Below are 144,179 nucleotides of genomic sequence, written 5' to 3'. Positions count from 1 at the left end.
GAGCATATGAAAAAGACTTCAGAGGTCTGAGAATAGTTCAAAATATAAAAATCAACAAATGCCATATAGTACCTAAGCAGAGTCAAGGACAAAATAATGATAATCTTTTCAATGAATGCACAATGGGCAAAACTCAACATTCAACATCCAAACACTAATAAAGCTCTGAGGAAACAGACGAAAAGGAATGCGTCATCTCAACATAATTAAGAATATGCAAACCAGGTGCCAGTGGCTCATGCCTGTAATCCTGGCTACTCTGAGATCTGAGGATAGCGGTTCAAAGCCAGTCTGGGGCAGAAAAGTCCCTGTGAGACTCTTGTCTCTAATAAATCACTCAAAAATCGAAGTGGAGCTGTGGCTCAAAGTGGTAGAGTGCTAGCCTTGAGCTGAAGAGCTCAGGGACAAGGCCCAGGCCTTGAGTTAAAGCCCCACAACTCACACACACACACACACACACAGGTACATAATGACAAATCATGTCACTTGCATGAGACTATAACTAAAAAAGTCAACTATCATATCAAGTTCAAAAGTCAAACATCATAAGCTCCCAATCATTCGAGGGGCCAGATCTAACACAACAATGCGGAAGACAGAACATGGTCACCAGATCCCTTTTAATCCCTTGAAATGGATCAAAGACATTCATGTGAGCCCTGAGCCACTCAAACCGTCAGAGAAAAGCACTTCAGAATACAGGCACATGCAGTGATCTTTCTGAATAGAACCTGAATAGCTCAGAAAATGGTAACAAGAATTGGCATGTGGGGATTGCCAACATAAAATGAAAAGGTTTCTGAAGAGTAAAAGAAACCACCACTGGAGATTACGTACAGAATGGGAGGAAAAAAAAATCTTTGTCAACTGTACATCTAGCAGGGTATTAATATCCAGAATAGCTACTGAACTCCAAAAAGTAAACACCAAGGATAAAAAATACAATAGTTCATGGACAAATCAGTGGAACAGACACTTCTCAAACAAAAAATATAAATGGTCAAAATTACTTAGAGATTTCTTCAGTAGCCAAGCAATCAGAGAAACATGAAACATGAGATTCCATGTAACCTTAGAATGATTAAAAACAAGAGATATACTGAGGAGGATACAGGATAAAAAAGGAAAGTTCATATACTGTAGAATACAGTCTAGTGCAGCCACTATGGAAATCTGCATAAAGGTTCCTGAAAAACGAAGACACACGACACCCTGTGGTAATTCTATGACTAGTTCCGCGACCTTGGCACGTGCTGAAAGAATCAAAGCCAGCAAAGAACAGTCACCTGGCCACCCTTGTTTATCATGGTACTAGTCACAATGCTTTTAAGATGAATGAATGGATAAAGAAAACAGGTTGTATCATAGTGAGGCTGTAAAGCAATGAGACGCTAATATACTATGGATAGGGTATCAATTGTTTTAAACTTCTGAAATCTCAATAATTCTACTCAATAAGATGCATTCCTATGCGTGCCAAAGTTTTGTATAATATTCATAGCTGTGTTATTTTAAATCATCTCAAATACACAAATGTATACCACAGAATGGATCTCTTGTATAGATCCACCCAATGGAATAATCTTCAGGATAGAGAAAAAAAGAAATGAAAAGAAGAACTCATGCAGCAACATAGAGGAACTTACAATCATGTTGAGTAAAATGAAGTGGAAAAAGGCATAGCAGAACACAAAGAAATACAAAATATTTCCACCTACATAGAATTAAAAAAGCTAATCATCTGTGATATGAAGTATGAGAACGGTAGGAACTTTCTGGAAAGGCAGACACATTTCTTCCCCCTTCACAGTTTGCAATGTGTCATTTTCTATAAATCTGGGTCATTTCATAGCTGTATTTTTGAAGTCTTTTGGTGTCCTTCTCAGATCACTGCATTTCTTCTGTTCCTCACAGTTGTTGAATATTACAGGAGCGCATTCAAGTACAATTCTGTGGGGGTTTAATATGAACAATCATGTTTTTTTTTTCTTTAAAAAAACTAAGGATAATTTTTTTCTATTTTATCCTGGGATACAGAATATTCACGATTGGTATGAAACTCTCAGAGAGCATCAATTTGTTCTTGTATCTTGTGTGATTCTGAAAATCATATCAGTCTGCAGGAAGGGAGATAAAAACTGAAAACTACAGATTTTCAGAATGAACCTTGTCAATGTCTGTGAAACATTTGTGTTCCATTCGATCGTTAACATTTTTATTAGAACATTGTTTGTGTAAATGAGAAAAAAGACAAAAGGAAAACAATAAGCAACTCTCATAAATGAACTGAGGATTTAAAGCCTCTTTTAAAAAGTATTGCATAGTTGAGATAAAGTAATTAAATTGGATTTTGAAACAGTTACAGCTGACTTCTGTCTGTGATATTAAAACTATTAAAAAGATCATGTTACCAAAGGCATAAGATGGCTGAGACATAGCATTTCCTATAGATGACTCTAAATCAGGTTTCTTACGGAGAATTTTGGCTTTCAACGTAGTTTTGGTTTTGTGTGAGTGAACATATTTGCGGGCGTATCGCCAAGCCTGTTCCATTTGGGAAAGAGGGACCCATTTTGTGTCCTACTTTTCTGGGCGACTGTTATTCAGACTGAGCGCAGGAGACCACCAGAAGTCGGCAGCCCTCTGCTACGCCTAGGTGCTTGGATGAGAGCCACTGCTCACTTTAAGCTGGATCAGAACTAATGTTCTAAAGTAATTCCAGTAGCAGGTTGCTTTAACATCTGTAAGCAATGATCCTCATAGTTACTAACAAACAAAACGCAGGGCCAGAAGCTGAACAGTACTGGCTGGGGGCCACTACAAGAGTGTTGCTATTATTCCATTGCCAGAACTTTATAGAATGAGAAAAATAACCTTCCTTCCTCCCTCCCTCCCTCCTCTTCTCCTCCCCTCCCCTCCCCCTCCCTCCCTCCCTTCCTTCCATTTTGCCTTTGTTTTTCTTTTATTTTGCTTTAAGACAGAGTCTCACTATGTAGAGAAGACTGTCCTTGAACCAGTCTCTCACCTCAGCTTCATAAATGCTGGGTTGCAGGCAAGAACCACTCCAGTGGTATAATATACGACACATTTCTATGTCTAAATTTAGTCCTTAAATTTTAATAGCTTTATATCTTAAGAAAAGCCTATCTATTCTCACATGGCCCTTGGATAACAGATTCAGGATATACCATGATGCTGACCTACAAAGATTAGGCATAAGCCAGTATGCTCTGACAAGTTTTGCTTTTTATATGTGTTAATTTTCAAATGTCTCAATTTCACCATCTATGAACAAGAAATAACATGTAACTCAAGATTATTGGGAGGCTAAGGGTGTGAATAAACCTTAGTAAACCTTAAATAAAATTTGCTAACTTTAATGTTTGAAGATGCTAAATTAGTGGAGATATAAGAAATCACAAAGCAATGTTTTTTTGGGGGGGGCCAGGCCTGGGGCTTGGATGCAGGGCCTGAGCACTGTCCTTGGGCTTTCTCAAGGATAGAGCTCTACCACTTGAGCCACAGCCCCGCTTCTGGCTTTTTCTATTTATGTGGAACCAAGGAATTGAATCTGGGTCTTTGTGCATGTTAGGCAAGCACTCTACCACTAGGCCAAACACCCGGCCCCTTAAGTAACTCCTGATTTATTTTATGTTTATTAATAAAGATCTAGATTTCTTATTCTTGCTCACTAATTATAAAGTCTCAATTACAGTGACATTCTTTCCTTTTCTGGTTGTGGGTTAAGCTTATACACTCTGATCTTTGGCCATGCTGCAGGCCAATTGTGTCTGGGCACGGGTGTCCATGCCAGTTGTGGGGCTGGAATTCAGTCAAGGCTTGAGTCCTGTCCACACCTTCTTACTGAAGGCTAGTTAGTGCTCTGCCGCTGGCACTACAACTCCACATCTGGCTTTTTGGGGGATTAACTGGAGAACTGGTTCTTGCAGGTCATCTCTTTTGGATAGAAGCACACCTTTGATGAGGTGACCTGCCCCTGAGAACTTCTTCATGGAAGTTAGATTTACATACTTATGGTTTTGGCCTAGGTTTAACTGGCAGACGTGCCTACTTTGAGAGCAAGTAGCTGATGAATTTATTCTCCCATTTACAGCTAAGTAATAGGTCAGCCAGCCAGATCCTATCCTTCCCAGTTTATTACTGCCAATAATCTTTATATTACAAATGCCATTTTTTGCCTTATATATTTCTGAAGGGCCCATAAAATTAAATAATGTACTTAAAATTAGTATGTAGTATGTACCAACTTCATTAATTAGAAGCTTGAGAATTGAAGAAATCACAATTATCCCCTAATTCGTTTATATGTTTAATAAATTCCTTATCTAAATTGCAGGTGTTTTCCTTTTGTGGTAGAGGCTGATACACTAATGAAATAATACACTCATTAAAAAGAACCAAGATAATTTTGATACTGTGGTACTGGAACAAGAAGAGACAAATCAACATATAAAACAGCTCAAAGAGTTTAGGAACAGGCCACAAGTCTTTAATACATAATTTATGAGAAGAGTAACACTGCAGAGCACCAGAGGAAAAAAAAAACTTGTCCTTTCAATCAGTGGTGCAGGTTGAGTAGTAATATCCACATGGAAAACATAAAGTCTAAACCTTAACTCACTCAGTACACAGAAATCAATTTTGGACAGTGTGTGGGGGAACTAAATGGCAGAGGTAAACAATGAGCCATAGCATTTGTACATGGCCCTAGGCTTGTAATTGCAGGATACTGAAAGTACTCACCACAGGAAAAAGGGATAAAGTGTACTACAATAAATGAACAGATCCTGATATAAAAGGTATCATTAAGGGACTGAAAAAGTAAGCAACAAAATAGAAGATCTTGCCTACATATGTATTTTATATATATAATATATGTTTTATGTGTGTATCTATACATCTTTATGTTTCCTTGTGCTCTTATATATGGCACATCTACAGTATGTATTTTGTATATACATTTTAAGTTTTTTTCAGAATTATATACTTTAGGATTATTTGTTTTGGTGGCCGGAGATTGAACCCAGGGCTCAACACATTCTTGGTAGGGTTGGAACATGTGGTAATTTTCTGTCTCCCCTTCCTACTGCTTTCAGGCTCTCTGAATCATTACCTTGTCTTGTTTGCAAGCCTTAAAGATCCTGTCTCTTTCCATAGACCTCAGGGTGGAAGCTGCTATCAAAAGGTGATCCGATGCCAGCCATACTCACAAGACAGTATGTTGGAAATGAACTTTACAACTTGGGGGGAAGGTGGGAGGAGAGAAAGTGGGCGACAAGAGGGAGGGACTAACAATGTTCGACAAGAAATGTACTCATTACCTTATAACTGTAACCCTTGTTCATAGCACCTTAACAATAAAATTACATAAATATAAAAACTCTATTTCTTACCTTTGCCATACATTCCTCTCCTTCTTTCTCCCATCTTTTCCCGGCAACTACTTAAGACTCCCAGAACCTGAAACTAAGGGAGCAGTATCTCTCTTTGTCCTTAAATGGATCATATCTGCTCAGTATAATTATAGGTCTTTTCCTGACCAGACTCTAAATTCTATAAGTATAAGCCAAAAGAAAATTTTACTATCTGTAGCAAAGCCAATACCTAATACTGGGCTCAACCAGAGATAGCTCTTTTTAAGGCTTTGCTAGATGAATGTGATGGAAAGGAGGTCATCCTAGCACATGACTGGCCACAAGAAAAGTGGCAAGAGTGAATGGTAATAAAAAAAACAAACAAACCTTAAAAAACCCTCATAATAATCTGAACCAAATCATTCAGATTCATTTTAAACTAGTGTGATAAAATGCAAAAAATAAATGTAAACCAAGAATTAATAAAAATAACATAATCCTTGCTATGTGGGGATCTGATGTTATTCCACATGAATTTTTGCATTGCCTTCTCTATCTCATTAAAGAATGCTGTTAGATAGGAAGCCTACAGAGTGGGAGAAGATCTTCACCAACCAAACAACGGACAAAGGCCTCATATCTAAAATATATCAACAACTCAAAAAAATGAATCACTCCAAAACTAAAAGTAACAACCATCCCATTAAAAAATGGGCCAAAGACTTAAAGAGAGACTTCTCTGAAGAAGAAACAAAAATGGCCTATAGACACATGAAGAAATGCTCAACATCTCTGGTCATAAAAGAAATGCAAATCAAAACAACTCTAAGATTCCACCTCACTCCAGGTAGAATGGCCAGGATCAGGAAAACGAATAATAACAGATGCTGGAGGGGATGTGGCCAGGAGGGATCACTACTACACTGTTGGTGGGAGTGCAAACTCGTTCAACCACTATGGAAAGCAGTGTGGCAGTGCCTCAAAAGGCTAAACATAGACCTCCCCTATGACCCAGCAATTCCACTACTTGGCATTTACCCAACCATCCAGAAACAAGGGCATACTAAATCCACTAGCACAACAATGTTCATTGCAGCATTATTCACCATAGCAAAGATATGGAACCAACCTAGATGTCCCTCAGTTGATGAGTGGATCAACAAGTTGTGGTATTTGTACACAATGGAATTCTATGCTGCTGTCAGAAAAAATGACATCGACCCATTTGTTAGGAAATGGAAAGACTTAGAACAAATCATATTAAGTGAAGTAAGCCAGACTCAAATGAACTTAGGCTCAATGGCTTCCCTCATTTGTCATAATCAGTAGAAACCTTGTGCTCTACTAGCAGAGATCTGCAATAGAGCAAAACCTTGATATATAAGGCCATATAGTATGAAGCTAATTGAAAGGACCTCCAGGATACTGAAACAAAAGCCATATAATGAATGATTGTTGTCCTTAATGTACTATGTTATCTTTCATCTTCTTTGCTGTCTCTTGGGTATCTCATATTGTTACAGTATCTCACTTTGTTATCTGATATATTGAATTTATTTGTATTTGGTTATTTGAAATTTGATAGGGAAGGGGGGAAAACCAAGACGGGGGGTGGGTGGTGGGTGGGGGGGAGGGTGATGGGTACCAAGACATGTGAAAGGGTATCAATGTATGTGAATTAATGCGCCTTCTATCTGGCAAATATCATGTAACCCTTTTATTAATTACAATAAAAAATTATAAAAAAATAAAGAATGCTGTTAGGATTTTGATGGGAATTTGTAAATTGCTGGGGAGTATTGCTTATGTTCATGATAATAATTCTTTCAGTCTGAGAATATGGACCAGTTTTTTTTTTCCATTTTCCATTTCCTAAGTTGTCTTCTATTTCCTTTTCCAAAAATTTAAAGTTTTCACTATAGAGGTCCTTCATACTTTTGGTTAAGTTAATTCCTACTCTTTTTTTTTTGAGGCAATTGGAATTGCTTTTCTGATTTCTGACTTGATCTTCTCAATCACAGAAAGATCACAGAATAGGAGAAGATTTTTTTACCAGCTGTCCATCCATCAGACAAGGCCTAATACCCAAAATACACTTAGAGCTCAATTGAACCCTCAAAAGATAAACCTTCAAAGTAACAACAACCCAATTAATAAATGGACTAATTATTTAAAGAGGCTTCTCAGAAGAAATAAATATGGCCCACAGACCATCTCTGTCCATAAAGGAAATGCAAATCAAAACAACACTGAGATTTCACCTCAGCCCAGTTAGAATGGCCATTATTAAGAAAACTAACAATTACAAATGCTGGCATGGAGGTCGACAAAAGGGAATGCTACTACACTGTTGGTGAGAACGTAAGCTTGTTCAACCACTCTGGGAAGTGGAATGGAGGGTCCTCCAAAATGTAAACATAGAGCTATCCTATGACCCAGCAATTCCAATCAGGGGCATTTATTCAATAGAGCACAAATAAAGATACACTAAAGCCATCACCACAACCGTGTTTACTGCAGAATTACTTACCATAGCCAAGATATGGAGTCAGCCCAGATGCCCGTCAATGGACAGATGGACCAAGAAAATGTGGCATATATATATATATATATATATATATATATATATACACAATGGTATTCTATTCATCCATCCGAAAGAATTCCTAAAGAAATGACAAGACTTTGGGAAAAAATATTTGAAGTGAAGTAAGCCAGAGGCAGAGAAACACAGGTTACATGGTGTCCCTCTTCTGTGGGAGCTAAAATGTGTCTATAAATCTAGAAGTAAACACTTTGGGTGGCACACAAGTGGTTACAAATGAATAAACTAAAGTATCACAGACTCTAGGGAAGGCACAAATGGTGTAACTCTTTGAAAGACGGTATCAAAGCCCAGCAAAGTAAGTCTCAGGAAATGGGTATTTCCAGGGGGAGAGGCAAGGGGAGTAGAATGAGTTGGTAGAGAATGCATGGGGAAAATAAGTAGAATACAAATAAGAATGCTTGAACCGAGAACAGTAAGAGAAGGGGTGAAGATGCTGAAGGGACGACACAGCTCAAGATGCATGTTATACATAAACCGCTTTGCCAAAGAGCCCCAAAATTCAACACTTAACCTAAAGATAAAGAAAAGCGAGGAAGAGGTGGGGCAGGGGTGGTAGATGAGTGCCAAACGGAGGACACTGACCAAGAAGCACTGTATTCATAAAATGCTCTGTTGAATGACAACTTGTCTCTACAACTAAACCAAATTAATATTTTCCTATCAATGATTCCAAGTATATGGAAAAATAATATAATTATCTCCCCAAAGGATACTTCCGTAGGGAACAATAAAAAAAATTAGAAAACAGAAGCAAGGGCTATTGAGGAATACTAAAGCATGGCAAGCTGTCCTGTGGGACGATTCCAATGCATATGAGGTTTTGCCACCACTCAGAATGCAATGCCGCCTAACACAACGGCACAAAAGGTATCCGGAAGCTGTTGTTTTTGTATAGAAGGTATGGAGACAGAGATGAAAATGATGACAGCCTATTTTAAAGAAGCTAATAAAAGACATATGCGTAAACTATTTTCATTAAGAAGCAATGTAGTCTTAAATGTAATATTATTTAAGTTCAGTTGGGGAAATTCTAGATTCCTAAATTTCTAAATTTAGATTGCTAAGTCCTCCTGGCAAAACGTATCCTCCCTGGGGGTTATTAAGTCAATTAACCTTGCAAAGGGAAGGTTAAAGGGAATCGAGCAGGCTATATTCTCACCGCATGAACGAGAGAAGCAGAAGCGAACTTGAGTGAACTGCTGGTACGGTTCAACCAAAAGGCTTGTACAAGTTGATGATCAGCTCTGTTCTTGCTAAAACTTGGCAAGGAAATACACTGTGGTTTCTTCAAATGACAGCATCATAATTCACTTAGCGCTCCCCCACCTTTGCACAAAAAGGCCAAAACCCCACAGGAAATGTGAGCACTGACATTTTCTACACAGGATCAAAAACGGACTATTTTGCCAGAAATTGAAAACAATATAGCAAAACAGTAAATACACAGTAATGCATTGAAAGAAACAGGCTGCCAGGCTGGTCAGTAACGCGATCCATCATTTCTATTTTAACTTTTGATGGATAGAAAAGTAAAAAAAAAATGTGTTTGGATTGGCAGAATTCCATGCAAATAAAATGAAAAGCAAATAAATGTTACAGAATCTCTTTGCATTAATTTACAGATTATGTCCCAAAGATTTATGCGACATACTGTGCCTTTAATAGCAAGTTTGATTATACATTTCTAGCTGATTTCCAGGCTGTTAAAAGCTAGCTTAAGGGCCATCTAGAAGGCATGATTTCTTTGCTTTCTACAAAATGCTAAAGCTTCTTTATCATTCTGTATTCAGTCATGAACTCAGCTGCACAAGGCAAACGTAAAATTTTATGGGCCAATCTATCATGTGAACTCGTGAACAAGAATACAAGCCTACTCATGCAGACACTAAGGGTGATTTCTGTTTTTATGAATGAAAAAGAACCTGTATAACCACTCTTTAAATAAAGTTTTAAATGAGGAAAGATGCAAAATGAAATGGGGGCATTTTGTTTTATATGTCAATACCTTGTAAGAGGGGCAAAGCAGAGGAATCTGCTCACATGATTCCCAGGACAGCAGTATCTCCTTTGCGTTAAGTACATAAAGGAGATTTATGGCCACTGACCTAATCTTAGATGCCAAAATGTACAGCAGGAACAGCTTTCTGGAAAACTTAATTTAAAATTATGGTGTTAACAAAAGCACTTTGAGACGCAGACCTCCTACCCAGCATGTAGACACACATGGCGTGCAGAGACGGGACCAAAGGAGCGAGCCGTGGCTATTTGCATAAAGCTATAGGATGCACTTCAGGAATAAATGAAACACACCGGGTTCACTCTTACTCTCGATAATCTTGAGGTTGATGAATTTCCAAATCAACGCCTGTTACTTGACAGTCTAGTTGGGGCAGTGATGTTGTACAATGTGATAGCACAGATGAAGGCTTGGTGGACAAAGAAAAGTAAGTGAACCTGTTAGCTTCTACTTTTCCAAATTAGCCCCTTGAAGAGGGCCCGTCCGGACTTTGCTCACGAGTTGGAGGGAGGAGCCTGCGATAGTGAAGCTCCTTCACCACCAGCCCTTCCCAGAGCTTCCAAGACACACCTTTTCTGAGCTTGAAGGAAAAAAAAATCAAACAAGCAACCCCCCTCAAAAATAAAAAACTGCCCCCCCCAAACCAACACACACAAGCAAAAAAACCCCATTTAAGTAAAACCTTTAATGACAGATGTCAAATCAACACTTTCCTAAAATAGCTGTAATATAGCTCCATAAAACAGAATTCCTGGGGAAAAATTATGTCCTGCACAATGAAATGTCAAGGAAATATGTTTCCTGTCTTGCCAGTGACTTGACAAGTAAACTAAGAATAATTAGAAAAACCAAATATACAGTAACAAATGCCTTTCAAAGGATTTCAAGTCTCACTCAAATACAGACTTGAAATACGGATCTACACATTGTCAGGTATATATAAATATATCGTTTCTCTCACTGTCACACTATTGTGCTACATGTACACCGGGTTAAAAAGGCTTTTGCCTCTTATTTAAAAATGTGAAATTAATGTGGGATAAAAGGACCAAGGGGTTCAGTAAGTTAAGGATTCAACAAATCTGGGTCGTTTGTTTGGGAGCTATGTACTGAGGAGGTGTGAGGGGTGAGACAGAAGCAAAAGTCTCTAACAATGACATCATGTTGGTTAAAGGGCTGGTCCATGAGAGAGCGATTCTACTCGGAATTCTCCAGGGAACTCTGTGGATTATGCCTCACACGTGCTCATCTGAAGGGGATATCTGGGAGGTTTACTGGTCTGTAAAAGCCGTCATAGCCAAGGCACCATGGCTCACACCTGTAATTCTAGCTACTTAGGAGGCCAAGATATGAGCATTGCAGTTCAAAGCCAGCCCGGGCACTACAAAGCCGTGACACTCTTATCTCCAATGAACCTCTAGAAAATGGAAAGTGGGGCTGTGGCTCAAGGGGTAGGGTGGTAGCCTTGAGCTGAAGGCCCAGAGTTCAATCCCTATAACCCACAAAAACAAAACAAAACAAATCAAAACACCCTGACCTGTCTCCCAGTAGTTGAGGGTTGTTGCAGATGGGAAGTCCCACGGTTTCCCTTCTAGACCTCCCCCACAGAAGAGCTGAGGACTTCTCTGGCTTCACAGAAAGGCCCGAGGCCGAAGAAAGGATTGACGCACAGCCTGAGCCCATGGTACAAGGCTGTTCTTGTACCAAAAGTGGGGGCTGGGGCTGGAAGCCAGCAGGTGGAGAGCCTGCAGGAGGGAGTGTCCTAGATGCCAACTCACCTGCAACCTCCTTGACTGCCTCCGGAGCAGCCCGGGGGCAGGCTGGAGGCCTCTGAAGAAAGCTCATGTTTCCAATGTTAATGTATTTGAAAATATTATCTTATTCCTAAATTTAAAAAATCTGATTCATAGAAGTAATTCACAGGTCCAGATACTTAATGATTCTTTTCCATAGTCTCTCGTGAGTATCACCGCTGAAGTAAGTAGTTCTAGCTGGGAAAAAGTTGGTCATGTAGGAAGGAGCAGGCCATCAATCAAAGGTCACAGGCTAGCCTGGTGTGGCATACATCCCTGTAATACCAGCACTCATGAAATTAAAAATTCATGACGGACTATGAGGCTCAAAGCAAGCTTGGAGCACATAGTGAGACCTTGTCTCAAAACAACCATGCAACAAAAAAGTCACAGGAACAGCATCAATAAATGAGTCTAACTGTGCAAATGAATAGTCTAGCTCAAAGTAGGTAAAAGTAATATAAATGAAGGGTTCTTCGTGGTGCTGTGGCTCAAGGAGTAGGGCAGTAGCCTTGAGCTCAAGAGTTTAGGGGACAGGCCCAGAGTTCAAGTCCTACGACTGACAAAAAAAAGTGCTCTTGCAAGAAAATAAATTTAAAGGGTGACATTGCCCAAAAAGAAATGAACTCATTACTTGACTTATGTAACTGGAACCTCTCTCTATATCACTTTGCTATTAACAAGAAAAGGTAAAAACAGACATTAAATTTCACTCAGTTTAGTATAAATCTGCTCTAGGCTGGGAATGTGGCTCAGTGGGAGAGTGCTTGTCTAGCATGCATGAAGCCCTGCCTTTGATTTCTCAGTACTACACAGAAAAAGCCAGAAGTGGCGCTGTGACTCAAGTGGTAGAGTGTTAGCCTTGAGAAAAAGAACCTCAGGGACAGTGCCCAGGCCTTGAGTTCAAGCCCCATGACCGGGGAAATAAAATTGCTCTAGCATTCTGGTAAAAGGAATCTAACAGGCACCAACCAGTCAGAATATCCATTTTTTTAAAAGTCTTCTAAGATTATATTTAAAAATGGATCAGGAAGTTATCTGAAACTAACTCTAGATCTAAACTAGATGAAGACTGGCTACAGAGAACAACTTTTACCACTTCTACCAGGCCCTTCATTTCCCTGGGAGTTGCTGTTAGTGTGGTGGTGGTGGTGATGGTTACGGGCCTTGAACTCAGAATGCTTTCTAGGTTTTTCTATTTTTAAATGAGCTCTGAACTGAGGTTTTAAATAAAAACATGACCTTATTTCATGGTTTTTCATAACATGAATGTTAAATGCCAAATGTTTCCTCTAAAACTAGTTAATAAATTAGTGACTTTGGAAAAGTCAAGATCATTAATTGATGCCCCTTGGGTTTGTAAATGGAAGAGCAGGAATTCATTGGTTACCTGAGTTTCTTCCTTCACACATAATCTGGTGGGAATGCAACCCAGGCCGGTATTTCTATCACCTGCTTTAATGGTTACCCGTTGAAGGTTAAGCTTTTTCATCTATACTTTCATTTACTTTTCCTTACTCTTGCTACTATCATGCAGAAGGATGGAAATCCCAGATTCCTAGCATTGCCATTAGCAGTCAATAAAAGAGAAATGACCTCTCCTTTTATCAAGCTTATCTTCTGGTCTAGTAGAAACAGATATATAAAACTGTGCTTGAGGCGGGCCCAAAGAAATCAAATTCTAAAACCAGGAAATGTGATAGTTAAAATAGTATCTAACAGCATTTGTTTCACATGTGGAAACTATGGTTCTTGTAGGGGAATAAACAGGACAGGCAGGAAGTTTTGCATACAGAAGGCCACTCAACTAATACTAGTGGGACTAAGTTGATTAACCCACTTTTTCTTTCTGGATCAGCATACACTACTCTTCATGCTAAATAATAGTTGTGCTTAAGGCAGGGTAAATGGCTTGTAATTAAATCTGAAGTAATCAATTAAGATAAGCTTGAAATATCAAGTCTGTTTTATTGTAAGATGGCTTTCTTTTGCAGAAGTTTATGATTGTCACTGATGATAAAGAGGCCAGACAGAGAAGAAAACGGATTGGCAGAACATACACTAAGTTCAAAGAGGAAATATAAATCGCCAATCCTAGAACTATTTAAAAATGTTCTCTCTCTTTAGAAAAATATTTGTTCCAAGTTGAAAGCCCCATTATATGCAGTGGAATTGACCCTTAGCTTATAATTAGCTCTGGGCCAAAAGTCTAATGCAGAAATTCAAAATATACATATCTACTTGACCTGACTAAGGGAAGAAAGTCTCCAGTTAAGTGAAAGCTTTTATGTTTGAAAGTTCTCAGGAAAGACTCAATTACTGTCCAGTACTATTTTAGTAAATAAATCCAGGGAGAATTAAAAGTTACAAAAACACTAGATTCTAAAAGAAGTTCATAGTCCCTCATTCAATATTCACTTATTCAGGCAAATAAATGATCAAACAATCAATGTGAAATGCATCATTAAAAATAACTAGTATATGATGCAATGCATTATACAGAATTTCTCAATACATGATCCATGATCTACATTAGAAACAAAATCAAAAGTAGAGTGTATAACTCTACTCTGAAATGAAATCAGTTACAACGAACATAGAAAATTCCTTATTTATATGGAAATAGTTTTAAAATAGAAGAATTAGGTTCTAAAGTTACTTTACTCCTTTGTTTTTAGTAAATCAGTTGAGAAAAGTCATTGTTTTAAGAAAATGAGTTCTGTATGCTTAACTAGGAAAAATGTAGAAATATGCTAAAATATAGAATAAAACTACTGAAAGATATGATAAAAACATGGAAGAAAAATCAGTGAAAAACACTATCATCTCCCTTCTATTACAGATGAGGAAACGAAGATAAGAGGGGTTAGAAAATATGCCCAAGTAATCTAAAATGAATGTGGAAGGCCTGACTATTCATTTTCTATTTCTTTAAAAAATATTCTGTTAAAATTTTATGGTAAAGGTGACATACAGAGATTTCACAGTCACCTAAGTCAGGTACATTTCTTTTTGAAATGTCCCTCCCTCCCTCCTTCCCTCCCTCCCTCTTCTCCCCATTTTTAAATTCTTGGTATACATCCCGAAACTGATTTGGAAATTAAGCTTTATCCAGAAACCAGAATGAATGCCGGTCCTGGGGCCTGAATTCCTGGCCTAGTTTGCTCAAGGCTAGTTTCAGACTTTTTGGTAGCTAACTGGAGATAAGGTAGTGAACTGGAAATGCTATCCTCGGATCTCAGCCTCCCGAGTGGCTAGAATTACGGGTGGGAACCACTGTGGCCCAGCCTATGTGTTGTTTCCTTTGTCACTATCACCTTGGGGTTTTGCTAGTTTAGTGATATGAGTGTGTTCATTACTTTCCCAGATGTCGTCATGCATTAACATATTTACCCTTTTGAGTTCCATTCGTTTCCAGGCTTGAGTTAGTGACTGCCTTGTTTCCTCTTGGAACGGAGCCTTCCTTTAAGCATCTTCCACGAGGGCAAGCTTGGAGGCCGTGACTGCATTATTCTTCTCCCAGGAGGTCCTTGTTTCTCCACTTTGTGTTCTTGGAGGATAGTTTTCTTTCAGAGACTGCAATACATTGTTCATGCTTTCCTGGCTTTTAGAGTTGTGCTAAGCGGCCTGGGGTTATTCTTATGTATTTCCCTTTGTATGACAGCTGTATTAGCAGCTCTCAGTACATTTTCTTTTCTTTCTAATCTTGACCCTTTAATTATGACATAACATGTTGACGTTCCTCTCTAGCCTAGTCCATGTGGCGCTCAGGTTTTTCACACAAGAATGTCTAAATCTTCCCCAGGACTCGGATATCACCTACCCTACTATCATTTCACTGAGCAAGTTTTCTGCCTTTGGCTTGTTTATATTTCAGTTCTTTTTTTCTACTCTGTGGATTCTTAGGTCTTGTCTCTTGATTGTGTTCCAAAGTTCTTAGCATTTGTGAGCAGTTTTTTCCCCCTTTACTGTGGTCTGAGTGAATATTCCCTTGATTTTATCTTCCATCTTAGCTATTCTTTGTTCTCCTTGATAATGACCAGATATTTTGATGCTATTAAAAAGAACACTTAGAAATCTTATCACCTGCTCAATAGGCTGTAAAAGGAGGAGCTTGGTTAAGTAATAAACTGGGCGTTTAACAATGATTACAGGTATAAGTACTAAAAATTAATTTTAGGAATGGGGCGAGGAAAGTAAAAGACAGACAAGTAATAAAAAGATACAGAAAATGATAGTATGTGAAAACACGATGTAATTATTACAGAGAAATACAGAATGCTTTGAGAAAGAGAAACAAAATGAAACAAAAAACCCCACACAAGTAAAACCATGCAAACAAATACCTAGATGCAAACCTACAGGTTAAAGGTCAGTTCCTGGACTGATATTCTTAATGCAATCTGTATCAACAGACACAGTTAATACAAGGTACGTGAGGCTACTTCTGAATAAAACATATTTTTATAGTAAACAATTTTTGTATGTGTAGGAGTATACTCTAAAATAACAAAAATTCAACATAGTAAATATCTAAGCCAGTAACATAATCATCTATTAAAAATTATATACATGTAATTGTGTATACATATATAGATTGTGTGTGTGTGTGTGTGTGTGTGTGTGTGTGTGTGTGTGTGTGAGTATGCATGCTTTACCACAAGCATGTCCTGGGTAAAATGCCAGTTGGGTGACAGGAATTTTTCAGCCCCATTGTCTGATGGGATCACTGTATATTACTGTACTATACCTAACTATATGCTGCATTACTGATCAAACTTGACAAACATCACATCGATAACTAATTTGAACATGTTTTGTTATGTGTCATGCAAAAGCTTTAATCACTTATTTCCCTAGTGACTTGGGAAACAGCCTATTTTGGTTATTTTCAATATTTTCCTTGCCTTTTATCTCTAGTAGTTTTACCATCACACATTAAACATATGTTCTCTTTTTATTTTGTTTGAGGTTCATAAGACTTCTGGCAGCCAGGATAGTTCATCCAAGGTATAGTGTTTTGGAAAACACTTAGGGAATATCTTTTCAAATTTACACCTCCATTTTCCCTCTACTTTGACTCTGATTATATTTATTTTAGACCCTGTCCCTGTTTCTGTTTCCTATACCTCTATGAATATTTCCTTCTCCTTTTTGTCTGTGCTTTATTCTGGATTCTTCTAATCTCCCAGTTCTTGGGTTCATTCTAGATTCTTCTACAGGCTTTTTTTTTTTTTTTTTTTTTTTTTGCTGGTCCTGTCCTGGGGCTTGAACTCCGGGCCTGAGCACTGTCCTTGGGCTTTCTCAAGGCTAGAGCTCTACCACTTGAGCCACAGCACCACTTCCAGCTTTTTCTGGGTAAGTAGTACAGAAGAGATGAGTAAAGGGCTTTGTGCGTGCTAGGAAAGCACTCTACCACTAGGCTACGCTCCCAGCTCTTCTACTGGCTTTTGCTACCTCCGATTCCTTCCTTACATTAGCATACCCCAAACAGTCAAAGCTCATAATCACGATCTGCCATTTCAATCAAAAGGACTGGTATTGTACTCTCAACCTGGGCATAAGTCTGTCACCATGAGCTTGGCACTCCCAGATGAACTCTTATTTCCTGGAATCCAATCATTGTATCTGTGGGCAGTGAGGCAAATTTCTATCATCCTATCTACTTTACATACTTGATTTGTCTGTCTTCCTCCACAGAATGCAAGTTCCATAAATGAAATGGTACAATCTGTTCAACGCATTAGTTTATTCCTACTGTCTAAACGGTACTAAGCACTCAAATAAATAGGTGATGAATGAATAAATAACACAGTGCTTCTCATTTGTAGCACAGAACTGAAACTTAGGGAAACAGCAGTCAGAAACTTTATTTCTTAAAGTAACAAAAAAGTTTGTATGGAACAGAAGAACAACACAGTAAATATTAAAGAAGAAATCGTGGAAAAGGATACAAATCGGATTCCTAACATAACGGAATGGTTATCATGATTACTTCCAATGTCTTTTTGCTAAGGATGGAAAGGAATCATGCAGCTCTAAGTCCGGTTCACTATACCACTGATTGCTCTGCTCCAATGAACTTCTGTAGCAGAATTCACCCGTGAGTACTGAAGACACAGACTCATCCATATTCCAAGCTGCACCAATTAGGTGCAGAAAAAGTATGTGTAGGACATTAGGTTTTAAAGGCTGCTAAATATCGCGTTCCACCTCATCAATCTTCTGACCTTTAGCCTGAGGCCATGTAATGGGAGGTAGTAAGAAAGTTGTTCAGCGAAGTGGCATTTTATGAGCTCAGGGCCTGGTGCTTTACCACTTGAGCCATGACTTTAGTTTTGCTTTTTGGTAGTTATTTTGGAGATGAAGTGTAGTAAACCTTTCTGCTTAAGGTAGACTGAAACCAAGATCTTCAGATCTCAGACTCTGGTGCCTGACCTGTGTCTTTACTGAACAGTCTTCATCTATGCCTAAAGATGTAGCTGTCTGCCTTTACCACGCTGTTAATACAATAGGACCATAACCTAAATGACCAGGTGGTACAGTCACAATATTAGCTTGAACCAGGCTAACTGGTGACAGCTGTCTCTGCAATCACAGCAGTGGCACAGTGAGTGCCCGGCTTAACATCAAAACTGTACTTATTCTATGTTACTCATATTTACAGAGAATCCATTGTACAGTTCATATATATATATATATATATATTTTTTTTTTTGCCAGTCCTGGGCTTGAGATCAGGGCCTGAGCACTGTCCTTGGACTTTCTCAAGGCTAGAGCTCTACCACTCGAGCCTCAGCACCACTTCTGGCTTTTTTCCATGTATGTGGTACCAAGGAATTGAACTCGGGTCTTTGTGCATGCGACGCAAGCACTCTACCACTAGGCCAAACTACCGGCCCCCAGTTCATATTTTTTAAAACAGAGTAAGAACCCAAAGAAGTAAGTTAGAATTTGAAAAAAGAGGAAAAAGCCCACAAAAGGTTTAATGTTAAAATGTGTTCCAACGTATTTGGTGATATATCTTAAGTATGCTGAATGAAAAGAAACAGCAAAAAGTGGGCTGAGACTGATAATGTATTTAAAACTCTTCAGTATTAAAATCTGAGCTTTTATAATTATTTAAAACATCTAATTACCCCCAGAGATTACTGCAACAAAAATGAAGTTAGGTGATATGTGATTATAGAATATTAGTGCTCAGAAGATTATTTCTACAAAAAGGACAATTTAATAAGTGAAAATAAGAGATAGTAATAAAATTGAGACAATATTTCTGTGACTTTTGTTTCTTTATAAATACATTTGGCTTTGCCAAAAATTAATTTGAAATACTATTTCCCATAAGGTTACTTTAAAATCTAAAACAATTATATAAAAAAGATTTTCTGAGTAGTTACAAATAAAAACTTGATTTTCTGTTAAAGGTTATACATTTCAATATGATCTTGTGGTTGATTTATGTAAAGTTTTGTATTTTTCATTTTCTCAGGCTTGTCACTGAAGTGATATATGGTACATTTTAGCATCAAGTTTGCCATAAGCAATAAAGTCAGAGTCCCAGAGAAATTTTAATGCATTTCCCCATTTTCAACCAAGCCTTCCATTATTTATTTTTTTGAGGGGTGGTGAATCCATGTTCAGTTGATATCATTTTAATACATAAATAATTTAAGATTTTAATTTAAAGGTAAAACTAAATAAATATTCAGTAGAAAAGCTAGTGGTGGCTCTCATATATAAAGTAAAAGCCCGAATGATACCTTAAAATATTCAGTAATAGTCTCTCTAAACTTTTCTATTTTACATCCTAGTTTGCTTAAAAGAATTTTTGTTTAGTAATGTGACAAAAGAAAAGGAAAAATGAGTCATAAAATAGGCATGTAACATAAAATGAAAACTCATCTCTAAGAGTCTGTACAGAAGAAAAATGAAGTATGAAAATAACTAAGGATTTTTTTGAACTGTTAGCTAGTACCCTAAGAACTAATTTAGAGTTGATTCAGGGGCTATACAGATGAAAAGAAAAGTCTTCAAAAAAAAAAAAAGTGCCATCCAGCAGAAATGGCCAGTCATCAAGGTACTGTCTAGCCGAAACAGCCAGTTTAGTCAGCCATGACATAAAGCCGAATAAAGTTATTACAAAAAGCAAAGAAACAAGGTGTTTGTATAGTTTAACTGTAGGACTAAAGTATGACAGTATTTTTTCTTTTTCTTTTACTTTTTGTGTGTGTGTGGGGGGGGGGTCGTGGGGCTTGAAGTAGGCCTGGGTGCTGTCCCTGAGCTCTTCTGCTCAAGTCTACTGCCCTACCCTGAGCCAAGCCCCACTTCCCATTTTCTAGAGGTTAATTGGAGATAAGAGCCTCAGGTCCTTTTGTGCCCAGGCTGGCTTTGAACCTTGATCCTCAGATCTCAGCCTCCTGAGTAGCTAGGATTACAGGCATGAGCTACTGAGCCCAGCTATGATAGTGCTTGAATTAAATTCTGTAAGCAGTTAAGGAAAGGGAAGAAAGCAAAGAGGAGAAGACAGCACAAGTAAAGGCATGATATCCATTGATTCACATTCTTAAAGAATACATTCATGGGCCGGGAGCCTGGACTAGTGGTAGAGTGCTTGCCTAGCATGCACAAAGCCCTGGGTTCAATTCCTTGGTACCATATGTACAGAAAAAGAAAGCCCGAAGTGGTGCTGTAGCTCAAGTGGTACAGTGCTAGCCTTCAGAAAGCCCAAGGACAGTGCCCAGGCCCTAAGTTCAAGTCCCAGGATTAGCAAAAAAAAAAAAAAAAAAATACATTCAAGACAGCCCTGAGAAAAAAGATGAAAGTTAGGTAGTACAGAAATGTATCACATGGCCTCCAATTGATGGCTAATAATTTTATCACTTTAGAAAATAATGGGACACTTTGTGTAGGAACCAATAGTAGAAAGGAAAATCAATGTAGCAGTAGAATTGAATATTAAAATTAAAGAATTAGAGAACTCAAAGAACTTTGAGAAAAATACAACTTTAATGGGAGAGACTGGTATATATAATATTTCCATATTAGAACTACAATATAAAGGATTATATAATTAAGTGAATGTGTAGTAAAGGAGAAGTAGGTTAAGGGATGATGCCAATAATTTTTGCCTGAGTTTCTAAGGAGACAAAGTCATGCTAAATAACAAAGTAGGCAATGTACATTTGGATGATTAAGTGAGTTCAAATTTGTGAATAATGGTGGAGTCTTGAGGCCCTATTTCACATGTTAGGTTATAACAACATGTCTAAACAAAAGTTTGATGACCTAAATAAAATTTCTAAGAGCTAAATAAATTAAATGGAAGCGAGATGTAAGAACTAATAAATGGAACTATATATCACATTCTTGGACTGAAAGACTCAATGTTCCTCCCAACTTGATGTACAGATCAAAAAACCCAACTGAAATCTCAGCAAGGTATCCCATGGGTAGCAGCAAAGCCATTCTGATGTCTATAAAAAGACCCGGAGCAGTGGATACAACATGGAAGAGTAGGTCAGAACTCTGACACTGTGTAACGTAAGACTTACTGCATGGGTACAGAACAGTGTTGTATTTGCAAAAAACAGAACAAAGGGCCAAAATTAGACCGCCTCACAAATGCCCCAGAGAACAATAATAGTGGAGGAAAAATACATCTTATAATAAATGCTGCAGAATGATTGTTATCTGTCTGTCTACTTACCTCTATCTATAGACCACATTGTTAAAAAAAAAAAAAACTAACTCAAATGGATCAGAGAATTAAAAGTAAAATGCAAAACTATAAAGCTTCTAGATATAAGATAGCAGAAAATCTAGATGACCTTGAGTTTGGCAATGCCTTTTTAGATACAGAAAACACGATCCATGCAAACAACAGTTGGTAAGTTTATCTCATGAAAATGAAAAATATCTGCTTTGTTATAATTGCCTGTAAGAGAATGAGAGGACAAATTACAAATTATAGATTGGGAGAAAATATTTGCAAAAGACAAATCTGATACAGATCTATTGTGCAGAATATATAAAGAACTCTAAGGCATAATATTAAAAAATAAAAATACAATTAAAAAACTGACTAAAGATCAAAAGAGAGGTCTCAGCAAAGAAGCCATACATAAGGAAAACAAAAATGTGCAAAGGTGTTCAACAAAATAAATCATTAGATAATTGCATACCAAGACAAGAATGAGGTAATGTAGCATCGGAGTAGAATGACTGAAGTCCAAAACACAGACAACATCCAAAGCAGGCAAGGACGTGGAAGACGAACTTTCATTTGTTACTAAAACAGTATAGCTATGATGGAAGACAGCAGCTTCTCCCAATGCTAACCTCTATTACCATATGTTTACAATCTAGTAATCATGTTCCTTTGTAAGTACACAGATGAAGTGGGAACTTACATTACCCCAGATCGTGCACTTGGATATGTACAGCAGCTTCACTCATAGTTGCCAAAATGTAGAAATACCAAGATATCCATCAGTAGATGAGTGGATAAAATCGACTTTCATATATATACAGACAATGGAATATGTATGCCGCAACACAAAACAGGTTCTCAAGCATAGCAAGACACATAGTAAGAACCATTAACACGCCATTAGGTGGAACAAAGCTAATCTGCAAGGGCCACACACTGTATGATTTCAACTCCCCTGACATTCCAGAAAGGGTAAAACTACCGAGTTAGAAAAGCGAACAAAGACTGCCAGGGGATCATGTAAAGCGCGGAATGCATAAGGAGAGCACCGAGCGTTTTAGACCCAGGTATGTTGTGTGATACTACAACTGTGAATGCATATCACTAGACACGGCCACATCCCATGGAATACAAAACGCCAACGCGATCGGTAATGTAGACCACAGACTTCTGATGCTGGTGGGGAAGGGCTGTGCTTCTGTAGAGGAAGGGAGGGTCCTTGAGGAGAAGGCACTGCGCTTTCTACTCAATTTTGCTGGGAATCAGAAGCTACTCATGAAACCAAATTCGGTAAGATTATTAAACTGCTTTATTAAAAATCACTTCTAACAGGAACAGGAAAAGTTACAGTACATTCTTCCTGATTGGCAAGGAATGCTGAAACCCATGAACCACGCGTATGTTAAACACAAAATTGACACTCAATAGAGTACATTGATTAGGTGATCACTTTTTCATTCATTTCTATATTGGATTACTCTTCATCCTGATGTAACTGCTAGACACAGGTACAAGGAAGAGTTCTGAAAGAAATGGCACACAAACGAGGGCTGGGCAAGAGTAAAAGGAAACTAAAGAGACACATACCAGAAAGCGGCCATAGAGAGTATGTGTTAAATAAAGAGAAAGGGAAAATCCAAAGAAAGTTGTCACTATAAATAAATAAACTATCGTTGGTCACACAATTAATCAATAGTTTCCATTAATCTTGTCCTGAAAAAGGTGTAATTTTCTAAGTAAAAAAAAAAAGGGAATGGGAAAAGTTTGGCATAATAACTTAAAAACGTGGTGTCATTTTCATGAATTGTGTATATCACTGGATGTTTTGTAGTTGTCAGGAACAGCAGACACCTAAAAGAAAAAGAAAGGAAAATGCATCACACCTCAACCGTGTCCCACGGCCATGTGCACGCAGCAAATGGACTGCGAAGGCTGGTGGCACACCGGGCCCGCCTGTGTGCATGGTGTCAGAATATCAAGGATCCTTTCAGGGCCTCTCAAAGATGTTCAGACACTGCGACTTCATCCTGAGGGTATTCAGCTCTAATGGAACCAAGGCCACCAATCCTCAACTTTTAGTCCATTTTAACGACCTATTTACTGTCCTGCTCATCATAATTCTCCTGGAGTAAGTACTCTGTATCATGAAAATCTCACCTGAGATTCTTGTCCTACCCTTGGAGAATCCTTGCTGATCCTCTCGGTCCCTCAGACCCTAGGTCATGTGAACATAATCCGGAGTGTGCCTCAAGATGTGTGCAACATCATGACAGACTGAGGGGCCCCCCACCACTCGCTCACTGACAGACCTACTGCCACCTAGCCTTTCTAGGACAAACGTAAATGAGTGAGGGCCTAATCCAGATGTTCACCGATACGAAGATTCCTCTAACTAGCTACGCTTCTGTCTCTTGATTGTCATGTACTTCAACTAAGTATCTTCACTAGTCTTTTGGTTTACTCTTATGCTTTCTCCTGTACCTCACTGCCTATCTGTCCCGTGGGATCTTTTCATACCAGCTTGCCTGCCCCGCCCCACCCTGCCCTTTCTCCTATTAACCATGTGATGAAGAGTCAACCCCACATCAAATCTTTCCTCTATTGGTTGTGCACATTAGGTTGTATGCTTTCCCTTGTCTTCTCACCCATCTCAGTATCAACTCTTCCCTTTTCAACAGACCTGACTGCTCTTTGGAAACGCAGTCTTTCTATCACACAGAACTCTCAAAACCAGAAGCATGTGTAAACCTGGTAGCCACTGAGGAAGAGCTGTACAGGGTCAGTGTGCAGACCTGCGGGTATGTGGAGCGCGCATGCAGGGTCAGTGTGCAGACCTGCGGGTATGTGGAGCGCGCATGCAGGGTCAGTGTGCAGACCTGCGGGTATGTGGAGCGCGCATGCAGGGTCAGTGTGCAGACCTGCGGGTATGTGGAGCAGTTGCTTTCTGAGCTTACTTGCCTTGTCTTCCAGGTGTGCCTCTAAGAAGCGTAGGTAGGCCACAGGCGCAAATGCATCAGCCGAGTGGATGACCACTTCCGCGGAGTCCCTGAAACACAGGTAACTTACAATGCACTTATCTGTGATAGGCGATACAGGAAGCGCCTCCTGCCACCAACAGCAGGCATCTCCACGCAGTACTCCCTGCCCCGGGCACAGTCTACAGTGAGGACCTTGCATCCAAATACCAATTCAACACCTACTACCGAGGACACCGAACTTTCAAGCAATCTTCTGAAGGACACATAATTAAACACTTCAATTCATTCAAAGCTCTCCAAACAATTTCTGAGACTTAATTCCTTTTCAATTTGTTTTTCACACATTTGCTTGCTATGGGCTAAACTCCCAGCTTCTTTTCATTTTTCAAGATGAAATTAATTCAATGTTTCACACACACACACACACACACACACACCTCAACTGTCAATTACAAAACCACTATTGGTGATGGTTTTAAGTTCCAGTTGAACTTTACCTATTTCAGTGTTACTGCTATTAAAACTGTTGCACTAACTACCACATTCAGGTAAATGGTATGAGAGGCTCACTGTCACCATATGGACCCATGCAACTTAACTCAAGCTTTACCAAAGATATCCTGTAAAACACACAGCAAAAACTAAGCTTAGGTATGAAGCTCTAATAACTACTTTTATTGTTGTTTACTAGGAAAGTGTGTTTCCCAAAAAACTGAAAAATAAAAATTCCTCATATTTATTTAATGGCTCATGAAGTAGTTCAGTTATTTACATAAATACGGTTAAGTATTTGATCGTTATAAAACATCATGAAAATCCTTACTTTGACTTTTCCACCAGTGAAAAAATATCTGAACCATTTTTCATGATTTAAAAGTATTTTAGTAGTAATAGAAAAAATTTCAAAGTACTTGACCATAACATACTAAGTTCTCATTGGCAAAATGTTTACTTTCTATTGGAAAAACGAGTAAAAAGGGTATGTTTGATTATTGGAAACACCCAATGAACTTTTAGCATCAAATATGTACCTTTTTAGTGACCAGGAAAAGGAACGCTAAAGAAGCCATCTTCGATCCTGAATGGAAAGCAACGTAGGGCAGGACCAGAACCGCCGACAGTTACCCAAAGAAGATACACAGACTCGATTTCACAGGCTGCTGCTGCCCACGGTGCGGGGCCAAGCAGGAGAAGATGGCTCGAGGACGTCCATGTTGCTTGCTGCCTGCCCCTTGGCCCACGACCCCAAATTTGTTGTTTCTCCACGTTCTAAGTTGTCTGCTTTGGTCCTATCATGACTGAGTGATTGGATTTAGATCTTGGCTCCAATTCTCAATCTCATTCTTAAACTTCAGTCTCTCTGTTCCCGGCCTCGGCCCTGGAAACTGACTCTGAGCTTCAGTGATGCCTCATCCCAGCAGCATCATCAAGCTGGATCCACACTGGATCTCAGAAGTAAGGGGCTCAGGCCCTCAAGTCAGCTATCCCAGCAAAAAATAAGGAGGATAGCAAATACCTTACTTAACTGACACAAGTTCTGAGTTTGGAATGAAGATGACAGATGATTTTTTCCAGATTCTACTACATGCATGATGTGTAAATGACTGACATAGCTTCGTTCATTATATAACTCGAGTCAACTGGGAAACACTAGATGTTAAATCGGAATTTTTAGTTTCACTCAGAATAGTGCTCCTATCACTCGGTATTCTCTTTTATAAACTATCACATGAAGTTCAATTTTCTACGGTGCCTGATCTCTGTTTGCGTCAGATTTATCTGAGTCCTAAAACCAGAATCTACTTGAACTTCCTAAGATGACTATGACTCAGACACAATGCTCAGTGGACTGTTGCTTTCTTTTCCTATGAAGACAATACAGTTACTGCTCTTGTGCCAGCAGGACTTCTCCATCCCAAGAGCCTGCCTATGTGTCCTTTGATTGCTGCACTGGGTTCACTCAACTCTGAACGTCAACGCAGCCTTCCTTGCTCATGCCAGGCTCCTGAGGCATGAGCTCCGCTAAAGCAAAACAACAGTACTATTTTTAGAGATGTAGACACAGTCTTTGTTGTTTCTTCTCTAAAAGACAACTATGCTAGGTTAGGGCAGGGGCATTGCTTACCTCTCCTGCTCAAACACATTATCTCTGTGTGACTGAAATGTACACAGTGTTCTCTATGGACTCACACTGACTGTCACAAACACTTCAACTGTGCTTCTTGGGAAGTCTTCCCTGGCACCCACATCAAGTGCTAGTTATCGTGTGCTTCGTGTGCTTTAGTTCTGCAGGTACAAACATAATTATAATCATGTGGCAGGTACAAGCAGCATTATAGTCGTGTAGCAAGGATCAGTGTTAGTCATCCTTCTGCCACTCTGCCACATCCTGGTGCAGAGTACAATGTGTGGTATTTACCCAACATCTGTTAAATAAGTAACTACGGTAAAGCTTTGTTAAGTATCCTGGTTTTTATATACTAATGATATTTTTGGAATTACCCACCAATTTTTCAATTCAATTTCATACATGCATATCGCATACATACACATTTGTGTACACATCTGTACTAACTACTCCATTTACATCTGCAGCAAGTAGAAGCAAAGGTTAATAATTCTAAAGTTTTCAGTATAGAATAGTTAATAAAGTCCTAGTTGAGGGAGAACGGATGTGCTTCATTCTTTTGGTGAAATGCTATATTTTGGTGTCCTAAATCAAGTCATATCTTGAGTGGCAGAAAGGATAAACATGTTAGAAAAGTAGAAGTTAAATGTACAGTGTTTTAGCTATGAGACACCATCCTTTGATTCTTCCTCTCTTCATTCTAGTTCATCTATCCATCTATTTTGCAGGCAGTAGTTCTATCAGGGAGGACCCCAGACCTAAGCAGCCAAAGGAAACTCAACTATTCACATCACTATTCAAAGGAAAGAAAACCACTTTTATTATTAGCCGTTTGGTTTATTTCTGATACACACACACACACACACAGAGGAAGTGGGCTTTTGCTTTGGAAATGTATAATTGTCCTGTTATCAGGACAATTAAAAGTTAAGATGAAATTCTTTTTATCAGAGCTGTCAGGAATATAACATCCATTTTCTGATCTAAAAAGTATATTTTAAAGGTAGTGATTTTACATATTAATTGAGATGAGAAGTGAACCATAAAATGTTACATGTAGGAAATTTTAAAATTACTTCTGGACAAAGACTACTATACCAGTTTTTCTTACAAGATTTCAAAAATGCTAATTGGAATCTAATTCACACAAAATGTATTTCATAATAAACCAGAAGTACTCATTTCTAATTAAAAAAATGATCTGCCACGTCACAGTATGTTTGAATGATGAAAGGGGTCATAGTGATCAAGGTTATAGGTTGGGGTGTATCTTGGCTTACATAGAATGTCTTACACTAAATTCATAACAGTTCCTCTCTAAAAACTAGTGTCCACCCCATGCCTGTGTCACATGCAGTAAATGTGACGCTCTGGGTGAATGCCACTGTCCCTTCCAGAACTGCGCACCGATGAGTTGTGCAGGCCGAGATGGTCTTCTGCATTATGCAATTAAATAAGCCCTGTAACTATTGTATTAGATCATTAATAATGGTGGAACCCATCATTTAGATTTCAGTTTCAGGCAAACATAAAAACTTTGGTTGCTTTTGATTTAACTAGTGGTCTTCCACAGTTAGGATCTGACTATTAAGATACCTATTCCTTTTCTTTTTGTCCCAGTTCTGGCACTTGAACTCAGGGCCTGGCCACTGTCCCTGAGCTTCTTTTGCTCAAGGCTCCTTTTGCTCTACCACTTAAGCCACAGTACCACTTCTGGCATTTTCTATGTATGTGGTAGGGAGGAATTGAATCCAGGGCTTCCTGCATGCTAGGTGAGCACTCTACCACTAGGCCACACTCCTGGCCTAAGATATCTATTTCTGATATCTAGTTCAAATGAAATTTGTTTTTATTTCAAAGAGAAATGAAATGAACTCCTCCAGGAGGAAAAGAGACTTTTTGGTATATTTTTATTTCACTTAATTCTGATTTAACTTGTTTCCATCTACTGGATTGGGGTTTGCTCATTTTTAAGGGGCTTACAGTGCATCATTAAATTGTTGGCTTGAGATTTTGCCATTTGTTGATGTAGACAGATACTCAAGAGCTATAAATTTTCTTCTGATGTGTCCCAGAGAAGCTGCTATTTTGTGTGTGTGCATTTTGTTAAATATCATAAATGTTTGAATTTCCTTTCTGATCTCTTCCTTCAGTGACCCACTGGTGATGTAGCAATGTGTTGTTCAGTTTCCACGTGTTACAGAATTTTCTCTGGTGACTTCTGGTGTTGAACTCTCATTTTATTCTGCTGTGGTCTGGGAGAATGCAGGAAACAACTTCAGTATTTCTGAGTTTGCCCAGATTTGCTTTGTGACCTCAAACGTACTCTACTATGTGCTGTGAGAAGTACGCATATTCTGAGGGCTGCTGGGCGAAATATTCTGCAGATGTCTACGCACTTGTTCCATTCTGAGGGTTTTTCTTGGAGTTTTTGCCGGGTTGACCCAGCTAGAGGCAACAGTGGTGTGCTTAGGTCACCAACCATCAGTGTGTTGGGATCTATGAGTGATTTTAGACTAGTATCCCCATCTTGAATTTCCCTCATGCCACTGGCTCCACAACAGGCTCACGTGTTTATGCCTACAAAATGACGAGATTGGAAAGGACTCGTTTTCCATGTCCAAGTGCTATGACAAGCAGGACTTGGTGATGAAGTGCACCGTGCTTTCTAATTCTTGAGTATAAGGCTTCGTGGTACTGCAGGGGTCCAATTTCTCATGTAAACAGGTACAGTATGATTCTTGTACTTTCCATATTACTGTTGTGCTTTTCCATTGCTGCTCGTCACATCTTAACAGGTAACTACATCCAAGGTATATAACTTCCCCTGCCATGCAAATTCATTAGAAGACACGCCCCAGACATACTTCACCCACCATCATTTTGTGATCACCCCTGCCAGAAGGAATACCTACTGTCTGTGAACTCAGGACTCTAAATCTTTACTATGCTGTAACATAATTACAATCAGATAAGTCCTCTTCCCACTCCTGTAAAGGCGGAAGCTATTACCATCACGAGTGCCCAGTAGAATCCTCTGGAAAAAATAGGTGCTTGTGAAAAATATACCAAGTTATTTTTATGTGGATTATTAACAGCAAAAGAGTTAGGAGACCATGAAAGAAGCAAGAGGGCAGGGACAGTGACCAGAGTACTGACCATATCTGGCCATGTTTTGCTAAATAAACATAGTCTTTTTAGAATATTCACTAGAATTATCTTTTCTTAGATTACTTCCTTTTTATTAGCATGCACAAAGAATTCAAGGGTTCCTACTAGAAAAATTCAACATTCAGCCAAGCATCGTTTTGACAATATCTTTCAAGACTCTGAGGGGCATAAGAAAACCAAATATAATAGTGTATTAGCATATGAGTGGAAATATAGATAATAACACAACATACTAAACACTATTTTCTGTCTACTAATTTTAACCATTCATGATACATAATCACACGACTTATCATAAATTGAGACTGTTTATAAAACAAGGTTTAAGCTGGAAGTGGAGCTGTGCCTCAAAATGGTAGAGAGCTAACTTTGAGTACAAAAGCTCAGGGACAGTACCTAGGCCAGGATGGACACCAAACAAACAAACAAAAAAACCCAAAACAAAGTTTATACGTAAAAATAACCCCAAACAACTGAATGTCTAGTATTACCATTCTATTTTATTAAAACCAAGAGAAGGGAGAAAGAGGATAAGAGTTAATGGAACCCAGGGCCAGGAGTTTGGCCTAGTGGTTGAGTGCTTGCCTAGCATGCACGAAGACCCGGGTTTAATTCCTTGATACCACATACATAGAAAAAAGCCAGAAGTGGTGCTGAGGCTCCAGTGGTAGAGCTCTAGCCTTGAGAAAGTCCAAGGACAGTGCTCAGGCCCTGAGCTCAAGCCCAGGACTGGCAAAAAAAAAAAGAGTTACTGGAGCCCACAGGCTACTGATGTGGCAGTTTATCAAACCTAGCCATAATGAAAGATAAATAATACAGGCAATTTACACTTTATGAAAGGCTAAAAAGTGTCAGTGTACAGGTATCAGTTTTACTGCAGCCCATAATCAGTGAGTGAACCAAAGTGCAATTCCACAAAGTTTACAGCCTTCTCCACAGGCCTCTCCGGGCTGGTATTGATTTAAGGGCTCGGATGACTTCCCTGGTATTAAACAAATTGAGTGTTTGTGAACTTGGAGGACCTGTTCTTTTTCTCCCAACAAAGATTACCTCCTGCTAAACGTTAAGTTGCTTCTATTTCATAAATTTAAGAGAAATGCCAAAATGATATCTTACACAACGATTTTCTTCTTAAATAGAGGGCAATCCAAAGTGAATGTCTCATATTCTCCACCTTCCCCACACACATGGGCTCCATACTTCTTAGAAAGCTGCACATGAGAAACAACCAAAGAGGAAAAACTGAAAACTAAACCCAAGATATTCCTATCCCACATAGGTGATGACTCCAACAGATTACAACAGAAAAGTATTCACCTTCACGCCTAAAACATGGTTTTAAAAGTCATCTCAAAATGTGCAATGGATACTGAATCCATTAAATTTTCTTAAAAATGACAAAACTTATGACTACACATTTTTAGGATACTATCTTTAGATCCAGAGGAAAGTAAATTTCTATGTAGTATTTGAGACAATAGATATTGACATGCTTTCCTGCCCACTGACAAATAATGTATTGTTTCTGGAGAACCCTACGGTCTTTCCTTAGGCCTGTGAAGAAAATGAAGTCACGTACATGGTTATCATAGGCTGAAGGGTAATAAGACAGCTTCCAGGATATTATCATCAAAGCTATAAATGCCTAGAAAGGTGTGAGTCTGAAAAAAGGTGAAGTTTAAAGGAAGGAAGCAAGGAAGAAAACAGAAGTCTCTGGTTTGCATGCACTGTAAGCCACACTACTGGAACAGTTCCAGTGTTAGAAACAGTGTCTCACGGGCTGATGCCCCAGTAGTGCAGTACTGTGCAACGCTTACATGGCACGTCACCAGACACAGATTTTTCAGCGCCCACGCCACGTCAATTTCCTTCATTTTGAATGTCACAACTTTGCCTGCCTGTAACTCCTTCCTGACCCATGTCCTGGTGACCCATGGTCTATTCATACCACTGCTGGAACGAGTTCCCAAGTCTTGGATTTTACATGCATAGTTGCATACTTGCTTGGTTTGTTTTTTTTTTTAAAGTTAGGCTACTATTGTGAATCCATTCAATCTTAACTACTATGTGCTTGCACACAACAGTTTATTGTTTGGAAGGACAGAGAAAAAAATTAAAGGAGTAATGACAGTAAGAGGTCATGGTTGTTTGAGCAGACTCATGAGCAGACTCTGCTAAATACAAATCGGGAAATACTTAAAAAGAACTCAAAAGGCTTCTCAAAGTAAAACTTAAGCTAAGGAGCTGAAAGAGGAGTCTGTCAGAAAAGGGGAGGCATGCAGCCAGGAGACAGGGGGAGGGAGGAAGGTTCCCTGTGGTGAGTTGTACAGAGCACACAGAGGGTAGTAAACACTCCAGTGTGGTGCTGCTGGAGTTGACTAGGTGAGAAAGCAGTGAGGGGCCTCTGGAGGCTAGGCTGTTGAGGCTTCTCACACCACACTGTCATAGTCCTCACATCTGGGAGAATGGATAGAGAGCTTTTAAAAAGCAGAACATTGACCTGACTGCATTTGGATTTTGCAAACAACATTTTGGAGGCACAATGGAAAATGAAAGCTCAAGAGACCTATATTCTAGAAGCAAAAAGAAGTGGGGAGTTTTTAGTGTCTTAGAATCCTAGCTTCTTAGCCTCCTGAGTAGCTAGGATTATAGGTGTGAGCCAGCGGTGCCTGGAAGAAATAAGAGTTCTTTGCTGTTACCTATAATCAAGCTACTTACTGGCTTTTCCACAAAGAAGCTCTCTACATGTTTGAAATATGAACTTGCATTCTGAACTTGAAGTGAGTCAGAATTTGGAGGTAAACTACAAGAAATTCCTTTGCCAAAAAACTTTCTTTCTGGGATTCCCTACCCCCCACATCAGTCTGTTTCTCTCTTGCAGCTTCTTAGGCATGATGGCAAGTGCTCCACCACTTGAGCCATGCCCCAGGCCCTTTGTTTAATTGCTTCGTTAAAAGCTAAATTTAGTCTGGGGGTAGTGAACAGACTTGGCGGCCACCAAACCAGGGCTGAGAACAATCCTGTCAGAAGAACACTCGAAAGCAATCACAGATCAATTTACAGATCAATTCAAGTACACATCAAATCATCTAGAAACCAGACATATTCTGTCTCATTTCTCTTTCAGTCTTTGCCATCTAACTGGTTCACTCTAAGCACTTACTAATGCTTAATGAAATAAGGAACTATTTCAGGAATTCTTCAGCATTTGTATATAGCCGCTATATCATTACAATAGCATTAACAATGGCTAGACACAGAACCAATAAGTTAGGGACATGGCAGAAAATAATGGCTTGTGAGAAGTGCAGTTCTTTCATAGAAGCAGAGTGATTTTTTGCCATCTCGACTGAGAAATAACTCCACATGGTATAATTACCCTCCTTTAGTTAATGAAGCATTTGCTATACAAAACCTAACATTTGCCTTCCAAGACTAATCAAATACAATACAATTAACAGAAAAGAGTAAATGAAAAGAACAGAATATTTCTTTACGTGTAGTGTACATTCAGGATTTGACAAGGATAAAGATCTGGGTCATCTGAAACCTGGTATAATTTTTTCACTACTTAGCAAATGAACTTCCAACTGGTAAAAGAGATCAGATTAGATCTTCAAAGGATGTTTCTGTTGCTGTTTCTGATGGCAAAATATCACACCACAGAGGTCCTGAGATACTGTAGAGTAGTACTTTTTATATGGTACCCAATACTCATTTTAATTAAAGCAAATTTTCTGACAGACCAAGTTTCTTTTGCTTTTTGCCAGTCCTGGGCTTGAGCTCAGGGCCTGAGCCCTGTCCTTAAGCTCTCTAAAGGCTAGAGCTCTACCACTTGAGCCTCAGCACCACTTCCGGCTTTTTTCTATGTATGTGGTACGGAGGAATCAAACCCGGGTCTTCGTGCATGCTAGGCAAGCACTTTAACCACTAGGCCAAACTCCCGGACCCAGATCAATTTTCTTTTAGGTACTTTACGTATACACTTCAGTCAACAGACTAGGAAAAATATTTTTGATTGTAAATCTGTTTTCATAAACACTGGATGTTCAAATCTCCATAAAACATATACTAAATGTATTTGGATTTTTCTAAAATAAAAGTAATTTTTATAATCATTACAGCCACAGGCTGGGAGTTTGGCCTAATGGTAGAGTGCTTGCCTAGCATGCACAAAGACCTGGGTTTGATTCCTCGGTACCACATACATAGAAAAAGCCAGAAGTGGTGCTGAGGTTCAAGTGGTAGAGCTCTGACCTTGAGAAAGTCCAAGGACAGTGCTCAGGCCCTGAGCTCAAGCTCAGGACTGGCAAAAAAAAAACCCAAACAATCATTACAGCCATATGACTATTTTTTTCCTCCCTTGGATGCCAAATGTTTTCAAAACTCATATAAATTCTTACCTCTAAGAGATAAGGCTCCATTTCATTCAGGGTTTTACCAAGATGCTTATCTGGATCTAACCCTGTCAAGAAAAGTTAAACTTTTGTAGGTAATTGTCAGATTGGAACTTTGAAGACTATTCCCCCTCCCTCAGCTTTTTTCACCTTGGAAACCAATGTGTGTATCTGCAGTTGTACTGATTCTAAGGTAAAATGTCCTTTGCTAGGTAGTATTTCCCTGTGTATAACTGGTTTTCTTGCTCCTATGACAACCAAACTGCATCTGTATTATTCAATCTACTCTTCCTCATTGAGGAATTGTCATGAGCATGGAAAACTGTGTAATTTCAAAGACAGGAAACTTAAACCCTTGGTATTTTATTTTATAGCTTATTTTACTCAAAGATAACAGTATGTAAATTTGGTTCTAGTTTATCCCTATTTAAGTAAAACCTTCAAATTTCTCAATAAAAAATGAGAAAATACAAGGGAAATTGTTATGCCCATGTAATCAATTCAACCTAATAGCAAAGTAGCATATGAACACAAATAATAGCATTATCACAGTAAATGACATTTCATTTCAATGACCACTTAGTATTGTAAAGACATTAACAAGTTTGAAAAATCATTGTTGTTCATGAGCTCCAAAAAAGATTTCAAGTAACATAAAAGCAGGACTTACATACACGTCTGAGTACAGTATGAACAATACAAAGTCTTTTCATATACTAAGGATAACCTGACAGGAAAAATAAACACTCCAGGCCTCCGCCAGTTATGAAAGAAACAATTTCCTTTTAGATATGTATACATACACACACACACACAGTTTCAGCTTCACTTAAATAAGTTATTCTCACTACAGCAAAGTTTAGCTCTAATCCTGGCTTTAAGCATTTGTTGCTCCTAATGAGAACATGCTATCCACCTAACAATGTTTACAGATAGAAGCATAAAAAAATCCTTATTTTATTTATGCTAGACTGTACAATTTTCAATATAGCTATGAAGTCCTGTAACTTATGCAGTCACCCTAGGCGTCTGTTTATTTTTATGTGTGCTTCATAGCATCTAACAAGTCCTTTCAATCTCAAAACTCATATGCTTCTTTAAATCTAGATATCATTTTCTGTTACACAGCACTGCAATTCTTCAATCAACTCTTACAGTTTTAAATCATTCTCTCGATTTGTTTATTCTATCTCTGCTGCCTTTGGGTGTAATACTTACTCTCCCTTTTATCTCCTTCATGCATTCTCCCTTTTGCTGGTTCCTTCACCCAAATGTTTTGTTTTGTTTTCCCTCATTTCTAAATTTTCTAGTTGGTTATTTTTCACATCACAATAGTTTATTCTGAATGCATGATTACTTCTAATGAAATGCTTAAAAAAGTGATTCTAAAGCTGGGTGCCAGTGGCTCATGCCTGAAACCCTAGCTTCTCAGGAGGTTGCACTCTAAGGATCATATTTCAAAACCAGCCCTACCAGGAAAGTCCAGGAGAATTCTAACTCTAATTAACCACCAAGAAGCCAGAAGTGGAGCTGTGGCTCAAGGGACAGAGTGCTAGCCTTGAGCAAAGTAGCTCAGGGACAGTGATCAGGCTGAGTTGAAGCCTTGGTACTGGGTGTGAGCACACGAATGCCCCCCCACACAGGCATGCAAGTACACACAGGCACATACAGGTTCCTCATGGGACACACTCAATGTCTGTCTCTCTGCAGGGGAGACATGATCTTCCCTAATTCTCTATAACTGAGAAAATTACCTTAAAACATAATTTTTAAATCCAATTTTTAATTTGAGAATGAATTTTCAAATAACAATGATTATTTACATTTTACTACTATATCTATAGTCTTTATAATTTTTGCTGTTATTTCCCTAATTGGAACAAAACACTCACTTACATTTTACACCAAGGATATGGAAAAATAATTTAATGTGAAAATACTTATAGCACATAATTATACATCTTTAAGATATTAGTATTTTACTCTAGGTATTTTGGTTTCACAAAGTTTTAACTGATATTTGCAGAAAATGCTGACCTTCAAGATTCTTCATAACTGAAAATGGGGCAGGCCATCAATGTATTTATCATTGAATTGTTTTTAATTTTTGTTTTAAAAAGACTCAAACATCTTTAATCCAGTCACTGTTTGAGCTAAAATGTGTGACAAACCTAAATTACTGCTCAGTTTAATTTGTTTACCAACAAGAAGAATCAATTTACATTTCTAAGCATAACTAACTCGTGTTGATGACATACTAACATTAATCCTTTAATGAGTTTATGGAATTATTCCATAAAATTATTTTAAAGTATATGAATATAAAATTACACCCCAGTAACTTTTAATTTATCTCATACATTTCTTCTGCTTTTGAGCTTTAAGGAATAGCTATTTAAAAGGTTAAATGCAAAATCAGTCTGAAGATATGTTCTATGCTCTAAATAAAACCTACAATATTGACCTGCTGCAAAGTCATTATAATTTGAAAAGTCTTTCTCTTAATCTTTGTAATGACCTATTTCCAGTTTTATTTTATGTGAAACTATGTTATACTAAAAACGCTCTATGAAAAAGGCACAGTAGCTCGTGACATTTTCAAATGCAATTTAACTTAATCTAAAATCTTCAATTTATTCTAGTTCTTTACAGATAACTCTTGTTTGTTTGTTTTTTTCCCCCCAGTCCTGGCTTGAACTCAGGGCCTGAGCACTGTCCTTGAGCTTTCTCAAGGCTAGAGCTCTATCACTTGAGCCACAGCACCACTTCTGGCTTTTTTCTACGTATGTGGTACTGTGGAATTGAACCCTGGTCTTTGTGCATGCTAGGCAAGCACTCTACCACTAGGCCAGACTCTTGTTTTTGATCATTCCTTTCAAGTGTCTATTACCTAGCAAAGCCTAGATTATGTATGTACACGACAAGGAGTCACTAAAATCTTAACTTATTCCATTTGTACCCAATCAACTGGGTGTCTACAGTTGACAGTTGTGAGACTATCACCTACAAAACTTACAAACATTGAAACAATCACATGCAGTTATATTGATATCAATATCACCAATAAGTACTAACATTAATGATAAAGAAAATATTCCATAGGACCCCAGATGTGGTTACCTCAACTTTTTACATGCAAATACTATTTTATTTTATTTTTGTAAAAGTGATATACAGTTATATATGTCAGGTACTGATTATTATTTCTTTTGAACAGTGTCATCCCTTCATTTTCTCCCAAGATTCTCCCTCTGGACTCCCCTCTCCCCACCCAAGTTATATAGTTCATTTTCAACATAGTGTCTAATGAATATCATTGCTGAATTAATTCATCCTCTGTCCCATAGTTCTGTGCTTCCCTTGCCCTCCCCAAATAAGATAAACTTACATAAAAGACAAAAGGCACAGAAATAAAAAGGGAAAAAAAGGGGAAAAAATAGCCAAAGAAGAAAAAAAGAAAGCACCACAAAAAGAATAAAACCTCCTGTTTCTGTTTCTTGGAGTTCATTTCATATGACCATATGCACATAGCTATTGGGCCCTTGTGATCTCCTCCTAAAAACATCTTCTTTTGGTCTCACTGTGGGAATGTTTAGAGTCCTGTTTAATTTGTCATGTCCAAGTGTTAACTTTTTGCTTTTTACTATCTATTGGGCTTAGTTATAGATTTATAGGCACATTCTAATCACAAATAAGTGAAATCATACTCTCTATGTTTCTTTGGGTCTGGCTTACTTAGCTTAATATAATTTCTTCCTTATGAATGGTGAGATGCCATTCTTTTTTATGAACACATAGAATTCCATTATATGTAGTATACAGTACATTACTATATATGGTTAATATATATGGTTTTATTAACCATATATAGTAATGTATAATATATACTATGTATAACATATAATTGTATATTATATATAATTACTATATATGTCTCACCTTTCTTGATCTATTTGTCCACTGAAGGGGGCGTTTGGGTTGATTTCATATCTTAGCCATGGCAAACAATGCTGCAAAGAACATGGCTGTGCTGGTGACGCCAGTCTGACCTCATCTGTGGTCAAAGGGATTGATGCCCAAGAGTGGGATTGCTGGGTCACAGGGAAGCTCTATGTATAGTCTTTTGAGAAACTTCCGTACTGCTCTTCAGTGTGGCTGAATGAATTTACATTCCCATCAACAATGTAGGAGCATTCCCTTTTGGCCATATCCCTGCTAGCATCTGTGATTATTTATGTTCTTGAGAGTAGCCGTTCTAACTGGGGTGAGGTGTAATCTCAATATAGCTTTGACTTGCCTTTCTTTTATGGCCAGAGATAATGTGCATCTCCAAATGTCTGGTGGTCATTTTTTCTTCTTCCTCTTCAAAGTCTCTCTCTTAAGTTTTTAAGCCCATTTACTAATTGGGTTATTGTTTCTATGAGTTTTTTTGGAGGGGGGTTAATTTTTTGAGTTCTAAGTATATGTTAGATAAGAGGCTCTTACCTGATGCACAGCTAGTAAAGATCTTCCATTCTGTGGGCTATTTTTCTTTCTAGTTATGTCCTTTACAATGCAGAAAATCCTCAGTTTAATACAATAATAATAATAATAATAATAATAATAATAATAATATCCCAGCCTTTCTTTGACCTGGTATGATTCTGCATCATTTCTTAGAAAGTTTTGACCTGTACCAAGGAGCCCTAATGTTTCCCCTATCCTTTCCTGTATTTCCAGGGTACCAGACGTGGTTATCTTTGGGGTATACTTTCACTTAAACATATAAGTTATTTTAAGTTCCTAATGAGATTTTTCTCCAACTACAGAATAAGATTTACTGTAAATTCTGACATCTAGTCATTTAATCATGTCTTACAGATATTCTTTGATGAAAGCTGGGTGGATGAATAAACCTACAACAAGACCTAGGCACTGGATAACTCCATGCAGAATTAAGAAATTAATTAGGAGGAAGAACCATAATTTGCAGAGCTGACATCTATTTTACTTTACTTGCATGTATCAATGGGAAGCAATTACAATTCAATTAAAATATTCAATTTTATTACTTTACTGACTGACCTTGAAGTTAATGCCTGTTTTATTTAATTGCATCATCTATGAATAAATGTTAACCCTGCAATGTTATGCCCCATTATTTTCAACTTCTCAACTGAGTTATATTGTCAATTCATTATCCACTGTCATGAAATCAAGTGAAGGTTTATTTCTTCATGACAGCCCAATATATGATGAGAGAAATATCACAGCATGGTTGGTGATGCTATCTGTAACAGAATAAAATAAAACAAATCATGTTCGCATCCCAACTTCTGTAGCCAAACTTCACTGTAAAGTCAGTGGGTAGTAAGAGAAAAAATGCGGGGTGGCTCTGAGAAGTAACTGCTGGTCTGCTTCTAAGTCTTGATCAATCCCGGAGCAGGCAGGAGCCCAGCCTGAGATCTTTCCCTTCTCCACCAAGCTCGCTGCTCACCGAAGCCAGCAGACAATACTAGGCTTAAACCCAGGACCTTGCACTCTCATTTGGCTTCTTCACTCAAGGCTGGCACTCTACCACTTAAGCCTTAGCTCTACTTCTGGCTTGTTGATAAGACTCTCTCAGATTTATCTGCTTGGGCTGCCTTTCAACTGTGGTTCTCAGATCTTAGCCTTTCTGAGAAGCTAAAGGGTTAAAGGAGTGAACAACCAACATCCGACAAATTTGTTTCTTCCCAGACATTTTACATACCATTATTATCTAATTCAGAATGTTAGAATCAGGAGACAAAAAAATTACATAAAAATAAGGAGGGGCTGGGAGCACAGCTTAGTGGTAGAGTGCTTGCCTAGCATACACAAAGCCCGGGGTTCAATTCCCTGGTGCCACATATACAGAAAAAGCAGGAAGTGGTGCTATGGCTCAAGTGGTAGAGTAATAGCCTTTAAAAAGACCAATGACAGTGCCCAGGCTCTGAGTTCAAGTACAAGGACTGGCAAAAAACCAAACCAAAACAAGACAAAAAACCAACAACCATAAAACAAATAAGGAAAAAAAGTAATTATATAATCTCCAAAACAAAGACACACTCACATATTTCAAAGTGTCTAACTGCGAAAGGACTTAATTTCTCTTTCTGTATTTTCTATTAGACTATCAAATGCTTACTATTTATAGAGGCTGTGTGAAGACTCATTTCAACATATGGTTTCCTTTTGAAATCTATGAACTGGCCTTTGTCTCAGCATAAGCAACACAAAGCATGTTCATACTCAGGCACATAATCCCAAGGTCTAAGGCATACTTGAAATAAATAGTGTCACCTTCAGTATAAGTATGCAGTTAATGACAATCAATACTTTACAAATGACAGCTCAGTGTCCTCTCCTACCATTAAAATGCTATATGGTTTTTTAGAACATAAAAAACTAAAAAATAAAATAAACGTGTATCTTTTACAGAATACAAAACTTTTCAAGTTCAACTTTATTATTTTTTTTAAATTCCTGTAAGGGCTGGGAGTTTGGCCTAGTGGTAGAGTGCTTGCCTAGCATGCATGAAGCCCTGGGTTTGATTCCTCTGTATCAATACACAGAAAAAGCCAGAAGTGATACTATGACTCAAGTGGTAGAGCGCTAGTCTTGAGGAAAGCCTAAGGACAGTGCTCAGTTCCTGAGTTCAAGACCCAGGACTGGCAAAAAAAAAAAAAAGTCCATAAAATCTTTCTTACTAGGTTTAAGCTATCAACTACTAGAAACAAAAAGTACCTCCTTAGGAGTAGAGTAGAGAATGTTTGAAAGGAGAGAAGCTGAAGCTAAAAACTAGCCAAAGCCAGATCTGCAATGTCTGTATTTCATTTTGAGGTATTATTGAAAGGGTTGCCACAGAGAAGACTGGAGAAATATAAGTGGAGTGCCACACACTCCAGTTTAACTTTTTAAAAATGTATTTTTATTGTAATTAATAGAAGGTGCATTACTTCACAAACATTGCTACCCTTTCTCATGTTTTTGTCCCCACTTCCCTCCCTCATCAAATAAACATATATACTATATATCAGATAACAAGTTAAGATACTGTAACTTGACTTTTGAGAAGATCATTCTAGCTACAGTTCACTTACTCATGGGGAAGCAGGATGGGCACGGGGCAAATAAATAAAATGGGTGCTTCCATAGTCTTGGTGAAAGAGGATGTAGAAGAAGAGATTTGAGAGCAACAGCTGGTATTTCCTCCCCTCCTGCCCTCTCTGTTCTGTGGTCTTTGCTACACACTGAGAACTGGGGACTCTATTTGGTCTAGGATGGCTCTGTGCCTGCTAGCATTTGTATTTAAAATGAAAGGAGTGACTCTTATCAAACGTACTCAAAAATTCATATTTAATTCTTGATTTTGTTTCTTATATTTTAAAACTTTGATCTTCTGAAGTTTTAATTCTTGAGTTATAAGTTTAAAAACTGTGCTAAATGGCTCTGAAGGAAAATAGAATACTTTTAAATCATAATTAACTATACTTGAAAGCATATTAAGTTATCTTTTTTAACAAAATAATCATTTGAACTAAGTTCAGGTATAAAAAATGTTAGCTATAGAATGTGAAAGAATAACAGACTGCCTTTAACCTTTAGTGTTCAGCATTCTTTTTCCAGGAGGGCTATTACAATGAATGGTTTTAATTATGTCCATTATTATCCAAATGAGTGACAGAAGAGCACTATGTGTGGAAGCAGTAATTAGCAATGCTCTATCTTAGCTTATCCGGGCAGTTATGAGAAAGGAATCAGATTAAGGAGATGTACAGAAACTACCACAGGTGAGAACGTGTAGGAGTGGAAGTAAGCAATTGGAAATACTGCACAATTAAAGCACATGTTCTAATTAGGAAGGGAGTCTTGAATGTTAACCTAAGGTGAGCCTTTACAGTATCCATTAAGCATCTGTAGAAGAATCTAGTTAGCATACTTTTAAGAGGGAAGCAGAGTACAAGAACAGTCCAGGCAGCTGGGCAGTGATATGGATGAGAGCTAGAAGGGAAATGTATATTGTAAGATTACCTGACAGATTAAAAAAAAATCCACAGACACATTCAAAATATCTGGAAACAATTCCATGGAGACATTTATGAAAATGTTGATAGCATCTAAAATACCCTATGACATTTATAAAACTTAGCTGTCAAAATGTGTGTCAGGAAAACTGTGTATCTGAAAAAAAAAAAAAGACAAAAAAGCAAGGGCTAAAGAAGCAAGGTGAGAATCTGGAACCCTGACAGCAACATGGATGGAAGAAGAGAAGCAGCGGGGGAGTTAGTTCAGCTCAGTTCAGTTTTGTTCTGCATCGACCTTTACTGAGCAGGAGAGTGTGGAAAGGACCATTCCAAGGGCACTTTCTGAGCAAAGCCAGTGGGGCAGGAGCAGAGAGCAATCTCCCACGAGGAAATGATAGAGCAACTGGAGAGATTCTACAGCAATAAATCACCATGGCCAGATGGTATTCAACTGAGAGTTCCTGAAGGAAATAAAGTGTGAAATAGTTGAGCTACAGATGATGATATGTAATGTGTCAGAAAATTACCAACCATTGCTAGAGCATGTTTTTGCTAATATGGACTTCTTCTTCAGGAAAGAAAACAATAAATAACACTAAGACCTGTAGAATTAAAGACTGTAAGATCTCTTGTTTATAATGGGGAAGCTGATGGAAGCCTAATTAAAACTACCTTCCTTCAGCCTCGGAATGAGGCTGACCTGCTAGGTCAAGTCGCCTGCTGAGTCCATAAAGAGAACACTGTTTCTCTCCATCCTATTAAACTTATCTGGAAATGTCAATAAAATACTAGACAGAAGTAAACCAGTAAATGTAATTTATCTGGGAATTGCATGAAGCTTTTAACAAGGTCACATGAGACTGTTGGGGAAAATAAATAAGCACCATCTTCAGAAGGAGAGGCCACAAGAGAAACTTCTGTCATTAACTGTAAAATTGCTAGATAATGAAAACAAAGTTTCAGGGACAATTTCTCTTCCTTCCTTAACCCTGAACTAAGGATTTGTAATGTTATATCAATTTCTGTATCTATCTATCTGTCTGTCTATCTATCTATCTATCTATCTATCTATCTATCTATCTATCTATCGTACATATACAGATGTATATATGTATGTTAGAAGTACAGAAGACTATAGATGAGAAGACTGCTTTCATATTAAATACAGATGCATTTTACTATAGACAGAGGCATAGCAATCGCAAGGAAGGGAATGACTAGATTGGCAGGCAATCAAAGTAAGCAACTAACAAATTTTACTCATGAAACAGAATCTGAGAGCTGCACTTGGACCTTAAGTTCTCTAGTGTGCATCAGATAGTAATAAAAACTATAGTAGCAATTTACTAAAGCTGATTTTGATAGATCCAAATGAGGTTGTTTCCTTTGAACAATATGTTTGTTGAATAATATATGCTTTCCCCTGATTACTTTTCACAGTGTTTCCACGACTACCTTCATAGTCAGTGTCTTCTGAAATTATCCAGTGGAGCCAGAGACAGAAGAGGATGGGATTTTTCTCTACACAGTATGCAGCCAGCCCTATTCTATAACCTTTGAAAACCTGACTCTCAGCATAAAGGAACACATATTACAGGGAGAAAGCCAGCCCACACAAGAGCCCAGGGCTCCAAGTGATTGAGAGTTCCTAGACAAAACCACAGAAGCCACCGTGCAAATTCCTGCTCTCAGATTTGTTCTCTGAATCCACAAAGAGTGGCAGAGAGTTGCCTGCAACACTGGAGTCTGCGGTACAGATTCATGTTCTCCTTGGCCTGCCAGCCTTCTGCCTGTCTTCGGGGAAGGCGCAGGAACCCCTCACAGCCCCACAGCAGTGGGCAGCCACCGCTGTCCTGTCATCGTTATGGTCACTCTCCTCTCCCTCAACAGTACTTGTGTCTGTGTTCTCTTTCTTGTTATTTTTTCCCCCGTTGTGAAAAAATAATGTCTGTTGATGGTAGGAAATATGTCAAAGCATGGAAAATCATTGAAATTTTAGCTTTTCTATATTAATACTTTCTGGAGGTATGTGTTGCTAACACACTGTCATTTTTACTCTCTCAGGTTTTTTTTTTTTCCTACAAATACCAGATTTGTTTTTATAATGCTTTTTTTTTCTCAAGTTACTATAGCTATAATCTTCTTAATGAACAGGCTCATATGAAAACACAGCATTCCATATTAACGTGCTATGTAGCCTTTCTGGTCTATATAGCTTCTGTGGCAGAAAGCACCACTTACCCAAACTAAGCCTAAAATTTCCTTAAAAATCAAGTGCCATGCCAAAGGATGGCAACTCACTCCTGTACTCCTCATTACTCAGACATCTGAGACATGGGGACTGGGGTTCAGAGCTAGCATGGCAGGAAAATCCTTGAGTATTTCAAATTAATCACAATAAAGCCAGTAGTGAAGCTATATAGCTGAAGTAGTAGCATGTTAGCCTTGGACAAAAAAGCTCAGTGACAATACGTAGGCTCTGAGTTTAAGCCCAAGGACTTCCCTACACACAGAAACAAAGTGCTAGTGCCTATAATATGCCAATAATATATGTATACATATCTGTATAATAGGCTTAGCATGTTCATATTATATACACACAATCTATACATGCTGACATATTATTAACATACGTACACACAGGCACATATGCATATCATATACTATGTTGCTGTCATATATTGTATTTTATATTGTAAATACATTTATTACATGTTATCTGGTATTAAATGTATTTTTTCTAGATATATAATCACATATTACTATATAATATATAATATATAAATATATATGTAAATATGCACATAAATACACATATTTTATGTCATATATATTGTGTATCATTATACAAGCATTCAATTTTACCTGGAAAGATACAGTTCCTAGATTCATCCAACTGACATGTTTTAGTATTATGACTCTATTATTAAAAGTATTAGCGAGTCTAGTAACTTTTGTGTCATCAATAAATTTAATCAGCAACACATTTAAGTATGCATTAAAATACTTGTTTGGAAGAGCAAAAATGGTTAGATAAAGAAATAATGTCACATGCCAGTCAGGCTTTCTCACATGTTGATACTGGCTTATTAATGTCATATTAGGTCCACTTGTTTGAGTAGTTAAGTCATCTGGTTTATACTTTTTACAGACACATCCTTATATACACAGAGCCTGATGTCTTCACACAAAAGATGTGTATCTGAAAACTGCAAATAAATTAATCACATCAACTAATTCAACAGAATTCAATTTAAAAGGATTTCTGTAATGAACAATAATACTTTAGTAGTGCTGAATATTATGGACAGAAAAGCAAACGAAGTCTGGTTTCTATGGGGAGACCAAAGGGAAAAAAATTCAGTTGTTTAATGTGGACCTGAATCTTAGAGCAAGTTTAACCTTGTTAGTTTGTAAATGAATTGATTTTAAAAAATAGGATTTACCTGTTAAACATATGCTGCTTAAATGAAGCTTAAACTTTTCTAGTGAAGGATAACCAAAATTAAGCCAAGGGTCCTCTGGTTAAAGAGAAAGGATAGAAGCATATGAAATGAGAGGAAAAAACTTGTACGATGTTTTAAATCGTCAAAGCGGGGAATACACCACAGAAGAAGTGGAGTGTCCTGTAAGCATCACTACCCTTCTAGATAGGGTTTTCAGGCTCATGTGAGTAACAGAGCTCTTAGAACAATACAGATTCTACCAGAAAGGAAGTGATCACAGCTGGAAAGTAGAAAGGAGCCTTACTATAATAGTGGGGAAGCAGGAGTTGTTGAAACAAAGGGAATACATTACGGGAAGGGAAAGAACCAGATAGTGCACTGAAGGAAAAAAAAAACTAACAAGATAAAATTCTGAAAGTATAAACAAAAAAATCTCAGCAATTCTCAGAAATCACATTAGTAGTGGCAGTATTTCCATTGTTATTCTGAGAGTATTTCAATATTGTCAAATTTTTATCTCTATCTATTAGTATGCAGAATGCCAGCATGAGTTCCCTGGAGCAGAACACATTATTATCATGACTTACATGCAGTAAGTAAACATTGTCATCTTGATTCTTCTCTTCCCAGCTCTTACTTTAGTACTGTACTTCCCATTTTGTATTCAGTCTTAAACTAAATTCTAAAGCTTATCTTTTATTTTTTTGCCAGTTCTGGGCTTGGGCTCAGGTCCTGAGCACTATCCTTGTGTTTTCTCAAGGCTAGAGTTCTACCACTTGAGCCGCAGCACCACTTCTGACATGTATCAAGAAATCAAACCCGGGTCTTTGTGCATGCTCGGCAAACACTCTACCACTCGACTAGGCCAAACTCCTGGCCATAAAGCTTATCTTTTAGCCTAGCCTCCACATTTGTATAATATTTGCTCAGAAAATTCTACCTTCAGAAATATTTAATATTATATTTACAATAAGACTGGCCTATCCAATCTTATTGAAATCAGAGAATCAAGCCTCTTACTAGCCTTTTTCAATGGCAATTTCAAGAATAGAAACAATGTGACAGCATAGCAAACTGGGTAAAGGTCCAGTACCATAAAAAATAGCTATCCAGGACCTTCACGTCATATTGCACAGGTTTTAGCCCAGATCAGCACAGGAGGTTAATTGGAATTACAGTGGCAGTCTATTTCCCCCATAATACACAACTTTTCTTAAGCACTTCCATATTTATGGCATCCAGCTTAGTGACCTGAGATGGGTGTTCAGTCAGAGTTCTGAGCTTCACTTGGCTCAAAGTGTCACAGTACAGGTTTTAACAGGCACTGGGTTCTAGATGTCACTATGCCACAGTCCCTCCAGGACAATACATTGTTTCTCCCTTACCTGTACCATTTCGATGCATGTTTCTTGAGGAACACAGATACCCATTTTCACCTGTGATCCCCGAGGCTGTGGAGAATCAAACTGTCCAGTAACAGTTTACCATACTATAGGTTAATGATGGTGCTCCTCTTAGCGTGACTTCCAGCACTCATGGCATTTTCAGCACTCTTTCTTAAGTAAGAGGACAAGCTCCCTACCAGCCTCGCTGTCTGATACAATCTCCCACCAACTCAAGTACTCTGTTAGTCCAGTCATTACAGGCTTGTCAAGTCCCACCAGTCTCCTTCAAGAGAGCTCCCTCTAGTGTTTATTTCTTCTTTTAAGAATACTGACCTAAAGAAATGTAGGTTGTATAGGCTCCATGGTTTCCCTCATTTGTCATAATCAGTAGAAACCTTGGGCTCTCCTAGCAGAGGTTTACAATAGAGCAAAACCTAGATACATAAGGTCATATAGTATGACATTAAATGAAAGGATCTCCAGGATATAGAAACAAAAGCCATACAACGTGTGATTGTTGGTCCATAATGTCCTATGTTATTTCTCATTTCTTTTGCTGTCCCTTGGTTATCTCATATTGTTACAGTATTTTACCTTGTTATCTGATATATTGTGTATATGTATATTTGGTTATCTGAAATAGGATAGGGAAGGGGGGAAAAATGTAGGTTGTATAGGTTCCCTCATGTGTGGTAACTAGAATGTGCCTATAAATCTGCAAGTAAACATACTGGATGGTAAAAGAAAAAAAATATACACTGGGACATGATAAATCAAACAGGTCTCTAGGATTCACACAGAGTGAAACCAAAGGAAGATATTCTTAGGAGAGGAACACAAAGGCATAATACTTATGTGCATTTGGTCATATAAAATAGTATTTGTTCAAATGAGCTCCAGGAAATGGAAGTAAGAAGCTTTTGCCTTTGTTGCTGTTTTTTGTTTTCTTTTCTTTTTGTCCTGTTTGTTCATTTATCTGTCTCTGGGAAGGTAAGGGAGGGGGACAGAAATGGAGGGATAAAAGGTGAACAAATGCAGCAGGGATACTGGACACTATGTTGAAAATCAACTTGTAGGTGGGGACAAGATGGAAAAACTGGGGGAGCACAACACTGTTCAAAAACTGGGAAGGGGTAACACTGGTCAAAGAGAAAGGTATCCTTTATCTGACTTAGGTAACTGTAACCACTTTACAATAACAATAAATGAAAGAATACTGTGGTTGTTGGTTTTTTAAATATAGTACTCTTCCCTACTCCTGAAATCTACTAGTATCAAATATCCCTGTAGAATACTTGGGGCTGGGAGTTTGGCCTAGTGGTAGAGTGCTTGCCTAGCATGCACAAAGACCTGGATTCGATTCCTTGGTACCACATGCATAGAAAAAAGCTGGAAGTGGTGCTGAGGCTCAAGTGGTAGAGCTCTAGCCTTGAGAAAGTCCAAGGACAGTGCTCAGGCCCTGATCTCAAGCCCAGGACTGGCAAAAAAAAAAAAAAAAAAAAAAAAAGAATTTGCACCAATAAAAAATCCTGCATTAAGCCAGGCACGGTGGCTCACGCCTGTAATCCTAGCTACTCAGAAGGCTGAGATCTGATGATCATGGTTCAAAGCCAGCCGGGCACTTGTCTCCAATTAACCACTAGAAAACCCAGAAGTAGCGCTGTGGCTCAAAGAGCAGGGCAGTAGCCTTGAACTGAAAAGCCTAGGCCCAGAGTTCAAGCCCCATGATGGAAAAAAAAAAATTCTGTTTAAGTTCTCCTCTGGCTTATGATATGGCTCTGCTTGGGTTTGTCATACTCCAGAGAGGAGGTCTCAGGACTAGTAATTTCTATTCATTATATCACACTGAAATCCATCTCCCTCAAGGGTGGTCTTCTAAAACCCTTAAATTAATTCCATCCACAGTCATGTATTCTGCATTTGAAGATCAAGCTGTGGCAGACAGTAGAAATCTGCTTTCTATTATATCTAGGTATATGTGTAGCAACACACTGTTCTGATTTATGCCCAGAAAGAGTGCAAAACAGGTATTATTCGTCCTCATCCAGTAGTGAGTCACTGATAGTAGTTAATTCATCAGGAAAATGGCTGGGCCAGGAAGTCCAGAAGTAACTTGTACCGGCCACAGCTGAGACTCTCAGAGGCACTCTGCCACCCTGTTCCCATAAATTACCCACTGAATCTTCAGATACGTTTGTACATCACCATTTTACCTTCTCTGCAGAAAACAAAACCGTTTGTTTGTTTGTTTTTTTAAAATAGAACACCAGTGAAGGTTAGCATCAGACCTGTGAGAGAGACCTGAGAGTATTATTCTCCAGCTCAGAGGCTCGGACATGGAGGTCAAGTGGTTACGTCCCTCCTCAGAAGTCTCTTCCTGTCTCTTATGATCCCCCCTTTACATTTATTACCTGTTTTGACCCATACCTTCTTCTGTGTGATTAGATTTTCTGGATCAGCCCGTGTACTAGAAACCCACAGGGCCAGTAAAAACACAGCCTTGTAAATACTTCTCTTCAGTAGGCAGTGCAAGATTGATAGATAAAGACTCACAGGGTACTGGTTGTATTTATGGATAATTGCCTAAATGGACCAAGTTATTTATACCATTTAAAGCCTTTAGGCTTATGCACTGTGGGTCTTCTGGGTTCCCTGAGAGTGATGACTAGAGTTTTGAAACCTTGCTCCCCTTGCCTGCCAACCTCATTATAGTGCTGCACAGTGAACCTTGTAACGGTGATGGTCAAATGTGAGGGGGGAGAAAAAGAAGGAACAAAACAAAGAACACGCATTGTTAAATTTGATGAGATTGCATTTTCTGTTTAGTAAATTGATAGCACTTCTCTTGGTTTGAAATACCACATGAGGCAAAATGAAAGAAAAGTGACATGAAATGGAAGGACATCTATTCCTGCATTTGCTTCCTTCCTGGTCTCTCCTACCCTACAGTCCTAGAAACCTAGAAGCCTTACCAGTAGACTGCTGGAGTCTGCTTCATTCAATGGTCGCTTAACTTGAATCTCTGAGTTGTTTCCAAGGAACAACTCAGTTGCTTTGCAAACACGTCTTTCAGGAAGCAGAAGATTTTCCAGTAAGAGTCTCATGCTTTTTCTCTGCCACACCCCCTCCTCCCCCTATTTTAGCAACTAAATGCATCTTGCTAAATGAATCATTCCCAAGGTAAGGGCTCATTCCCTTTCCTGGGTCACCAGGGATTGGTTGCTGGAGGGGATTTTAGCATCAGTAACATATCAAAAAGAGAAGGTCTTAATGTATATTCGGCAACTATCTTGAAACCCATTTTAGAACTTTGTCTTTTTGCCTACTCAATTTCCTCAACTGTCACTATACAATCTTATAATATAATAATTATAAATGATTGCTCTTATAAGTCAACTGAACTTTTCCTGCAGGAACAAGGTAAGAGCCCTCTTGGAAATCTGGACACATACCTAAAGCTGCCACTTTGATGACCACAGCTTCCACACCAGACTCAATCATCTCTCTGAGCAACTCCTCCTGGCCCCTCTGCCAAAGGTAGGCTAAAGGCTGAAGACTCAACCTTTTACATCTATCAGGTAAAAAGGGGGGAAAATCAGATAATATCTTAAGTGTTCCATACTTAGATTTGTAGCAATCACATTTTAAACATAACACTTCTTTCAAGGATTTTAGCAGTTAAAATGCCTTAAAAGCACATCCAAAATAACAATAGCTGACTTTTTCATCTTTAATGTCTGTATAAACTGTAAAAAGTACACAACCAGGAAAAATACATGTATCCTTAACGACCAGGCAGCATAACACCTATAAACTATGAGCTCACTTATCTACTAACTTTAAAACTTGTTGTGAGAATTTGATTCTGAGGAAAAAGAAAATTATATTAACAAAATGCAATTAAGTGAGCACCTAATACACTGTATTGGAGACTTTGTGTTATATAAGTGTAGTAGAAAGAACATAGTCAAGACAAATCTGGGTTTGTCTCCAGGCTAGTGTGGTGTCATGTCAAATAAACCCTATGTTCTTTCCCGCAGTGTTCTAGCTCGTGCATAAGACAGGAACATTTCCTTTAATGTTCTTAATAAGATTGACTAAATAAGAAAATTAAGTCTGATTCACTCTCCTCTCCCTCACCCTGTTTCTTTCCTTCCTTCCTTTTTTTTTTTGGGAGGGGGGGCAATCCTAATGCTTGAACTCAGGGCCCAAGAGCTGTCTCTGAGCCTCAAGCTTCTGAGCTCAAGCTGTACTCTACCACTTGAGCCCGAGCCCTACTTCTGGCCTTTTCTGAATAGTTTATTAGAGATAAGAGTGTCAAAAATGTTGCCCAGGTTGGCTTCCAATCGTGACCCTCAGATCTCAGCATCCTGAGTAGCTAGGATGGCGACCCTCAGATCTCAGCCTCCTGACTAGCTAGGATGGTGACCCTCAGATCTCAGCCTCCTGAGTAGCTAGGATGGCGACCCTCAGATCTCAGCCTCCTGAGTAACTAGGATCTCGACCCTCAGATCTCAGCCTCCTGACTAAGTAGGATCTCGACCCTCAGATCTCAGCCTCCTGAGTAACTAGGATCTCGACCCTCAGATCTCAGCCTCCTGAGTAGCTAGGATTGCAGGTGTGAGCCACTGGTGGGGCCTGGCATGGATCCATGACTTCCTTTTGACTTTTTACACATTGCTCAGAAAATGATCAATCCTTGCCCATACCACTGCTAACAGCCAGGTTGAAGGCCACCAATATCTCGTGTCAATAGCATAATTTCTTACCACACTTCCATCCTTGCCTTTTAAAAATTTGCTTTCAACAATATAGAGGACAATGTGATTCTTTTAAAGCATAGATCATGAGACTCCTCTGGTCAAACCCTTCCAGTGGCACGATATCAAGTTAATTTGAAATTCCTGAAATACATTTCTTCAGTGTTTTATAGTTTCTATTGTAGAGAGCTCTGATCTTTCTATTTACTCCTAGAGGTTTATTTGGAATGGGATTGCATTCTTCGTTTCTATTCAGATAATTGGCCACTGGCATGTACCATGCTACTGGTTTCTGTGTGGATATTTTCCAAAGGAACTAAAACCAGAATGCTGAAGAGATGGCTGTACTCCCATGTTCACTGTAACACTGTTCAAAGTACCCAAGAAATGGACATGGTCCAGGTGTCCATCAAATGATGGAAGGATGAGAAAACAGGATACACAAACACCATGTGATAGTATTCAGCTGTAAGGGAATGCAAGCCAGTCCTCCTGACAACATGAACGACAGGACCGGAACTGCTCATACGGAGTGGATATTGTTACTATATTTGTGCTTATTTGTTTCATTTGGCTGATACTAGGGCTTCAATTTAGGAGCCTTGTGTTGGCTCAGCTTGATTGCTCAGAGCTAGGGCTCAAGCACTCAAGCTGCACCCCCAGCTTGGCTTTTGCTGGTTAATTAGAGATAAGAGTCTCATCAACTTTTCAGCTGGTCTCAGACAGATTACAAGTAGAATTGGGAGTCCGTGACACAGGGCACTGTAAAATACTCTATTCATACAAATAAAAAATAAGTTCATTTAAGTTGTGCTTCACCACACCAACTTTAAATAATATTATCACTTAACTTTATGAATTTTAAATATATCAGTGGGAAAAGTTTTGGTAATTGCAGGTACAAACTAAAATGTTTTGCCAGTGCATCCCTTGAAAGGGGTCATGGGGCTTACAAGGAAGCAATAATTTTTTATAAATTTTTTTTTATGAAAGAATTTATCAACATTGATTTTTACATCATAATTCAAATGTCATGTTTAACAAACAAGTATTCAAGAAGGAAATCTCCATATACAATCACTGGCACTTAGGTTTTAGAACATAATTAAAATTGAGCTGAGGGTTTGTATGTCATAAATACATATTAATCTATGTAATAAAACATTATGTCTATAGAGTATGTCTATAGAGTACGTTTTGCCAGTGCATCTCTTGAAAGGGGTCATGGGGCTTCCAGGGAAGCAATAATCTATTTTTTAAAGTAGAATGCTTTAATATTTAAGTATTTTAATCATATGAATATTTTTGATGGAGACTAAGGAGGAGATTATTTAGTAAGACATGTTTATTTAAAGTATTATTGTATTTTTTCTAGCAGATTCGAATTTAAAATAGAAATGACCATGAGGTGACTAACAGGCTTTCATGGATCAGAGGGAGGAACGGGAAAGACCACAGTTTCTTATGACAAGGACCCAGTGCAGAGGCCGTGCAGCTGCCTGGCATGCTTGGACCTGAGCTGACCACTAAAAAAGCGGAAGTGAAGGTGTGGCTCACGTGCTGGAGCACCAGCCTTGAGCAGCGAAACAGTAAGTGACAGCTCCAGGCCCCGCACAAGCCTAGTAAGAGTCACGTGAGGTCGGATGACAGAGAGCATTAAAAGCGTGACACATTACTTTGGCAGGGCTATTTGTGACTTGGACAGTTGTTTTCCACTCACCTTGGCGGTGTGAGGGGCAGAGCCCGAGCATCCACAAGCTCAGCAGGTGGAGTTATCTATCATCCAGACACACATTCATTAAACAGAGACACACACACTTGTACACACAGTAGAAACCCATGTTCTCTTACACATTTTCTACTCGAACACGCTGATAATCAGAAAGTATGGCTCCCACAGATATCCCCTCAACTTCTTCTTTTTCCTGAGAATAAAAGAAAAATACAACTTAATAGAAAGAAAACTGAACACGGCTCTGCATCATGTTCTGAAAATTATAAATGAGCATATCCCATCAAAGAAGTCACAACTGAGACAAATATAATTCACACCTACATGTATATTTAAAATGATCCTCAGCTTTTGGAAAACTACTATTCTTTTTCTTAAAATTGAAGTAACTAGAGATCGCTTGACATGGAAAAGCGATTCAGAATTCCATTTAGAATTTCCAAATTCACACTTACATATCTAAGAAGTCAGGGATCTCCTTCACATACAAGAAGAAGTTATGAGATACAAGCAGTACTCATGAGATACACTGAATGTATTCTTCTGTACATAAAAAAAAAACCAGAGTGTTAACCAGCTGAAGTTTAAAATAGCAAGTAAGTAGAATCCTATTTATTTATTTAATCAGTCCTGGGCCTTGAACTCAGGGCCTGAGCACTGTCCTTGGGTTTTCCTCAAGGCTAGGCCACTTGAGCCACAGCACCACTTCAAGCTTTTTCTATGTATGTGGTACCGAGGTATCGAACCTGGGTCTTTGTGCATGCTAGGCAAGCACTCTACCACTAGGCCAAACTCGCAGCCCCAGAATCCTATTTTTTTTTTAAAGTAAAGCTTGTCTACCAGTCATACCTGCCTTGTTTCTTCCATGTTATCATATGTTGTTGAAAGTTCAACAAAACCACTTAATTTTAAAATTAGAAGGTTCATTTAAACCACTGATGGGGACACTGCAATTGTATCTGATGGAGCAGAACATACACATTTGAAGACAACGCACTGACAAATTCATCAAAGGATAAAGGGCAAATCCCTGGAGAAATGAACATGACTAATTAATCATTTTTTGTTGTGTATTTAATTATTAATTAGAATAAGTAATGTTGGCAAAGAGACTGCTGTTTTCTTTGGAAGAGTTTATATTACTAAATTCAACAAAATTCAGAGAATTTGGATTACATTCTCCTTAAGACTAAAGGAGAACAAAATGGGAAATAATTGTCATTAATAAGAAATTGGAGACAAAGACCGAACCCTAAATGGCCTAGTACATTGTAAGCAACAAGAGCCATCAGACACAAATAGAAACTATTCAGCCAGTACCATTATACTATTAATGATGGGTGCATGAGGATAAAGTCAAGAGTAGCATCTCTGAGTAAGAGCAGTGTATAATGTCATTAAACATTTATATTAGATACTGTTCACACAGTTTTCCCTGAGGTAGACTTTCATTACTGCTCCTGTTTTATAAATAAGGGACATAAGAACATTCTTACAGAGTCAGCTATGACAAGACTTTAAAAGCAGGCATCACAGTCTCATTCCCTGCGATCTTTATCAAGGTAACACACACTAGCAAGATAGTTAAAAAGCTGGTCCAAGCAATGATCTGACTTACAGTAACAATAGAGAGAGCACACATAAACACTCAGATAAAAACGCAGCTTTTTTATTATTGCCATGTTCACACTTCCCTGTTGGCACAGGGCCACTTGTACTAACTAATAAGCATTATTCAGAAAGAGCCAACACATAAATACATGGATAAGAAAGCTAGTTACAAATGACCAACCACATTGTTCATAATATATTTAAGTTGTTAATGTAGGAGAAAAGCCACCACAATCTCGAGGTTTCTCCACGGAGGCCAGGAGGCATTATAGAACAAACAGCTGATTTTTGCAAAAATGTATATTTGCACATACATCTACTTGCTGACTATGTAAATTTGGTCTGAGCTTTATTAAAGAAATTCTTGGAAACTCTGGGCTGATTTTGAGCCCTAATCCACCCATCTGTGCTTCCTCAATAGTGTAGGATGAGAAACTCATGCCTCACGACTGAAAGAAGTAATCACTTTGAAAGTGTATTTCAAACATTAGACATTGAGAATTGTAGATCCTCTGTCCTCCTGTACTCTGTGAAAACAGACAGCGGATGCTTGACTGATGACCGCTCAAGACCAGTCCACTGTCACTTGTGCCACCACTCCACTTTCAGCTTTTTTCTGCTTAGTTGCGGAAAAAAGTCTTACAGACTTCCCTGCCCCGGCTGGCTCTGAACTGCAGTCCTCTGACCTCAACCTCCTAAGTGGCTGGGATTTCAGTCCTGAGCCACCAGCGCCTGGTTTGTTACATTCTTCTTGACACAGGTTCAAGGCTAGGCATGGTGGTTGTAATCTTTACCACTCAGGAGGCAGAGAGGAGAAGACTCAGGATTCAAGGCAAGTCTGGGCAAAAAATTAGCAAATCACCATTTCAGCCAACAAGCCAGATGTGGTGATGTCTTCATGTTATCCAAGCCACATGGGAAGCATAAGGAGAAAGACAGAAGACTGAGACGGGCCCCAAGCAAAACAGGAGCCCCAACCTGGAGCGTAACTAAAGCCACAGACAAACAAAATCTGTAGCTCTCTCTCTCTCCCTCCCTCCTTCCCTCTCCCTCTCCCTCTCCCTCTCCCTCTCCCTCTCCCTCTCCCTCTCCCTCTCCCTCTCTCTCTCTCTCTCTCTCTCTCTCTCTCTCTCTCTCTCTCTCTCTCACACACACACACACACAGAGTAAAACCCAATGAAAATTCCAAAAGAACCAATCTAGCTCTAAAGAATTTATTAATTATTTACCAACTAAAAAGCTACACATTTTTATCAGGATCTACTTAGCAGCTGATTGTGTGGTTAAGCCTTTCTGTTAAGCAAATAATCAATACAATTCTAATATACAATTAGTACTATTCTAATCACCAAAACATTCATAAACACAGAACAGTTTATTTAGGGTTTATGACCTGCTCTGAAGAATTAATAGCTACTCTAAAAGTCGGTGCACTAAAGAATCAGAAACCTACACAGGACAGGATGGACTTCTGCTAGGAAAGGGACCTGCCTCTGTGCTCTTTTGAACACCTGAAGAGAACATTTTCTGGGAAGAGGAAGGTACTGGCCACATAGTAAAAGTGACAGGTGATACCAAGGCTTAAAGGTAGACATCTAGAACCAAGTTAAGGTTCTATTCACTGAACACTTGTTTGCCTCAGTATAAAAAGGTTGAGTCACAAAGCCAACAAAACTAACTGAACAAAAAGGTGCCCTTTTTTCTAGAAATGAAAAAGAGGCCTACTTAGTCTAAAGAAGATACTATTTTCTTTGAAAAATACTTCAGTTACCAGTATTATTCTGCTAATGAGTTTCTGCCTGTTGAGAAAAAGAAGAAAAAAATCTGCTAAATTTAAAGTGTTTTTCATCTGAAAGGCATTCTAGCGTTTAAATATGAACCATTCATTAAAGAAATGTGTTTGCACTGTAGCTCTGAGTGGCACGATTGGACTTCTGGCAACACGGTATTATTAAATAAGAAACACTTGTGAGTGGCAGCGATGCAGTGGAAAGGATAACTAAGCTATAGATATATATAGCCAGTAAAGAATTAAATATTTTTTATCAAATATTCCAATTTTTCACTTGGTAGAATTACTGGATTCTGGAGTAAAAAAATTATCCCAGAAAATGAACAGTACTTTATATGATATAATCCTAAAAGTAAGAAAACATGCTAGTAAAATATTCAGGCACCTTACTAAAATTCTCATATAAGTCACTTATTTAAAAAGCAACAAATTTTGTTTGTTACTTGAGGAAATGGAAACAAAGGTTATTTTTTCCTTTGTTGTGAAAGAAAAAAAAGGAGGAAAGAAAGATGATTTTTGTTTTAGCATCATCAGGATAAAATAATTCTAAAATGGAAAATGTTTACCATCTGGAGTTCTTCCATTAAACAGTGAGCTCAAAGAGAGAATATTAAGTTACTAATTTGTAGCATTATCATCTCCCTTTGTGAGCATTCTCAGTGAAGCAGGGGAAAGGATATTAGAGCTGAAAATTAAATGTCAAATTTCAGAAAAGAAAAATAATTTGTCAGTTATTTCATTTAATAACTAACAATGTACTATTTTACTTTGGAGTCTTTATTTGTGGTAACAGTATAGTTATTACTGGCCAAACTAGGTACATACCAGGCAGAACAGTTTAGAATTAGTTACTTAATTAGAATTAGTTACTTAATGTCCCCATTAAGTTCACAAGGTATTCTTATTAAAAGCATAAGGTGGTTCTACATTTAATTTTTTGAGGAACCTTCAAACTGATTTTCCAGTAACTGTACTAATTTATATTACTACCAATGATGTGTTGCGTGCCTCCAACTCCATGGTCCTTGTCAGCATTTGTTATTTCTTGCCTATTTTTTTTTTTCCTTTTCCTTTTTTTTTGTCAGTGAACCCTGGGCCTGGGCACTGTCCCTAAGCTCTTCAGCTTAAGGCTACTTACTGCTTTACCACTTGAGCCATAGCGCCACTTCCAGTTTGCTAGTGGTTAACTGGAGATAAGAGTCTTAGGGACTTTGCATGCCTGGGCTGGCTTTGAATGGCGATCCTCAGATTTCAGCCTCCTGAGTAGATAGGATTACAGGCGTGAGCCACTGCTTCCAGCTATTTCTTGCTTTTATGCTAGCAATTCTGAATGGAAAGATACAGAGGCATCTTGATAATGCCTCTTAAATGATTTAACAGTAGCAAAAATGGAAGAAAGGAAGGGAAGGAGGGAGGGAAGGAGGAAAGGAGAAAGAAAGAGGAGGGAATGAAAGGAATAAGAAAGGAAGGAAAGGGAGGTGAGCTGCCAAGTCCCTGTTAGAAGAACAAAGAAATGCTCATGAAGTATTCACTTTCTACCTGGTATGTGGATGCAGGAGGATCACGGTTAGAGACTAGCTCTTGGCAAAAAAAAGCAAGAGTCCCTGCCCGTGCAAAAAGGGCCAGGGTATGGCTGTGGCTCAAATAAAAGATAAAAAGTTTCATTCCTAAAGCTGACCACTTTGGCAAAAAAAGTTTAATCTGCAGAGATATGTTTCTAAATTGCTAAAGAAATGTTCACTGATTGGTTTGGCATAGGTTTTAAAAATGGAGCTTATATAAACAGTTATTCTTTTCTAAAACGTATACTTAAACAAGTACTACAATGAAAAATATTATATAAAATTATATTTGCAGTAAGAGGAGCACACTGGAAGACACATGTCAATATCACTCAGGTTCTCTAAACTCAATTCAAAATTCATCCTGTTCTAACAGTTTTCAAAATCCATTTCCTAGCAAAATGTTATAATATAAACACGTAATTGCAACAAAGAAGTATTTTAAATACTGAGGACAGTTAAACTCTACTTTTGTTGATCAACTAAACACACACACAACAACAACAACAACAACAACAACAACGAATCTGGAAGTGGTGTTGTGGGTTCAAGTGGTAGAACACTAGTCTTGAGCAAAAAAACTCAGAGACAGTGTCCAGATCCTAAGTTCAAGCCCCAGGAAAGGCAAAACAAAAACAAAAACTGACTTCCCTACTGAACAAACACAAATAAAAACTCCAAATACAGCAAAGTATAATTAGTAATGTATAGCAAAATTGCAAGGCAAAATTCTCTTAAGACTTATGCCTCTTATGTTGGAAATAAACTTTTTTCATGAGGGGGAAAAGTGGGAGAAAATGAGGGAGGGGTAACATTGTCCAAAAGAAATATACTCATTAACTGACATATAACTGTAACCCCTCTGTATATCACTTTTACAATAAAATTTAATTAAAAAAAGACTTAAGCCTCCCCAAGCCTCTACATACATATGTAGATTAATTAAGTTAAAACATCAATCTAAAGTGGGGAAAAAAAGATGGAAAGGGATAACAATATTCAAGAAGTAATATGCTCACTGCCTTACAAATGTAACTGTAACCCCTCTATGCATCACTCTGATAATAAAATTTAAATTAAAAATAGATCTATTTGTAATTTTTCCTTGGCAAATTATCTTTTAGTTATTCATGTTTGGATCTGTTCGAAAAAGGTATGCTGATCACAAGCCAAATATAGTTTTTTTCTTTTTTTTGGCCAGTCCTGGGCTTGAGCTCAGGGCCTGAGCACTGTCCTTGGGCTTTCCTCAAGGCTAATGTTCTATCCTGAGCCACCACACCATTTCTGGCTTTTTCTATGTATGTGGTACTGAGGAATCGACCCAGGTCTTCGTGCATGCTAGGCAGGCACTCTACCACTAGGCCAAACTCCCAGCCCCAAATATGTTTTTCTAAAACCATATTGCAGCACTATCTAACTTTAAAAAAATCACACTAATTAAATAAGTTGTATTTACTGGTCATCAGTGATCCGCAGCTTTCTCCAACTAATGTTAGCTCTGAAAAATACTAAACACATGAAATGTTTTTATTCAGGGACAGTGAATATCAAGAGTTGGAAGTTAAGAACACCAGGTCCAGGAGTGAGTGGTTAGAACTGCCTGTCAGGCTTCCTGAAAAACCATCACCCTTGGAAGAACTGAATGCTGGCCCCAGTTCTGCTTCCACACGACAGCCTCCCACGTCCAGCTGTGCACGGTGGTGAGATAAATGCTTTCTAAGGGCACAGGTGCCCCTCTCCTAGCCCCCCACACTAAATACTGAATCAACTAGAGATAGGACAGGGAACAGCACAACACACCAGGTGGCCGTTAATATGTGAGCACGTATATACGCCAAGAATGAATGATCCTCCTAATTATCTCTAAAATCCAAACGAGACATCTTAGAGACCCCAGTGATGACCAGTTGGCCATCTAGTGCCACTGGAGATGTCAATGCTATTTTAAACATCTTGGGTACATTGAATTATGTACTTTTCTTGATTAAGCCTTAGCATTTCATGATCAATTACAAAGAAGCAGACTTTCCATCAAAAGTGGTTAAAGAAAGAAGAAATTCTGATTTGCAATGAATTGCTTATTGTCAGTTGTATTATATTAACATTGTTTTACTAAATTAATTTTTATTATCTTTAAGTAGCTGTACAGAGGAATTTGAGTTCGACATGTCAGTTTATAGAACAATGCATCTTAATAAATTAATATTATTTTTTGGCTACTAGGTCAGAAGGGTCAGAAATCAGTGTGGAAAAGATCAGATTGAAACAAAAACAAAGAGGGCCAAGAGTGGTAGAGCAATAAATAGCATCAGATATAAAGAAAACATGAAATGGTGAGAAGGTAAAAAGGGTGTAAGCTACAGATCATCCTCAAGATATCATCAGCCACTAGAGAAGAAATAAATAAAACAGTAGATGGAAGAATAAAAATTAGAGGAAGACACCAAGACTATACTGAGTGGCCATAAAGGGCACAAAGAAATAAAAGGTTTGGGCAAGAAATTTACTGAGCTTTAATAAGAGCTCTAAAATACATTACTACTTTAATTTTTTTAATATTTAGACTATGTAGAAGAAATATTCTTGGTGTTTGTGTCTGTTTTTTGTCCCCTCCTCTCCATACTGAGGTTTGAACTCAGGGACTTGTGACTGCCAGATAGAAACATCTCCAGCACTAAAAGTAAGAAGCTCTTAACTGACTGAGGTTCTGTATTAGAAACATCTTACTACACATAGATTTTGATGTTTCAATGTGGTCATTAGCCAAATTTCCTAATTTCTCTGGATTTCAGTGTCTTCACTGGTAAAGAAGAGATTCAAGGGTCTTTGCATGTCCATTATTCTGATATTTTTTCCCTTTAAAAAGGAAAATGAGACTTTCAAAAGAAAAACAAATCCAAATACATTTGTGAATTGTGCCAAAAGATATTTAACTATGGCATAATACTTTATTGTGTATGTCTACTAAGATAAGACTTCTTAATTATGGGTTTTATTTTCATACAAGCTGAAGTGATTATATTATTTTAGTTTTTATTATACCCTATGCATATCATTAATGGAAGTGGGGGGAACCCTGGAGGCTCACTGCTAGATTAAAATGTACAATTATGTAGTAACTACACATCAGGCTGTGACACTTATTGTACGAGTTCTATAAATTCCTTTTCAGACTGTTTTTTGCTGTTGTTTTGTTAAGGAACCTTTGAGGGGAGGGGTTTCTCTCTGCGCTGGTGACTTGTCATGACTGTGCTTTGTTACGTAGCTTGGACTAGTTTTCAAGTGGCAAGTGAGTTATATTACCAAGTATAATAGCTGGCAGAGGCACTGCTCGGCCTCACAGCAGCAGGGTGCTCCATCAACCCGGCGTCCTCATTCATTAGAGTGGTGCCATCACGGCCATGAAAAGGACTGACACACTGGTTCCAGGGAGACGGATGACTGTTACAGGTCAGACCAGTGTCATATTTATAAATCCATGGTGCCGCCTGACTTCATTCATTTAGAAATTTCATTTTCTTGTCATAGCCTAAATGAATTCTTCTAAACACTCATTGTGATTTCACTTTCTAGCTCTAAAATGTTGTAACTGGCCAAATAACCAATTGTTTAAATCAGTGTGACTTCATGGGCTTTCTTCAATTTCACATTCTCACTTCTTATCCAGCTATCTTAGGGTTCAGCAAAAAGAAAATTAGTGATAGAGCTTCCAATTTAATTAGTATATTACATGCACTGTAATTATTAGCGGGAAATGTTATATTAATGAATGTAAAAGTTAGCAGTAAATTACCTTGTAGCCATTATCAATTTCCCAAGCTACTGCTCCTTAAGATAACCCTCTCCCTATGGTCCTTCCGGTAATTTTTCTTTGCCTGATAAACATGATGATTAAATAGCACACAGAGCAAACCTTTGATACTTTTTAAATTAAATCCATGCCCAGCCTAAGGGCTGTGTCTGATTTCAACTAAATGTGTCAGTTAATCAGATAAAAAATTATCAGTAACTCAAAGAAACAGCAGCCTTAGGCTTCATCAGTGCCAGGGAAAGCTGAACAAAATAAGACATTCAGACAATATCACATTATGTGCAAAGGTTACTGATAAACCTATAACTAAACAGAACTGCTTACCACAGGTCCAGAAAAAACGTTATATTCAACATTTAAATTATCTTTAAATTTGTAATGGAAAATAGGTAATCTGGAGAAAAGGCCAAGAACACTTTACCCATACACACATATATAAACATGCACATATAGACACATGTATTTACACAAACCCGTACAGCAAAAGTAAACAGATGCAGTGGACTTAGAAAGTGGAAAACTCCATTCTCCATGAGGTTTTGTTGAAAAAGAACTTAATATCAACATTGCTCGTATGAGGTTATTTCAATAATAACACAAAGTAAACCAAATATTTGGTAATTTGTTACGGGAACAAATTCAAGATCATTTATTCACAGTTCCCAAATGAATTGTATGTAATTTCATCAATTAAAAAATTAATGAGACAGACTAACATTATAACAAGATACTAAATTAATTAAAAAGGAAAATAATTTTAACTCAAAACAATACACAACAGTGATTTACAGCATTACCAGTTAAAATAATGCATATTATCAAGAGTGTGACTGTTTTACTAAGAGGATTTAAAAGCTCCTACAATTATTAGATAGATAGGTTGGTAAACCCATAAGCTTTCAGAGCATGTATGACTTTCAAAGCACTCCCAGATTCCTAATTAAGATTGCTCTAACTAGAAGGCAGCTATCTCACAAACTGATGCATCAGTACCAACCGCAAGAAAGAAACCACATCTGAAAAGAAGAGAAAATGATCTCTGAAAGGCATGTGGGGCATAGCTATGAAAAAACAAATCATTTAACCATAACTCTCTAAGAAACTTTCAAGTTAGAGCTCTCTTCAGCTTATTCTGGCTTCCTGTTGTGACTGGATCACGACTCTTGATAAGATTCCCATTCCTCCTCAAGAGAAGCTTTGCAGTTAGCAGACCCCTGGCAGAGGAATCCTGAGGGGGCATCCTCACACAGTCCTCAGCTCCCAAATATCAGACCATAAAAATGAGAGAAACCCAACAATTTCAAATGACTACTTTAAGATGTATAACACAGAATTCTTATGTTTTACAGCTTTGATTCTGAGTGCACTGGAATCTGAAAGCGGTATGAAGCAGTACTGTGTTCCTGCTTTAAGGTGGGATGTGTGCCTTTCAGAAATGTGCTGACATTGGAAATCCATCAACGGCCAATCTTGGTTAACACGGGTTAAGTCTTCCTCAAGTCTTGCACATATCTGAACTCACCAAACAGTTCCTGAAAAATCAGTGGTCACCAAGTGGTAGCTTAATCTAGCTACCTCTAGTAGTCCCCAAGGCTTTCTCATGTCCTTTCAGACACAGGTTTTTAATTAGTGATGCCTGCTCCCTTCGACCTCGACATGTCTCAACACATCACAGCACTGCAATCTTACGCTCTACAACTTGAAACCTTTGACAAAGTGTTAATAAATTGCTTACATAAAAAGCACAATGATTAATTGGTATTAAAAATCCAAATCTAAAAACAGAAAGATCCGAGAATCTTATTTATTTTTATTATCTTTAAATAGTTGTATCAAGGGGTTTGAATCCAACAAATCTGTTTATTAGTGTAACACATCTTAGAATTTTCTACAAAAACTACCATAAACTATTTCAATGAGACTGTAATTCTATTAGCTAAAGGAAAAACAGTCAATCAATTATTTAGTCTATTTCTTATTGGATTATGACTATAATTTATTATGTTTTCAAACGTATCCTTCTAAATAGTTGCTATGGTTTAAATGCCCCTTCTCAAATTCATGTTGAAGCCACTTTACTGCATTTTACTGACAGGTGTTGGCAGGTAGGATTGCTAGGATGATGGAATTAAGAGCATTTCACAGGAGGCTTCCCACACATTCTTCTAGTCTGTGGCATCTCTCTCCCATGGCATAGTGTTGCAAAGAAGCGTGAACACTATGCCAATCCCTGCATAATGGACTTCCAGCCTTCCAAATACTAAAAGGGAAAAGAAGTAATATTTTGATAATTAACACACCATCAAGTATTCCATTAAAGTGGCAGAAAATAGATGATGGCAATAGTGTAAATATTTTTAAAATATAATAATAAATGTTATTAAAATTATTCTATCACTGGCATGCAATGATTGCAGCAAATCAATATTAAACTTGTAAAGAATTTAATCTTGAAATAAAAGGAAAGTGAAGAAAAGACCAATAGAAGGAAGAGACAATTTTTAAAAAGTTAATCTACAATTTCCTGGTTTTATGGCAATTTTTTGAAAGTCTGTTCCTAGGATATGTTCAAGGTACAAGAGTTTCTAGTCACATAAAAAAAGCTTCCCAAGATTTAAGAAACTAATGTTATTTTTCACTGATATTTGAGATTAATGCTATGTAGGATTCAATTTCACACCAACTATATAAATAGAAAATATAGTTGTAAAAGTTTACAGAGGATGCTTTTAAGATTGAAAGCAGCTTAGATGGGGCGCCAGTGGCTTATGCCTGTAATCGAACTACTCGAGAGGCTGAAATCTGAGGATCCAGGTTTGAACTACTCGAGAGGCTGAAATCTGAGGATCCAGGTTTGAACTACTTGAGAGGCTGAAATCTGAGGATCCAGGTTTGAACTACTCGAGAGGCTGAAATCTGAGGATCCAGGTTTGAAGCAGCCTGGACACATTTGAGAGAGTCCAATTCCCAATTAGCCATAAGATAGATGGAAGCAGAGGAATATGAGGCCCCATGTTCAAACCCCCATAACAGCACAAAGAAAAAAGGATGTATACTAGTTTAATACTTTTATTCGTGAACAAAATATCTGAAGTATAAAACAAGGTCTATAAAAGTGGCATATAACATGCTAAAATAGTTAAGTATTTCAGTAAAGTAAGAAGAGAAATCACCTATTTCAAGTTGCATTTAATTTTAAGAAAACATTGTTTCCAAATAAGCAAAGAATGAATAATTTATTCTGGTTTTTCTTTTCTATAGGAATCTACTATTAAATAATTTACTAGGTAACTATTGGGTGAAAAAGAGTCTCTCTTTATAAATTACCTTATTTCATAAAATGAAGCATGAAAGACAGAATTGTATCACTATCTTGCATTTTCTACTCAATAATAGATGATCAATTATCATCAATGGCTAACATTTTTAAAAAGCGATAATTATTAACTATCTTAGGATTGGTGAACATGCAATCATTTGTGGGGTACCCTTTAAAGAAAGAAGTCATTCCTGAGTCTGATCAAGCATCCAGATTTGTGTCATCCCAGAGTACTGTGACACTGATGGAAATGCACTACGTAATCTAGTAGTGTCTAGACACATAGGGCTATTGGCTATGTGAAATGTGGCTAGAAAGACTGATAGAAAGCTTTTACTTGAGTTTAGTTAATTAGAATTTAAATGTACACAACACTGTGGCTAGGGACTACTATATTAGACAAGGTAGATTTTGATCCAGTCATGAATTTATAAGAAATTATACTAAACAAATCTGTAACTCTGAAGAAAATTTTCCTGGTCAAGAAACCTAGATGATTAAAAAACTAAGTGAGAAAAAATATAGACGATGAGAGACTTACTAGATGTGTAACACAGATAAAATATAAAGCCTTCTTTGGTTTATTTGGATATTGGTCCCATTAAAAGGTTGTCAAAATACAACAAAATACATATTACAGTTTTTGAAAGTTATAAACCACTGAAAATTTGAATATTGACTAGATAAAGCAAGCACCATTAATTTCAAATGTAGTTATGATATTTCTACTATATTAAAATGAAAACTTTACATTTAGAAATAGAGAATTAAATGTTTACAGATAAAATTAAAGACATATAATCTGCTTCAAAATTATAATGGAAGATGAGAAGTAGACAGATATGTACATAAAAGATGGGCTATGACTTAACTGTAGCTACGTGAGAGATGCATGAAGTCTGCTGTATATCACTCTTTGGACAGGGATTTGTTACTGGGCAAATAATATCTTACCAAAAGAAACTATAAGCGTGGACAAACTATTACAACAACTACCTCAGGAATCTGGAAATTGACCAAAGGTATAGGCAGAATGAAGAATTGGTAATATATGAAAACCTATCCCACTTTGAGGGTCTATGGCATCTGTATTTATAACCAATGAGCAATTCTGTTGGTAGAGCGGTTAACTGCACTTGGACTAAGTGTCACTGTCGCTGTCATTAACAGCAGAGAGCTCCCAGACAAATGAGTGCAAAGACCAATGACTCAGGTAGCCTGAAGCTTCCATTTTGGCTGAATAAAGTGGTGCACCTTCAGATCTGTGAGAATTTAGCAAGCAGAACCAGAAAATGAGATGGAATAGAATAAGTCAATTAGCAACACATACTATGGTAAAGACATCAGAAAGGTCAAGGTACCAACATATTCCCAGCCAACCATTAGTCTATACAGAAGGGGCAAAATGGGACAACTTACACAACTGGATCACTAAAACATTCTAAAGTTTCTATAAAACCAGAATAATCAAGGCAATAACACTGAAGTAAAATAGTAGATATGTAAGACAAAAAAGAAGTGAGTTAGACATGAGCTTTCACACCTATGACCAAGTAAAAATGAAATTTATTATGTAGCACCAGGAGGATGGCAGGGAGGAGGGAAAAGAAAAGAAGGGAGAAGAAAGAAAGGGGAGAGGAGACGAGGAGACATGCTAAGAAAATGAATTACACTATATTGGATGATTCAATTTACATGAAATGTTCAGAAGAAGAAAAGCCAATCGGTGACTGCATGGAGTGTAGCTATAAGCAAAGATTGCGACACCATTTTTAGTTGGCCTGCTCTGGGTTCTTTTCACTTTGCTAATTAGCCAATTTCAAGAGATTGTAAATTTTATCCCTAATTGATACTCTTAAAATGGCTAAACTTTAAACTTCAAATTATTTTAATGCTTAAAATGATGTCCTAGTCAGGTGCAGTGCCTCACGCCTGCCATCCTAGCTACTCAGGAGGCTGAGATTTGAGGATCAAGGTTCAAAGACAGCCTGGGCACAAAAGGGCCTGAGACTTGTTTTTTTTTGGTGGGCCTTTTGTAGCTGGCTTTGAATCTTGATCCTCAGATCTCAGTCTCAGCCACCAGAGTAGCCAGGATTTCAGGCATGAGCCAAGGACCAGTGACTCTTATCTCCAATTAACCTCTAGAAAAGGGAAGTGGGGCTTGGCTCAAGGGTAGGGAGCGAGCCTTGAGCTGAAGAGCCTCAGGGACAACACCCAGGCCCAGTTCAAGCCACATGACCCACCAAACAAAACAAAACTATGTCTTAATAAAGATATGAAAAACAAATAATCAAGAAGGCCTAAAGACTGGGGGAATACAAACAAAACAAGTCTGGCAATAGACTCATTCCTCTCACCTGGTTCCAAGACCCCCTGTGGATAGCAAGGATATAAAATATAAAACATATTTCTTATAAAATATAGCATGGATAACTAAGTGGACATTACCTCCTATAGGTTAGCAAGCAATCACAATAGTGTCTGTGGGCTGCGGAGACAAAATGACTACGTTGGGGGCCGGGAGTGTGGCCTAGTGGTACAGTGCTTGCCTAGCATGCATTAAAGACCCAGGTTTGATTCCCCAGTACCACATACGTAGAAAAAAGCCAGAAATGGTGCTGAGGCTCAAGTGGTAGAGCTCTAGCCTTGAGAACCCAAGGACAGTGCTCAGGCCCTGATTTCAAGATCAGGACTGGCAAAAAAAAAAAAAAAAAAAAAAAAAGACTATGTGGGTCCTGCCCACTGAGAGTAGCAGCAGAAAAGTCTGTATCAGTAGTTCCCTCCTGACACTGGGACACACACACATATACGCAGATATGCATTTATGTCATAAACTACATTAACATCTACTCTTGTAACTAAAGAGCCACCTGATATATTACTCAAAAGAATATCATGTACATACAAAATATTAACTAGATTTTCAGCCCAAATCATTCCCTAACCTCTTGCAGACAAGGGTGCTGCATTTTGCTCACATTTAATTTTCTTCAGTCTTCAAAAGTACCTACTCAAGAGCAAGCATTTGTACATAATTCATTAATGTACCGTTAAGGGGAAAGCATAAAGAGATACACGTGTGTACTTGTGCATACACACACACGCATACACACATACACACACACACACACACACACACACACACACACACACACACACACACGGGTTGGAAGTATACCACAGAATAAAGTCCTCTTCTGGAGCTGTATACAAAAACTGCTATATTTTGTTCTGGGAGGACGAAGAACAAATTTTATACTGCCTGTAAAGTTTCTACATATGCACTTCTTTAAATGAACATTAACAAGGGTTATCTGGACTATATTTTCAAATATTTTTCTGAATTAAAAAAATTTAATAACGACTACTTCTAAAAAGTAACAGAACTATTTTTGGCAAACAAATTTTAGACAAAACCCGCTGAAAATGTTTAAGCCCAGAAGGAAAGTCCTTTATGCAGAAGGGGCACCCAAGCTTAATGAAAAGACCCCAGGCTAAAAAAAAAAAAGACTATTTGAGCAATTATCTCCTTACTTGGCCTAAATCTATTCCAGGCTTGCTAGTGCTTTTTAAACTTCAGTCTTTGGGCTAATTTGCACTTCACTTAACAGTAAAGCCTGAGATTCTTGTGGCTCCTCCTTCCTCTACTTCAAGGGAGTGGGGGTTGGGGGCAGCAAAAAAGAAGACAGGCTGAGCTGTCAGTCAAAAAGAGAGGTCTGAGGTAGACCAACAGAATATGCTATATGACACACATAAATGAGCTATACTCCACCAGTGTAAAACAAAATTCCTTCAGTCTATTTCAGAAAAAGGGCCAATTTGAATCACTGTGTTTTTAAGCCATGTGTGACCACATAGGGCCACATAATGATACCAATCTGTTGGGCAAGATCTCATTTTCTTTAAGTCCAAGATTACACAAAAGAATATTTTCTTATAATAAATGCATGTGTGCCTCTTCCTTTATGCTATTTTATTTAGAATTTCTCTCCTCTGAGATAGCCTCCTGAGACATGCATCTCATTTTCATAAGGGTCCCTGAGAGACTTAAGCATACAGTATTTACTTCGGTACAGTATCAACAACATATTGCCGAAGATTTCATCTAAAATAATAATAGAAAATGTTGAGCCATCTTTCCATTTGGAAAAATGTATCTGGAAGAATATGATATGTGACGAAAGCCACATTGCTTAAACACACTGTGCTGCCTGAGCTTGCTTTAGGAATTTTAAAAAGAATAGTATGTTCACACACATCATGTGATGATAAAGAGTAGAAGAAGGAAGACTGAGAAGTGGCCCTACACTAGGGAACCAAGAGCCTAGCATGGCTATTTTCTTAGTCAATAGTAAAGTGATGAGACTGAGATTTGTAGATAAAGAAAAATATTCTCCACAAGGTAGACTGTTCATAAAATGTGTGCCCTAAACCATATACAACTATTTTCTCAGCGTCATTACAGATTGATCCTCTGATCTACCGTAGGTTTTTTAAAAACTCCTGTGTGCACACATTCTTCATCTCCTTAGAAATACATACACGTGTGCATGTCTTATTACAAAGCACTGGCTAGTATGATGGAGGGACTGCAAGCTGGAGTCCCAAGAAGGCCCGTGGTTAGGTGGATTGTGGTCGTTGTTGTTTTAGTAATAGTATTTGAGCTCAGGGTCTCACACTTGCTAGGCAAGCACGCTTACTCTTCAGCTACAATCCCAGCCCTTTTTGCTTTAGTTGTTTTCAGATAAGTAAGGTCTTGTGCTTTTGTGTGGCCCAGCATCAGAGGAGGAAACTCCTGCCTCTATGTGCATTGTAGCTAGGCTTACTTACAGGCCCACACCACCACTCCTTGGCTAACTTTTGCTAGGGCCTGTCTTGACCAAAATCCATCTCTATTCCCAGAGAAGCTGAGATTACAGGTATGTCATGCCCTACCAGGGCCCTGGTCGATTCATTTGAAGGCCTAAAAGCCAGAGAGCCAATGGTGTAGATTCCAGGAGCTCATTGAGGGCAAGACAAGATTGATGTCTCAGCTCCTACCACCAGGCAGGGAGAAAGGAACAAATTCGCCCTGTTTTTCTCCAAGGAATAGGATGATGCCTACCTACGTTTTGGAGGGTAACGTGCTCAACTAGAGTGAACCTACTGAATTGCTAATCTGTTCCCTAAACTTGCCCCAGTAGGATACATTCAGACCGATATCTAAATATATGCAATCCATAGGCACAGGAAAACAAACCATCACAGAGGACAAGAAATAAGATAATTCACTTACACAAGTGTTTCCTTCAGATGACTAGCTAATAAAGAAAAGCCATCTACCATATGCTTGATGGAAGTTAATCTGAAAAATCTCTCTCCGTGTCTGTTGGTAATAGTAATGTACAGAAATAAGACGTAATGAATGTGCAGGGCCAAGAGCGTGGCCTCGCAGCAGCGTGCTTCCTTGCCTAGCACGTGCGAAGCCCTGGGCTCCACTCCTCAGTAGTAAATACACAGGAAAAGCTGGGAAGTGGTCCTGGGGCTCAAGTGGTAGATCACTAGCCTTGCTCAAGAATAATACATGCATATAAAAGACTATCAAAGTAGACAGTCTGATACACACTTAGAAATAAAGTAACCATGTAATGGTTACCCAAATCCACCCAACACTGCAGCCGGTTCCTATGTCACACTAGCCTTATCACTGTTGCCTGGCTGCTTGTCCTGAGGGGGTCTTTGCTGAGCTCACCAAGCACTGAGACCAAACGCCCTTCGTGCTGGCATCCATCCACTCAGAGGCTGCCTGACTGGGGAACCCCAGACCTCACTACAGAAGACTTCCCTAGACTTGCCGAGTTAACGTCAAATTCAGGGCTGTTGCACTCTTCCTCCTGATCAACTGTCATAAGGGTAATTTTATGTTTAGATGGTTGATTTGATTAATGTCTGTAGATACTAAATGCTAATTGTGTGATTAATTGGTAATGAACACAGACATTAATTACTAGACTCTCAGCAGATGCTCACAGTGTGCCTCTTTTTGCTATTATATACTTCACAATGAGCGTGGGGCCAGTCACTCAATAAAAATGTATCAAATGAATAAAGGGAAAATATAATGAAACTATAATCATGAAGTAGATATTCGCAATACTTTTAATACAAAAATTGTATTTTTGTTGTTGCACAGAACAAATTACAAATTACTGAAGCATTTGGAAACTACCAATTATATTACGATATGGTGCTATGCAGCAGTTATTCAATTCTATTCTCTAAAACATTCCTTCCCCCCCTCATTCAGCAAGTTTCCTAAAATTGTTCAGTCAAAAAAAATAGCCATATCTAATAGTCAAAAGTTGAGAAAACAGAGTTCCACATCATGGATAACTCATTATTAGCTACAAATCACCCTCTTTTAATTGGTTTCTTCATTGTGTGAGTGGGTAGGGAAATTCATTCATTCCACTATTCAAAATTTCAATCAAACCTCCATACACTAGAGGGGAAAAATGGCCTCAAATGGTAGTTAAAAGCAATACAATCAAGGTATATTTATGAAAAGTAGTAAGCACTAAGAGAATTACTATTCTAACATTATCCAAGATTATAAAAATAGTATGATTGAAACAGTTCAGAAATACCAGTAATACAAATTAATGATAAAAGATGAAGCTATTCTTCTGTTAAAGAAATCTGTAACTGAGCAGTGTTCTTTAATATTAGAAGGACTCCTATGCAATATTAGCTAGTCTCTCTGCAAACCTGCCCTTCTTTCCACTTACCTCCCCTGTCTTACTTTTACGACTGAGTGGGGGGGGGGTGCATGGTCCTAGCAACCTCAGATGTCTCACTAAGCCCCACTCTTAAACAATACAGACTGGAGTTTGCCCTCTTCAGAGGGCAATCCCTTCAGGGCAGTCAAGATCCAAACTATGGCATCAAGTCTGCAATTTCACCACTCACATTGACATAGCTTACCCTGCCATACCCTACCTGATCTTGCCCCTGCCCTGTACCTTACCCTACCCTGCCCTACCTGCCCCCGCCCTACCCTATTTCCATTTAGTCTCTACTCATACCACCACTTACGTTTCAGCTGTGCCTGGCAGAACCGCCTGTTGGTACTATGTACAGAAGGATCATGTGGCAAGCTTCCCATTTGGCTTGGGAAGTACAGTGGCAATAGCTAAAGCAGTGCCAAGAGAAGTCACTATTCAGTTTCTGAAAGCAGCAAGCAGTTTGAGAAAGAAAATGTCAGTCTTCTGCATTTCCTGCATTATGGACAATCATGACAGAATGCCTTCAGTGCAATGGAGTCAAGAAGTTGAGAGAAAATAGCACAGGGTCAAAATAAAGTGGTGAGAAGAACTCTCACAGAAGCACAGAAAATCAGAATACTGTCCATCACAGGTACAGTCTGCCTCATTTCTTCAAACTGTTAACTATTGTACTGAAAATGTTACCTAACATATTAAATAAACTCTGGACGTCAACATTCTCTGACTGAACCTATTAATGTGACTGGGCTTCTGTGATTTTGATCCTGAAATCACCCCTTGCTTATATTCTACGTGCATGGGCTAACCTGAAGTTCAGAGTTCAAAATAATTCAACGTTTAATAGATGTCAGGCAGTAGAACACAAAAGCAACCTTAATATTGCTGCTGTAGACTAAACAAAAACAGAAGTCATCAGTCTTAAAAACTTAACTATTTTTCCAGCCTCAAACAGGAAAAGGCATTTGGACACACAGAGCTCATTAAAGAAGCCCTTTCCACTGCCCTTGGAACTCAGGGGTTTTGCCTTATTGGTGGAACTTGAAGAATTAGATTCTTAATGACTATCCTTATTTATACTTGCCAGTACTTTAGAATTTTATACTCTAAATAGAACAGCTGACATCTGACATCACAAAGCTTGACACTGCAAAGTTCACACAGTATGTCAAATCACTGGCAAGTCCAAGAAACAAAGCAAAAGAAAACTTACATTTGTTAAGGAAAAAACTTATCTTTTTTTCCCCTGACTCACTAACTTGTGCTTTCACCTTTCTTTGGAGCCATAGTCTAAAAATAAAATGAATCAAAATTAATTAAATTATCAATATTAAACTTCCCCAATATTTGAACAAAAACAAATTTCTAGAAATGTTTTAGAAAATTCTGAAACTTGAAAAAGAGCTGTTTGCAGGCTTCTCTGCATTAAGAACGGGGCAGGTAATAGTGATGCCTTGTGTGACAATATTGTCTTTGTTAGTTTTGCCCCGATAGAACTAAAGATTTCCTGATTACAACTTTGTAATTTAAGTCAACTGAAGAGATTTCTGTGGAAAGGAAACAAAGAAGAGTCTGAGTGCCAGCGTTTGAGTGGACGGTGTGGCCCGAGTTTACTCCTCGGGGTGGGACACTGTCAGTAAGAAGGGGCCCTGCTTCTACACGCGAGGTCATGACCTGAACTGGCCGTCCTGGGGAAGGCGAAAGTCGGGCTGGAGCCTCCGATGAGCATGCTCCCTGCCTCGCCTTCAGCATCCTGGGATCACACAGGCCTCTCAGGGAAGTGCTCACGCTGCACTGTGGCTCATTGTCACGATTTTTAAACAGTTGCTTTTTTATTGTAATGAGCCAATTATGAGCTAGTCACTCAAGCAGTCATTAACAATAGATTTTTTAATTGCATTTTTAATGAATTTTATTTTTGATAAAAGCCCTTAAAAGTACCTATGGCAAAGGGTAATCATACATTGAATTAACAGCAAAATCTGTTTAATAATGACTTGTCTTTTATTTACTACAACAAAATGAATTCCAGTGAGAGTGCTAAAAAATTGACAGTGTCAGGGAAAGAAGGTTTTGGGGAGGTAGGGAGGGAGACTGTGAGAGACAGTTGTGTTCTATACTCCTAAAAAATTCTAAATAAAAACATGTCATTTTTGCATGGTACCATATCCTTGTTCATTCCCGTTTCTAAGGTATAAATACAAACTTGTGAATACAAACTTGATTATGCTTAGAAAATAGGATTTTAATATTTTATGCAACTTATTACTGATACTTTACATAATTACAAAACAAACTACAAGAAAACTTAAGGCATTAGTTCCAAAGATAGATTTTTTTGATAAGATACATTTAAAGCTATTTCTTTAAATTATTCTAAAAAATTTCTAGCATGTAAAAATCTTCATTACAATACAGTATGTGACTATTTCTAAGAACAGTGAATAATGAGTAGCATTAACACTGTATCTCTGAAACAAATAACTTTTCATAAAAATTTCAAAAAAGGACCAACTCACTCAAAACATGTCCATATAATTCTGGATTTCCCTAATTAATTTGGCACTATTAGATTCTAATTAAAAAGGTTCCTACCTAGTGATTTAATAAATCATTAATTAGGAAATTTTAAGGAGGTATGCTGATATTACAAAATCCTCTCTGGAGATTACTCTAGCTGGGTTTGAATCCACTAAAACCACTCATCTATGTGATGAGAAAAAAAATGTATGCAAAATAAACATGTATACTGGTCTCTGTTATATGGAAAACGACTTTCAGGAAACGTGTCACTATTCACTGTGATTCTGCATGTGCGAGGTTTTAGAATGGGCTGACTGGAAAGCGCCAAGCGCTGGGGGGGGGGGGCACCCCTGGTTAATTAATCTGCAGGCTGAATGACAGCGTGCCTAGGGGTATGATGCTGGCATCCCACACGAGGTCCCAACGTGCTTTCAGCTTCGGATAGCTACATCCTGCACACCAAATAGCAGGAAGGCCCTCAGAGTCTGCCTTCTTCTGCCCAAGACATTCCGTTTAATTAATGTAACCCTTCTTTATCTTAAAATTTTAATAATGTTGAGGCTCCAACAAAGTTACACATCTATGCTCCTGACTACGGTAGCCAGTGGCTCTAACTCTTTCCTTACATACCCCAAAGCCTTCTTTATGAGGCATAAAGAAAATGAAAGCAAAGAATGCTATAATGTGCTCAATTTGATTTATTAATTTTTTTATATAACCCAATGTTTAAAAATTCAATTTAATAAATCTAGTGATTTCCATTTCATCAGGTTTATAGTTTTTAAATTACAAAAGCATAAATCATATATGTATCTGGAAACTCGCACCTTATCTTAAACAAGGTAGGGCTATTTATCTTTTTTTTTTTTTTTAAGCAACAGGACACAAGCAATATCCTCCTAATCCTTTTTACCACAGGAATAAAACATCTTTCAAATCAAGATAAAATCACTACATCATGAATGTTAATACCATTTTGAGAAATATAATACCTATGACTAGAAAAGACCATCCCTTTAGGGAGAAATGTTGTGTTAAAGTGGATTATTCTTTTAGTAGTGTAATAGAATGGCTCCTACCTAGTCCCAGATGGAAAACCAAAATCTGCATTTAAATGGAAATATTTTAAAACAGGACAAAAGACTAAAAACCATAAGGAATACCTACTTCCTTACACTTGAAAAATCCAAAAGGCTGTGAGGCTATGAGGAGGTTATGTGAAGACTTTTCACGGAGGCTGTGGCTCTCAGATATTGTTTCTATCTTTTCCTCATTTTTTTTGAAGGGCTTGCATGATAACATAATTTCACAATTTTGTAATCAACACATACCATTTGTGCCTTTATATCAAATTTTCAAATAGGATCAAGAAGCTGGGCTACACAGCAGACACAGATTTATCAGTTAAAATACAGGTAGAATTAAGAATGCGTCCTCTTCCTTCCCCCTCCCCATTTTTAACCATGTTGTTTTAAAAGTAACTCCTACATGGCAATTGCAGGTTGTTGAAACCAAGTGAAATCTTAGTTTCTTCAGCACCGACTCAAATCACCACTATGGTTCTAGAAAGAAAAAGAAAAAGAAAAAGAAAAAAAAAAAAAGCAAAACCCTAGGCAATATCATAACAAGTGCTCTTTGCGACCTAAAAGATTATGTTTCAGTTCTTCAATAGTTAGGGCAATTTTCTTAAATCCTGAGGAGGCTGACAGCACTGTGCATTTCTTAATGCTTGCATTTACTTTTACATTATAAAACAATAAAACAGCAGGATAATGTTCATGCAGTTTAGAGACTTGTAACATTACCACAAATAATTCTAGTGTATTATGGCAAAACATAAGCTTTTTAACTGTAGGCTGACTAAAGAAAAGGTAATCTATATTCATTGAGAGCAAATAAGATAGGAAATATAGCTTACATGTTGTACCTATTTCTAAAATAAGATCTGAAAAGAGTTGGATGATGTCTGTTGTCCTATGATAAAATGCAGTTAAATTCTAAGCACTGATTCCTGGTGAGGGAAAGGCCTCCCATCTTCCTTGCTTTCTGTTAAAGGCACAGGACTTTAACTGCCACCTCAGTCATCAACCACGTTAAGTGATTTGCTCATTTTTCCTCATCAATATTGAATTTTACCTTAAAGGTACAGTTGTTTTGATGATGGTCACATCTGATTGTTAGGCTACACATAAGGGGCCAACCTGTAGAAGCTGGTCCTACTATCCTTTTATAAAATGATCCCATGCTCTAATTACTATGAAGCTTCTAGTATTAGTGCAACTGTTGTAAGCTTTTGAACAGGAAATTGTGTGGATTTTTTTCTTTAAAAGACAGGAAAGAGGGCTGGGAGTTTGGCCTAGTGGTTAAAGTGCTTGCCTAGCATGCATAAAGACCCGGGTTCGATTCCTTGGTACCACATACTTAGAAAAAGCCAGAAGTGGTGCTGAGGCTCCAGTGGTAGAGCTCTAGTCTTGAGAAAGTCCAAGGACAGTGCTCAGGCCCTGAGCTCAAGCCCAGGGCTGGCAAAAACAAACAAACAAACAAAAAGACATGAAAGATACCTTCTTTAGAAAAATAATACATTGTGTGTGTGTTGGGTGAGTTCTTACTTTCAATGGACAATTTCAATCCTACTGAACATAGGCATTCTGGTAACAACTACAGAAATGAGAAAGAACCCGTGCATTTCTACACAATGGCCTATGTTCTGATTCACCTGACAGCCCCCATCCTTCACCTTCACCCCCTACATTTTCAGTCACCAATGAGAGATGATAGACCATATGATACACTTACAAAAAATACAAATCAACCCATGTCATCATTATCAACACTAAACAGCAAACAAAATCAGGAAAAGTTGTATATGGAACCATCCAAGAAGATCCAAGAATCAAAGATCTTTTAAAAGACTATGGACTTAATAATATAAGAAATGTCAATATTCCAATAAAATTTTAGCAGGAAATAATTTTTTTTAAAAGACTATGGGTGAAAAACAAAAATGGAGAAAAACATGGCAAACGAGATTTTAAAAAGAAATAAACTAATTTTTAAACCTAGATATTCTTAACAAATGAATAATGCTCTGAGTCTTAAACCCTCCTATTCAAATGCAGCTTCAGAAAAGTACCATCAACACCTGGGTACAGTGTTAAAAACGCTCAGGAGCTACCAACATAATCAGAACCATTAATAAGATCCCTAGATGATGTGACTGCATAGTAAAGTTTAAGAGTCTCAGAGACGGCATCAGGTTTCACTGTTTATTCTTCATTGTGAGATATAAAGCAATAAACAGAACCATCCATACTCATAAAAATCAGCAAATATAGATGGCCAAAACTTTAACATTAAAAGAGAAACCAAAAAAAGTTTAGGGAAAACTTGCATGTAACTTAGATTCAGCTTCTGGAATTTTTGTTTTTTGTATTTAGAAATTTATTGCTGTATGCATATATTCATGCACATACACATGCACGAATGAGAGGGAAAAGAACAAAAGGAAACACAGAATCAGGATCAGAGGAAAAGAAGAGAGGAGAATGGCCAGTTGAAGAGGAGAAGGTACAAGAGAACAGCCGGGGACACTTCAACAACACTCCAACTTTCACAAACGCATCAGGATGGTAACAGCACTTTACCATCCCGGACAAGAAATCACCTTTAAGAGGAGTCACAGATACCTCGCTCGCTCTTTAATTACACAGGACAAGAAATCATGGAAAGATGTCGTTACCAGAGAATAAAGAGAAGGAAGGGCTGGGTGGCTCCCATCTGTCATCCTAGCTGCTCAGGAGGCTGAGATCTGAGGATCCCAGTTCAAAGCCAGCCCAGGCAGGCAAGTCCATGAGACTCTTATCTCTGATTAACCACCAGAGAACCAGAAGTGTCTCTGTGGCTCAAAGTGGTAAGAATACTAGCCTTGAGCTGAAGAGCTCAGGGACAGTGCACAGATCACGAGTTCAAGCTCCATGACCAGCAAAAAATTAAATGAGTAAATAAGAATAAGGAGTTGGCGATGTTAATATTATTAGCTGACAAAAAAATCAAGAAAAAATACAAATATTTTCTGTGGGATATATAGTGGCCTAATTAATGCAGTTGAAAATATATACAATGTGAAATATAACTAAAATTTTACACATGTGAAATAAAAAATAGATGGTCTAAATGATTTCAATAATTAAATCAACATTCTATCATCATTTATTTATTGAGAGAAAATTAGAAATAATTTCTAAGTGCTATAAAACTTAAGTAATACTAATAGAAAACAAAACACCTGATACTAATGGTAGGAGTTGGAAAATGAAATCTATGGTAAAAGTAACTTACAATTAATGTTGCAGTTATTATTGTGTAAAAACATCATTATCTGTGCCTGTATTTGTATTTATCTACATGGCACATTATGAGTGTACAGCAAACCAAAATAATACTCCAATTTGAAAGTGGTCATCTATCAAATGTAGTTAACATTAAATCTCTACATGATTAACTTGTCCTAACACATTATCTCTTTGGTTTTGCTGCAAGACTAAAATGTGGTCACAAATAAGCAGAATGTTATTCCTACCTTGTTTTCATCAAATGCCAGGAACTATAAAAACAGAATTCCAAGTTTAAGATTTCACATACACTAAAAACAGAATTTTAAAATGTAAATAATGAATGTGTAATTGGGTACAGTATTTATGGAAATAAACTATGCAATGTGCATCAATGGGCTTACCAATTATATACTTTGATCTATGGATAGAAATATTTCCCAGGGAATCAATTTTTTAAATGACAATAATTTATTTACCAATATCATGTGCTATTATTTATAGTAAAATTATATTCAACCTAATTTATAAAATTAGGGAATCATTAGGGAAATTATTACACAGCCACATGATAAAATATTAAGTAGTCATTAAATTAGGTTATGAAGAGGTTTTTAATGGCAGAGTGAATTGCTCCTGATATTTTAAGTTAAAATGCAATGCAGAGTTACACACATGCACACGAGTATATTTTATGGTATATATTATACATACATAGATACACATATGTATCATACTGTTAATGCTGATTGATAAGAGTGAGTACTGGCTTCATACTTTTTTTGTTTAATTTAAAAAATGTAGCTAGGTATTGGTGCCTAACCCCTGTAATCCTAGCTACTCAGAAGACTGAGATCTAGGGACCAAGGTTCAAAGCCAGCTGGGACAGGAAAGTCTGTGAGATGGTTACCTCCAAATATCTACTCCCCCCAAACACACACACATACACACACGCGCGCGCGCGCGCACATGTGCTCACACATGAAAATTTAGGTGATAATGACAGGAAGAAAACATGAAAAACAGGATAGCCCACAGGAGGATGCCATACATGGCTCCAAGGAAAGCATTCCACTGAGTCTCTAATCAGAAGACAGTTCTCTCCAGACTACCTGAAGAGGCAGAGAACAGCTGTGTTAAAAGATGACAATATTGAGTGAGACAAGTCAAGACCAAAAGAACAAAAGGCGCATGGTATCCTTAATATGTGGCTATTAGATCCAAACAGTACAACAGCGAAGACTCAATATTTGTGTACCCAATGGTATGGACATGGTATTGGAAATATAAACATAACTACATAGACATAAAAACCTATGACATTACACATAAAAACCTATGACTCTTTAGACATAATGTTTTATTTCATAAATTAATATGTATCTATGATATACAAACCCTTAGCCTAATTTTGATTATGTTCTAAAAATTAAGTGCTAGTGATTGTATATAGAGATTCCCTTCTTGAACACTTGTTTGTTAAACATGTCATTTGAAATATGATGTAAAAATCATTGTTAATAAATTCTTTAATAAAAATAAATAAATAAAAAGATGACAATAAACCAGTGCAGAAATGTCATCTCTACTAGAATCTAGTAGCACCACAAAGAAACCAAGAATAGTTTCTAATGCTAATGTTATTTTTACTATATGAACAGCTCAAATACCTGTGGTGAATAATTCAAAGAAATAAACTGTAACAATACTTTTTAGGAAGTTTACTCTATGTCTGTTGTGATTTAAGGAAAGAAACCGTTTACCATAACATCAAAAGAAAATATACTTTATTATCTATCTATCTCTCATTTTGTTTTCTACAAAGTTTAAAGATTGTTCCTTTCTCCTAAACACAGTTAAAAGATAGTTTAACTTGTCCAGAAGATGAACACTGCACTCAGATACATGCAAAATTTACAAGCTATGGTTTCTTGTAAGACAATATTTCAGTTTCTATGCCAGTTAATAACAGTAATTAACATTTTTCCCCTTAACTTTACATAAAAGTCCTTTAGTGCTGCTGTAACCATTTTTTTTTTTTTTTTTTTTTTTTTGCCAGTCCTGGGCTTGGGCTTAGGGCCTGAGCACTGTCCTTGGACTTTCTCAAGGCTAGAGCTCTACCACTTGAGCCTCAGCACCAATTCCAGCTTTTTTCTATGTATGTGGTACCGAGGAATCGAACCCGGGTCTTCATGCATGCTAGGCAAGCACTTTAACCACTAGGCCAAACTCCCGGCCCTGCTGTAACCATTTTCATTTCCATTTCAGATGGCTGGACTGATGGACTCCAAATCAACAAAAACATGAGTCAGTGGAAGAAACCTTACAGTCATTGTTAATCTATTACATAAAACAGGAAGTTTAGTGAACATTAAGTAGTTTTTTTGTTTCAGGTTTGTGTTTGTTTGTTTATTTGTTTATTTATTTATTTAGTGGGTCATGGGGCTTGAACTCTGGGCTTGGGCACTGTTCCTGAGCTCTTCAGCTCAAGGCGACCACTCTATCTCTGAACCACAGCTCCACTTCCCATTTTCTAGTGGTTAAATGGAGATAAAAAGTCTCAGGTCCTTTTGTGCCTGGGCTGGCTTTGTACCTTGATCCTCAGATCTCAGCCTCCTGAGTAGCTAGGATTACAGGCATGAGCCACCCTGCCAAGCTGTTTCGGGTTTTTTTGTTTGTTTGTTTTGTTTGGAATGCAATGGGGATTCAGTAACTATCAATTAACTACATTGATATTAACTATCAATATAAGGTTTGACAAATTATAACAGAAAAATTTTCACAAAGAAAATTTACTTTATTATATAGTGCACCAAGTAATCTGAGAAGAAACCTATGTGAAATAGTGTGAAAGACACTGGACACTAAAGACAAAAATTTTTACCTTAGTAGAAATGCTTGAGAACTTCGTCTGAAAACAAGGTCAACAAATATTAGCCCAAAAATAAGGTTTGTAAAATACTACCTACTCTCTGTTAGGATACAGTCCATGACAACTCTAAAGAATAACTAAACTAAATGAGATGCTATGTTGAGAAATAAGTAAGGGATCTGATTTTAGAAAGCAATTAACTTTAGAGTATGTGGCCTCTAATCCATGGCCCTAATACAGAGGATAAGAAATCTGACTTCAATTTAGCTTTGGGTCATGGATCATTTTGTTACACCTTGTTATCTGAGTGGAAGCCTGAAAACTATGTTAATATATAATTTGGGGGGCAGCCAGGAGAAAGAAACTTAATAAATCTTTAGAAGAATCCTGAAGACTGCTGAAATGGTTAGGAATCAACTCACAAATTATTTCAAGGTGTTACTCAACATTGCAAGGTAAATGAAAAATCCTAAGTATAATTCTATAGACAAGCACAGACAGTAATGTTCAGCTATACTGGACAAACACAGAAAGATAAAACAGCATTAAAAAAATGAGAAAAATCTGTAAGAAATGTGTAATATTTTAAAAGAGCAAACAATTCATCAATAATTATTTTGATTAGTTCATACCCGCAACTTTCTCCCTTAAATGTCAAAATGTTTTAATCATATGCATCTATGCCTTTATCTCTTCCACCTCCAGCTCTCAGAAAAATGTCCAGAACATAACAACAAAAAGAATAAACATAGCTGGTGTGGTAGAGCCTGTAACTCTATCACCAAAAAGCAAAGCAAAACAAAACAATCCTCCCCAATAACAAGATATTAACATTTAAATTTATGCAGCATATGTGAATATTATGAATAACGGTTATTCAAGCATGTGACTTTTTTGAATGTCATTTTATTGACGCTCAAGGAAAAAAGGCATATAGAACAAAATCATCTTAGAAAGTTCTTTCTTATTCTGTCTTCTCATGTGACGTTAGAAATTCCAGGCAATGTGTTCATTTTCAACCTACAGAGCTTTCCTACTTAAAATTTTAATGGTCACTCAGAAGACCCACAAAACATTCAGTTCTGCCCTGTATCAAGCTAATGCAAAACCGAAGCAGATAACAAAACACACACAGTTTGAGACTGTATTCACCAGTGGCGAAGCAGTTGACAGATGAAGTACAAAAAAGAAAAGCTAAAACAAGGAGGAATTTCCAACATATAATACAAAGGGAAGAGAGCATGGCTAATTTAAGAACCAGATCAACAAGATACCTGAAGTAAATACAGGTAATGCTCTAGTGCCTGGATTTGTGAATACACCTAACAAGGTAGCAATGTACCATTACTGGCCTGGAGTTCTAAAACTAACAATGTGGTAGCTTACTGGTATATGTTTCTTTCCCATATTATCACTTTGCACTGGACTGTCCCTTCAGATGTTCATTGCAATTCTTTGATAGAATCTTACTGCAAAGTTTCCAAGTAAGAAAGCCAGGGTCATACCATGTTGGGGTACCAAGAATAAAAGTCAAATCTTGAGGTCACATGTACCAACAAACAAAATAACACACTAACAATTCTTGTTAGACTTAAGATTGGTTTTCCTAAATTTATTTCGTTATGAAAGTCTTCACTGGTCTCATTAAACAAAAATAAACTGCATATGACCCATGAGGGACACTTTTCTGGTCTCCAGACAATTCCTTTTCTTTTATTCACTCATGTCCAGTGTTATCACTCATCACAAGTCAATGGTGGAGCTGAGGAGGAAAAACTGCTCCCCCACCCACCGCCTGATCTGAGTATCCTTATCCTTAGAAGTGTGTGTGGAGGCACAAACTCCAAAATGTATATACCCGCACCTTTACTTGTCAGTGTACCTACTTCTGGACCTACCCAAAGCTTTCTGTGCCTCCAGAAGATTTTAAAATAAAATTAAAAGATTTTGTCACACCTCCCTCACGCAAGATTCATGTGAACAACACAACCTAATTCAATATCAACTCATAATAAGAAAAACTGAATTAATACAAAATAATATGCTATATTTTCCTCGGATTTAATTCGTTTCATCCGGCAGCAGTAATGATCTCGCTGTTCAATCCTACCACCTTGAAAATATTTGAGAAGGATTTTTTTGGAAGACTGCTATAAAATTATCACTGACATTTTAATTAAGAAAAGAAATGTATGTAGAGTAAACAGGACATTCCTGGTAACAGTCTGCAGTGCTGCTTGGCGGCTTCTTTGTACAGGCCCAGTAAATTATGCAGGCTCTCACTAGAGAGAGCAGCTGTATTTCACTGTCTTCAGTAATGTAATCTACATTTATCACTATTTTAATTAAGCGGATTCTTAATTTGGTACTCTCACTTCAAAGAGGGAAAAAAAATACCTTTCCCTTTATTTTCCAATAGGCAGCATTCTGTCAGTCCTATAAGCCAGAATTTAATTTTAAACATGCTTCTTACTGAAACTGTTTATTATTTTAAAAATAACTACTATATTTGCACTACATCAGTTTAAAATATTAGTTCCTTCTTTATAATGTTAAAGACAGATACTTTTGTGGTTCTCAATTCCAACCTAAGTGATACACTAATAATCTGGTTTATTATAATGTTAAATTTGAAGTAACTAAATCTTAATATGAAATGCAAAAGATTTGTAAGAAAAAAACACTGGCTATTGAAAATTTCAACTTAGAGGTTCTTTGAGTAAGAATATTCTCATCAGTCATTGGAAATGTCTGAATCTGCAGTGAAACCTATCTTTGTGAATAAAATAGTTTGTAATCATCAGCTTGAAGGTAAGTTCTCAATATTTTATTTATTTCCTATTATTTGTAACTAAGTTTGTTCAATCAAAGTTAGAATGATTATATATTTGAAGTACGCTTGCTTCGAGTGGTTCATAGAGAAAAAATTAATTTATGATTACATGGACCTATTAAGCTTGTGCATGTTTTTATCTTTACTATTTCAAATCATATATACCAATAAGGGAAACACTTGATTCTAAAGAAATTCTGTTTCAGCATACATTAACTGAGCATCTTTTATGTGCCAGGTAAATTAAGTGCTAAAATCCAAAGACAAAGGCCTAACAGAAAACAAAAGAAGTGGCAACTATCAACAAAATACGAATGGTACAGTGAAGATGGCTTTCAAACTGTTTTCTCAGTGAGACTCTAGATTGCCCATCTCCACGTCAAATAGGTAAGATTCACTTTCACCTATTTTAACATATTAGTTGTTTTTCATGGTAAAGCCACTTATCAAGTGAAAAGTCCTAAGTATTACCCTATGTTCCTATGATGAACTATACAAAGATGGTTTGTTTTAACATGTTTAGGAATGAGTTATGGAGGGAATTAAATGTAAACTCAATGTAATATTGTTATTTTACAACACCAAGAATGCTGTACAAAGTTCAGATTTACATGGAGTAAATCTTTCACTAGAAGTTACTAGATAGGATTATTAACATCTAAAAATATATTCAGATGTATTTTAGATGTTAACATCTAAATATTTAAATTTTAAATTAAATTTTTTCTCATCCAAAATGAAGCCATTTAACTATGTAATGCGTCATCTCTAATTCTTCACAAAACCTTGAAGGATAGAACCTTATAAAAGCAGGCCCAGAGTCTGAGCTTACCAGTATTTGGTGAGTAAAGTATATGAAGAATAGGACTCAGGCTTGACCCATGAAATTCTCTTCTTCTATCCACAATTAAATAAAATATTGGCTTTTATTATCAATTGACAACTTCATGTCTAGCTGTATTTTACAATGAAAAAGTTAGTTGTCCACACATAAAATCAAATAGGTAACCAAAGATGAGAGGAACATCTAAAATGTAAATAATTGCTAAAGAATGACAAATACTATAGCCACTGAATAAATCTCATGGTTTAAATTTTAAATAATGTCATATATAAAGCTAGGGTTACTTAATCCAAGTAAAAGTTAAGTTGCGGGCAACCCACACAGATTCTAATTAAATAAGAAGAAACAAGTACAAAGAAACTAAATCATTTCTTAATACCCTTATTGGAGTTCAACTTCAAAAAGATATTTCATGAAGGGACAGTACAGCTTGTAAGACTCCTTTCTCAAATTACTCTGATGAATGTCTGATAAAACTTAGGTAACAACAAGAAGTAGCCAATACTTCTAAATGAGAACACAGAATGGTCTTTTGTTTCCTTTGCTTAAGGTAAAGCCATCAGTACAAAACAAGAATGTCTACTGAGGAAGAAGGGACCTCTTGTCTGGGCAAAACTTAAACGTAAACATCCTGCCTCTTACCTGACTGTTCTCAATCTCCATCTGTCTGTCTACTGTTCACTGACAGACTATAGAGGGCGCTGTTGCACCAGCTTTGAAACTACAAAAGACTCCTTAAGAAAGGAAGACTACAATGTAATTTTCCTAACGGGGTCAAATGCATGGAAATCTACCAAGCTTAATATAAAGGAAAAAAAAGCCAAAAATGTATGTTTTTCTAGGTCTGGCTTCAATGGGTAAGAAAACTTAACAAAAACAACTGTCAAGCTGAGAACACGGAACTGCATACGTTTTGCATTTCCCTTTGTAGTGCTTTCATGAGAAAGGTAACTAATCATAGCACCTCCTTCTTTAGCCATTGGAAACAGCGCCCACTGCAGAATTGCTTCCCCCCCCAATCAATAGGAAAATGGATGTGGCACTGCATGCAATCTTTCCTCAATTCCATCAAGAGAAAGAAGGCAGCCTGTTTGCATACTTTTGTCTAAAAGGCCAATTCTATTTGTCCCCTTAGGGTAAAATGACAGCTACAGATCAATGACTCTCCCATGAAAGTAAACACACTGGAAGGGGTGGGGGGAGGAGATGGGAATTAAAAACTCTTTAAAGGTAATTTTGTTACATACAAATACTCAAGACAAAATAGAAAGTTTTCCCATGCAGACCTGTGGTGAAACAGCACCCTGACCTAAAATAAATAAGTTTCATACAATACTCACAAGTCCTATAATTACACTGGACAGCGTTCAATTAAACCTCTATATATTTTCTATTCTCCCACATCATTTCTGTTACATAGTCTTTGAAACTAAACTCAATTACGGATCGTGTGCCAAAGCTTTTTCTAAATACATATGCTTGGAATGTATACAATAAGACTTGTCTATACAATATAAAGCTTCTTATTACACCAACACTTACTTTTTTTCTTCTCACTTTCTCATTCACCAGAAAAATTAAATTTTTAACAATACAAGCAATACAAAAATGAAAGAAAAGTTAAATTACTTGGGTAATTTAAAAGTCATGACCTAGCCAGGCACTGGTCCTTATGCCTGCAATAATAGTAACTCAGGGCTGGGAGTTTGGCCTAGTGGTAGAGTGCTTGCCTAGCATGCACGAAGACCCGGGTTCAATCCCATGGTACCACATATTTAGAAAAAGCCAGAAGTGGTGCTGAGGCTCAAGTGATAGAGTTCTAGCCTTGAGAAAAATCCAAGGACAGTGCTCAGGCCCTAAGCCTAAGCCCAGGACTGGCAAAAAAAAAAAAAAAATAATAATAATAATAGTAACTCAGGAGGCTGAGATCTAAGAATTGTGGTTCAAAGCTGGCTTGGACAGGAATGTCTGTGAGAGTCTTATTTCCAAACCACCCTAAATCTGGGCATGGAGCAGCAGAACTGTGGCTCAAGTAGTACAGCACCAGCCTCGAGTGAAAACACTAAAATAGAGTGCTCAGGCGACAAGTTCAAGCTCCAAAACCAACACGCACACACACGCATGCACACACACATGCGCACACACATGTGCACATGCATGCACACACTGCGTGCACACAGTGCACACACTCAGAGTTCTGAATTGCTGGGCCACTCCAGAAAGATATCTGTTAGTTATGAGGATGACAATGATGTGGCTCCAAATACTCAGACGTCATGTGGCAGGAAGATTCTGCACTAACACGGTCAAAACATTCCACCAAACCAAATAGATAAAATATTAATACAGGTACTTTCATAACATCAGGGTCTCTGACATAAAATCCACCCGAAAAGTCCTTGGAAAAACAGTATGCAACTTGTTCTGTCACATTCAAACTTTCAGAGAGATTAGCGCCTTCTCTGAAATCAAACTGCAGAACTGTGAAAGTGTTAAAAAATTCCTCAATAATTTGTCAACCTACTCGTAAATTAAAGCAGGAAAGGGGACTTGGATGGTATGTACATGTCACTGTAGCACAAAAGCCCTAGTTTAACAAGTTATTTTCAGCCAATAAAAGTAAAAAGGCATTGTTGAAGTCCCTGGTAGTGACTCCAACTTTTACTTACTAGCTTAGCCAAGATACTACTAGAATATACTCCTTTGAATTATTAATTGATAAGTTTAGCTTAGTCTCTTCCTGAGGCAAGGTATACTGAATGTATGTAAACAAACAGAAAGCTTTTATAATGGTCTACTAATATGCATCACATAATAAAAACAACCTTTGCAAATGAATGTTGAATGTACAATCTTGTGAATCAAGTTAACATAAATAGACTACATCATTTAAAAAGTATATAAGATCCTCTAGGAAGTCAACACACAATTCATAAAAAATTAAACAGAAGCATATTACATATAATTGATGTGATAAAACAAATGCTTCTATCAGAATCAGAATGTTGCTTTGTTCACATGCATTTGAAGAGTAACATGCAATTTCAAATAAGTATGAAAAGTATCACATACTGTGAGAAAATTTATTTGTGATACTGTTTTTCATCCACAAGGATGATTGCGAAATTCATCAGGTAATGTCTTTTTAATATTCAGGACCTTTAAACTAGATATTTTAGTCTAGTATTGTAAAAACACAGATATTAAAATCGAATTTAGTTAACTCTAATTTATGCAAAGCTTGATTGTGAGGAATAGCTGTTAAGAGGATGCTGCATTGTTGATTCACACACAGCATTTTACTTAACTACATTGGATAATAGCAGTACTCCTAAAGGAGTATAAAAAGCAAAGTGATTAGCAGTCATTACTGTTAATTAGCACTCAGATTACATTACTTGGTATGAATCTCCTTTAAGTTGAATGCAGGGAAAGTTTATTTGTGAAGGTGTATTCAGCCCTGCTAGGTAAGTATTGGGACTGACCATCAACTACCAGTCAGCAGAATGAAAAACAGGGACCGGTCAGCATGCAATTAGTACGTCTAAGTTTCTAAACAGGAAAGGGTTGAGGAGAATGAGCAAAACTGGAAACTCCTACTTCACGTTCTGAAACCGCACTGATAAAAGGAGGAAATGTGTGTTTATCAAACTGGCTGTGAGTGCACATAGTTGATCTGGAGTCCTGTAAACAACTGCCTGGCTGCCCACTCCCAAATGCATGTGAAAATCCTGGACATCCAGAGCGTCGCATTCAGCAGGCAAGGTCACACCAGGGATGCCCTGGAAATGGGAAATTAGGAAAACCTGGCAATCAGGGGCTTAGGACTGGCCAGAAAAGCCCTGAGGCTGGCTCACCATCTTTCACCACCAGCCAGGCTGTCTCTGCCTATTCAGTATTAACACAACAGGGCTGTGAGTGAATGAAAATAACTCTATGCACCTAACTGGGACATTGGCTTTCTTGTTTAGAAAATGACAGACATTTGTCACAGGGAAAAAAAAAAATCTCTCAAACAGAGCTTTCAAAAAACCAGCCCTGAAAGACAAGCGGCCTCCTCTTGAGCCTCCAGAGAGGACCTGGGAACACAGACATCCTGTGGGTTATCAGGTTTCCCTTCTCTGATAGCAGTCTGCACATTCTTAAATATCCGGCAAGTCTCCAACAAAGAAGCATCAAAAGCAAGCCATGCTCATTAGAAGACACAAATGAAAAAAAAATCAAATGTGCAAACATTACGTACATTCAGGCTGAAGGCATAGCCTTCTATGTGTGCATGTATATGAACGTATCGACAAAGGCGCTGCCAGTTTTTTGGCACTGTGTTTCCTTCCCTTGACACATACGGATGCATTTCTGCACATTCACCTTTAATGCCATGCAGGGTTTCACTGTCCATGGATGTCACGACTTGGACGGCTACTCACGTCCAAGCATGTCTGTAGCTGTTTCTCCCTGGGAAATGGTTCGGTAAAAGGGAGTGTTTTTGGTTTCCAGTGAGTTCTGCCAAACTACCCTAGAAAGGCCAAACGAATTCTAGGGCTTCTACCAGCACATGGTGCTCACGTCACAGCTAGCTCCTAGCAGGGACAGGGAGAGAGCTTACACTTCCATTTCTCTTTGAAATGCCTGCACATATGCTTACTCTTATCTTTATTTGGAGACAGGTTTGCAAACATCCTCTACCAAATGCCGATTTCATTAACAGATATGGCTTAATGAGGAGACAGTAAACGTGTGAACATTCGAAGACCTTATCAGTGTTAGTAACTTCATAGGAGTGTATTTATAACATATGCTACAGAGGGGATTTACTAATCCCCACCCCACCCCCAAACTAAACCTGAACTGGGATAACAAATATGACTGCACTAAAACAATCTATTCTCCCCACAAATGGGGAGGGAGGAACCCGCTCATGCTAAGTGGGTATAATCAGTAATGTTTTCCTGTTGTCTCCTACTTTTCTCAACATAGAGTGTGTGTGTGTGTGTGTGTGTGTGCGTGTGCATTTGCATGCTACTCCTAGGATTGAACTCAGGGCCTGGGAGCTGTCCCTGAGCTTCTTTGCTCAAGGCTAGTTATCCACCACTTGAGCCACAGCTTCATTTCTAGCGCTTATGGTGATCAAGTGGAGATAAGAGTATCATGGATTTCCCTTCCTAGGCTGGCTTTGAAGCACAGTCCTCAGATCTAAGCCTCCTGAATAGCTAGGATTACAGGCCTGAGCCACTAGTGCCTGGCTGAATGTATTTTTTTAAATGATCATTGTTTTATTAGATATTTTAGTAAGTCAAAAAAAGAGACTCAACTATGAGTGATGTACATGTTTTCCATGATGTTATATTAAATCAGGGACTTAGTTAAAATGTGTGATGCTGGTAAAAACACCAAGTATAAGAAAATAATTTCTAAATGTCCCATTCTAGAGCTGGGTACATGACTCAGCGGGTAGAGTGACTGCTTGCCTGCCTAGCAAGTACAAGGCCCTGAATGCAATCTCCAGTACTGCTGAGTAAGGGAGAGGGGGAGAAGGAGAGGAAACCCCAAAAGGAACTCCTATATACTACTGTTGGAGGGAATACAAGAAAGCAAATGAATCAATTTACCAAGCCACTATGGAAATAAGTTAGGAAGTTCCTTAAGAAACTGAAAATGGCTAGTTTACAACAGACAAGGGCCTCTTATCTAAAATATACCTACAACTAAAAAAATGAATCTCTCAAAAATAAATACTCAAAGAAACAACCATCCTGTTAAAAGGTAGACTAAAGACTTAAAGAGAGACTTCTCTGAAGAGGAAATAAGAATGGCGTATAGATACATGAAGAAATGTTTGACATCTCTAACTGAGAAATGCAAATTAAAACAACTTTGAGATTCCACCTCACTCCAGTCAGAATGGCCAGGATCAGGAAAACGAATGACAACGGATGCTGGAGGGGATGTGGCCAGGAGGGATCACTACTACACTGTTGGTGGGAGTGCAAACTCGTTTAACCACTATGGAAAGCAGTATGGCAGTGCCTCGAAAGACTAAACACAGAGCTCCCCTATGACCCAGCAATTCCACTACTTGTCCAGAAACAAGGACATACTTTAAACCCACTAGCACAGCGATGTTCACTGCAGCACTATTTACCATAGCAAAGATATGGAACCAATCCAGATGCCCCTCAGTAGATGATTGGATCAAGAAGATGTGGCATTCTATGCTGTCATCAGAAAGAATGACATCACACCATTTGTAAGGAAATGGAAAGACTTGGAAAAAAGTCGTATTAAGTGAGGTAAGCCAGACCCAAAGGAACACAGGTTCAATGGGTTCTCTCATTTGTACTAATTAGTATGTATTTAGGACTCTCCCAGCAGAGGATTACCATAGCTCAAAACCACAGGTACATAAGGCCATATAGGATAAGACTATGGAAACAATAGGTGTGTCTTGTATGATTGTTGTTCTTAATGTGTTATTTCTCTTCTCTTTTTTTGCTCTTATGGTTAATCTCATGTTACTGTATCTGACTTTGTTACCCGGTATATTGTATATATGTTTATTTGAAATAGGGAAGGGAAGGGGGAAAAACAAGATGATTGGGGGGGGGGGGGAGGGAAACGGAGACAAAAACATGAGAAGGAGATCAATGCTCGAGAAGTAATGCACCTACTACCTGATGAATGTAACTGTAACCCCTCTATACATTATCCTGATAATAAAATTTAAAAGAAAAGAAACTGAAAATGAAACTATGAAACTACTACATGATGCTGAGATATAATTTTTGGGCACATAGCCAAAGGAATGTAAGTCAACATCCAGATGGTACACACACCTTATGTTTTCAGTGGCATTATTTAAAGGTAGCCAGTACATGGAATCCAAACTTGGTGGCTAATTAGAGAAAGAAATCATGACACATATAAACAAGGGAAGATTAGTCACAAGTAAGAATGAAAGCCAGGCTCGGTGGCTCACACCTGTAATCTTAGCTACTCAGGAGGCTGAGATCTGAGGATTGTGGTTCAAAGCTAGCAAGGGCACTAAAGACCTTGAGCTATAATCCTCAATTAATCACTAGTAAACAGAAAGTGGAGCTGTGGCTTAAGAGGTAGGGCAGTAGCCTTGAGCTGAAGAGCTCAGGGACAGCATCCAGGCCCAGAGCTCAAACCCCACGACCCCCCCAAAAACAAAACAAACAAACAAACAAAAAAGAATGAAATTATGCCATTTTCAGGGAAATAAATGGAACTGGAGATGTTAAGTGAGACAAGTCAAACCCAGAGAGAGAAAGTGCTCACCTGTGAATCTTGCCCTAATGATGATGGTGATGATGGTGGTAATGACATCATTTTAAAAGGTGGGTGTTTTGGGGGACAAACAGTAGATAGAGGCTGGGGAAAGGTAAAAGTAAAAGGTGGATATTATACAAGTACATTATGTATATGTAAGAAAATGGCACAAAGGAACCCACTGAAAAGTGTTAAAAAGCAGGATGTTAAAATTATTAACATAAGTTAATCACACAAAAGGGGTTTCTTTCTGATATTTACAACTGCATGTAATACACTTGATCAAATTCTGCCCATCTGTGATTTTCTGCATCTTTTCCATCCCACCACAATTCTGCAATTACTTTTGGTTAATACTTTCTTAAGTATTCCCTTCCCTCTGGTTCAAATTAATTCAATTTAGGGCCTCACAGATCTAAGACACGGACCAAGCAGCCAAATGCATTAATTGCTAATACGTATTTTTTTAAGTATTTAAATTTCAATGTAATCACAAACTAGAGATTTTTCTTATTCAAAAGGATATTTTATGCTTATGTAATATACATATGTAATACAGAAGATATATTTTATGCAAGTAATTGAGATTACAGACTAGTAGATAGAATATATTATTCATGCAAACAACAATGCAACCATGCACAATACATCAAGTAATCACAAAAGTAATCTAATGTAATAGATACAAATTCAAATCATAAAAAGCCACAGATAGGGAAGTCACGAGCAAATTCCTGTACATCCCAATCCTTTATCCTCTATCACAACATCCAAACAACCAGCCAGTGGCTCTTAATGTCTAAGTTCTAATCCATATCACTATATATTCTCTTCTCTTTGACTCTTACTATCAGGCTAGCAAGATGTAGGTCCTGAATTCAAACCCATTACCATCGAAAGAAAAAAACAAGACATAGAGAAAACAGATAGGATAATATAAGATCATATATTTATGATAGCTGCCATCATTGACTTTGATTATCAACAGTGCCATGTAAATTAGCCATGGAGCTGTCCGTAGTTATGTTACATAAACTCTGTCATGACTGAACTAGGATTATCACACCCATTGCACCTCAATGTTTCCTCTTTTCTTCCCCCACTCCTATTTCCCAGTAGTATCCTTATTATCTTTCAGCTAGCCATGTGTGTTCACTTTTAACACCAGGTATTTCAGCAGCTCTACACAGTTGGACTTCTCTAATTCATTTCTTACACTCTTACAGGTTCAGCCCAATGACCTTAGGTTGCTTTATAACTATTATATTGTTATTCCTTCTGCAAACCCTCCTTCAGGGTAGTGATTTTTTTTTTATTTTTTATTTATTTTATTTTATTTTTTTTTTGCCAGTCCTGGGCTTGAGCTCAGGGCCTGAGCACTGTCCTTGGACTTTCTCAAGGCTAGAGCTCTACCACTTGATCCTCAGCACTACTTCTAGCTTTTTTTCTATGTATGTGGTACGGAGGAATTGAACCCGGGTCTTCAGGCATGCTAGGCAAGCACTCTACCACTAGGCCAAACTCCCGGCCCCCAGGGTCGTGATTTTTGAGCCTGCTTCACTATTAGAATTTACACATGCAAGCACATACACACACACACACACACACACACACACACACACACAATACACACATCTACCGATTCCACATGAAACCTAGTAGAGCTTATACAAAAAAGAAGTAATAGCAGAATATGAAATCAATGTATAAAAATCAGTAGCATTTTTATATAAACCAATGAGGAGATTGCTGAGAAATAACTGAAGGAATTCCATTCATAATAGCCATAAAAATTTTTAGGAAAAAATTTAATCAGGAAAAGGAAAAGACATCCACAGCAGAAAATATAAACACTGATGAAACTGAAAAGGAACACAGATACAGAAGATAGAGAACTTTCGATCTTCATGGGTTGTTTTTTTTGTAAATGCCTGCCCTACCCAAACCCATCTAGAGATTTAAAAATACCTCATAGAACTAGAGAAAAAACAATCCTAAACTGCATATGGAAGCAGAAAAAAGGCTGTGGTAGCCAAAGTCTAACTGGAAGACAAAGAACAAAGCTGGAGACATCACAATACCTGGTTTCAAGACCTGACGTAACCATAGTCACCCTAACAGCAGGCAGTCTTATTTTCTAGGCTGCAGGTAAAGACCCTGAGCCTCTGCTAAGCTTAATAACCATAACCCTGGCAAATATTGCCAAAATTTTATCCCTAAACAGCTCTCTCATTATATAATTCCTCCCATAGGTCTCATCCGACTATCTGAAAGGACTAACTATGCACAGCTCGGTGAAGCTGCACGTAGGAGGGAAGGAAACACTGGTGTCTTTCATGGTGGGAATGGACAAGCACTGGTCGCATTGTGGAAAAGGACAAGACATTGAACACTATGTTGCATCACTGAGGTTTTGTTAAGTCTAGAAGGAATACTAAAAAAGCACTTATTGTGCCAAGGGACCTTTTTGTTTTTCTGGTTTTTTGTTTGTTTTTTTATCTGTTGTGGGGCTTGAACTCAGGACCTGGATGCTGTCCCTGGGCTCTTCAGCTCAAGGGAGCTGCCCTACTCCTTGAGCCACAGCGCCACATCCCATTTTCTAGAAGTTAACTGGAGATAAGAGTCTCACAGACTTTAGTGCCAGGGCTGGCTTTGAACCTTGATCCTCAGATCTCAACCTCCTGAGTAGCTAGGATTACAAGCGTGAGCCACCGTAGCCGGCCAGAGACCAGTTTTAATGTCACTAATTTTGGAACTTGACAAGGCTTGAGGCAAGCTGGGTAGTGCTGAAGAGCAAAGCACAAGCTGCATAAGGCCAAGTGCATGTTTAACTAGCATTATCTGGGGCCTCCTGCATTATCTTACGGCCATTTTATATTTCTTCACTTCAGACAACTCCAGATACACCTTAAGATCTCAAGTGAAAAGAGTCATGAAGTAATTTTTTACCATAAGTATGTTTTCTAAAATGGAGATGCCAAAAGTAGCTGTTTGCTCATCAATTTTCTGAAATGGTCTACAGTTGGAAATTATTTTTACTATAGCTAGTGAATACACTGCCAAAAGAATAGATCCCTTATTTTGAAAACATTTACCGTAATGCCCATTGTGTTTATGCTTCCAGATGGAAACAACAAAAAGTCAATTCATTGTCAATTTTACATCATATATTAAAACAGCAATGTGGTAATTTCATAATAGATAAATCATTTCATATAATTTAGTAAATTTTGGACTTAAGTACTTCATTTAATGTACTTTAAGAGCCTCTGCAAAGCAAGACCATCTAGATAAAACTCTAAGATTTGGAAGAGAAACAGAGTTATAAAAAACAAAAGACTAACCTACATATAAAAGTCACTAAACTGCAATGTATTATACATAAATGCTTAAAATGAAACTAAATCTACATACTTTCAATAATTCATTAATATTCCAGGGATAATTAAAATGTGATTCTATCTTTTTCTAAGAACAAGTGATGACTAGCTTGAAAAATTACAGCTTTTCTAGATTAGTTTTTTTTATATGATTACTCAATTATTCATTAGAATATGTATGACCTCTCTTGGAATCTTTGTACCAGTATTTCAGAAATGGACTGAACTATAAAAGCCTAATCATACAATCTCTTTCATAAAGGCAATATATCTCTGATATTTATGTCCTTAAAACATCCCATAGTGAAATTAATATATCTACACAGGAAAAGAAATAACTATTTAGTTCAATACTACCTGATAATATCTCTTTAAACTATAGTTATAATTACCAGGTATGAAACTCCAGAGCAGAAGTTGTCAAGGTTTAACATTAACAGTAATTTATATCTTAACTGATGGTTACTATAAAGATAATGGCAAAGCATCCATTTCTCCAAAGACAGCTTAGATTGAAAGGAAATTTCTTAATTACAACTAATCTGCCTATTTTTAATTAAATTGATTAGCAATTTATTATCTTTCCATTTCTTGGAGAGCTATTATTACCACAGACTTTCCTGAAAGGTACCAATTTGTGACTTTTAAGCAATTTGAGTACTTCTAAGTCCCACCGATTTGCGATTTTGGTTTATATTAAAGGTCTTAATGTCAAGCCTGGGCACTGGTAGCTCATACCTCTAATCCTACAATTTATGGGGGTAAAATCTGAGGACGGTGGTTCAGTGCCAGCTCGGGCAGTCTGAGGGCCTCTAATCTCTGACTGAACACACACCTTTCTGGACTGGAGCTGTGGCTCAAGCAGTGGAGCACCCCCTTATGAGTGATAAAGCTAAGGGGCAGTGGCCAGGCCCCGAGTACAAGCCCAAGTATTAGCACAAAAAGAGAAAAGGGAGGCCGGGAGTTTGGCCTAGTAGAGTGCTTGCCTAGCATGCATGAAGACCCGGGTTCAACTCCTCCATACCACATACACAGAAAAAGCTGGAAGTGGTGCTGTGACTCAAATGGTAGAGCTCAAGCCTTGAGAAAGGCCAAGGACAGCATGCAGGTCCTGAGTTCAAGTCCCAGGACTGGGGAAAAAAAACCAAAACCAGGTTCAATTTTTCAGTCTTTGTGTACTCAGGAAAAGGAATATTTCATACCTTAAATGGATGTTGTTAAGATTCTAATTGTATCAATCTGAAAAGACAACCACTAAAAAGCAAACTCATCCCAGGGTGCTTGTGATTTCATGACTGTGATCCTACCTACTCAGGAGGCTGAGATCTGAAGATCAAAGTTCAAAGCCAACCCTGGCTGGGAAAGACCATTTATCTCCAATTAACCATCTAAAAACTGGAAGGAACCCTAGGGCTCAAGTAGGAGAATATTGGTCTTGAGCAAAAATGCCCAGGGACAGTTTCAAGGCCCAAGACCAGCACATAAAAAAGCAACAAACCAGAAATGGCACTGTGGCTAAATGTGGTACAGAGCTAGCCTTGAGCTGAAGCACTCAAGGACAGCACCCAGGCCATTAATAAATAAGAGTAGTAAAAAGTAGGAGGTACCCTCCTCTGTGATTTTCTGTGAAAAGTATCTACTTACATGTCTAGCTGAATTGTAAATTATAGTAATACTGTTTTTCTATGTTTTTAAAATTTAAAAATTCTGAAATACAAAAGAACTATTATAATCAGGCAAATGTAAAAGAACGTAGGTGCTTCATATATATTTTGATTTCAAATAAAAATCTTTAATTGATATTGAACCCTGGCTAGTACTGAATTTAAAGGATAGTGTTGAAGCAATGATTTGCAAGTAGGAAATGTTCATGATACTATTTCGTGACAAAACTTCTGTGAAGGCTGGACTTCTCTGAAGAATTAACAAATGAAGTGCAATATCCTTTGAGAGAAGAATGAACAGAAATCTTTTTATTTACCTTTTTCTTTGTGAAAATATGTTTAAGACATCCAGGAAATATTGGCTTAGAATTCCCTATTTCATCAGTACACCTTATGTGAAAACTGAGTATAGCTAACTGGAAAAAAATTTACAGTTGAGAAAAATATAGAACTATATTCAAATAGTTGTTTATCAAAGAAAATGAAAAAGTAATTACTCAATGTAAAAATCATCTCGACCTGTAAATATGTACTAAATATAATACCTATAAGACATATGAGTCTATACTTCTAATTTTTTTTTTTTTTTTTTTTGCCAGGCCTGGGCTTGAGCCCAGGGCCTGAGCACTGTCCTTGGACTTTCTCAAGGCTAGAGCTCTACCACTTGAGACTCAGCACCACTTCTGGCTTTTTTCTGTGTATGTGGTACAGCGGAATTGAACCCGGGTCTTCGTGCATGCTAGGCAAGCACTCTACCACTAGGCCAAACTCCCAGTCCTATACTTCTAAATTTTATCTACTAATATCAACAATAAGTTCATGGTAGGTATGGAATTCTATATATAATTCAAGTCTCTTCATGCTTTTTTCACTATATTAAGCAGGCTCAATTGCATTAGGTCTAACTTATCAAAAAGTCTATCTGGACCATCACATCTAGTCTCTCACTCCCAGTCTTCCCTTTCCTCAGTTGCTGTCACCTTGATGTTGCTTTATTCTTTTTCTTCATAATCTTCAACGTTAACTATGTTGTTTGTGTTCTACCTGTCCTCTTCCATTAGAAAATGTAGCCCACTAGCCTAGACCTTTGTCAGACTGCCTCATTTCCCTACCCTAAGGGTTGAGTACTAGGTGCCAAACACATAGTAAGAATTGTTAAAAAAACAAAGAAAAAAAGGATCAAATGGCCATTGATTCCAATATCTCAAGGAAAATTTTATAGGCTAGATGTCAAACTATACTGAAGATCTTACTAGCAAATGCTCCTTAACATAAAGACATATTAATGATTTTTTCCTTTTTCCTATACAAAAAGAAATAAAATATCCTTTCAAGGAACACTTGTGCTATTACCATTTATAAATTATTTATTATAAATAATTCAGTAAGGGAAATTCGCTAAGTTCGAAAAATATAACCGAGGCTGGGCGCAGTAGCTCAGGCCTATAAACCTAGCTACTCAGGAGGCTAAGATCTGAGAATCCCGGTTCAAAGCCAGCCTGGGCACTAAAGTCCATGAGACTCTTATTTTCAAGTAACCACTAGAAAATCCAAGTAACCACTAGAAAACCTGGAAGTGGTGCTGTGGCTCCAGGGGTAGGGCGGTATAGCTTTTTACTGAAGAGCTCAGGGACAATGCCCAGGCCCAGAGTTCAAGCCCCACGACCGACAAAAAAAAAAAAAAAAAAAGGAACCTATCATTCTACATACCTTGACAAGTTTCAGAAGCTCATAGAGGTCTTCAACCTCATCACCTTCACATTTAGAATACACCTGGGCTGTAGCCAAGCTCTTTCCTCTGATGGTCCTGCGGTAGAGGGGAAGGTCCATGGCTTCTGCATACAAGTCAATGGTGTGGTGACCCACTGTCTGGTACATGTAGCTATCCAGTTCATCAGTCCCCACTGCAAGTAGACATGATAATAAAACAGAGGGAGATGGAAAGGATTTGAAGGGCAGTCATCACAGAATTCAAATGTTTCCTATAAGATCGCTACGTTAGAATAATGGAATAATACGTAAACACTGTGTATTTGTCTATAGTCTCATTTGGATCATAGCAGCTGTAATCTCTACGACTAAATACCAATAAAATTATATATAAATTATTAAAACTACATGTAACAATGTTGAAAGGGAAGAAAAATGTCTACAATAAATTTTGATTGGTTTGTTCAATTAAAAATTTATTACATAAATATTTTTCAAACATTCAAGGTTGCTCACAAAACCATATTGTAAAATCTGTATTTAATTTTATAACTACTTAGTGATAAGTAACAGTATTTGGGGAAAATAATTAGATATTCTTGGTATATTTTCAATATGGGTAAAATATCCAAAACAGACAAGATATGACCACATTAGATGATATGAATGAACTTAGAAATATACAAGAATATATTTTTAATCTCAACTATTCTTTTAGGAAAAAGAGTCATGAATATGCAATGATTATTTTTTAAAGGTTCACTTGTATGCATTAATATAATTTTTAGGGGGCCAGGAGTTTGGCCTAGTGGTAGAGTGCTTGCCTAGTATATGCAAATCCTTAGGTTTGATTCCTTGGTACTACTTACTCAGAAAATGCTGGAAGTAGTACTGTGGCTCTAGTGGTAGAGTGCTATCCTTGAGTGCAACAAAGCTCAAGCCCAGGCCCTGAGTTCAAGCCCCAGGGCTGGCAAATGTGTATGTGTGTGTACCTAAATTGTTTTAATGAATATTTTTCTAAGTGTAAAAATATTGTTAAAAGAACTGCATGCCAATAAATTTAGAGAATGCACAGGTAAATAATGCTAAATAGATGCCTTAGTTGCAGGTTTTCCTAGGACTTTTATATCTTTTATATCTTTATCTACAGAATTTCTAATATTCATGGAGGCATTTGTGTGCCAAAGAGGACATTAGAAATACTAATGTGGAGTAATATTTAATGTCATAGAAAATGTTCACAAAATGTTAAGAAAATGAATACACTATAAAATAAATTGTCAGATGCATATGTATGTTTTGACACCTACATATGTGTGTATACATTTATATATGTCAAACAGTTCCAGAACGTTGATTCAAATGTTAACTAGTCAATCAAAGACAAAAATGGAAGTTCTCCACATAATAGGGCATCTCATTCTGCCTCACTACATTTCTTTCTTCCTTTTTTTTTTTCTTTGTGGGTCATGGGGCTTGAACTCTGGGTCTGGGGGTGGTCCCTGAGCTCTTCAGCTCAAGGCTACCACCCTACCCCTGGAGCCACAGCTACACTTCCCATTTTCTAGTGATTAATTGGAGATAAGAGTCTCAAGGTCTTTTGTTGTGCAGGGCTGGCTTTGGCTTTAAACCAGATCCTCAGATCTCAGTCTCCTGAGTAGCTAGGATTACAGGAGCGAGCCTCCGCCTGGCAAATCTTTTTACTTAATAATATTCTAATTCCATTTACTCTTGAATTTTTAATCATTAAAAACACTTTAAATAAATGTTTGCATTCCACTAACAGGTATGATTTAAAGATATACTTGTCATTACACTGTTGTGCCAGTAAACTATGCATGCACAAAAGATTAAACGTTAATGACATAAATACCATCAGTGATGTAGAATAATGCAAACAAGATAGAAACTTGAGGGAGAGAAATGTTATCATACATATAGTATGAGTAATATAAACATCTACTACAAATACTAAGACCTATCAAGACAGATTAAAAGATCTACCTGGCTTAACTTGATAAACATTCCTTGATAAAGGAATATTTCCTTTGGTAATATTGTAATCTTGAGAGTTTACTTCTCCTTTCATTTTTTAAAAATACTTTTCCTTTTATAATATGAAAGTTACATAATAGTTCTCACTCATCTTCAGAGCTTTTCTTATTTAAAGTCTAGAACTAGACTGTCATTTCCATTTTTAAAAAATCTCCCACTCCTGAAAAAATGATAATTACTCATCACTAACATTAAATATTAGACATTTACCATGACTGTACAGAATGTGTGCTATTTATAAAACATTTTTATGCTCTCTTTTCCACATCATTGGTGGAGTCAGTTACTTGGGTTTTGATCACAACAGGAAAGGAAATTCAAGTAACTAACAACTTCTCAGTGTTCCAGAAGTGTTCAAATGAGTTCATTATTCAGTGATTCCATGAATAAGCTCAGAGTGAATTCCCACTCAACACGAAGCACTGTGGTAAGTGCTTGGGAGCACTAAATGAAAGATACAAGATACTATGTCTGCTTTCAAGAAGCTCGTCATCAATCTGAGTACTTAAAATAAAAATAAGCAATTGTGAAAGGATATAGAAACAAAACCAGAGTAGAGGTGGTTCCCGGGAAAGGAAGACCTTTAGCTACTATGATTCAATGAAATTTACCATAGACTATCTTAATCACATGAACTGTGATTGATGTCTTCCCATAGACTACTCCCTAATTCATTTGAAAATAACAATACAGCAAAAACATAGGTTGGGAAAAGTTCAAGAAAAAAGATCTTACTAAAAGAGCCACATGGGAAAGGGCAATCTATAACGTTAGGTCAGTGCTTTTTTGTTTTGTAAGCAGTATCTGTAGTTATAGAAGCATAACAAAAGTACAAAAAGTAAACGAGTAAGTTTATTCATTCTTTAAAATGTTTGAATTAGGCCGGGAGTTTGGCCTAGTGGTAGAGTGCTTGCCTAGCATGCACGAATACCCGGGTACCACATATATAGCAAAAAGCCAGAAGTGGTGCTGTGGCTCAAGTGATAGAGCCCTACCCTTGAGAAAATCCAGGGATAGTGTTCAGGCCCTGAGCTCATGCCCAGGACTGGCAAAAAATAAAAATAAAAAATAATAAAAAAAATAAAATGTTTGAATTAAAAAATTCCATTGAAAAAAAACTGAGAAAAGTAGCCAAAATGAGACTTTTAGACTGCAATTAAAAAGTGGAAATAGGGCCAAGAGTTCCGCCTAGTAATAGAGCGCTTGCCTGGCATGCACAAAGAGCTGGGTTCACATATACAGAAAAAGCCGCAAGTAGTGCTATGGCTCAAGTGGTAGAGAAAGCCTGTGAAAAGTGCTCAGGCTCTAGTACAAGATCCAGGACTGTCAAAAAAAAAAGTGGAAATGAATTGCTTTATGCTTTATGGTGCTTTCAAGTCTCACATGTTTGACCTGCATGTAAAATAACTAAGCTATATCTTTTTACTAGTAAAATTCACATATTATACAATGTCTGTTTGCATAAGCCTGTATTACTGGGACACTGCCTACAATACTTGCACGTGTGGTACAGTAGAACATTACTGTACACTGAAGGAAGAGAGTTCCAATCTCATCTCTGAAAGTTTGCACTGCCTATCTGGATAATTTACAAATCTCTAACCTTCAGTATCCCTGCCTATCAAAGGTAGGATTAATAATGCTTCTAAGAGCTGATAACAGAATTAGATTTCATACAAGTGGGGAAAATGCCAAGTTCTATTTAGAATCTCACTTCTAATAATGGCTAAGTACAAGCTAGTCTTTATTCTTTTTGCCTACTGCATACAGCAAGATGTAATTACAAAGCTGAGTTTCAGATTTCTAGGTAACTTCCCAATAAAAGTATACACATACCTTGGCTTTCATCTGGTCTTAAGTTTGCTAATGCAACAATCTGATGCCCAGCAGAAATACACTGCATCATATTATAACAGCTGTCCTTCCCACCACTGAAAAATGAGAGAGAGAGAGAGAGAGAGAGAGAGAGAGAGAGAGAGAATGTGCAGATGATTATCACATTACCAACCAAAATGCAACGTAGAATCACTAGATATCAGAACAATACATTTCCTCTTATTCTGCATAAAAGGAACTGTCTCACAATTAGATGTAATAACATATACAATAATTTCTAAATTTTAAAACAAGCAAATTAATCTCAATGTCCTTATAAGAGCTTATGAAATTACATGCCATTACAACAAAATTCTAAACCAAGTACAATATTTGTAATAGTGGCTTTAATGAAGTGCTCTACAAATGAAAAAAAATTCCAAATTCACATCCAAGCTATATACATAGTCATTAATGAAGTACCCTAAATAACAACAATAACATTGTTGTGCCACTGTGAGACATCCAACTACTGATTACCATCACAAATCAAATTAAAAGGTTGATTTCCAGCTTCATGACATATTTAAGTTGAAGCTGTAGGGATGAAAATCCAAATGAGAAATTATGCCAATTAAGTTAAACATTAGCATATCATGGGATATGCAACCCTGATTTTGGAAGGTCCCAATGGGAAGGAAAGGATGACAGGCACAGGGTGTGTATAGCACATGCTCACTCTTCAGATTGATATCCCACTAGGCAGATTTCTCACAGCTTCCTCCAGTGAATATACTGCTCAGTGTCCCCAAAATAACAGGGTACAGTCTACTATCACGATATGCATTCATAGTCAGCATTTAGCCTTACAATTTATTTTAAAATAGGCCTATACTTGTTTCACAATAGCATCTCCCAATTTGAGTTCTCTATAATAGTAGTGTCCAACAAAATGTTAACTGAATACTCTAAGAACAAAGGATTTCCAGGGCCAACAACCTTGCCAAATGCTGAACACATCACTCTCCTTTAGAACCACACTGAGTAGCTGACAGATGAGTTCAGCCAACTGCAAGTAAAAAACAACAAAAAAAAGGGGGGGGGGGAAGGGAGGGATAGAATCTAACCGACCACAAGACTCTTTCCCAAGCAAGCACTCCACCACTTTGGCCAAGACTAGTTTTCACTTTAGGTTGATGACGATGTCTTGCAGTTTTTGCCCCAAGGTAGCCTCAGATCACAATCCTCCTGCCTACAGACTTCCCAGTCTGCTTGTTGAAAGTGGGGGAGGGAGGGTGTCAGCCTAATTTCCTGCCTGGGGCTACCTCAAACCTGATCCACCTGACCTTGCAGTCTGAGGAACTCTTAACACCAGCCACAGGTATGGGTCCCAGTGCTCTGCTTTGTGTTGTGGTATTATTCACTAAACAATGACACATAACCGCATTTCTATAGCATTTACATTGTGTCAGGTATTATAAAGAATCCAGAAATGATTGGTGTACAGGAGGGTGTACTTGGACTGCATCCATTTTACATGAAGCACTTGGGATTTGCAGACCTGAGGATCCATGGCTGTCCTAGAACCAATCTCCCATAGATACCAGACATGACAATACATGTTAGGTGGGAAAGTATAGACAGTAATTTTAATTCCAAATTCTGAGATATAAACTACGTTATTCAATGTGCTTGGGTTTACATGCTTCAGTTAAAAAAAAAGTACCAGGTGTCATAATACAATAAAGTTAATAACTCATGTATTAGGAAAAGTTTTATGCTCTGAAGACACGTTTCATTTATTTTCTAAAACACACCTCATTTGTCACTCTCTGTATGTCTGCCTCTTGTGTAAATACACACATAAAGACACGTGAGTGATAAATACTGTGTTGTTTAAATGCCTATTTTATGGGAAATAATTACATAATAGCGTGATATACGGGCATACATGTGTTCATTACTATACATCACCTGGGTATTACTAATCCCCTGACATCTATATAGCTCCTTAAAGCTTAACCATTTCCCAACATTGCTTTTTTTCATTTTAATAGTAATACAGCTTCTCCCTGAAGAATGCAATGAACTATGCCGATCTTCTTTCCTTCCGTCCTGTGTTTGTCTTCAGTTGGTTTGAATTACTTTGCTAGATTTTTGATAAAACGAATGTGTTGAGTAACTTCTTGACTGGGTTACAGGTCTTACCTATCTACAACAGATGAAAACCACATGCCCTTCACGGAGGGAATTTATTGAATTGCGCTGGCTGTTGTCCTATGGTAGCCCAGTCTTCTAAGACGGGCGGGAAAGTACGAATACCTGAGAGGAGTCCAGCCACAAAGGAAAAGCTGTCTTTTATCAAGGAAACTTTACTGGTCAATATGATCAATTAAGTGTTGCTCTGTAAAGGTTTAAAATGTGCAATGTCGTTGCCATCTATCTCAGACACGATTCTGATCCAGGTCGGACGCGGGATGGAAGCAGGAGGCTCGACTCCCAAGGTAACAGAACTGCGTTCCTCTGGTTTGTCCGTGTTGAGTGTGAATCAGTGTAACCGGCCTGGACGGGCTGGACAACTAAATGCGTTACTGCGAGGAGATCGCTCCACACTGAGCGTGCCAGGCAAGGTGGACGGATGTAGCAAACCAAATACGGGGGGGGGGGGGGGGCGGACACCAGACTGCCCGGCCCTGTGCGCCGGTGCCCGGAGGGAAGCGCGGGGAGACCCAGGGCGTCTCCCGTCCCCGCGCCCGGCTCGCGGGACAGCCGGCCCGGGGGAAGGAGGGCCGGCCGGGGCAGGGCGCGGAGCCCCGGGAGCCGCGCGGCTCCCAGCCCCCGGCCCCGGGACTCCGCGGGGACCCGGGCGAGGCCCGACGCCCGAGGCCGGGCCCACCGGGGGCGGCCAGGCTGCGACCCGGCCCGCCCGGCTCCTCTCTCGGAGGTCCCTGAGAAGCCAGGCCGGCCTGAGGCTCCAGGCACGGACGCTCCCATCTTTCCACCCGGTGGCGACGACCGGGGCCCGGGGATGGGGGGTAGACCAGTGAGGCGGCCTGGCGGCACGTTACCTGATCAGGGCCGCGACCCTCATGGTTGGGGGCACAGGGCGCATGCGCGGCGGGAACTGGCGGTCGGCGCGTCGCTCGCGTGACGTCCATGGGGCCTCGCTCGGGTGTCCGCGCCGCCGCCTGTCCGCTGGCCAACGCCGCTGCCCACTCGCCTGCCCTCCTCCACCCATCCGAGCACCCTCGAGACAGTACTGCGGCTCCTGTCATTCTGGCGAGGGCACCTTGACTACAAAATAAAAATACTCTAAGAAAAATCAGGCGTGTGCTGGACACACCTCTGCGAGGGCGCCGCCGTCCAGTCGAGGCCCCGCGGGCGGCGCAGCGCGCATGCGCGGGCCGGGCTGGGCGGCGCGGGCCGGGCTGGGCGGCGCGGGCCGGGCTGGGCGGCGCGGGCCGGGCTGGGCGGCGCGGGCCGGGCTGGGCGGCGCGGGGTGCGGTTCCCTCGCGGCTGCGTGTGGGGGGCGGCGCGGTGGCCGCCCTCACCGCCCCGGGAGGGGCCCTGCACGCTGCCGCCCCGTCACGCGGCTCGTCCCTCGGGCCGGGCCCAGGGCGCCGAGCGCGGGGAGCCCGGCCGGCCGTCCCGCTCCGAGGCCGGAGAGCCCCCGAGCGCTCACAGCCTGCGAGCAGGTGCTGGGCGGAAGGAAACCCCGCTCCCCCCACCAAACCAATCCAAACCAGAACAGAACAGAGTGTCCATTTGAGGCCCTCGCCCGGTGCGGTGGGGCCGGGCTGAAGGTCGGCAGGGCAGCCGAGGTCGCAGACGAGACCCGGGCAGCGGAACCCGAGCCAGTGTGTTAGAACGTGAGGAGGGGCGCGTGAGAGGCGGGCTGGGCCGCGGAGGGGCGGCCGGGCTGACGGAGCCGGGCTCCCGGCCCGAGACACACGGGGGGAGGAAGCGAACAGCGAACGTGGAGCCGCGCGGGCTGCAGAACACGGCGTGACCTTAACCCAGAGCGCACAGTGCAGCGGGGAGAGCGTGAGGGCCCGATCGGGAGCCGGGGGACCCGGGAGACCGGTGATGAGTAGTGAGGACCCTGGCTCTGTGTCAGAGAGCCAGTAAAATTTAGTGGATTGCGCGTGGAATAGTAGCGCGAAGAAAAGAACGAGGTCAGCAGAACAATGGGCTAAGGACTTTGTATAGCAATATATGTTAGAGGCAGGGCACACGCTTTATTGTAGCATGACGATGTCATCTCCTAAGAGATGGTGTAAGTGGCTAGACTAGTGGTTTTCTGCACATCAGTTTCAGTACCTAATTTTTTTTTTTTAAGCTTGGGGAATGTGACGCCATTGGCAGTATGCTTACTTAGCATGAACAAGGTGATGGGTTCATTTCCCTGAAGTGGGGAGGGAGGGTTGGGGCAGAGGTAATACACGTAAAGTCAAACAGGCCACTGAGACCCTGTCCCTAAATCAAACATCCTGCCCCAAACCCTGTAACAATAAATATTTACTAAAATGAGTTAAGTGTTTGGAGTTTTAACTAATTTGGAAAGCTAAATATACCATAAACTATTCACAAGACATTGTATTTTTTTAAAGTGTTGAACTGTGGATTAGAAAAGATACTGAGGCCTTTGTGGAGGAACAGTAATTTTTAGCTTGATCGTGTCCTGCCGCACTCTCCTGGAACATCTTTATATCCTTCAGATCCTTGTTCCTCCTTGGAAAGTGTCTTCCTTTAAAACTTTTAAAAACTGAATTCTGTCAACTAGTGAATTTTTTTTCTGGCAGTCTCACCTAGCATATGTGTTTATTCTTAGATACTCTTGGTCTTCCTCTTAATGCCTTCTCAGAATCACCATACAACTTTCTGTGATTGAATGTCCCACCAAGGCCACCATACAAATGGTAGGTTAAATTCATTATAGTTCAAGAATTATATTTGCGTCTCTGAGAGATTAACATATATTCAGAATGGTCTTAAACCATCAGTTGTGTTTAGGTTTATTGATTTTTTTTTTGAGTTCTTCAAATATATAAAACCAAAGTAGTTCTGAACATCCCCTCTCCCTCCAAAGGTTCTACTAGAAACAAAAATTTAGTAGCTTGGGTTATATAGTTTCATGATGGAATATTTACCTAGAATATGCAAGGTCCCAGAGTGATCCCTACCACTGGAAAAGAGAAAGAAAAGAGAAAAGGAGAGAAGAACTCAAGGTGATGCCATGAAATTCAAAACAACAGTTAATGTTGCAGTTAAAAACTTCTAAAAAGCAAATATCAACCACTGTTAGGTGTATAGGAGAGAGAGTTGAGAAGATGCCTGATGGATGAAAAGGAAGGAGCAAAAAAAGTCAGGGAGACTCAGATTGTAATGCAGATGGAAGAGTGCACACAGAAAGGGAAGAGTGGAAAGAGACCCAGTTTGTCCGTAGATATCTCTGAGTCAATGTTGTCTATTGTAGAAATTCCATGTTGGGTAGCGTCAGCTCAGTTCTAGTATCTCTGTTGTGCTCAGTGATTGTCTGACAGCCATGCAGGAAAAGCTTGATCTGATATAAACTCAGTAGTGCCCCTCAGAGTGCACTCCTGTATACTGTAGTCCACAAGTCAGTTAATCACAGTGTTCCTGTGAGAAACCTCTCATGGTAAGCACGAGTATAGAGAATGGAGGCCAACTGAATAAGCTGTAATCCTTGACATTGCTGTTAGTCTTGGGCCACACCGGTATATGTTCTGTTCTCTACCATCTACTCCATATTCTCACTCTCAGCTACCACTTCAGATGTATTTTATTGGTATACTTAATGGTCTGACCTAAACATTTATTCTTAAGGGTCCTTAGCTGTGCAACATACTCATTTTAGTCCAAGCCTGCTTCATGATTCTATACAATTGGTCAAGGACATTCTAAGGGCATCCTAGTGGATCATCTGGGCTCAGTGTCTGAATCACTTTGTCCCCAGTGTATAAAAGCAAAAACATACCAGCCTAATACCCAATTATCCCTGCTTGCTGCCCCTGAGTGCAAAGTGCCAACAGTGTCCTGCGACTATGTAAATCTTGTCATTCAGTCAATTCTCACTCTGCTCCCTGAAAGGAGAGGGAAGTTTTGAAGACTAGGATCTAACTCCTTAGCACATACTTGCTGTGCTTGCAAAGCACCAATGTTCCCAGTGAGTCATTGGAAGTGATGGCAAATAGAGCAGTGTCTGATTTTATCTTTTGTTGTTGTTTTGTTTTGGGTCGGTTGTGGGGCTTGAACTCTGGACCTGGGCGCTGTCCCTGAGCTCTTCAGCTCAAGGCTACCACCCTACCCCTGAAGCCACAGCACCACCTCCAGTTTGCTAATGGTTAATTGTAGGTAAGAGTCTCATGGTCTTTAGTGCCCTGGCTGGGTTTGAACTGAGATCCTCAGATCTCAGCCTTCTGAGTAGCTAGGATTACAAGTGTGTGTCATTTAGTCCTCAAGTCTATTCCTTCTAGATTCACAGTGCCATCCAGGGGTCTCTGGTTTAGTGCTTTTGTTATATCTTGCAGATTATTGTCTCTGTTTCAGCTGTGACTACATAGGCTTTCATATTTTCTGTAAGGCTAATTTTACCTAAATAGAAATTATATGCATGAACATGGCCCATTCCTTTTGACATGAAATGATTGTCTTACACGTGCAAGGCTAGGCGGCATACAGTGCTTATAGAGACATTCTTCTAGTGGTGTCACTTGAAGCTATGAAGACAGAAGGGTCTTTGTTCTAGACTGCTGGGAGTAACCTCAGAGAGCATGTCTGACATGAAGTCTAGAGTGAATCCAAGGGTTTGGCAGCAATGCCTGTCAGTCATCTTTAGGTAAAAGGGAATCTGAGTGAGCACCCCCTATGGCTGCCACACAGAGACAGAATGGCTTCTACGATCACATAACGTAGAGCAGGAATGTCTCTACCACTGTTTAATATTGTGCCTTGCTGAAATAAGAAGCAGAATGAAAAGTTTATTTCAACTAAAAATAGTATTTGAAGGAAAGCCAACCTAAGTTTGTAAAAATCTAATGTATAAACAATAGTACTTTTAGAGAATGTCTTTACTTCCAAACAAATAAACTAATTTTGATTATGTGAACATACAAATAGTGCTGAATCTTAGCAAAGTACTTTTTTAAAGATTCATAAAATAGCACGGAAAATTTACTTGTGACTGGTAATTCCATTTTCCTATACAAATTCAAGTAACACTTGAAATAGCAAGACCCCTATATGCATAGTTTTCTGCATGGCCATTGTAGAACTAACTTCAGCCTAGTAAATGTAACAGTTAAACGATTTTGTATCATGGAGCCATAGGAAATTCTCTTCACAATACATTGAAATGTATGTACATTCAATGTACATTCTCAAACTGTTACAAACGACTGTAGATTAGCTTATAGAGCCAACACAATAGGTGAACAGAAAACCAGCATCAAAAAGCTATATCCTTTGCCAGTTTACTTAAGGAGCCACCCCATTGCTAAACACTGTTGCTGGTAATAAAAACTTGGAAGCTGTCACAGAATTCTGCTTCCAAGGCAATACGTCCTTCTGACGTACTGATTGATAAAGAATAAAGTAATTGAGTGCTATAGGTAGCTACATATATTTAATGCATTTTCCCTGAACCTATCAGAAGAATCCCTGGTGAGAAGTAAGGCAAGATAAATGAGCTAAGGAAATACTTGGAGTATGTTTTAAAAATATCAAGATGTGAATGATGCATCTATCTTATAGTAACAACTTATGGTGGGACACTCATTTAAATATCATGGAAAACTTAGAAAATAGGATTTGTTGTTAACCTGTTCATAGGTGAAGAAGCAGCTCAGCCTGCTAAAGTTCTAGACCTTCTAAGTGTCAAATCCAAAATTCAAACCCAGGCAGTCTAATCTTTAGCCACTACATCTGTATTGTAATCTGCCATAGAAAGGAACTCCTTTTTCGTGTGTGTGTGTCAAATATTCAAACTCCAAGATATATTTTTAAAAAAGATTTTTTTTTTTTGGTTGATTGTAGGGCTTGAACTCTGGGCCTAGGTGTTGTCCCTGAGCTCTTCAGCTCAAGGTTACCACTGAGCCACAATGTCATTTCTTGTTTTCGGGTGATTAATTGGAGATAAGAGTCTCATGGACTTTAGTGCCTGGCTGGCTTTGAATCATGATGTTCAGATCTCAGCCTCCTGAGTAGCTAGGATACAGGCGTGAGCCATTGGCACCCGGCTTACAAAAGTATTTTTATCATTGACTCAAATCTCTTTTTGGAATCTGCTTTCAAAATGAAGACAGACACAAATTGCTATATAAATTGATAAATGGACAACTTGGGAGCAACGTCTCTGGACATCACTTTATCCCCAAACAAGCATAGTTGGAAATGGGATGCTGGGGTCCTGTCCCTAATGAGCATGCTCACAGCAGCCCGGTGGAATAACATATTTTCTTCCTGGTACACCTTACATGCATTTCCTTGCATGGTTTGCCCCATACTTTGTTGGCTGTACCTCTAATAAGACTGTGTGCATGTAATTCTTGCCTCTACCTCTCTACTTCACCTCATGAAGCACCTATCCTTACACCAGTTTCTAATCAGATGACGACTACTTTGGACTTCTCACTGCTACTTTAATGGCCAATACTGGAAATGCTCTCAAGAAACAGAACCAATCAGTAATGCCTGAGGAAACCCTATCACCCTATATCAAGACCCCTCTTCCACTCTAAGAATAACCATGCAGTGGCCCATTCTTAGTGCACTGTCTACACCATGCCTGCCTGAACTGTTGCAGTGTGCCTGCCCTGGTGCAGCCTGCAGGGACAGTGGATCTCTTAGATGCCAGTGTAGTCCATCCTGCCTCAAACTCACTGTCACCGTCGACAGTAGGTGATTCCACTACAGAACACAGTTGGGAATAAGCAGTTAAACACATACCACAGGACACATCTTCAGGGAAAAAAAGCTGCTTACTAGTAGTAAACAACACCTCATGAAAGTGGCGAAAATATCAATTATAACAGCTGCACAAACCTCAGCGTAGGAACACAAAAACATAGAAAAATATAAACCTCCTACAGCACATTATTAACTGATTCCAAAGGTATCAGAGTGTCTGAAATGCCTTATTAAGATTTCAGAAGATTAGGAAGACTAAACAGGCTAACAAATCAAAGAGGTTTTGAAAAGAACCGATCAGAAATCTTGGAACTGAAGAGCAGGATTTATCAGCTTAAATTTGGAGTTGAAAGCCTCAAGAACATACTAGATCAAATAGGAAAAAGATCAGAGCTTGAAGATAGGTTCTTTCAAATGATCAAAGTCAGGCAGAAATAAAGAAAAAGGAAAAGAATGAAGACAGTATGCACAATACTTGAGACACCTCAATGATTAAAAACTTGCCTCACTGGCATAACCAGAGGAAAAGAAAAGATCATAGAAATAATAGCAGCCAGTGTCCTTAGGAAGAAAATGGACCACCCATGTACTAAAGAGGCTAATAGGCATGATCAAAATACATCCTTACCATAGCATTTTGTGGTTAAGCTAACAACAGAGAATTTAGAAATACTGAAGCAAAAATGTGTCAAATCCCAGTCAGGGCAGTCCACAGACAAGTCCCGATTTCTCAGCAGAAATCTTACTGACCAGGAGAGCATAGAGTGCTATATCTCAAATTCTGAAAGAAAATAACCGCAAGCCAAGAGTGATATGCACAGCAAGGAAGAACTAAAAACGAAAAAGACCTCTCGATATATAAAGAGACTTCACCATGAACAGTGCTTACTTTCAAACAATGCTTACAAGAGTTTTGCATCCAGAAATGAAGACAGCATAAATTCCACTAGAACTAGAGACATGAATAAATAGAAAAGAACCAAAGAAATCACAAAGATAAGTATGGGAAGGAATGTGTAAAGAATATTTAAAATATGGGTCTGGGAGCATGACCCAGTGGTAGAGTACTTACCTAGCATGCATGAAGTCCTGGGTTCGATTCTTCAGCACCACATACACAGAAAAAAAGCTGAAAGTGGCACTGTGGGCCAAGTGGTAGAGTGCTGGCTTTGAGAAAGCCCAAGGACAGTGCCCAGGCCCTGAGTTCAAGCCCCAGGACTGGCAAAAAAAAATACTTAAAATAGAAGAAATTCAGCACAATGATGCACAAGTCCATATCTTTCATAAAACATTGAATATAAATATCCTCAATTCTCTGGTTAGAAGGTGCACATTGGATGAAAACTTAACCTCCACACAGTGATACAGAGATTAAAACTGAAAGGTTGAAAAATTATAATTGCAAGTAAAGGCAGTCCAAAAGCAAATGGTAGTAGCTGTATTTATTTCTTACAGAACAGACTTTCAGACAAAAACAGTAAGAGATTACAGTATAATAATCATGGAATAGATTCATCTGGAAGAAAAAAGTTATTAATCTGAATACATCAAATGTTGGAGTACCCAGTTTTAAAACAAATACTATTAGACCTAAAGGGAGAAAGAGGTTTATAATAAAATAACATTTCATTGCCTCCCAACCCCATCCCCCACCATCAGATAGATCATCCTAACAAATTGAAGAAAGTAAGATCAGGGTTAGCCCTATGTAACAGCAGTAGAATCCACATGTTTCTCATCAGAATATGTCACTGTTAAATAAATCCTGTAATAGGCCATAAAACAAGCCATAACAAATGAAAAGGTTTCAGTTTTGTTATGCATCTTTTCTTGTCACAGTGAAATTAAGGTAGAACAACAGCAAGAGAAATTCAGAAATTATACCAATGTGCAAAGACTGAACAGGACTCTTGAAGCATGTGTTAGAAGCAGATTATCTTGAAACAAATAAACACACAAGCACAGCACATCCAAAGCCTGTAGGATGCTCAAAAGCCACACTAAGAAAGAACTTTATAGCATTGTCTACATCAAAAAAGAAAGGACTGAGAAGATCATAGGTGATGAGCACCTGAAACCCGAGGTACATGGGATTCCAAAACCAGAGGATTTGTTGGAGGCTAGCCTAGGCAAAGCTAACATAGGATCATATTTGAGGAACAAACCAAAGGCAAAAGAATTAAAAAAAAAAGCACAACAAAACAACATAGAACTACCTCATGGTCCAGCTGTACCACTCCTGGGTATGTATCCCAAGGAAATGAAGTCAGTACACAGGAGAGGATGCTGCATTTGTTGGAGCACAATTGACAATCCGTCAATGAACAGATTAAAAAAATAATAATAAGGTATGTAAACACGATGTACCATTTGTTCATGAAGGACAATAAGGGTTTGTCATTTGCAACAAAATGGAAAGATGTAGAGGACATTATGCTAATCAAGAGACCCCAGACACAGAAAGAGGAATCCTGCAAGTGCAGTAAGAGGTGGAGAGTTAATTATAATATGTTCCTAACACTACAGAGTATGTCAGGCAAATCTATGTTTGAATTCTAGTCTGAGCAATTAATGTTTTTGTAATTTCAGCAAAATGCTTTCCTTTATCTGTAAGTATCTGTATACTCATCTAATGTGGTGAGAACCATATATTTACAAATCTAAGCTTATCTACAGCAAACCTTAAAGGAAATACTGAAAAACAAATCCGTACAATGAATTGCACTTAACAATCGAAAATGAGATAAAGGGATATCGTATCAAATCATAGTAAGATACCCACTCTAAAATGATAGAGGGCAAATGGATGACAGAAAATAAATATCAAGAGGGAAGACTATTGTAGAGAATGGAAGCTTAACAAGAAGGCAAAACCCAATTGTGTCTTGTCTATAAGAAACAGCCTTTAAATATGGAAATACAAATTTAAATCAAAGTGGCAAGGAAAACATAAATACTATGCAACCCTCCCCAAACTCAAAACTGACTAAATACATATCAATGTAGATTTCAGAACAAGGAATAAAATTATTCTTTTTCTTTCCTCAGAACTCCAGTCCCTCGGGTCTTTTCCTGTGAGGAAATGTATTACCCATTTTTTCTGTATCTTTCCAGAATGAGTTTATGAATATGTAAGCATATATCACTTTTATTTCTCACCAAGGGGAGCATGCTATATTCACTGTTCTGTACTTTGTTTTTCTAAATATATCTAAAACATTATTCTGTATCACTCCACATAGATTTATCTTATTCTTTTTAACTACTGTGTGGTTAAAAAAAAAAAGGAACGTTTTAAGGTCTTCATGACAGATCGAAGGTCTCCAGTTTCTAGATCACGTGATTGTATATGCTAGCTTCACAGTTCTGGACACCAGCATTTCCAGCATGGTAAAGCTAATGTGAATGTACTGGCCTGCCAGATCCTGACCTGTCAGCCTTGCTCACACTTTCAATAATGATACAGTTTTTAAAGGCTTCACCCCACTCCAGTCTGCTCTCTGTAAAATATTGTTTTATCTTCCCTCTGTCCGTTATCCATCCCATTCCTTTCCTTTGTCTCAAATCTTTACATTTTCTTCTGTCAAGGTATGCCAACAATTGGGAGATGGATGGTGAAAACGAACTGAATTTTCTTGTCACCCAATCAGTGTATTGAGAAATTAGCTTCAATTAGAATCCATGCTATCAGGTTTTTTTTTTTCTATAAATTTGTATCAGAGAACATCAAAGCTTTCTCAAATGCTAAATTGATACTTGAACCTTACCTATTCCAAAAGTATTTCTCACATTTGTTTCTTAATAATTACATTCATTTTTTTATTTAGGAAGATGTTTCAGATCAGATGAGATCTGTATTGTTGGATAACATAGCCTGGATTTATGGATCATTTTTCTTTTGACAAGATACCAATGCTATACACTCAAATGACATTCCTTTGAAATAGGGTGATGAAAAGTATTTTCTTTTACAAATAAAAGAATAAACATACAGAGAAATATCAGGTAATTACTTCTTGGCTTTACAGTTAGTGGCAGAACTGGGACTAGAACGCAGCATTCACACTCCTTGGACTAGCTTTATAAGTCTCAGAATCATGTACCTGTCTACTCTTCAATTTTTAAAAAGTAATGAGATGTCTTCTAATGCATTCCCAATTTCTAGAGCTGTGATTTAAATAAATCTCAAGATTCTCACTAGAAAAGATCATTTTTCAAGAGATGTAGAGAATACACAACTAACTACTGGTCTTCATTAAACAAAACTGCATTGTAAAATGAGCTTAAAATATGATGACTAAAGGCTTAATGTTCCACCCATTTTTGTTCCTCAAATATTATTGAGATGAAAAAGTTCAGATTTGTAAATCAGCTATCTGAACTGACCAAGTAAGGCTTTAAAAATATGCCCATTGGTCATATCTTTCTCTCTCTTTTTAAACCATACAACATATATACCTTGCAGTCAATTATAGAGTGTCTCCTGGATCTTGTGAAAGCTTATGCATAGCCTTGTGTAGTCAGATGCCTGCCTCTGATTATTTGAATGAATTAAAAACTCCAACCAACTAAATTCTAAAGGGTGATTCCTTGGCAGCAAGAGTCATTGATGAAATAATAGAAACTAAATAGCATTTTGAGAGCCTTCTACGTGTTTCTATTAAATGCTTCAAAAACTACATTTGAATTCCTATGAATAACACTAAAAGGCAAATTAATTTTGGGGAAATGGTGGCAGAGAATATTTGTATACAAAATAAAAGCCTTGAGATTGCTCATTTGGGCAATTTGTTGATTAGATTAGGATGCATCATGAGTTCTAATTCCTGGCACAAAGTTATGGCAGTAAAATCATTGCTAGGACAGTATTAGAGATGATTCAGAGATTGTAAGGTGGGCCAGGTGCTACTGCCTTGGCTCCTATAATTCTAGCTACTGGTGAGGCTGAGATTGTTGGGATCATAGTTCAAGGCCAGCCTTAGCAAAAATCAAAATCCCTGGAAGACTCCTCAATGAAAAGCTGTATGCAGTGGCATGTTCCTGTTATCTTAGCTGTCAAGACCTCTTAAAATAGTGGATAGCACTCAAGCAGGATGGAAGACCCTATCTGAGAAAGAATCCACAAAAATCAGGGCTGGCTATGTGGTTTAGTGATTAGATCACCCATTTAGGAAATGCAGTACTTCTAAAGCCTTATTTATGCTCGAGTCCATAGTTAGAATTGACATTTCTTCTCCTAAGGTAAGAACACTTTTTGGAGAAAGGGCTACATTAAGATTTAGGATGGAGATAGATGAGCAAAAGAAGCTTTTTTTTTTTTTTAGTTTTCTCCTTCGCTTCTGACCATGAAATGTTCTGATGAGAGGTTAGTGTTAATTTCATTTGTAGGAAAGAATATGAGTGAATTGGAATTACTCCTGACTCTTGCCTAATAGGATTTCGCGTCACATTTGATATGGACAAAAAGTTTTTCTTCATCCAGTTGAAGAAACGAACTCCATAAGGCAAAAGTGATGAACTATTGTGTTTTGTGTGCTCTCTTGTCTTATTTAGTTTTCTCTTGCTGTGTAATAGATCACTCCCAAAATCTATTAACTGAGAAGACCAAGCCTTCATTATCTTAAACTTGATTGGGAAAGGGTCCACTTCCAAACTCATTCAGATAGGTGTCCGCAGGACTTGGTTCCTTGCCAGTTGTATTCAGCTTAGCAAGGAACTGTGAGTCTACAGACTTGTGTCCTGCTTGGCTCACGGCATGTCAGCTGGCTTCCCTGAGCTGAAACAAGTCAGAGAACACGAGAGACTGCCTTGTTGGAGCTCACACTAGTGGGGATGAGCATCGGGGGAGGAGGCTGCTCTGCCGGCACTGGGTCCTTCTCTGTCACCTTCTGTCCTAGTACAGATGCAGGTGGACCTGGAGCAGGCAGGCCCAGGCCTCTGGCTTTTTGTTTTTGAAAGCCGGTAGAAGGCTTACTTCCTGAACCTTAGTCACAGCTTCTGAAGCAGCTGCACTCTTTAGTCATCCAGCTTCAGTGCCTCAGTCCACATCATAGCCCCAGCCCTTACTGCATGCTGGTGTAACTCCCCCTCCACCGCTCCTCTACCCACAAGACTGAAAATGGCCCACTTACCCCACGGTTGCCAGCGCCCGGATTTCTTCCTTATGCAATCCTGCCTGATTCTTCAGCCCTACCCATACCTTTATGCATGCATGGTCCTTTCATTAAATCCCCTTCTGTTTGCAGCTAAGACTGAATAATACCCATCTCTTAAGGGAACAGAGTATATTTTACTATTATTTTAGCCCTAATGTTTTCATACTTGTCACTTGTCATTCTCAGGACATACTTGGATGGAGGAAAAGCAAAACTCATTTGAGTAATGTGAAAGAAAGAAAAGAGAAAGTATTTTAATTATATATAAAATTCTCATGCTTGCTATCCTAGCTTCTCAGGAGGCTGAGATCTGAAGATCACAATTCAGAGCCAGCCTGAGCACTACAGAATGTGAAACTCTTTATCTCCAATGAATCACTAAGGAATGGGAAGTGGAGCTTGGCTCAAGGGGTAGGGTGGTAGCATTGAGCTGAAGCTCTCAGGGACAGCGCCCAGGCATAGAGTCCAAGCCCCATGACCCCCCCCCACACACACACACAAAAACTCTTCACAGATGCACAGGAATTACACACATTATATTTTATTTAGAACACAATGGAGAAACAAGTTAAACTATCTCTAAGAAAAGCCATAATTTTTTACTGGGGGAGGTGTCTGGGCACTGTCCTTGGGCTTTTTCCTCAAGGCTCTACTACTTGAGCCACAGCATCACTTCCAGCTTTTCTATATATGTGGGACATACATAGAAAACTCAGGTCTTTGTGCGTGCTAGGCAAGCACTCTACCACCAGGCCAAACTCCCAGCCCAGAAAAGTCATAATTTTAAAGAAACAAATATTTTTCTTCAAATAGAAAGTGGGGAAAAAAGAGTTGATTAGATCAAGACATTAAATCTACAACAGTAAAGGGAGTTTTCAGAGGATCACCAAGATTATGGAGGCATAAATGCACAACAAATTGGCTTAATATTAAATAACTATAACCAGAGGGTGTGGTTATTTTCATTCCATTCCTAAAAATTTGGATGATTCCAACCATATGCGTCATGGAAAAATTTACCAATAAATTTTCAATTTATGTTATTAATTAAGGAAAACAAAACTGAGGTTTCAAAGAATTTAAGACTCTGAGGCATGGAATACAACAAACCATACTGTGATTGAACAAATAGTGCAAGTAAGTAAGGGACTCTTACCTAGTATAAAAGGACAGTTAGCAGGGTTTACTAACCTAGGTGAATTTATTCCGCAGGATTTGATGTTGTGGATTTGGCATTTTTCACAGTTTATTTTGTCAGGACAAAGTACCATATTTTCTGGGATGTTGGCTTATGTCCCTTTGCCACCATAGCAAAAACACCCCCTTAAGGTTTTGGGTTATAATCTCCCTGTCGATGTGACACAACTGCTAAAGATCATCTGTTTTTATTCTGCAAAATGTGTTATAGCAGCCTTGCAAATAGTTTTCAAAACTTGATTTGCTCAGTGTTTTTCCTACCTGCTCTTATCTCAAGATGAGCATGCTTCAACAATAAAGGTTTACATCTCCTTCCCCCTGACCCTCCTGGACTGAGAACACAGGCTTCTTTGCAGGCCAGCACAAAGGCAGAGGAAAAACAAAGTGCCTGGGTAGAATCTTAGTCCCTTGAATAGTCTTAGCAGTGAAGAGTTCATCTGTAAATGTATTTTATGTAGGTCAATTTCTCAACTAATTTATGTTTATGAAACTTCTTAGAGTATTTTCTAATACTAATAGTTCTAGTGGTAGTGTAGTATTGACAACAGTCCTTATTAATTCAGCATTCATTATACTAAAAGGAACTTGTGGTATACTGCGGGCATTAAGAAACTCTGGATTAGCCCTGCTCCTTATTCCTGACATTTGCAATCAGTAAAATGAAAAGCATTGAGAAGTAGTGAGGTGGCAATGCCAATAATGCCCAGGAAGAAACTTTATCCTCCTACCTCACATTGAACAGGTATCTGCAATCCTACATGTATCATACCAGCCTGCGCAAGGAAAGATTCAGTTTTGCAGATTTTAGACAGAGTTACAGATCCACAAAGAGTCACAATATCTATGACAATGTTCAATTAATAGAGAATTAACACTCTTTTCAATTAAAATAGTTGTAATTTACAATCCATACTGGTACTTAAAAAAATATTGTATGTGCTGGGTGTTGGTGATTCATGCTTGTAATCCTAGCTACTTAGAATGTGTGATCTGAGGTTCGTCGTTCAAAGCCAGGCCTGGCAGGCAAGTCTGTAAGACTCTTACTTCTAATTGACCACCAGAAGTGGAGCTGTGGCTCAAATAGTAGAGTGCCAGCCTCGGGCAAAATGTTCAGGGACAGGTCCTGGGCTTAGAGTTCAAATCCTAGGACTGGCACAAAAAATATTGAATGTGAAGCAGGCAAAAGAAAAAAAAAGAAACCACAAATTCATTTATTTTTCAAACATCAAAACATTATATTGGGAAATCTGTTCCTAGCTCACCTGCCAAGTTTTAAGATTAGAGAAGTCTTTGTTTTCACTGCAATAGTTGATGCTACTGAAAACTGCTAAGTCACTTGAGGAACCTGCTCCCTGTTCCATTTTAGATGTTTCTTCTTCAATAACTGTTTAAATTAGAACACTTGATAGGCAACCATAAACTTAGAGGAATCAAAGCAGTGCTTTCCAATTCTTTCCCTACTTGTGTATGTTTATGCATGTGAAGTTCTCCAGCGTGTCTGCCGGTTCTCAATACTGTCTGCTCTCAGCGTTTTTCACTGAACTAGCATCCTCCTAGAGGTTTCATTGCACTCCAGTGGTCTGTCACTGTGTTCTGTTAGTTACCATGGCACTAAGACATTACTTCTTGATTATCTTCTATTACCCCCCCACCCTCGCCACCAGTACAAGGGTTCAAACAGGGTCTTCTGCTCAGTAGGCAGGCACTCTTACCACTTAAGCCATACTCCCAGTTCCTTGTTTATCTTCTGTGTGTATGCACAATATCATTGTAGTATATTTATGTTTTCCTTTCCTTTAGGAGAAGTGGATCAACAATTAACAGTACCATAAGCTAAGTTTGCTGAAAACCATGCTTTTTCCTATATAACATAGGGTAGGGGGCTCTCATCCTAGGGTCATTCTACTTAGTTCAGTCAAAAGGCCTGGTGTAAGCATATAGTTTGGAAAGAAGATGATATGATAACATAATTATGCATAACTAATTATTCATGCTTGGAGTAACACAAAGTATATCTAAAAACAATATAAATTCCAGAATCTGTGTCAGTGGGTTTGGGCACAAATTTATCTTTACACTTTCAAATTCAGTAAATATTTTTATTATCAAGGTACTGCCTTCAAAATTCCAGAAAGATTTCTTTTACGAAAATGTTCTGTTCTTCCACACACATATCATATGATTAAGGCTTAGAAAATGTCACCAAATTTAAGGAATGTGAATCAAAATCTTAAATGACAGAGCTGCTTTTGTTCAATCTGCCTCCCATGCCAAAGAAAACTTAAAAGCCTAGGTAGCCTCTGAGTTTAAGGGAAACAGGTAGAATCCACAAATCTGTAAGTAGATATTGAAGAGGAGACATGAAAAGAAGTCCTTAGACTTGTGAAGAACACACAGGAAACACTGTCTAGTGAACACAAGCCAGAAGTTGTCAACAGAAACTGGTCATGCACTTAACCTGCCAGGGAGTGGTGTCTGTTCCTATAGCAGCCCGAACTTTATGACATGTGGAGGAAAGATAGTCACTCAGGAATTTAAACTGTTGTTCCTGGTAGAAAACAAAAAGAGACACTACTGGATTTGCTACTTGTAAACCATTCCATGCAAGATTAGAAAAGCAAGGGAATTACAGTTCATCTAAATGTATCTGAAAGCATCTATGATACAAAGAACATATATTGCTTAATAATAAACTACTGGAGCAGTCACATGTGCAATGTAAGATCATAGCTAAAGGTTTTTGTTTTTGTTGACTTCTGCACATACTTAGTCTAAATAATCTAAAGAAATATAATATATTTTAATCTTGGGTCAAGTTTGGGAATCTCATGATACATACTTCAGTTTCAGCATCCAGAAATGCACATAAGAGGGAATCTGCTGTATAATTTCTTTTGTTGCTCTTAACCTATACAATTTATGTGAAAACACCTAGAGCTGTGTCTGGTACAGAGGAAGGACTTGATGAATATTATTACCAGGTTTTGTAATCATACAGAGGTTGCTTGAAATATCTGGACAACTGCTCCTATTTTCCAATATATTTGAATAAAGTAAGGTTCGCTGTAGTAAAGTAAAGCACAATATTGTCTCACAGAGATATCTAGGCAGATCTTCAATCCAAAAATCTATGAAAACTACTATTTGTTACAAAAGGAGCTTTGCAGATACCTTTAAACTGAGAATTTTGAGAAGAGAGATTTTTCTTGAATCATCCAAGTCACCTTAAATGCAATGAAAAGTCTCTATAAGGAGACAAAGGCATATTTGACTACGGAACCGAATTGGAGGCAATATAATTACTGAAACAAAATTCTGCACTGCTGTATTTAAAGCAGGAGAAAGAATTCAGAAGCCACTGAGTGCACCAGTTGGTTTTGGCTCAAGGAAATTGATTGTTGACATCTTTCCTTTAGAGTTGTAAGAGTAACTTACTGTTTGTCACTCATTAACTTTATGGTAGTTGTTTCCAACAGGCATAAGGATCCACTGCCACTTTTTCTCAGTTAACAATGGATCAAATGTATTAAGTGTGTACTGTAGAGTGAAGTGGCCATAAGAAGATAGGAGTATCTGGTTTACACAATTGAAATAATCATCTATCACCTTGAATTTTATAAAGTGATAAAGAACCACACTCCCCATCTTCACAGCCATTTTATTTTTACCACATGGAGCTGAGTTCATAAACTTTCTGCTCTTATTTAATTTACCACTTCAGATAGGTACTCTTTAATTTGCTTATCAAGGTATTTTAAGAGGTTGTGTTAAATACAGGACTAGATAGCTCCACATTTTCCAGAGCAAGTGGTGGCATCCTTCAGGAAACACTTGGTGCTGTGAAAGAGAAGCATCCACTTCGGAGCCAGGTAAAAATCTAAGTCTGAAGCTTGGCTCTATAATGAAGTGTGAGGCCTTTATCATCCTCAGGCTGTACTTGCCTCCTGTGTAAGAGAAGAATTGTAAAATGTGCCATATGGGATTTAAAAAATTAAGACTCATTTATATTGAGACCCAGATCATAGTGTTTCAAGCCCACACTCCCTTTCATAACAGAATTCAAGTCTGTTGTTGTTTTTCCCCCAGACCTTTCTCTTGTCAAGTATTTGTGAGAATTGAAGTCATCACCTAAGTGCCCAAGAGTAGAGCTTTGACGCGTCGACACTTGCACAGGTCATCTACCTGAGCATCTGAAAACACAGCAAGCCTCTTGGGCAGAGTGCCCAGGCTGAGGGGCACGGGGTCCTTTCCCCAGTGTTACACCACACCTGTGGTGTAAGTTGCCTGCAGGCATTCCAGCACCAGATCAGCATTTTTTACCTTTTATCTTAGTGTCTCCCACAGATGAGCATTTTCCCCTGGGCAAAATCCCAGTGCTGAATTTTATGAATCCATTAGATGATGGCAAGAAGGATTTAGAAAAGTTCTCACATGGGAAGCCCATCATGTGTCATTTGGGAGCTTCTAGCTGTGTTTAGGAAAGCTTCTTCATCTTCTGTCGATGCTATGACAACTGTGACCATATAGGAACCCTCCCACAGTGTCACCAACTGAGACTCAGCCCTTGTCCCCAATTAGAAATTTAATCTCAGGCTTTTCTGCACAGAACAGGATTCATCAAATTTGAAGATGTTTTCCTTAGGACTACCACATGCAAATTATTCAGGATATATGTGATCCTGTGAGCCTGGAAGAAACAGGGTTGGGATCCATTTTAGAAAAAAATTTCGTTCCCAGAAAAAAAAAAAAGTCATCTGATAAGTTCTCAAGTCTCATGACTTTTCACAGAGTCCAACACCTCGGCTCATTTATCCATTTCGTTTTCTTTGATCTCGTTTAAACCTATTACATAGAGTTTATATAATAACTATATTCAGGTATGTGTAAAATACCGAACATGACATTTTTCTCTCTGGGAACAATTTCTGCTGCCTTTGGATGGATTAAATGGAAACAGTATCCTGAGACTTAAGTGATTCTTGATGTGGGGATTGTAACTGTGAACATAGATCACTTTAATATCCTGTCTTATTGGCAACTAGAGTTTCAAACTAGGAATCTGAAGAGATACAATTTAGTCATGGCACATGGCACTTGGCCTTAATTGCTGTTACTTGTCCTGAAGACACAGTAGGATATTTAGAAAGTAGACATGGTGGTTCACGCCTATACCCCCCAGCAATCGGGAGCAGCAGGCAGGATCACCGGTTCAAGACCAGCAAGGGCTATATAGGATTGCAATTAGTTGATTAATTAGTTTGTTATTTAATTGCAATTAATTAATTAATGTCCTAATTTACCCAGGTTAACCTGTTGTCAATAAAATAGTCAATGTGTATCCAAAACAACCATAGAGAAAATGTCTTGTCAAATAAAGTAGAAATTGCTGGAGCATGGAAAGCTTCTCTCCATTTGCAATCCCATCACAAGACAAGTAATACATAGTATCTGATTTTGAAATGATTTATAATGTCTGCTTAATTGTGTTTGCATTGCGAGCAGAACTAGTAGGAAGAATGTTCTTGGGAATATAAGGACTATAAAATGGTATTTTAATCCTTACTACAGTTACTGGTTCTGCTCTGTCTCAAAAATATCAATAATATATTTGCAGACCTGCCAGCTGAAGATAGAAATTGCAAGGGAAAAAGAATTGGTGAGTTTATAAGCTAAAGGGCTAAAAGATCAAATGTTAAACATATAGCATGTTTATTGTTAACTTCCTCTATTAAACTAACCTTCTGAACTAAAACCTCTTAACATTGGTAAGCATGCAGACACGACAAAAGGTAAATGCAAAGAGGGGAAAATTGTGCAGCTGAACTATGGGTACAAATCCACAGCAAATAAAATTAATACTGGATGTTAAAATGGTAAATATTTAGGCAGTAAATCTTGGAATGTCAAGGTTATCTGAAGGTCAACTTCCACATTTGTGGAAGGTATCCAAAACAGATCAGTCTACTTAGTCCTCTGTGCTTTCCAAAAATCTTTTTACAAAGAAGCAATCAGTATTTTCTGAGAATTGGACTTAAAATTTTTTTTCCCAATGTGCAGCCAATTTTGAGCAATAGTTAAGGCATTTAAATTCAGAAAATATGCAAAACATCAACACAATTGCATAGTATGTCCGACGAACAACAGAAATAATTGCTGTCAGTTTGTACTTTTTTGACCAATAATTCTCTGTATTTCCTGCAAGGAACTTGAGTGATGCAAATGACCTTATTTTTACAGCATGCTTTTATTAAATAGTTTATTATTTTGGCAGACTAATAAAGATTTTGGTATTTGCTTTTATTTGCAATAATATTACCACCACATAAAAAAGGATTTTATGTTCTTTTTGAGGAACAAGGAGGATAAAAGTGGTGATGGATAGCGCAACTGAGGCATCAGCGATGAGCTGGAAATGAGACACATAAATATGAAAGCAGAGCTAAGAAAATAGAACTGCACCCTTGGCCTTTCTTAAAAGAACATGCACACTTCATGGTCCATTCCCACTGCTACAGCAACTCCTTTTGTTTCCAGTGAATCAGAGAATGCATGTAAAGTCTGAAATACTGTTTGCAGTCAGGTGATTGACTCCTTCTATTTAGTTAGCCTCATTCTAGGAGACTATTTTAGAGATTTCTGTGGATGCTTTTATTTGAGGACAAATCGACTACAAGTTGGTACATATAGAGGCTGAAGGGGAATCAAAACAGAGTTACCTTTTCCACCATTAGTAAGCACAGAGCATAGAAATGAAAGCTTTTCACACAGTAGCATCTTTTGAGTTGATTGAGCAGTGCAGAGCCTCTAAAGATACTTGAAGTAGGTGGTTAGGCAACCAAATGAATCTTTAAGAGCAGATATTGTTAGAGAGATAACATGGAGGGACACTTAGGAGTTTTTAACATTGTATCTTGCCAGTAATGTGTTTATTCAAGACTTCTCATTATATGTATGGATGTAGTATGTTTCTGACCTAATGTCAGTCTGCAAAGGACACTTAAGAAGCATTACATGTTAATGTTGCCAGCCAGTCATGCTTAGCATTATTTCTATCTTCATTCGTTAATAATTTTTTCTTTTCACATAGCATTTACTTGTTATCACAAAGAATGAGAACAGATGGTACTAAAGAAACCCCAGGAAAGGTAAATCTACCAGGGGCCAGATCGTCACCCAGTGTGACAGTCGTCACCCAGTAGCTCTCCGTTCAGTGATAATCAGACATGGAACTATTTTTCCTTCCCCTGTAAAATGCAGCCAGTTGATGGAAAGTAGGAGAAGCAATATACTGTGAGCCGAGAAATAGACTGCTTCATTATCGACCCGACTGGGATCCTACAGGGGGAGAGAGTGCTACCATGTGGACTCTTGTCTCGAGGACTTACAATAGACATGATTCTGACAAGAGGTTGGTGGTAGCAGAACAGACTTAAACCATTAATGGGATGCCAAGGCTGAGTTCAGAGAATCGCTTTACCCAGTGCCAATCATTCATCCCTGGCAGGGACGCTTCACATCTTTCCTGGGATGCCATCCAACCACAGTGGCATCTAAAATATATCGAGCAGTGTTGTTACAGTTGGAGGTGAAATTGAAATTTGCGCCAAACAGAAGTGACAAATTCACATGGCTGAGTGTTGCCTAGCAATCAGGTCTAAGGGGGACGTGGCAATTCTGCTGCCACCCCGGGTGTGGAAGGGGGAGAGAAACGCTGGCGTTGGCGTTGAACTGGTCTCCGGAGTCCAGCCAGGTGGAGGAGAAACCCCCAGGAGGGCTGGCAGGTGCAAGCGGCCAGGGAGGCCCTGGGCATGGATGGAGGGGCCCAGCTGAGGCCGGTGGGAGGAGGCGGCTTGCCAGGCCGAGGGTCTCGAGGCTCACCTTGGCCACAGGACGCCAAGATGCCAGACTTCCTGCAGACGCCGGGCGCGCGCTCCTCTCCAGGCTCTTCTGCGCAGCCAGCACTTGGCCTTTGGGGGGCCCGGGGGTTAGTTAGCAAACGGGGGGCTGCGCAGTGAAGACCAGGGGCGGGCCTGCGCTGTGTCCTGGGGGCCTGGAGACTGGGGGAAGGATCGCCTGGCGCCATGGGCGGTAGTAAGGCCACCGCCTCCCTCTCCTCTCCTCTCCCCACTGGCGCTGTCCCCGCTGTCTCCAGGTCTTCCGAGCTCGGGAGGTCCAGCCGGCCATCCGCACAGGAGGGAGGGCCCTGACCTAGGCCAAGATGACCGGCCCGTCCTCAGCCAGTCGGGCCCAGGGTGGGCCTCCCCTGGGCGCCGCCAGGCCTGGGTGCCGCGGGCTGCAGTTCTCAGGGAGGCTGCGTCCTCGCAGGAGGACGCACTGCTCCTTCCCAGACCAGAGGAGGCGAGCAGGGGAAGGCGCAGCCTAGGACTGCGGGATGATCCACTGCTCCTTCCCAGGCCAGAGGAGGCGAGCAGGAGAAGGCGCAGCCTCGGACTGCGGGATGCGTCTGTTACTCCCGTGACGGTAGCACCCTGCTCACTTCGCAGTGGAAGGCTGATAACTGGCACGGATGAGTGGTGGGGTCACAGCACCCTGATCGAGAGTGTCTCCATGCAGGTGTAATCAATAACTAACAACAGAAAGACGGTGGGCCTGGCACTGTGGTTGAGCGCAGGGTTGCACAGCTGGCCTCTAGAAAAGCATCCTCTGGCCTGCCCGAAGCCTTCCAGTCCCTCTGGCCCCCTCTTCTTCCACGCCTGTTTTATTCATTCGGGTTTTGACGGGCATCTGGGCTACCGTGCGAAATGCCGCAATGAACAGGAGAATGCGAATTCTCTTCCAGATGATGAGCTCAGGGCTTCCCCACACATTAGGGCAGAAGTGGGGCCGCCACATCGGATGGTAACTATGTTATCCATTCTGAGGAAACTATTTTTCCCCATTAGGTATTACCCCAGTCTACATTCCTGGGAAGAGTACACAAGTGTCGCATCCTCTCCCCACCTTTTCCTGGCCTTTGATTTTGGAAATAGCCCTCACAACAGATAGGAGTTAGCACTTCACTGTGTGCTTTTGTGTTTCTTTGATGATTAATGATGGTAAGCATGGTTTGTATATGGTTGTCAATTTTTATGCAGGCGTGACGTGATATCTATTTCAGTGCTTGGCCCATTTTTTTTTTAAATCAGTTTTTTAGTTGTTTTGCTGTTGAGGTAAAATAGTTCTTGCATGTTTTGGGGTTTAACCCCCTATCAAATGTGTGATTTGCAAATATTTGTCTCCCACTTTGATTGATTGCTGATCCATGGGAAAAATTCTAATCTTGATTGTGAGGGATGGATATTTGCTGGCTGGAAGCAGATTTTACTGGGAGAAAGAGCCTTTTCTCCTACAAAGCACTGTTAAAATGTCTGTTCTGATGGACACTGGTGGCTCACACCGTAACCCTAACCATTCGCCATTCAGGAAAGTCACGAGACCGCTGTCTATAATGAACCATGCAAAAGCCAGACGTGGAGCTGTGACTTCAGTGGTAAAGCCCTATAGCCTAAGCACAAAAGCTTAGGGAAAGCACCTGGGCCCAGAGTTCAAACCCCAGACAGGCACACCTACACACAAATCCCAAATCCCTGTCCTTGTTCTAATATGAATAAACAGTTCAGGGCAGAAATGAGATAGAAAAAAATGGCAGTGTCTCTTCTTCACTGGAGAGCCGCCCTTCCACACTCTCATTCTTTAAGGAGCAGGGAAGTGCTCAGCTCTCAAACCCGTTTTGTTAATCTTATATCCTTAGAGATAACTGTACTAAGTCTCAGTGTCCACATGTTTTTATAAACCCTTGTTTGAATTTCATGAGATGAATGTGCTAATTAAATGTAAAATTATAATTATTATGTAACCTATATGGAGGCTATTCTGTTCAAACTCTGCTGGCACGTAGTACTAACTTATCCAAACACCCAAGCTTATTGAAAGACAATTCTGAACTTCTTGTATGTCTGTTGAGGGACATAGACGATGCCATTTGTACCCAAAGCTACACTTCATAAAAGCTCTTTCCTCTCTATGGTGGGCTCAGATGACAACGCTGAACTGGAAATATCACTCTCCAACCCCCTTGGAAAAACTTCCTCTCTACGTTTCATTCTCAGCGTTCACTGGCCTCTTCCCAGATGATCACATTTGTTGATGTCTCTCATTTCTGCAGCATAAACTTGGACTTTTCTCAAGGCTAGAGCTCTACCACTTGAGCCTCAGCACCACTTCCGGCTTTTTCTAAGTATGTGGTACCAAGGAATCGAACCCGGGTCTTCATGCATGCTAGGCAAGCACTCTACCACTAGGCCAAACTCCCGGCCCCTCCTACCATCCTTTATAGGAACCATACTTGCCTTAACTTTGTGTGGGTGACACTGTATTTGGTACCTTTTCTATTTTTTCTGTAGCTCTAATCTGAGTGTGGAGCCCATCAACGCCACAGAGTAAGGCTAATTTTGTGACAGAAAACATTACGTTTGGAGGTCTGACTACATTTCTCACACTACTACTCCCTGAGAGTGTGAGCTGGACGGGTTAGTACGTGTGAACCTTTATTTCCCCAGTCTCCATAGTGGGATGCTAGCATTAACTGGAATAGCATGCAAATGTCTCTTACACTGATAGAAGACTGAAATGTGTCTATAAGCTTGAACAGCTACCTGTGGCTGTGGACAGACACTTGTACTGGAGGGAATCTGCGTGATATTTAGTGGCTGGCCCCCCTTTGATCTCAGGATTCTTTTCTACAAAAGGAAAGTATTAAATGAGTGATTTGGAAGGTCATTGAAATTCTAATAGTTTCTGTTTCCAATGGAGAAGGAGATGTTAGTGAATGACTGATGAGAAGCTTTCTAGGCCCCGAAGCACTGACACAATATTGAGCAGAAAAAGAATTCGGAAAGTCATCACTGATCAGAAAACCGGCATCTCTCTGATCACAGGAAAGATGCTTGCAGCTTGAGCAAGTGTCACCTGTTCCAGTCAGTGATGATGTCACTACTGGATGGATGAATGACAAAAAAATCAAGAAAAAGAGTTGTTGTTGTTGTTGTTTTCCAGTGGGTCATGGGGCTTGATCTCTGCCTGGGCACTATCTCTGAGCTCTGTAGCCCAAGGCTACTGCCCTACCCTTGAGCCAAGCCCTCCTTCCCATTTTCTAGAGGTTAATTGAAGTTAGGAGTCTCAAGTTCTTTTGTGCCAGGCTGGTTTTAAACCTTGATCCTCAGATCTCAGCCTCCAGAGTAGCTAGAATTACAGGTGTGACTGATATACACACACCCAAGTTACTAAACACTCAATGTAATCAACAACAGCAAAAGCTCCAAAGAACATTTTGTGAATCCAAACATATACTATTCCAGAAGATGAGAAATTTTATTTAGTGATTCTTCCTGCTACCCTGGTGTCAACTTATCTTTACATGATACAAAGATAACAAAATGTCGTAATTGTTTATTCAAATTTCCATATGTGGGAAAATAAGAAATGGGATATGAAAAGCTAGCATTTTCAGATTCATAGAACTTGAATGACTGAAATCACTGACATATAGCACCTACCATTGAGTAGATGCAGAGTTCTTTTTTTTTTTAAATATTCCTTCTCTTTACTCTGAGGAATAAAACTGACAAGAAAGGAATAGCAAGAGTCTGATCTTTTGTTTGTGCTCTTGGGGTATTCTGGAACTGTAATCTGGCAGATGAGGCCTTGTCACAGAGGACGGCCCCTCTGGGGGCGAGGGGTGGAGATGGGACTGCTGCATCTTCATGAAGCCAAGGGATCCATTGCTCTGGCTGGACCTGCTCAGGCAGGCAGGTCTTGGGCCCCTTAAGGTAATAGTACAAAGAAAATACCAATAACAGTTGTGATTTAAGAGTTGCTATTTGATTTGCCAGACTTTCACCAAAATAATACAGTGACATTTTGGGAGATTTTCATGAGAAGAATATTTTAAATCCTGAGGAAAATGATATTATAAAAGTTAAAGTCCATGCATAAGGAAGACTTTAATGCCCCAAGAAAGGCTTAGTTTTGATAACCATTTGACTCCCATTTTTGAAGACACTTCTGTTGTTCACTGGCATAAAAATTTTATGATAACCGCAGACAGTTTGTGCTTTTAGAATTTAAACATAAAACTGTTTAGCCTCTAACTCATTTGTCAAATGTGAAAACTGCTTTTTTTTTTGCTACATCTATCATGTATCTATCTAAATACATCTATCTATCATCTATCTATCTATCTATCTGTCTATCTATCTATCTATTTTTTGTTAGTCACTTAATAGTTGTTGATGTCCTGGATACTTCTTTATTGTGAACATAAATCTATAAATGTTAGGACATACAAAAAAAAACACTCCTCAATCAGTGACCGGAATGGTTGCAATCTATGAATGGGCTTAGCCACAATAATAATAAAAATAATAATATCATAAAAGTGTCCATCCCCTAGAGAAAGAACATACTTTAGAATGGTGGCCTGTGCCTATATGTAGGATTTAGCAGTTCAGTGTTCAAAGGAGAGTATTGTACATTCATTCTTTCTCGGAGCTGAGGATTATTAATTGTTCATGTTGTGACTCTATTTTGTTCAACTGGATGTCTTTAATGTATTTGTTAGATAGAAAAACTAGAAACAAGTTTTGACTTTCACTTGGAACACATTTTGCTTTTCCCACATTTGTGCATTATTCACAACTGCCGTCTATAAATGTAGTGACTAATATTTGCATCAGAACACTATGGGTACATACACCAGTCTTTTTCAGGGTTATTCTGGAAGAATATGAGTGGTGTAGAAAGGGAGAATTAGAAAGGAAAATAACAAGAATTGCTAGATATATTTGGACCAACAGTGTCATAAAAGATAAGTCAGATATAAGGAAGAAGATATTGCCATATAGTCCATCGAAATCCACCTGTCAGAGCCTCTTGGTTGCTAGGAACAAGTGCCACCACACTCAGGGATACTTTTTTCTTTCAGCAATAAAAGATTATAAACTTGATTAAGCTATTATAAACTGAAACGAATTTAAAAGCAGGTTTTTATTTAATTTCTTTCTTTTCCATTTTCACGTGGAATATTATTATTAGGTTCTTCGTCCTCACAGTCTGGACTTTTTAAAGTACGTCACCAGTAAGAACGGATCTCCTTGAGGCTGCGCGTGAAGGGCAGGGAAAGCTGGCACCCAGACCCATTAGACCACTCCTGTCGTGAAACTTCTCTCAGAATCTTTGAAAGGATGCGGTGTGATGCTTTAATTACATCATCAACAAATTAAAAGACGTTTTCCGTGGTTGTTTTGGAGTTAGTGTTTTATGTATGACCTTATGGTACATGGAAAATGTAGGGCAGGCATGATTTTCGAGTGTGGCTTCCTGGCCAACTCATGCAGGGTAGGCCTTTTACCTCTATACTTTCAGAACACAGAGAGGAGTTTAGAGAATGAAACTTTCTTTTTGGTCAGCTGTGGGGCTTAAACTCAAGGCCTGGGCACTCCCTGTCCTTGAGCTTTTGTGTTCAAAGCTCGCATTCCACATTTTTGTGTCCCTTCTGGTTTTCTGGTGGTTAATTGGAGATAAGAATCTCATAGGCTTAGAAGGGGTATCAAAGTGCGAGAAGTAAGGCTCACACTACCTGACGAATGTGACTGTAGCCCCTCTGTACATTATCCTGACAATAAAATTAAAAAATAAAAGAATTTCATGGACTTTCCTGCCTGATTACAGACATGAATCACTGGTGCCTGGCATGAATGTGTACTTTCTGAATCAGCTTCCATTGGAATAAGTGCTCTTTGGGGAATATATATATATATAAAACATACATTTATATATATACACACATGTATGTTGCATTAATGTTCAGGATATGACCACACTAAGAATCTAATGAAAAAGCCATATATTCAGATTTAAGTGCACATGTTCATATTTTGTGTTGAAGCATAGTTCTGATACCATTGACACATTGTATTAGAATAGGACAAGCTGGCATCGCCAAACAGGAAAATTAACTCCCTCAACGCTTACTATGCTCGGTGAAGCCATACAATTTATTACAAGCATGTCTCTAATACAATGACAAACAAACAGCGAAATCCCAGCAGGGGAGAGGAGTGGTCCAGCCCACTCTGAGTTGAACTCACACATGACCTGCTCTACCTGGGGCTTCTACTCCACTTCCTTACCGTCTACACAAGGCTATTATGTACTGTGTCACTTCCTAAACTGGGTATCTTTTAAGAGGCCCATCCCTAGTGGAGTCAAGGGAATACTCAGGACCAGTGGGCTTGCCCACAGGAGGGAAGTGAAGTGAAAACCGACCCTCGTCCAAAGGCTCAATGAATGCTGGTCCATAAGCCTCCCCACGAACACCCCACCTACCAAGAGTTTCGGAGCCCGTCTCAGGAAGTGTGAGACCGGCAGTGTGGACTCCATCCTTCAAGGTGCAAAGATGGAGACGGAGATGGTTACATTTTTTTAAGCCTTTTGCCTCTTCAGAACACTTCAAGTACCCATCCACACACACAGGAGAACATACTGAACACCACAAAGGACTGTTTCTCATTTCACACCTCTTAGTGTATTCAGACAAATTTGAGAACTAAATCTCACGAGGGAAAACCAGTGAAGGTGTCGGAAAACGATGTACAGATACGCTGCTTAGTTTTTGATATTTGAAAATTTCAGTATCCACTGTGGGTTTCTTGCTTTTAAATGGAAATGTGATTTTAATGGTTTGCCACTTCATAAATTTCTTTTTCGACGTTGGGGTTTGAGCCTGAGGACTCCTATGTGCCAGGCGTGTGCTTTGCCCCCGAGCATCATCCCCAGGACGATAGTTTCCCCGTTGGGAACGACTCGTATTCTTGGGTACTGGAGTTTGAGCTGTTGTTTCTGGGATTTCACGGAGGAGAAATTCTGTTTGTAAATGTGTATAGGAGAAATTTTTGAATTCCATGCAATACCAAGTTAACTTGCTGAAAATGAAGTATCTGTCGAATGTCACTGCAACCGATGAGCGTATTTCTTAGAAAACAAGGAATTATATGGGGAAACTAGATAGAAGCTCTAATGAACAGGTAATTCTGTTTACAAGTCAATTATAATGTAGTCAACACAGCAAATATCTGTGAGTGGAGAAGCTGGTGCTTTGTAGTATATGAGCAAAGGCAACTCAGCACAAATGGAATCTATTTCTTTATCTTTGTCTGTGCAGAGATCTAGAGGGTAAAACTATGTTCAAGTTTTAATAAAGGCCTTTTCTAATCGGATGTTCGTGAGGTCAATGAAGAAACCCATTACAGATGTGTTTAGTTGCAAATGGCACACCCACAGGCCCAGTTCTGCCTGCTGCAAGGCTAAGTCAGAGTAGGCAGTACGGCGCGGGTGTGGTGGCTTAGTCATGCCGCCAGGGGCTGAAGAGCTCTCCATTTTTCTGTTCTGCCAGACATAGTTTGTCGGCTTTTGCCCTCAATCTTGGCATCTTAGGATTGCGAGAAAGATGCTTGCCCACCAGATCGTATGCTAATATTTCAGCAGACAAAAAGATGAAGGAGTGAAGAGAGAAGCAGGACTGGATGGTGACTATATCAGGAAAGTAACAGCTTTCCCATCAATCCCAGCACATGTCTGCTCGCATTTCATAGAGCAGGACTGTGCCACCTGATTAGGATGCAAGGGAGTCTGGGAAAACAAGTATTTTTAGCTGGACAGATTGCTGCCTCTCCAAAACGCTAGGGCCCCACTGACAAAGCAAAAGTGAGGACAGATATTGGGGAGGCAACTAGCTATATTTGTGCTAGGGCTAAAAAGAGAGAAAATTAGTTTGCTTATCAGGACACAATATCTGAGTAGGACTCCTATATTTCACTCTTCTGAAAAATAAAGCCAAATACAGAATAGTTCTATGGGACAACAGTTTAAGTGATGTTTTATTCATGATTGAGTTAAATCACACCTTGTAATTTTCGTAAACGGTTTAACAAATAGATGCTGTCTTAATAGGCTTTCATTTTGCATTTGGAGCATAGGGAAAAAAGTAGTTATTGCCTTATTGTACCCTGAAATCAGAGCCTTCTATTTACTCGGCCAATGCCTTTATTCATTTCTCCTTTCAAAGGCATCTTAAAAATGAATTTCTATCCAAGAAGTATTATAAAAAAATTAGTACAAAAATGTGAGAAGTTGACACTGTCTTTCTGTGTCGTTCCCTTTAGAGACTGCTTTACAGCTTAGTGGGATAATGCCCAAAAAAGTAAATCTCTGCTTTCAGTAAACACAGGAGAAATGTCTGAAACAGATGGTTTTGAGTAAAAGAATCTTAGCTGCAAAGTCACTCATGTGGACAGTTGTCTTTCATGTTTTTAAGAACCTTATTTTTTATTTACCAAGAGTTGTATAGAAGTAATAACGATTTTCTTCTCCTTAATAGTTGACAGGTTGTTAGAAAAATGATTGTTTTAGTATTGCATTGTGGATTATGTAATGCCATGGTTGCCTGGTCATAGAAATATACACAGCTTAATAGTGGTTGAAAGTTGGATATTCTTAAATCTTTAATAAGTTTCTGGACCATTCCTTGGATTCATCACTTATATTGTCAAAGCTTTTGTGAATCAAATGTAGAGTTTCCTTTGGCAGAAAGGTATAATGTAAACTTATCCTCTGTAAATTTAAGGAACTAGCAGGGGAAGTGGGATAATCTGTTCCTGAATAGAATAGTCGAGACTGTTGTGGTGTTCCTGGATATTGAATGTGCACCCAGAAAGTTCTTACTGTCCTCAAAACAGTTAGTGTTTATCCACGAACTACACAGCTTTTCCATTTATTTACTACTTACCAACCCGCTTTCTTCTGTAATTGTTCTTCTCTGCCTGCAGGCTTAACATTCTTGGTAGAGAAGAAAGCTTATGGAAAATATTCATTACTTTCTCATTATAGCAATGTTGTTTCTGCATGGAAGCCAGGATAGGAAGGGTAGTTACAGATCCTTCACTTTACAAAATCTCCAAGGGACCCTGTGCTCAATAACTTCAGCAGGAAGTCTCACTGCCAGGTTTCACCGAAGTGCACTCCTTCGTTCCTCTCCCCTTTCCTCAGGCTGCCAGAATCCACATGGACTCAAGAGGCAGCAGAGGCAACACTGTCTTTTCTGCAACTGCTCCAGGATATCCACATGCCCTCATTCTATTATTTCCCATACAAGTACCTTTTTCAGGCTGGGACTTTCCTTTCTCTAAACTGAATAACAGTCCCAAATTGTTGTTCTTGGGATGGGTGTGGAGGAAAGGGGCGTACGTTGTAGATTACCTTTAGAGGGATTATGATGGGATGAGGCCCGTCAAAGTGATTCCTTTGCCCAAGAATGAAGCATGTCTTCGCTCCCTACCTGGAATCACCTCTCTGTCCTAGAGAGTCCTTTTCCTCAGGAATGGACTCAAGAAGGAGATTGGGAGGGCAAGAAGTCTGGAAGGACAGAGAGAGATCGTGTGAGGAAAACAGGCTTTCTTTTGTTGTTCCTGTTTAGCTACTTATAAGTGTTTTTTTAATCCAAGTCTTTTGATTTTTGCCCCAAATATATTTCTAATGGGCTGATCTATCAGGATTCCCACAGATTCTGTCTGGTTTTTTTCTTATGGATTTTTTTCTTCAGATGTACATCATAGGTAGATATATTTTTAAATTGATCAATTTGACATGGTAGCTTAAAATGCAACATTTCCCTTAAGACCCAATGTTTTTGAAACATAGGAAGCTCAAGGTTCAACTAGCTTAAGGCTGAGTTAGAAAAATAGCCTATATTAATATCAGTAAGCTTGCTTCGCTTTTGATCGCATGTAGACAGAAAATCATGTCTCAGAGGTAAAGTTTTTGTATATTATCAACATGCCTTCCCACTGTTTGCGCTTAAGAGTTACTAATGATGATTCTTTATTTAGAGCTACAGTTGCACTCAACTGTCCTTAAAATAATATATGATTTGATAATATAGACTAGATAAAACATAAAAAATAACATGCTCAACAAATCTTCTCTGGAAAGACAAGAAGGACAGGGTGTTTTGGTGATCGTTTTAGTCTGTACCTAATTCCTACTTCCCAAGAAGCAGTAGCCAAACAGCAACCTTAAATATAAGGTCCAAATGGGCCACGGGACCAACATTTAGCCCTTCTTGAAAGATAGATGCCTCCTATGCACTTTAGCACCAGTAGTTAAGTATTTTACTGCAAAATATTTAGTTTGCTCTTGAACTGAATGTACATATTGCATTTCTTTTCTTTCTGTGTCTGTCTGTCTGTCTGTGATCACTTTGAATTGAAACGAGAAGTGGAGGAGTAAGGCCTCCAAGCCCCCTAAGTTACGGGACCAGTCGAACTTGTGCCACATTTTCTGCGGAGCAAAATATTATGTTCAAAGTGGAAGTGCATCTACACCGAGCAATCCGAGTTCAGACATCCTTTGTTATCAGTCAGTCTGCCCTGAAATCTATCATATTGTAAGGTCTGCCGAAAGGGAAACTCCACGCAGTTCAGGAGAAGAGGATTTATTGTGTGAGGAAAGAGCGGACTCCTGCAGCCCAAGATGGAGTCGGGTGAGCAAGAGAGCTTAGGATGGGAAGTAAGAGGTTATATAGGGGGAGGGGTATAGACACAGCTGAAGTGGATGTGACCTCAGAAGATGGGGAAAAACCTCAGTGGGGACCTCCCACTGCCCCCAGCCATGCCAGTTGCCAGGGTTACAGGTGCTGGGCGGGGATTTCCAGGGTGCAGGGGGAGAGAGCCAAGGGAAGAAGTCATTTCTTCCAGGTGGACCTAACATTCCCGCCTTCTGATAGTTGTAAAGGGGCGCCGACTCTTTCTGGCTACTTCCTACTGACAAGGGGCATCGACATTGAGGGTAGAAGGCGGGGATGCTGTCCGTCCAGAAGAGCAGTACGAGTTCCATGGGAGTGAACGTGCATATATGTCCTTGGATGAAATTCAAAAGAAGTCTTAAGAGGCAGGGGTGCCATCTTCTTCAGGGATGTGAGACACCTTGGTGTCATAGAAGGGGCAAGGGCAGGAGCCTTTTCCACTCTTGACAGAAGAAACCACTGTGGCTGTCCTTTGAGCTAAACTGCAGTGGGAGCGGTCAGCAGGACTGATGAGGGCCTGTCCAGTTAGGATGTAAACCAGACAGATTAAGGGTCTTAAGAAAGACTCGATCCTCAGTCAAAATTGGGGGAGAAAGAAAAGGGCTTTAAGGGGCTGAGGGAGCCTTGGATATGGGGCAGCAGGGTAAGATGATTAGAAAGGAATGCTATCTTTTCTACATGGGTAGTTTCAGAGCAAGTAAGAAGGCCATCTGCACCCATCACTGAGATCTGAGAGGGAAAGGACGGGCTGAAATACTCAGGTAACAACGAATAACTGGCTCCCATATCCAAAGCTTGCCTGCAATCTGGAGACACACCCTGGGCTCCTCCATCGTGATGCTTGTGGGATCCAGCGGCCCTGGGCAGCACTGCACTTCCGTTGCCAAGCTGAGCATCTCGGATAAGTTGAACTCCTCCCCAGGTGTGGGGGGTTTGGGAGGGACTGGCCCACCTTGTAGAGACGAGGAGGGACAGTTGACTCTCCAGTGTCCTGGCTGTCCACACTTTGGCAGGATCCAGATGGTGGTTTTAGAATAGGACAGCTCTTGCCCAGTGGCCGTCCTTGCCACACTTAAAGCATGGACTGGGTGGTGTGCGTTGGGTGCTCCTTCTTTGAGGAGCCAGAAGGGCAGCAGCCAGGAGCTGGCAATTTTTCCTATTACGGGCAGCCTTATCAGCTTTTCTCTGTTCCTCCTGGTTGTTAAAAACCTTAAAGGCCGTGCTCACCAGACCTCCTTGAGGGGTTTGAGGGCCATCCTCAGCCTTTTTCAACTTTTTTTTTAATATCGGGAGCTGATTGGGAAATGAAATGGGTATTAAGGACCACTATACCTTCCTTTGACTTGGGTCCAGCTTAGTATAACGCTGGAGTGCCACTGTAAGGCGATCAAGAAATTTGGCCGGGTTTTCAGTGGGTCTCTGGGTAACCTCCTTTAGTTTATCATAGTTGGCTGCATGGTGGGCTGCCTTCTGGAGGCCAGCTACCAGGCAGGTTACCATCCTGTTTCTGCTAACCCTTCCAGGCGCATTATTTTCATAACCCCATTTGGGCTCTTCCCTGGGCACAGCCGTTGCCCCTACTGGGAAAGTATTGTCTAGGCGGTGGGTTTCATCAGCATGTGCCTGGGCTGCAACCCAAGCCCTTTCCTTTTCCTCAGAGGTAAGGGTGGAGGACAGGACTGTATACAAGTCATGCCAGGTGAGGTCGTAAGTCTGAACAAGGTATTTAAACTCTTTGGTATAATTACTAGGGTCTTGGGTGTAAGATCCCAGTTGCTTCTCGATCTGGGAGAGATGGCTCATTGAAAAGGGGGCCTGTGCACGAAAAACTCCATCTGCCCCTGCCACCTCCCGCAGAGGAAATAAGGGGGCTGCTGGAGGCTGTGAGCCACCAGTGCAGGATTGGGTGTGAGCTTCTGGAGGTGAGGAAAAAGAAGATGAAGGGGGAGGAGAAGGAAGGGAAGGTTCAGCTTGGGGAGGAGAAGCAGAATCTTCAATGTTGAGCAGGGGATCAGGCACTTTAGGTTTAGGAAGAGGCTCCAGGCTCTTAGGTGATTTGGCAGGGACAGGCTGCCCCTGTGCCAGGAGGATAGAGGAATTTGAACAGGATTGGTAGAGAGAAGGGCAAGCATGGAGAGCAAAGAATGCCTGAACATATAGAACCTCTGGCCATTGACCATTGTGTTGGCAGAAACTGTCTAAATTCCTGAGAATATTATAATCCGAAGTCCTGTTTTGGGGCCATTGAGACCAATTGTCTACCCTACACTTTGGCCAGACACAATTGCAATAAAAGATGAGCCGTTCTGGCGTTATGGAATCTCTGAGTAGAAGAACATCTAAAGAGCGTAAAAGCTATCCCAAGGGGGTGTCCTGGCTTGGGGGAGACTGATGAGACCCCATTGTAATAAGAAACACTAAGAGGAAGTGAAGTCTGTGAGGGTGGGGTGTGGTCAGTGAGGCGGTAGGGGAAGAGTTAGTGAGGACATGGGTGGGGGGGCCCAGTCGGTGAGGACACCAGGGAGGGGTGGAGTCAATGGTGAGTGGGGGTGGAGTCACTGAATATGGGGCAGAGTCAGTGAGAATGACAGGGGGTAGAGTCAGTGAGGACATCTCGGGGGTGGGGTACAGGGTCTTAAACTAGACACAGGGAGAGAGCCCTGGGCAGGGGTGGATTAAAGGAGACAGAAAGGAGGCCTGCAGGCAGGAGTCACCAGGTGCCGACAGGAAACATTGTGGTGAGTGCACCTACCGCCAGCAATGGGAAAGGCAGAGATCCGGGACTGGAGTTTCCTTTCTCTGGTTCAAAGCGGGTGGGGCCAGAAGGTGGATTGACCCTCGAGGCACGGAGGGGATCCAGCCACTCCCGACCCTCTCCCCATCCTAGTCACGGCACCAAATGTAAGGTCTGCCGAAAAGAAACTCCACGCAGCTCAGGAGAAGAGGGTTTATTGCAGGAGGAAAGAGCAGCCTCCTGCCGTCCAAAATGGAGCCGGGTGAGCAAGAGGGCTTAGGGCGGGAGGGGAGAGATCATATAGGGGGAGGAAGTGGATGTGATCTCAGAGGAGGGGGAAATCTCAGACTGGGGGACCTCCCACTGCCCCCAGGCATGCCTGTTGCCAGGGTTCCAGGAGCTGGGCGGGAATTTCCCGGGTGCAGGGGGAGAGAGTCCAGGGAAGAAGTCATTTCTTCCAGGTGGACCTAGCACATATTAGCAAGGATTCTGGACTGCATCCCTTCTTAACTTCTCTAAACTCATCCACACGGTTATGAAGAAAGAATGAATCACAGGACATTGACATCAATGTCTTTATTTTCAAATGCTGTCTTAACTATTCCAACCCTACAGAATCTTTTCCTCTTGTCATTCAGAGCTTCTGTGATGGCACTATTTTATATATCTGTGTTATACTGACTTAAGTAATTCTCTCACCTCCTGAAATCCAGCAGAAGCAAAGTGGTTGATTCATTCTGGAACATTACCAATACTTTGCACAGTGCTTCCCATTTAACAGCTAGTTAATAAAAGCTGAGATAAATGAAGAGAAAAATCATAATTTCTCTTCTAATTATTTCCTACAGATACCACTGTAGGAGTTTGCAGAGAGAAATCAGGCAGTTTGGCTTCAACAGGGTCTAAATACGTGCTTGTGTTAACAACTGAATAGTAATCATAAAAATATGCAAAATTATGATGCAGATGCCATTGTTGTCATTACTTTCCTCCTCATTCCCAAGGACCATTTCTTCTTTCCTCAGTTGCGTTGATCTGGGTGGTTCTTAGGGATGGGCTTTGCCCAGGTGAAATGCTGATTTAAAGACAGGTGTAGCCAGGTGGTTGTGTGGTGGCTCACGCCTGTAATCCTAGCTACGCAGGAGGCTGAGATCTGAGGATCATTGTTCAAAGCCAGCCCGGACACTAAAGAACAAAGAATGAGAGACTCTTATCTCCATCAGGACATCAGGGGGTAGAAAATGGAAAGTGGGGCTAACTCAAGGGCAGGGCGGTAGCCTTGAGCTGAAGAGCTCAGGGACAGCATTCAGGCTGAGTTCAAACCCCATGACCCATCCAAAAAAAAAAAAAAAAAGACATCATTGTAGCCAGGATAGGTCCTAGGGGCTATTTTTGCATTCTTCTTTGGAGTGACAGAATTCGTGGTGGCAAAGACATGAGCCAAAATGAAGCCACACTGAAGATGGGGAAACTGGAAAGTAGTCAGTCACCAACTGCTGTGAGGAGAAAGGAAGACTCCTAACCAGAAAACACAAAAACGGTGAGCGTCGAAGGAAGAAGCATTGATTTCTTTGATTGGGAGGAGGAGCACTGGAGATCGAGGGCCTTTCCCGACATTGTTTAAATCGCAGACTCACGTGTCACAAGGTACTGCTCCTCGTATTTGGCTCTGTGACACTGAGAGCTTATCAGTATTCCTATACTTGTTGCATCACCAGTCAGACTGTTCAAGTCCCATGCAATTTCTTCTTCCTTGACCAAGCAAAAGTACCCACAAACACTTGCTTGCTTATTTTTTTCTCATTTGTATAACCATGTATCTTTTCATGTCTGTTTTAACACTGTGCTCCTTAGGACCAGTACTGTTTTTACAATTCTATATGGTTAGCCACATTTGCTATGTCTTTCCATTTCTAAGAGCCAAGAGCAGACCACGGTTTAGCTTAGGTCCTTATTCATGAGACTGCACTTGCAATGACCCGGGGCTGGCTTCTCAGCAGAGGCTGGGTTGGAGAAGGGTCTGATAATCCATGCTACTTAGACTGTGAGTGTGTTCACTGGAGAAGCTTAAGGTTCATCCCAGTTATTTCTTCAAAGCCAGAAAGAGCAAAAGGACGGCAGCACGTTGTGTGCTATGTGAATGCGTATCTGCTTTGCCCTAGCCCGTTGGTTAGAAGTCCCACAGCACCCTGTGCTAAGAGGCTTTCACAGGACATGAATACCAGAAGACAGCAACCATAGGAGCCGCCTCAGGTTTTCCTGTCACAGAGGTGGCAGAACGTGAAACTCAGCTTGCATGAAGGTGGAGTTTTCATGAGTGACGATTCAGAAGGCATTGGAGATGGAGAACCAGACTTGTCCAACAATAGTTCTTAAGCCAAAGTTAGAAGGCTGCTCTGGCATCATTCCACTTGATGCAGGCCATGTATGTTGGTTGATAAAGGGTTTCCTGACGAAGAATTAAATTTCTGGCTCTGAAGAAATAAACTGGGATGAACCCTGAGCTTCTCGAGTGAACGCACTCACAGTCTAAATGGCACGGCTTATCAGTCCCTTTTCCAACCCAGCCTCTGCGTATCTTGTGTATCTTGCAGTTCTTAAATGTCATATTCCTTCAATAGTGTTTTAGATACGTAAGACAACTATAGATTCTACTGTGATGTAGGAACATGAAGCAAAAGATCAAAGTATCTTGGCCAAGGTAGGTTCTAGAATTATAGAAAGAGAGCAATAAAACCACTCTGATCCTTTAAGGCTATTTTGGGTTTTGAACCTAACAGAGTTACAGTAGGAAAACAGATGTGCCTGGCCAATATTTAAGAATTT

The 144,179-nt window shown here is 39.0% G+C and overlaps 1 protein-coding gene across 4 annotated transcripts; it reads right to left on the bottom strand.

Annotated features, from left to right (window-relative positions):
• Window positions 1-22,796: 22,796 nt before the first annotated feature.
• On the bottom strand, window positions 22,797-106,853 carry Dph6 (diphthamine biosynthesis 6). Of its 4 annotated transcripts, none has more exons than XM_090318640.1 (9): window positions 106,771-106,853; window positions 103,724-103,818; window positions 99,833-100,026; window positions 53,649-53,722; window positions 50,490-50,608; window positions 34,186-34,247; window positions 30,899-30,993; window positions 24,464-24,551; window positions 22,797-23,356 (listed from the first exon to the last, which is right to left on the bottom strand). In XM_090318640.1, the coding sequence occupies exons 1-9, from the start codon at window positions 106,812-106,814 to the stop codon at window positions 23,303-23,305; spliced, it is 825 nt and encodes a 274-aa protein (XP_090174766.1). In that variant the 5' UTR covers window positions 106,815-106,853; the 3' UTR covers window positions 22,797-23,302. The 4 variants fall into 4 exon arrangements, with proteins under 4 accessions (XP_090174766.1, XP_090174767.1, XP_090174769.1 ...); XM_090318641.1 differs by lacking the exon at window positions 106,771-106,853 and adding an exon at window positions 105,911-105,987; XM_090318643.1 differs by lacking the exons at window positions 22,797-23,356; window positions 24,464-24,551 and adding an exon at window positions 28,272-29,191.
• Window positions 106,854-144,179: the final 37,326 nt, after the last annotated feature.

Source organism: Megascapheus bottae, chromosome 25, assembly GCF_031878675.1.
Source record: "Megascapheus bottae isolate mThoBot1 chromosome 25, mThoBot2.hap1, whole genome shotgun sequence".
Classification (NCBI taxonomy): domain Eukaryota; kingdom Metazoa; phylum Chordata; class Mammalia; order Rodentia; family Geomyidae; genus Megascapheus; species Megascapheus bottae.
Note: the sequence above shows the minus strand (reverse complement) of the source record. Positions and strands in the feature narration are given on the sequence as shown.

What these genes read in the sequence shown, in the direction of transcription:
- Dph6 (XM_090318640.1), bottom strand. Translation starts at nt 106,814, where the DNA reads ATGCGCCCTGTGCCCCCAACCATGAGGGTCGCGGCCCTGATCAG. An exon ending in AGCTTCTGAAACTTGTCAAG is followed by an intron (nt 53,723 to 99,832) that starts GTATGTAGAATG and finishes TTTTATTCTCAG; the next exon opens with GAAAAAGAAGAAGTTGAGGG. An exon ending in CGTGTTCGAGTAGAAAATGT is followed by an intron (nt 50,609 to 53,648) that starts GTAAGAGAACAT and finishes TTTACCTGATAG; the next exon opens with ATGTAAAAGGTTGAGTCTTC.